This window comes from Symphalangus syndactylus, chromosome 19 (genome assembly GCF_028878055.3).
Source record: "Symphalangus syndactylus isolate Jambi chromosome 19, NHGRI_mSymSyn1-v2.1_pri, whole genome shotgun sequence".
In the NCBI taxonomy this organism is placed as follows: Eukaryota; Metazoa; Chordata; class Mammalia; order Primates; family Hylobatidae; genus Symphalangus; species Symphalangus syndactylus.
In genome coordinates, this window is record NC_072434.2 from 35,107,159 (window position 1) to 35,211,699 (window position 104,541).

Consider the following 104,541-nt stretch of genomic DNA (forward strand, 5'->3'; position numbering starts at 1 on the left):
TATACTTCCATTGAAATGTCTCAAAAAATTCCTAAAATGACAGACATTATAGGGTACCATGTGTTTAGCCAAACAACTAAATTTGTTGTCCCTCTAAAATTTATATCTTGGAGCACTAAACCTCAATGAAATTATATTTGGAGACAGAGATTTTAAAGAGGAAATGAAGGTTAAATGAGGTTACAAGTGTGAAGCCCTAATTTAATCTCACTAGTGTCCTTATAAGAAAATGAGGACACACTAGAGATACTCATGCATATAGGAAAGGCCACATGAAGACACAGTGAGAAGAAGGTGGCTCTCTGCAAGCCAAGGAGAAAGGCCTCAGGAGAATTTCACCCGCCAGCACCTTGATTTTGGACTTCTAGCTTTCAGAACTATGAGGAAATAGGTTTCTGTTGCTTAATCCACCCATTCTGTGTTATTTTGTTTTAGCAGTGCTAGCAGACTAATATAATGACCAAAGGAAAAAAGTATTAGTATGACATAATGAGCATGTATATTCCTATTACAGTATATATAATATGGTATATTTATTACACACACACACACATATATATATAAAATAAACTGAAATATACAACATAGTCTAAGGATATTATTTCCAAGAGAAGAAAATATATTTAAAACATTTTAGTAATAATATATATTTTGGCAATAATAAAATAAACACAATAAAAACAACTTGAAAAAAGCACTTGACTGTGTCATGCACTGTTCCAAGCTGTTAACGCACATCACTTGGCTGAATTACATAAGATTCCTATATAGTACATATTATTGTCATCCCTATTTTATGGGTTAAAAAAGCCAAGATTCAGAGGAATTAACGAACTTGCCCAAGTCCCCATATCTATTGAATGGTGAGGCAGGGATTCATCCTTGGCAGCCCAATTCCAAAGTCCATGTTGTTGACCACTTGTGTTTTGCTGCATGTATAAGTATAAACAATGAAATGCCATTTTTCACCAGCTATATAGATTGATCAAAAAATACAAAGCCTCAGTTATGCAGGAGGAATAAGTTTTAGTGATCTGTTGCACTGCATGGTGACCACAGTTTATAAATAATACATATGCTACAAATTGCTAAAAATAGGTTTTTAATGCTCTCATCACACACAGAAAATATGATGGTGAGGTGATGAATATTAGCTTAACTGAATATTTCTACATTTATATATAGATCAAGACATCACATTGTACTCCATAAATATACACAATTATTGTCAATTTAAAATAAATTGATTAATTTTAAAAACACGTAATGTTCAATGTAATGCATTTTTGGGCAAGAATATTAATTACTAGGAGATTTTTAAGGATAACATAACAATTTATATCAAGTCATTATTATTATTTTATTATTATTATTTCTTAAGACAGAGTCTCACTCTGTTGCCCAGGCTGAAGTGCAGTGGCACAATCACAGCTCACTGCCATCTCAATTTCTTGGGCTCAAACGATCCTCCCCATCTCAGCCTGCCAAGTAGCTGGGACCACAGGTGCACACTACCATGCCTGGCTAATTTTTTTCTATGTTTTGTACAGATGGGGTCTCACTATGTTGCCTAGGCTGTACTTGAATTTCCAGGCTCAAGCAAGATCCTCCTGTGTCAGCCTCCCAAAGTGCTGGGATTATAGGTGTGAGCCACCATGCCTGGCCATTAAGTCCTTTTTAAGTCACACAGACAAAGATAATTACCACAGTGTTATTAATAACAAAAATGTGATATAAATATTCATCAAATGATAATTGGTAAATTAAATTATTATATATCCATTAAAAGAAATGCCTTGCATCTGCTAAGCATGTGATTGATTTCTATTTATTGACAAGAAAGCATATCCATGGCTTATTGTTCCATGTAGTATTTTGTTCATCATATTTTTTTCTACAGTAGGCATTGTATCTTTTTAATTCTTTTTTATGACATCACTAAAGAGATGGTTAAAAAGTACAAAAATTGGGTTTGCCTCAGAGGATAATGAATTCTCCATTCGTTTAAGAAATACTTACTGAATCCCACTACATTGCAAACCTTCTGGGTTTTGAGGCCACAACACAGAAAAAAAATCCCCTCAATGAAACTCATTACCAGAGATATTCAAATAGTATCTGAATGACAACTTGGAATAGGTAGTTCTTTATGTAGAATAATTTTATTTTTAGTAATTAACCGAAAAAGATCTTTGAGATGCCTTCCATCCCAGGGAGTTTCTGAATTTATATTTTAAGGAAAGACACAATTTCAAGCATTAAGTGATCTTTTCCTGCTCTTTGAACTTCCTAGGGCAATTTATTTGTCAAGAAAAGACATTGAGCTATGGTTTTACTACAGAGTTTCAGCTTTAAAATGTGTTTCTAAGATGATCCAAGCTTCATAATGAATTCAACCACTAAAATGATAGATATGTAACTGTGAGTATATAAATACATATGTGTATAGGATATTCATATTTTCCCAAATGAGCCACAAGGTGGAAATTGCTAGGTAATAAGAGAAATAAGTCCTGGAACTTGTTATAGATAATTTTGCAATCACTCATCTTCTAGAAGAGCTAAGTAAATCTTAGTTTAGAATTATAAATAATAGCATAGTTGGAATGTCAGGAAGTTAATCACTGTTCACAAGGTTCTTTGGCATTAATTTATCACTTTAACCGTAGTTCCCATTTTTTTTCTTTTTTTCCTTTTTAAAACTTTGATTTGTTAATTGAGGAATAAGTCTGACTTTCTCTTAATAGGTTAAACAATAATGGCGATAATCTTCTGAGTTCCTTATTTTAATATTGCTTATAAGACATGCATTTCAATTAAAATATTGAAACCCTCAATATAGCAATCTTATAATGGTCATTATTCAGTGTTGCTTTGGCTAAGATATAAATATAAAGATGAATCTTTTTTCCTACCTCATTTTACTCATTCACTCATCTGTTCAAAAACATTTCATGAGTGCTTACACATGCCAAGTATTTCTCTGGGCATACAGACATAAACAAAGCAAATGGTTGCATCATGGAGCTTTTGTTCTAATGGGGGAAACACCTACTGAAAAAATAGAATTATTTTTGGTATCTTTAGAAATAAACTACATATAACTTCTGTTGCTTTATTAGCTAGTATGATGTGTGCACATTAAATTCATTATTTCACAATTTCTCACAAACTTTGAGATAGCTATTATGGGGATAAGGCAATATTCAGATGTTGGCTATGAGGGGTTAACTGATCCACAGTGTTAGGGCAAAACTGGTACTAAATCCTGGTTTGTCGCACACCAAATCTCATACGCCTTTCCACTATGCCTTTTGTTATAAAAATTAACTGAATAGGTTTACCGGAAATGTTCTTTTAAAACATGCTATTGTTTGACACGTGTGTAATAAAAAAGAAAAACTACCACTCTTTCTTTCTTTGTTTTTTTTAGATGGAGTCTCACTCTGTTGCCAGGCTGGAGTGCAGTAGCACGATCTCGGCTCACTGCAACCTCCATCTCCCTGGTTCAAGAGATTCTTCTGTCTCAATCTTCCAAGTAGCTGGGATTATAGGCACGTGCCACCAAACCCAGCTAAGTTTTGTATTTTTAGTAGAGATGAGGTTTTACCATGTTGGCCAGGATGGTCTCCATCTCCTGACCTCATGATTCACCTGCCTCGGCCTCCCAAAGTGCTGGGATTACAGGCGTGGCACTCTTGTTTTTAATTATTAAAAACATATATTTATTTTAGAAAGACACAGAGGCTAAAATTTAAAATAAAACTTACATGCAATTCCATATCCCAGAGTTAGTTACTAACAATAGTTTGGTATACATCCTTCTAGCTAACATAGTTATATTAATGTATTATATAATTATTAGATGTTAATAAAGTTTTATAACCTGATTTTTTTACTTACAAATACAGACTTTTCATTTTAATAAATACATGCTCATTCTATCATTTTTGGTAGCAGCATATTATTTCATTTCATTAGAGTCTGTTATTTTCCTGATAAAATACCAAAACATTTACCTAAAATCAATAGGTATTTACTTATTTAGGAAAACTGTCCTTGAAGTAGAATTTATCAATTAGAGGATATGAATCTTTTTTATATTATTGAACAAATTGTGGCTCTGAAAGTCTGCACCTGTTTACATACTTATCTGCAGAGTATAACACTGCCTGCTATAGTTCAGTAATTATAGATTTTTTTCATTTTGATGTAACTGCAATGGTATCTAATTATTAAAATCTTGCATTTATTTATTTCACTTAACAAATGGCAATTTTGGGCGTCCTTCACTCTAGGTACTGCTGGGTGCTGAGGATACACTGTCAAACAGGACCAGCTGCATCTCTAATCTCACAAAGTTTCAGTGCTAGTGGAAATAAAACAAGATATCACAGTTACTATTGCAATGAGATCAGGGTTCAGAGAGGGTAGTACAATGAGCTATGGGAATGCAGAATGAGGCCACCTAATTCAGTTATGGGTTGAGGGTATCAGGGAATGGTTCTCATAGAAAGTGGAGATATAAAGGTTAAATAGAAGGCACTCACGCAAAGTCAATTTGGGAATGTTGGCTGTAGGCTTTACCAGGAGGAGGGAAATGCCTGCATGAAATGCCTGGTAAATGAAGCAAAGAAGTTGGTCTGACTGGGTCATAGAACTCTTCTCATAGCATATAGAGTCCTACATAATGTGTCACAGATCTCTTATCATAGCACATTTAGTGTTACATAAATGGATTATAGAGTTCTCACCATAACATATACAATGCTACATAAGGGGTCATGAGCTCTAACCATCGCATATAAAGTGCTACATTACGGACCTTCTGAGATTGAATTTTGCATTGCTCTCTTCCTTCCTCACTGCACTGGCCTTCTTGACCAGGCTGTGTGAGCTCCTGCATTAAGACCTTTGCCTTTGCTCCTCCCTGGACATGGGATCTTTTTCTCCTAGTTTTTCTTCATTCATGACTTTGTGCAAATTTTACTTTATCTTTAGTATTCCTAAATGACTCAATCTGCTGCTGTGCTCTATCCACACATCTGGATTTATTTCACATTGCATATTTATTTGCTTATTTATATTTGATTATCTCCCTCCTACCCAATCCAGAATTCATCTTATCAGAGATTCTGTCTTTGTTTTTATTTCTGTTTTCCCAGGGCAAATGGCAGTGCTGGGCACATAGCAGAACCCCATTACATTTTTGTTGAAGGAATCATTAGAGCACAAAGAGTAGGATTGCAGAATGGCTATAAACATAAAAATAATAGAGGAGGCCAGTAAAAAATTATTTAAATAAAAACAGGATAAAATTCTAGTTTGAACAGCAGTGAAGGGAAAGATGGTTATGGAGAAAAATAACTCATTGTAAGGAACTGGTTACAGAAAGATGTGGTGCAAATGTCAAAGCACAAAGTCATGAGTGAGGGCAGGATTTCTAACCCATTGATAGGAACATTAAGAAACATTAAGAAATGATGTAATTATAAGGGAAAATTATTTAATATTTGAAATAATTTCAGACATACATTAGTTACACAGAACTTTCACACAAATTCTCCAAATGTTGACATTCACTATATTTGATTTTTTCTCCTCTTTCTTCGCGCACACACACACACACACACCCCTCTCATTTTCTAAGTATTCAAGATTCAGTTGTTTTTTTTTTTTTGAGACGGAGTCTCACTCTATCACCCAGGCTGGAGTGCAGTGGTGCGATCTCAGCTCACTGCAAGCTGTGCCTCCTGGGTTCACGCCATTCTCTTGGCTCAGCCTCCCGAGTAGCTGGGACTACAGGCGCCTGCCACCACCCCCGGCTAATTTTTCATGTTTTTAGTAGAGACAGGGTTTCACCGTGTTAGCCAGAATGGTCTCGATCTCCTGACCTCATGATCTGCCCACCTCAGCCTCCCAAAGTGCTGGGATTACAGGTGTGAGCCAACGCACCGGGCCTGAGATTCAGTTTTCTGCATGATACCCATGACTTCAAATATTCCAATGTCAAGACCAAGAATACACTGTATTATAGCCATATTTGATGTATCAAATTTGTAAAGTAACATTGACACTATTTGATTATATAGTCCACAACCCTTATCCATATTTTCCAGTTGTCCTGACAATAACTGTTATCACCACCACCATAGCAAAACATAGTACAGGAACTAATACTTAATTATACATTGCATTTATTTTGCACATTAAGTCTTCTTTCATTTGGAATAGTTGCTTTCCTTTGCCTTTCATAACGTTGAATTTTTTGTAGATACCAAGCCAGCTAGTTTGTAGAGTGTCTGATGTTACTTCAGGATTAGATTGAGGTTTTAAATTTTGGGCAGAAATAAGAACTATAAAATAAAAAGATAAAAAAATATTAGTTTGAACATACTATTGGTGAACAGTGGCAGTTTTATCTACTGTGAAGTTTCTATGTTTATCTTTATATAATTAACAAGTATTTCAGAAGGTAAGTTATCAATGAAGTAAACAAAAAAGAAAAACAGTGTGGGCAACTGTATTAGAGTTCTCCAGAGAAACAGAATCAATCTATCTATCTATCTATCTATCTATCTATCTATCTATCTATCTATCATCTATCTATCTATCTAGCTATCTAGCTATCTAATCTATCTATCTTCTATCCATCCACAAATATATGTATATATAATTTTATAACAAGGAATTGACTCGCACAATAATGGCATCGAGAAGTCCCAAGATCTGCACTTGGCAAGCTAGAGACCCAGGAGTGCTGAGTATGTGGCTTCAGTCTGAGTTCAAAGGTCTGAGAACCAGGAGAACCAACAGTGTAAGTTCCAGTCCAAAGGCCAGATAAAATAAGTATTTTGACTCAACTTAGTCAGACAGGAGGAGTCTCCTCTTACCTGAGAGAAGGTCAGGTTTTTAATTCTAATTAGGCCTTCAATGGATTTTGTGAGGGCCACCACGTTAGGGAAGGCAATCTGCTTTATCAGTCTACCCATTAATTTCATACAGAAACACCCTCACAGACACACCCAGAGTAGTGATTGACCAAATCTGGGCACCCTGTGACCCAGTCAAGCTGAAACACAGAATTAATTAACCATTGCAGTAAATAGTGTTAGTTTATTACCTGAGTTTAAAAAGATGAAAGATCAAGACTATCTTTTGCTTTTATCAAAAAGATGTTGTGGATTGTGGCACTGAGTACAGAAGCTAGATTCCAAGGATTGAGGGGAGACCAAGAAAATGAAGACAGTAGGTGTTTACAAACCAATAAAGTTTTTGTTTTTGTTTGTTTTGTTTTTGAGACAGGATCTTGCTCTGTCACCCAGGCTGGAGTGTAGTGGCACAATCTTGGCTCACTGCAACCTCTGCCTCCCAGGCTCAAGCCATTCTCCTGCCTCAGCCTCCCGTGTAGTTAGGACTGAAGGTACATGCCACCACACCATACTAAGTTTTGTGTTTCTTTGCGAAGACAGGGTTTTTCTATGTTGCCCAGGCTGGTCTCGAACTCCTGAGCTGAAGTGATCTGCCTGCCTTAGCCTCCCAAAGTGCTGGGATTCCAGGCCTAAGCCACCATGCCCAGCTCCCAAGAAAGTCTGTAGTGAGAGATAGAAGAGAAACAAGCCATTGCCAGAGGAAAGGATGAGATGCAGGATCAAGAGAATATGAGGTTTGTTTATGTTTATCTATTGTTGTTTGTTTCCCCAATAGAAAAAGGTTTATATATGTTTAAATGCTGACAGCTGTGGCAAGTAAAAATGAAAAGAGGCTGAATATTTCAGATAAATAGTATAATAGATGTAATGAAGATTCTGACAAATGTAAAAGGGGATGTGATTCACATCAATGGGGGAGGAATTTGCTTTAAGCAGAAGAAGAGTAAACACACATTTTACATTACAAGGATGGAAAGAGTAAATGTAATACACAAGCAGATTCAATGGTGTACTTGGCTCTAGGAAACAGAAAATTTCTTTTCAGTGGCTCTGGCTTTGTGAACTGAGATTTAAGGTCATATTCAAAAAAAAAAAAAATTCCCTGTGGCTGTCTAGGATCGCAAGTAGCAGAGCTAGAAACAAATAAAATGCCATATGTAAATATGTACAAGAATATGTGTTTTTTTAACTTTTTTTATTTTTAGGAGACACAGTCCCACTCTGTCACCACGCTGGAGTGCAGTGGCACCATCTCAGCCAATTGCAATCTCCACCTCCTGGGTTCGAGTGATTCTCCTGCCTCAATCTCCTGAGTAGCTGGGACTACAGGCATGTGCCACCAAGCCTGGCTAATTTTTGTATTTTTTAATGGAGGCAGGGTTTTGCCATGTTGGCCAGGCTGGTCTTGAACTCCTGATCTCAGGTGATCCACCTGCCTTGGCCTCCCAAAGTGCTGAGATTACAGGTATAAGCCACCGCGCCTGGCAGATAATGTGCAAGAATGTTTAATCAACATTGTTATGATAACTGAAATTCTGGGATCATCGTCAATGCTCATATTTTAAAAAGTTTAAGTGAACTATATTACAGTTATCTCAAGAAATATAAAACTACTATAATTAAGAGTAAAGTTGATTTGGAGAGACTTCTATGATGCAGTGCTGAGAAAATAAAGCTATATAGGCCAATATAATGTGATCTTCATTTTTTAACTGGCAAACAATGACAAAGAACTACATACTCACAGGCATTTTGTGTGTGTGTGTGTGTGTGTGTGTGCATGCTATATATACTATGACACTGGAGAAAAAGGATGTAGAGGAAATGAATACACATGAGATTGTTACCAGTGGTCACTTTGTCGATAGCAGTTAAAGGGGAAAAGCAGAGTCATGAGAGAATGGGAGATAAAGGGTAATTATAAAAACTAAAAAGTGCTTTAAGGGAAAAATATATGATAATGACCCATCTATGCAAAATTATTCACATTTATACATATGCTTATAAGAACATCACAAATGTTCAAACTGTGATTATTGCTGGGTGCAGTGGCTCATGCCTGTAATCCCAGCACTTTGGGAGGCCAAGGTGGATGGATCATGAGGTCAAGAGATGGAGACCATCCTGGCCAACATGATGAAACCCTGTCTCTACTAAAAATACAAAAATTAGTTGGGCATGGTGGCACACACCTGTAGTCCCAGCTACTTGGGAGGCAGAGATTGCAGTGAGCCGAAATCCCACCACTGCACTACAGCCTGGTGACAGAGCAAGACTTCGTCTAAAAAAAAAAAAAAATTAGAAAAGAAAAATGGTGATTATTACTGGGTGCTGAGATATTTGTTAACTTTTTCTTTGTAACACATCCTCAGTATTTTATTTTGTATTAGAAACATGTTTTCTTATATAATGAAAAAAATAATGTATGAACCAATTTCATTGTGGAAATGCAAGTAAATGATTTTTTTCCAGTATACGAAGGCCATTTATTGTTATTACATTTCCCAGACTCCTAGGACTTACAGTAGTATTTAGTTAATTGATGTGTTTTCCATTTTTTGAGACAATTATGCAGCCTGCAAAAATGACAATTTTATTCGCTATTTTCTTCTTTGTTTCTGTTTCTCTCCTGTAATAGAACACACAGCACCACTACTGCGTGATCTGAGGACAGCAGTAATGCTTAGCTTGCCCAACCTTAATAATCATGCTTTAGGAGCACATATGTAAAATGCTTGGCTGTTTGAGGTAAATTTATTTACCATGGTAAGGAAGTAGTTATCATTCTTAGTGCAGGAAGAGTTGACCACAATTATTGTTGTATTTTACCCATTATCAGATTGTTTTTTGCTTTAGTCTACTAACAGATGAAATATACTAAGAGGATTTCAAATATGAAATAATTGCAACATTTATAAGATAAAATACATTATTTTGAATAATATTTTTAATGTACTGCTGAGTTGCTCTTATTTACATTTGTTTTAGGGTTTATGTGTGAGATTGGTTCATTTTCAGCATAATAATAATATCAGTGCTTGTGATTTACTCTATACAAAGGAAAGCAAAGCGCTCACATAATACTTTTCTGAATTGCCTGATCTCTTAACTAAAATGGATATACTGCTTCATCGTTTTGGTCATATGAATGCATGGCTCTGGAGCTGCTAGTAACCTTTGACATTGTTGATTTTTCCTTGACATTTCATTATGTGATACAGATTAATGCTACTGTTTTTATGTTCAAAAGACATCATTTGTTACAACAATAAAGTGAAAGTTATTTTCCGTAAAAAAAAAAAAAGTTTCTAAGTCCTTTAAGTGTTTCCAACTTCGCACAGAGTTTAAACGAATGAAAATTTCCTGAGATTCACATAACTGAAATGTATAAGCCATAGGGTGAATAAATAAATCAATGGCCAAATAGCCCTAGTAAAGAGCAAACAGAGCTAGTGAGGCAAAAACACAAAGTTCAGAAAGAGCATACTTATGATTCCTTTCTCTGTTTACTCAAAAGACTTATTTTTGAAAGTTTACCATATGTAATTCTCAGATATCAGTATAAGCTAAAAGTGCGGGTATAACATTTCTAGGGTTCTCTATAGAAAAAAAAAATATATGATTTAAAATAATCAGACCAGGCATGGTGACTCACACATACAATGCCAACACTTTGGGAGGCTGAGGTAAGGGGAGTGCTTGAGCCTGGGAGGTTGAGGCTGCAGTGAACTGTAATCTTGCCATTGTACTTCAGCCTGGGTGACAGGGCAAGACCCTGTCTCCAAAAAAAAATAAGTAAATAAATAAATAATAAAAATAAACAATGGCAACAGCAACAAAAATTCAAAAAGCCAACCAAACAAAAAACCCAAAAACCTAAAATAATTTCTAAAAATATAATATTTACTAATATAGTATACAGAAAATTGCACCATAATCTTCATTAAGAATGTGAAATTCTATGCTTTCTTTTTTTTCAGGTTGAATATCAGCATTGACATAGACTGTGACTGGGACAGTATACTTTAAAAGGTGGATGTGATCTATTGAATCTGTGCCACCTAAAGTATCAGTCTCTGCTAATTTGTAATGAAGTTTTCAAATAAAATTGATTTTTTAGTAGGCATTTGCATATACAGTCAGATCCTTTTATGCAAAGGATTCAGATATGTTAAGCAGACACATAGAAAATTTAGAGTTAAAAATTAAAAAAATGTATTTTTCTGTTGAAATTGCTATTTAGATCATTTGAAATTTAAATACATGGCTGGGCACGGTGGCTCATGCCTGTTACCTCAGGACTTTGGGAGGCTGAGGCGAGCGGATCACTTGAGGAAAGGAGTTCGAGACCAGCCTGGCCAAGATGATGAAATCCCCTCTCTACTAAAAATACAAAACAAATTAGCTGCATGCCTGTAATCCTAGCTACTTGGGAGGCTGAGGTGGGAGGATTACTTGAATTGGGAAGGCAGAGGTTTCAGTGAGCCGAGATCATGCCACTGCACACTCCAGCCTGGGTGACAGAGCAAGACTCCCTCTCAAAAAAAAAGAAAAAGAAAAAAGAAAAACAAAATTTAATACATTTAAATTATGCTCCATTAGTTTTTTTCTAATGCCTAAATGGGGATGGTATAGAGGTCTCCGACAGAAGTCATCGCCTTTTTTTATTTTTTCATGTATTCCCACAGTTGAAACACTAATGTGCCTATGACTCCCAAATATTTCTCTCAAATTCTGACTTTTTCCCTGCTTGCTAGACTCACATAACTTGAATGTCTCATAATTGTATCAAATTTAAGAATTACAAAATACAACTTCACCCCACGAATTATTCTAAAATTGTGTATCTCCCAAAAAGTAGCACCAAAAACTTGTATATCAATTTTTATCTCTTGGTCTCCTTCACTTTCTTATGTATTTGACATATAAGGCCATTTTAATTCTACTTTCTAAATATTTCTCAAATATGTTCACATTTCTCCATCTGCACAACCATTACATTAATCCAAATTACTATCCACTCTTACTTGGACGAATAAAATATCACCCTTACTGGCATTTAAGATTTTGATCTGAACTACCTATGGTCTAGTCCACAAACAAAATTTAGAGCAATCTTTTAAAACCATCTACAAAATAGCAAAACTAAGTTGTATCATGTTTCTCTCCTCCTTAAAACTCTTATCCCAATTATCTCAAATAATATCCCAGTTATTGAGATTTGATTATCCCACATTGTATGCTTGTATTAAAATATCACGTGTACCCCATAATCTATAATAATGTATACATAAAAATTTAAAAATATATAGTTAACATCCTAATACACTTTGAATTCCAAGCATAGTTTAATCCTACATTGTTCTGCAAGATGTAGCCTCTGTTTTTCCACCTTCTTTTTATTTCTTACACTAACTTTCCCGGTGACTGAACTCCATTCACCCTACATTGGCCTTTGCATTGTGTCCTAGCCCAGTTCTTTCCCTCAAGGACTTAACTCAGTCACCCCTCTGAATCTTCTGCTAGCTACTCCTTCCCATCCTTCAAGTGCAGCTTAAACCTCATCTCAAAGAAGTCACCCAGGAGTGCGCTCTCAAAAGCAGAGTCACACCCTGTTATGTTCTGTTTTCTCTATTACTACAATCACATTTGTTCTTTTCATTTTACTTACCACAATTAGTAATTAGAACTTTATATATTTACTTATGTATCTGTCCTGTATGCTGTTCAGCCTGGTCGACAGAGCGAGACTCTGTCTCAAAAAAAAAAAAAAAAAAATACAAGCTGGACCAAGAAGATGAAAGTCTTAGTTTTCAAAATGTAGGATAGATTTATCTTTACATATGTAATCTTTAGTCAGTAATTTTATGAGTGAATGACTTAAAAATTGTGAGTACAATTGCAAAAAAGAGGTATGTAATAATTATTAATACGTAAGTAGTTCTCTCAGGAAAAAAATCTTGTTTCAAAAATATTTACTATAGATTTTATAGAACATCAAGCAGAAAATAAAATGAGTCCTGGCAATAAAGTAAATTTTTAGCTGCTTAATAGAAAGACAAATTGGTGTTTGAATCATATAAAATACAATCATAAATATTTATTTGTGACTGAACTTCATCCCATTTAGTGCTATCCTGTTAGGCAACATGGAATATGCCTTTTCTCCTATTCAGAAAAAATTAAAATATTCTCCAATATTTCTTCTCTACTTTTTCTCATCTGTAAAATTAGATGGTTAAGTAAGATTGGCTAAATAATAAATTACAGCTCAAAGCAGAAGTGCAAATAAAATATAACACATTGTAGTTATATTCACTACAAATTCCTTGCTTCTCTTTTGTGTAGAATGAAGTATTAAATATTCAACTATTTTTGAATGGAAAATAATGCATTAAAAAGCCACCAGATCTCAAGTGTACCACACCATGAATTTTTACAACGCAAAATTTACAAAGAAAGAAGATTTTTTCTTCAATAGCAAATAATTGACAGATAAGAAGGCTCATCATATACACAACCAGTCACTAATCCCCTTCTAACAATAAACATTATTTACATATAGTCCTCAATTCATTTTCTCTGTTTTGAAATTTATACAATGGAATTATTCAGAATGAGCTCTGCAACTAACTACTTTTTCTTGGTATTATGCTTGTGAGATTTATCCATTTTGTGTATAGCTGTAATGCTTCAATTTCATTGCGGTATATTTTATAAATTTATTACAAATTATTTATGCACTCTACCCTGATGGATATGTAGTATATTTCCACGTTTTGTCTCTTATGGATAGTTGTGCTATGAACATTCTTGTACACCACGTTTTATGTACAGATGTTAGCACTGCCATAGGTTATACATCTAGGGATGAGATTTTTGTCTTAAAGTGTACAAAAATATTCAACTTTAGAAGATACTGCTATACAGATTTCTAAATCAGATGCATCTTTTTACATTGTGATAATCAGTAAATTAAAATTCCAGTCAATTCATTTGATATTGTAAGTCTGTTAGGCTCATCATTCTGGTGGATATGTAGCAACCATTATGATTTTAATTTGCATTCATGTCTTTCTTGTTTAGTAACAGTTACTAAAAGTTACTAATAATAACTTTTTATGAGGCTACAGCCATGTGGCTTCAATAGGCACATTATGAAGTGCTTGTTCCTCTTTTACTTTTTTTTTTCCATTTAAGTATCTTTGATTCATTGCCTTGTAGGAGTTCGGTAAATATAGACTAATTTTTTGGATATGTGTATTGCAAATATCTTCTCCACCTTATGGCTTACTTTTTTTCTCAATGATATCCTTTGAAAAAGAGTGGGTTCCACCACCTTTAACATTTCATTGAAGTGTAACATAAATAAAGAAAAAATGACTATCCTAAAATACAGATCAATATATTTTCACAAAAGAACATGTCCATGTAAATGTCACACATATAAAAAAAAAAAAAAACAAATTGCCATCACTTTAGAAGCTTTCTTTCTGCTTGCTTCCAGTCACTAGCCCCAGAACCTGCTGACCTATTGTCCTGACTTCTAACAGGATAGATTAGTTTTGCCTGATTATTTGAGAATATCTTAATTTTAATTAAGCTTAATTTATCGGGATATTTTAAATAGCTAGTACTTTTGTGCTCTACTTAAGAAATCTCCGCCAACTCCCAGGTTATGAAAATCTTATCCTTTAATTTATTCTATCAGACCTGTTAACTTTACTTTTATATTAAATCCACAATTCATTGGGAGTTGAGGTTTCTGCATCATGTAGGGTAAGGACCAAGTTTTATTTTCTTTTGATATGAATATCTAATTAATTTAGCACCATTTATTAAGTAGAGCACCTCCTTTCCACTGTGCAATATTCATCTGAAACATAATTCAAATGACCTTATGAGTGTACAGTATCTGGACTCTCCATTCTGCTGAATTAAAAAGTTTGTTGATTCTTACATCTCAATGTTTTAATTATAATAGCTTTATATTGAGTCTTGATACCTGGTAGTGTACGTTTTCCAGCTTTGTTCTTCTTCAAGATTTTCTACTCTTGGCTCTTTTCATTTACACACAAATTTTAAAATAACCTTGTTAATTTCCACAAAAATTCTGCTGGGAATGTTTATTAAGTTTTTCATGAAGTCATGGATCACTTTGGGGAGAATTGACATATTGCTATTGTATTGGTAAAGATTCTCAGAGACACAGAGCTGATTGGCTGTATAGAGAGATAGCTGTCTGTCTGCCTGTCTGTCCTGGGGGAGAAAGAGGGGAAGAAAGAGAAGGATTTTAAGGAATTGACTTACATGATAGTGAGAGGTGACAGTGTGCTGGCAGTCCTCACAGCCTTCGCTTGCTCTTGAGGCCTCCTCTGCCTGGGCTCCCACTTTGGCAGCACTTGAGGAGCCCTTCAGCCCATGGCTGCACTGTGGGAGCCCTTTTCTGGGCTGGCCAAGGCGGGAGCCGGCTCCCTCAGCTTGCAGGGAAGTGTGGAGGGAGAGGCACCAGTGGGAACCGGGGCTGCGCGTGGCGCTTGCGGGCCGGCTGGAGTTCCGGGTGGGCATGGGCTTGGTGGGCCCTGCACTCGGAGCAGCCAGCCTGCCCTGCTGGCCCTGGGCAATGAGGGGATTAGCACCCAGGCCAGTGGCTGTGGAGGGTGTACTGGGTCCCCCAGCAGTGCCAGCCCACCAGCGCTGCGCTAGATTTCTCACCGGGCCTTAGCTGCCTTCCAACGGGGCAGGGCTGGGGACCTGCAGCCCGCCTTGCCTGAGCCTCCCACCCCCTCCGTGGGCTCCTGTGCCTGAGCCTCCCCGATGAGCGCCACCCCCTGCTCCACGGTGCCCAGTCCCATTGACCACCCAAGGGCTGAGGAGTGCCAGTGCCTGGCGTGGGACTGGCAGGCAGCTCCACCTGCAGCCCCAGTGCAGGACCCACTGGGTGAAGCCAGCTGGGCTCTTGAGTCTGGTGGAGATGTGGAGAAACTTTATGTCTAGCATAGGGATTGTAAATACACCAATCAGCACCCTGTGTCTAGCTCAGGGTCTGTGAATGCACCAATCGACACTCTGTATCTAGCTGCTCTGGTGGGGCCTTGGAGAACGTTTATGTCTAGCTCAAGGATTGTAAATACACCAATCGGCACTCTGTATCTAGCTCAAGGTTTGCAGACACACCAATCAGCACCCTGTGTCTAGCTCAGGGTTTGTGAGTGCACCGATCGACACTCTGTATCTAGCTGCTCTGGTGGGGCCTTGGAGAACCTTTGTGTGGATACTCTGTATCTAACTGATCTGATAGGGAGGTGGAGAACCTTTATGTCTAGCTCAGGGATTGTAAACGCACCAATCAGCGCCCTGTCAAAACAGAGCACTTGGCTCTACCAATCAGCAGGACGTGGGTGGGGCCAGATAAGAGAATAAAAGCAGGCTGCCTGAACCAGCAGTGGCAACCGGCTGGGTTCCCCTTCCACACTGTGGAAGCTTTGTTCTTTCGCTCTTTGCAATAAATCTTGCTCTTTGGGTCTGCACTGCCTTAAGAACTGTAACACTCACCGCGAAGGTCTGCAGCTTCACTCCTGAGCCAGCGAGACTACGAACCTACCAGAAGGAAGAAACTCCGAACACATCCGAACATCAGAAGGAACAAACTCCAGACACGCCACCTTAAGAGCTGTAACACTCACCACGAGGGTCCGCGGCTTCATTCTTGAAGTCAGTGAGACCAAGAACCCACCAATTCCGGACACAATAGCAGAGTCTGGTAAGTCAAAAATCTGAAAGGAAGGCTGGCAGGCTGAAGAGCCAGGGAAAAGTTGATTGCTGCAGCTTGATTCTCAGGACAATCTGCTGATAAAATCCATTTTTCTCTGGACAGACAGTTTTTTCTCTCTTAAGACCTTCAACTGGTTGAATGAGGCTCACTTACATTATAGAGGGGAATGTACTTTACTGCACTTTACTCAAAGTCTACTAAGTTAAATGTCAATCTCACCTACAAAAATACCTTCATAGCAACATCGAAACCAGTCTTTGGCCAAATATGGATGTACCGTGGCCTGACCAAGTTAACACATAGAATTAATTATCCTAAGTCCATCCATTGTCACCTTGGTACATCTCCTTAAACCATACACATCTCCTAAACCATACTTGATCTCTAAATAGAGACAATAACAAGATCATAGTTCCATCTAACATGCTACAACTATCCTGCATATAACTGAAAACGCATTAACCCTTTCTCTAGAAGTGGATGCAAAGTCCGTGAATGACATTCACTTCTCCATAATATCCTGTAACTTAGTTACTATGATGTGACATTAACAATACTTAAATAATATGGTTAGTGGATGAAAGAGGGAATAAAGCAAATAATTTTACTTAATACACATATATACATACAAAACAAATATAACAAAATGAGGAAGAAACACCCATAACAATGACAGTCCTTGTTTTTGTAACTGGTCATGTGATTGCTACTGATATTTATAATTGCTTTCTTCTACTAACCATTTTATATTCTCTTTGTTCTCAGCAACCATTCAGCTGGTTGTGATTCTTTACATGTATTTTTTAGTTATCTTTTCATTATCAATTTGTAACATAGTTCTTCTCTAGCCGGAGAAAACATTGAAGTATTTTTTATCATTTGAAGTTTGTTGAGTCTCGCTTTATGGTCTAACCAATATTTGGTTTTAGAAAACATTCCACAGGTGCTTGAAAAGAATGTGCTCTGTCATTGTTGGGCATGGTATTTTTACAAAACTCCATTAGATAAAGTTTGTTAATTATATTGTCCAGATCTTCCGTATACTTATTTTTGTCTCTTCTATTAGTAATCAAAGAGGTATTATAGAATAGAGATCTCTCATTTTGATTAGAAGTTTGTGCATTTTTCCTTTCTATATTTTCACATTTCATCATTCTGTTAGTTTTTGGTTTGTATGCACTGAAACTATATTATTAAGTATATAGGAATTTAAAATTGTTAGTACTTTAGGTAAGAATGTTCCTCTTTATCTGTTATTAGAAAGAGTGTTCTTCATAAAGTCTACTTTATCTTGTATACTGTAGCTACATTAGAAATTTTGCTTTTATTAGTTTTGTATGGCATATTTTTCCATTTCTTATTTTCAGTCTTTATGTGTCCTTACATTTAAAGTAATTTTTCCTCTAAGCAGCATATAGTTAGGTTTAATTTATCCAACATTAGCCAAATCATTTTTTTTTGTATTAGCATTCAGTGTAATCACTGATGTATTTGGGTTTGCAACTACATTTTACTACTTTTTTTATTTGACTAAAATGTTTTTATTTCTCTTTTCTCTTACTATTTTTTTTTCTTGATTAAGTTTTTAGTATTCTGCTTTTCTCTTGACATTGGTTGTTAGCTATATACTTATTTTACTACTTTTTGATTGACTATTATCCTACAGATATTAAGACACTGTAACATTAAATCTTAAAACACTCAACTTCCTGTCTTTTCTGTGCTCACCCTATTAATTCATCATGTCTATCTGTTGAACTATTGGAATTTCTGAGTTAGCACAAATTTTTGTCAATATTTAGAATGAATAAGCTTCTATGAAGTGATTACAGTTTATCCTTATACATTCAATATCATATTTGAGTATCTTTTCACTGCTAAAAATGCAATAAATTCAAATTGATATGTAAGAAGTGTTTTAAAATGATGTTTATATAACAAATTCTAACTTTCTCATTGTTAATAGTTTAATATTAATTACCTTTATTATATAGAGTAAAAAATAAAATAGAACACTGGACTACTCAAAAGTCATTACATGCTTATGAAATAATGTATGAGTGCTATCATATGATTAATCCCATACACATAACATTTTTAGGCTTAAGTGAATTTTCCCATCTTGAGTAAATAATTTCCTGCAATAAAACAATAAAAACATCTAATTTTAACGTGGTTAACTTTTTCAATTTGCTCGATTTCAATCAAAATCCAATTGATTTTATTTGTTTCCACATAAGTACCCATGTTTATTAATTTTCTAGTGACCCTTGTTAACAAATCTACCAAGTTGATTCCAATCCAATCTATTATCAGCAAAGCACAAGAGTGATCTTTTCAATGAAGTAAGTCATGTCCCTTCATTTGCCTGCTTTAAGCACTTCAAACATTTCCAACTGAGTTTAATGTATCATGCTTTGGGTACAAAATTGTTCAGAAATTTTCACATGCTGTTTTCCCATTCTTTTCCTAGATGGCTCTTCTCTTCCTTCTAGACTCTGCTATATTATCTTTCTCCTGCCTAACAAATGTAGTTATTTTCTATTCTGTCACTCTCGATTCCACAGTCCAAAATTGTTATTCACAGCATTTTACAAAATTTACAAATGTACTGATTTCTAGTTTGGATATTTGATGTCTATCATGCACAATATTATGAATGCAGGTATTGAATTGTTTTGTTCATATATGTATATATGTATGTATGTATACAACCTAGCATAGCACCAGACACACAGATATATGCAAATTATTTTTGAGCTCTTTGGAAAAGTTAAGGCTGGAGATTATGCTTTTAGAGCCATCACTACAATATCTAAAATATTGAGATCAGATGAGTTAATTTAAAAGATAATATACCATAAAGTGAATACAGAGAGCTGAGACTCACTGTGGCTTTATTCTTTGATTAGGGTAGGTAAGACTTAATAAGGTTAAAATTGCATGTATATGTACTCAAAAATAGTTCGTTCTATTTTATCCTCATAATCAAATATATGGAAACTGTTATTTGGAAAAACTGAAACATCTACAAAGAATTTGTTGACCATTCATCTTTCAAATGATTGCTTAATTAACTAATGGCCATTATTTTTATTACAATGTTTATTTAGTATACCACCTGATGCAATAATGCAGTATTTGCTAACTATGTGAGTTAGGAAAAAGTTCAGTTACTAAGTAACCAATTAAGAGACCTTAATAATATAGCACTTTTCTGTGCTATAGCACTAATGACCTTAGTCACCCTCTTTTTACCTTTCTGCTTCACTATCCTCAAGGTCATCTATGATTTAGGTTGGATACCAGAACTCCAGGGTTTCTAAAAGAAAAAGGGCACAAAAGAAAGCAAAAATACCCATGTTCCAGATAAAGTTTTAAGGAGCTTTACTTGAATCCTTACCCAGTAACATTTTACATCTCATTGTTGACTCCTGACTACAATGAATACTGAAAAATGTAATTCTTTAGCTAGGAGTTTGCCACATAAATAAATAAAACAGAAACTCAGGTTCCAGTAAAAACTAAGATGGGTAGAAGGGTAAACTAGATATAGGACAGAAAAATAACAGTATCATTCATGTGTGGAAGACCTAACGATTTTGAATGATGTCACTTTAGAAGTACTTACATATAAAACTCCACACCTCTGGTAAAATAGAAATATTTTCTCAGATGGTGATAGCTAAAAATATGCTGCTTATTAAAAGAAATCCAGTAAGTATTTTATTTTAAGATTTTGTTACCATCAATTTAGTATTATTTTCAAGTCAGATGTGAATCATAATTGCATTTATAATCTTATATTTGTTGATTATTATATATTTAAAACTTTTTTCCCAGACTTATTAAATTTATTTTACTCTTACTTTGACCTAATGGGATTCTGTTTAATGGTGCTGTGGAATAAATTTACACTTCAAATAATTTCATCATTTAGCAATTTTTAAAAATCCAACAGTTGAAACTGTTTTAGAAGATCACTATAATAGGCTCAGGAAAGTGCGTGCATAGAGTAGTTTATTTGGCATACTGGGTACCAAGTAGTACATTTATTTAACTTCTCAGCAGTTCATTGGCATTTTGGTGAAAAGAGGTGATGGAGGCTATTTAATTAACCTCAAATATTTCATTGGCATAAGAAACTGGATCATCTGCCAGAATCATTAGCAATTTATAAGCTGAGTTCAGCAGCAAATGGTCATAAATTCAATCACATGTAACCTTTCCAGTAAATGACACCAGTCAATTGAAATTTATTATGGGGGAAATCACAGACTTTGACATTCACACTAAATACCTAGAGCATTAAGATTCCACTTGCCAGAACCCTAGATATCACTTTGTAGATTATGTTCAGAATGCAGAAATGATGAATAAGAACTAAGCAGTTCCTCTGAGTGTTATCAAGAAATATGAGAGTTTCAATATTTGATAATACTTCATTTTCTTCAATAGGACAAACTTATACTGTGGGACCTACAATGATAACTCTGATTACTGAACAGCAAGTGTCATAAAACATTGGTGAGTACATTTTGGTATAGTGTAGAGTCTGGTGAGGGAGCTTGCCTGGCAAGTTTCCACTAGGTACTCATGATGAATAACCTGAAAAAGCAATCAAATTTCATTTTCTGCATCTTTAGTGGTAATTTGAGGTTATACTTAAATAGAGTAGAGTGTAATTGATTTTAGAAACTTGATTAAATTATCAATAGCCTGGTATAAATATAGCCTGAATGATTTTAAATTAAGAATACATTTGTTTTATAGTCTTGGGAATGTTCGAAAAGTGAAGAAGGAGAATAACCAGAGGATTACATCTATAAGATATTAAGAACATTCAATATCAGTTATTTGATGCACACACTAATATGATCATTTTGATTTGTTAAATTCAATATGCTGCCAAACTGCTTCATCAAGTTTAACTTTTCCAGTAAATGACAGAAGCTAATCATTATTTACTAAGTGAGAAGAAAGTGCCTTGACAATCACAATTAAGTGTGTTTTCCAAACTTGAGATTTCACTTAGTAGACAGGGCAATCAGTATTTGTGACACAGAGTTAGTGAGTAAACACTAACAGAATTTTAGGATGACTTTCGCATGCATCATATGGCAAAAATTTAAAGTTGTTTTGGAAGTCAATCTTGCATCATTACACAACATCTGACATTCCACTGAAATAGCACAATCAAAAAATTGTATCTAGTGGGCGTGATGGGTCATGCCTGTAATCCCAGCACTTTGGGAGGCTGAGGGGGGTGGATCACAAGGTCAGGAGATCAAGACCACCCTGGCTAACACGGTGAAACTCCGTCTCTACTAAAAAATACAAAAAAATTAGCCAGGCATGATGGTGCGTGCCTGTAGTCCCAGCTGCTCTGGAGGCTGAGGCAGGAGAATGGTGTGAACCCGGGAGGCGAAGCTTGCAGTGAGCCGAGATTGTGCCATTGCACTCCAGCCTGGGTGACAGAGCAAGACTCCATCTCAAAAAAAAAAAATTGTATCTAAATATTGGCCATTATAGAATTTGTTCAAGCTGATATTTTAGAGGAACAGTTCAGAGTAAAATTCCATTAGTAATATAACCACAGACAGCATTATAGCTAAGTTAGATGCATATTTTCAATTAAAAAGACATAATTAATATACAGAAAAATCATTTTAGCTATAAGTTGTGTATCTGTACCCATTTTACTTTTTCTTGCTGAAGTTAAAACATGTTTTTAATAGAATAAATATTTGGAAATTTACTTTTTTACTGAAAGGAATTTTGACAGTAAGGATATTTTTATTTTAATATATTTCATCTTTAAAATATGAAAAAGTAACACTGTCATAAAAATTGCATGAACACATATTTTGGAAATTGAGATTATATGCTGACTTTGTTCCACACGAGAAGACAGTAATTCAGTGATGTGGTTCCCGGGATTAACCCAAAGCAATTCACACCATGAAACATGTTACACACCAAAGCGCCCAAACTTAGTGACATAAAACAATGTTCTTTTTATTTCCTTATAATTTTTTTGGTCAGTCAAATGTTTTTTTGTGTGTGTCTTGACCAACACGTTTTGATCTATACTAGACTCTTTTATGCATCTATAGACTCAGCTGGCAGTTTGACTGGCAGATCTAGTTTAGGGTGATATTCTATAATTGCCATACTCATATCTGGCATATGTCACCACTGGCTGTCAGCTGGGTACATCACTTCTTCTCCATAATGGCACTTCATCTTCCAGAATGCTAGTTTATACTCATTTATATGGATATAGGGTTCCAAGTCCAACAAGAGAGTAAACCCTAGTATGCAAATACTTTTCAAGTGTCTGTGTGCATTATATTTGATAAAGTTCCATTGGCCAAGCAAGTCACATCGAAGAGCATAACAAGCAGGTAGCGAAAGATTTTGGTTTTTAAAGATGTCCTATACCTAACAATTCATTCTTTATTATTTGCCTTTAAGATACATGGACACTAAGGAAAAACATGGGCAATCTTCTATTTTTTTGTTAATATTCACATAAAAAAGAAAAACATAATATACTGAAAATTCAACTTTTGATTACTTTTTCAGAGTTAAATATTCAGTAATCAAACAATTTATTACAAGCTTATATTAGGTAAAAATAGGATATTTAGTGTAAATATAATTTTCTTTACAGCCCTTGATACATCTTTTCACAATTTTCAACTGAAATATATATGTAAACATAGGGGGTAGGGACCACAATCAACTGCAGAGAATCTTCATGTAATCATAAGATTGACTGAGTTAAATAAAAAAAATTGAATTCTGTGAGCAACACATAATATATGTTCAGGATTAGAATAAAACTATCTGCATGAAAAATGTTTAGAAGAATCTCTATTCATCCACCAGTATCTTCTCCTTGTCCACAAATCAGGGTTTGTGCAAGCCTGGAAATTAAATGGCATACCCTTTCCTGAGTGCTACTATTCCTGAGTGCTATTAGGCCAGGGATTTGGCCTAGGTCCTGCCGCTCGCAGCACAGAAAGCCAATCACTGAGACAAAGAGTACTGCCAAGGAAGAAGGCTTTAATTGGGTGCTGAAGTCATGGAGAAAGGGAGATAAAATCTCAAATCTGTTGCCTCAGTTGACTAAACTTAGGGATTTATACAGCAGGGGGAAAATGTAAGTATGTGTGAGAAAACAGGAATTAGAGAAGGATAAGGAAAAGGAGTTGATCAACAGGCACAGGTGATCAGTTAGGCAATCATGAGGGGTGAGGGGTCAAGCATCTCATTGACCAGGTGTGGCAATCTGGGGAGTTTCAGTTCCTTGATATTATCTGGGAAGCCTGATAGTTTGTTTCCTGGGAATGGAACTTGGATAAGACAAATGTTAAGTCTCTCAAGTTTTAAGACTCTGAAGGTCAATTTTTATGTTTATTCAAAAGAAACCAGAAACATGAGTTCTATGCGACAATGGGGTTGGCTTCACTATCTTTGAGGTCATCATAAAGTACACTTTTATTTGCCTTCTCCAACTTTACCTCTGGTTTTTACAATTATTTAAGAAATGCAAACCTCAGGGAAAATAAGGAAAAAAGGAAGTAAGATGAGTGAGAATGAAAAAGCATTCCACACGCCAGAGAAGAAAGAAAACTCAGCCTGCAATAGATTTATTTATATAAATAAATTTGCATTTATCTAGATGATAATTTTTGTCCAGATCTCTTATTGGTACAGAACATCTTCTAGAGATGTCCTTTATAAACCTTTGACTTAAACAATTAAATAGTCATAACAGCTATTGGGCTAAAAAATGTTGCTTGGCCATCACCCAAATAAAAATAAGGGCAATGAATTCTTTCTTATAGTAAACACTAGGGCTGGGTAGTTACCAACTCATTTGAGATTGAATCAACTGTCAACAACTTGGCTTATGATGAAGAAACCACCACAAACTAATATATCAAGTACACTATACACATGTGTTCCAGATGAATCTTTGTAACATGCAACTATGACAGCTTGATGGCCTTTAGTGGTATTTAATTGCCAAGCTCTTAAAACTGATTTCCAATATTCTCCTGATCTGGCTACATCTATCCTCTCTAGCCTGAGATTTTACTATGCCGTCCATCAAGCTTCACTTTCCAAGAATGCTAAACAGTTGATAATTCTTGCCTCTCTGTGTTTCTTGCCTCTGTTCTTTTGTTCATATTTCTCTCCATCTTGAAATTACCTGGTGCCTTCCTACATTCTCTGTCTCTCTCTTTTCACTTCCTTAAATTTAAATTTAATTTTATTGGATTCAATTCACTTCACACAACTCAGTGTGTTACTTCTTTACCAGGGGACTGTCCTTGAACTCTGTGGTCTGGGTTAGGAATGTCTTCTCTTGACTGTCATAATAACTTTTATCTGTCACTGTTCTAGATTGTTCTTACCACAGTGTTTTATAATTGTCTGTTATGCAGTATTTCTAATATATCCCTCCCTATCTCTGCCTCCACTGGGATGGAAACTTTCTAATGTTAAGACTCTCAGTCAATGTATCTTTATGTCTCCAGAAATAACACTACGATGAATGCATAGGAAACAATGCATAAACCTTAAGTAAATGAGTAGAGAAGAGCTGTGACTAAGAGTAAAAGAAGATGGACAAGCTGGAGAGTGTAAATAGCCAAAGTCTGTGGAAAGCAATCTGAAAATATGTATTATGAATATTTAAATATTTATACTTTTTGAATCAGTAATTCTACTTCCAAGATTCTAAGTAGTCTAAGAAACACGAATAGATGCTATACAAACATGCATATAAAACCTATAACAGAACCATTTTAAAATGCAAACCACTTTAGATAACCCAAATGTCCACGAATAGGAAAAATCTAACTCAATCCTGGTATATCTAACTCATCCATGTGATGAAGCATGGAAATAACATTTTTAAAAGAATATTTAAGGATATGAGAAAATGCTCTTAACACAATAGCAATTCCATTTATGCATTTTTGATTCCTTTATTATATTTCCCAAAGTGTTGCCTATATAATGTTGATTTATTATGTTTATTATTCTGAATATTAATTTAATCAGCATAAGTTTGAACATTGCTCTCTTTTCATTGATTTTTTCCTATTACACAGTGATTCATGTCAATCTTTAAAATCAGGCATTTCTTTAATTCAGGAAAGCTTATGTCTATTTTATCTTTGATTATGGCTTTTCTTACATTTGTTCTAATATTATTTTTAGAAAATATGAACTTACATTGGACTTTGCTCTTATATAAATATCCATTATCCTATTTGGATATTTTCTGCTTATTGGCTATTTTTCTCTGACTTCTGGATTCAATTAACACATTAAAATTGAAATCAAGATTCAGATTTTGTTAGAGTCACTTCTGCATATTGTTATTTTTGGTAAAAACCACATGTACGATGGCATTTTAGTTTCCTTTTATATTTTTTACTTCATTCAGCTTTCTTATCCCCTTCCACATTTATGGATACCTTCCATTTAAGTCATTATAATATAATTTTATTCATGTGTTTAATAGAGCCCATATTTTATTGAGTTTTACTGAAAAAAAGTGCTTTCCAAAATTTGTCTTGTATTTTATAAATGGAGTGTTCCAATAAATCTGGAATAGACTTTTTCTATTGCTTACTGTAATGAAGTTTTTACCAAGTCTTATTTTCTCCCTGTCTTGGACAAAAATAGATAATACGCTGCACATATACAAATAAAATGTTGTTGCATCTTTCTTGCTGACATCTCGCTGTCTACCTGGTTGAGCAAAATCTTGACAAAATTTTCTTCCTCTTAGATTTTAAATTACAGGTATAGTTGACTTTCAAACCATAAGTACAATGTTTAATATTAGTAGCTATTTTTTAGCTAGTGTTACCACTATTGGATTGAGAAAAAATGTTCTTCTTTTACAGGTTGCTGTGCCTTCTATGCAAATAATTTAATCTTAGACTATTATAAGCTGTTTATAATGCTTCTTACTCAGCAACATTAACTCTCAGAGTATCCTGATCCTATATCCTATAAACCCATTTATACTACATACTTCACATCATGGAATATACTGTACTATAACTTGTACATTTCTATTCCAAATATATGTATTAGTAACATAAAATTAAGAGTGCAATGGCAATGGCCACTTTATATACCATGTGTTGTGAATTGTACGGCTGGATTCTAAATCTCTGTCTTTCTACAGATGCACATTTGCTTACCCTCTAAAACTATGGTATGCATGCCCCCTTTTTTCCCACAATAATTTATTTATTGACAGCCTCCTCTCGCCTCCCTTGCAGTCTCTAAGTCACTTTTTCTGACTGTAGATTTTGCGCGCAAGCCCCAGAAAGATGGCTGGGGGCAGGGGTGCTGCGTACTGTTCAATGAGACCCATAATGTGACTGTAAGTGTCTTCCTCATATTGCAAGAAAACGGCTGGCAGATCCAGCTCCTCATATAGTGCCTTCACTCAGGCCATCTTCTCGGCTTCCTTCTGTCTGAATTTTCCTTCAGGATCTGGTACTGTTATGGAGTAGCCTGTTGCAGACACTGAACCACCAGCCAGCTGCATTTGTTGTCCTGGATGTCAGTGCCAACTTTGCCAGTCACACTGGGGTCCCCAAAGAGGTCAAGGTAATTATCCTGAACCTGAAAGAACTCTCCCATTCCCAGCAGGATCTTCTTGGCATTGGCATGCTCCTTCTTGCCATCAATTCCTGCCATGTACATGGCTGCAGCTACAGGAAGGTAGAAGGAGTAGAAAGCTGTCTTGTACTTGACAATAGATTTGTGCCTCTTTTCAGTGAATCTGCCAAGATCCACATTGCCCTGGCGGGCTGTGATGAGGTCCAGGGTCTGCCTAATCTCAGTCTGATAGGAACTCTGCAGGAAGAGCCCAGTCAGGTTCAGGTAATAGGGCTGCTCCCGGCAATAGATCTTCAGCAGGTGGTAGATACATGCTTCCAGAAGGATAGCATCATTGATGGCATCTAAATCCATGCCCAGCTTCTGATACCAGCAGATCTGTCCCCGACAGGTGAAGGATGAATCCATGATGTCATCTGCCACCAGGAAGAAAGCTTGCAGCAGTTCCACACACCAGCCCACAGTCAGGGCCCATTGGAGACTATCAGCGTCCTGTTTCCCTGGCTCCACCAGCTCCTGGAACACTACTAGCACCGTCAAACCTGGGTGATACTTGCCTCCAATGGCATTGTACTCCAGGACCTCCTTGAGCCGGGCAATAGCATCTCCTGTCTCTGGGTACCCCATCTCATCCTTAGTCAGCACCCTAACAATCTGGGAGAAGTGCTGAACAAAATCCTACTTTTCTTGGGCATAAACATCTGATTTCTGGTCTCCATTCATTCTGAGGGAAGAGCAAAGGGCTGTGTTCCTGGATGCGGGTCTGCATGACCCTTTAATAGACTTCCAGGATGTTTCATAGTACATAGTCCTGTACTATGAAGTTGTTAATGGGACATGAGAAGACCTGTGATGTGGCAGGGCTGGTGGTGGGAGATGAGGGTCAGCATTTATAAAGAATCGCTATGGACCATATGCATTGTCATGGTGGTTGAAAAATACAGGTACATAATTAATTTTTTGTGGGAACACTTTCCCAATACTGAATCATGTGATTACAACTTTCCTAAGTTTATACCTTGTAGTTAAAAATTTCTGTATTTACATAATTATTTTCTTAAACTGATTATGGAGACTTAACCAGGCAGCCTAATTTTTCAAATATTCAAAATGGAAGTCAGAATATTCCTTTAAATAATTATCATACCTAAATGTATTTTTACAATATTAGAAACTTTTATCAATTGAAATGTAATATGTATTAAAGCAATGAAAGAAAAATGCCCCTTGTAGTCACCTCTAAAGCTTTCTATGTATAATTAACTGTGTAACTCAGTATCAAAAAGCAAAGTATATTAGCTGCAATCTTGAGCATTTTATGATTGAAATTCTGAACAATGCCTAGATAGAGCAGAAAATAGTGACTATAAACTCAGTCCTTGCTCTGAATGCCCTTGCTTTAAAGATTTAAGTCCCTAAAATGATACAAATTTCATTTGGGATATTTAATTTATTTTTTCTTAAGTAATAAAATATACATATGTGGCAGAGGTGATGATGAATGACTTAAAAGAGATAATCCTCTGGAGAATAATGATAGTTTATAATATTAATGTTATAAGCAGTGAAGACCAAAAAAAGATGAGAAGCATAGCTTATGTCTTGTGACTTCCTATATCTATTGATATAAATGCTATAGCTGTTCTTGGAATTTGAAAATGATTTCAATGATTGGTTGCCAATCATAGATTAAGAACTATGTTTCATACTGATGGTTACTCAGTTGAGCTGTATACACAGCTTTTAAATTTAGATTCCTTTGTTACAACCAGGAACAGAATATCTAGGCTTGAAGTATAGATATATCTAGTTTTATCCCAAATGACAATGTACTTTTCTCCCTTTAGTGGCTGTAACCTCAGTGCCTAGAACAATCCGCAACAATTATGAAAAGTAGTTGTTGAATACATCAGCAAAATTTAGGAACAATGTTTTTACGGATTGCATCTTTCATTTATTAGAATGCCCAAACATGCAGTAACCACCTCAATTGTTATATATGATTGTTGCACATCATGCTATTTTCTTTGTAAATCCTATTTTTAAATGGTACTTCTTGAAGTTCTTTATTGACTTATTACTTCTCTTTTTCAGAAGTTAGGTATCCTCTCATATTTTTCTACTTTATAGGGACAGAGCATTAATTACTCACCAACTAATTGATAATTCAATCACTTTGAAAGTTTCACTTCATAAGCATTAGCAACAGTCGTGGCTGCAGATTATAGTTATAAAATCTGTAGCCAAAAATTATGCTAAAGGGTGGTGTATGTTTAAGAAGTAACATGAAGGTGCCATTTGCCCAGGGCAGATAGCAACACCCAAGCATCTGCCATTCACCAGCCACCACTGCTGGAATAGTTCCTCAGCGTATATGTATGCACAAACAACTGTAGCAGATAAAGGAAGATTGACTAATATATAAGTTGTAAAGTTTTGTTTTCAAAGCCCACTCTAGATTCCTAATGAACTAGGCTGCAGCATGTGAATACTATTAGGTTGGTGCAAAAGTAATTGCAGTATTTGCCATAATACTAGAGATATAGCCTCGAACTGATATTGACTAGCTTGCTTTTTTCCAATTCTCCCTTCATAAGTTTTTTAAGTCTTGCTAAGGCTGAAGAAAGGCCAGTCTATTGAAAGGCAACAGGTGTGCAGTGGGAGGGGCAGGCAAGATGGCCGACTAGAAGCAGCTGTGATCAGAAGCCCCCTTCGAAAAGAACTATAATAGCATGTGAATCCTTCACCAGCAACTGAGGTATCCAGGTTCTCTCATCAGAACTGACTAGGCGGCTGCCATGACCCAAGGATAGGACATAAGAGCAGTGTGGTTCTGTGGCCCACCTGAGCGCCACATGGGGCAGAGGACCTTTTACCCCCACCCCACCCCCAGCCAAGGGAGGCAGTGAGTGAGCACTACCTAACCGGGGAAACCATGCCTTTTCCACAGAATTGTGCAACCCACGGATCAGATCACACTCGTGAACCCACACCACTGGGGCCTAGGCTCCCAAGCCCAGAGCCACGCAGATTTTCAACAGCCTCTCAGGTAGAATCTGTTTAAGTCGGCTGAGTTCCCTAGGGGAGGGGTGACCAGCACCATAGCTGCAGCTGGCTGCTGTCTAAGCCGTTTGAGCTCCTTGTGGGGAAGGGCAACAGCCAACACTGGGACTAATAGCTGCCTAACACACCAAGCTCCCTGGGAGAGGGAATGGCGGCAGCCATCTCGATAGCTCCAGGCCATGCTTTTCCCCTGCTGGAGTTAGGGAGGCTCGACAGTTTGGTCCCAGGAGATGTCCTCCACAGCCCAACACACCAGCTGTGGCAGACTCTGGCCAGAGTGCCTCTTCAGCCCTGACCCTGACCCATCCCTCTTCGCTGGGTGGGGCCTCCCTGCAGGAACTCCAGCCAGGGCCTCAGGGACAAAACTCTGATCTCCATGGGCCTGAGCCCCTAGTGGGAGGCGTGGCCGCAGTCTCTGCGGACCAGCAGACTTACTCTTTCCTCCTGCTAGTTCTGAGGAATCCGGGCAGCCCAGATAAGTGGGTTGCCCTCCAGCGACAGTGCAACGCCTCCACTGAGGGACAGTCAAAGTGCTTCATTAAACGGGTCCTGTTCCCTGTGCTACCCAACTGGGTGAGACCCTCCAACAGTGGTTGTGCCCTTCGAAGTCAGAGATCCCAGAGGAAGGAGAAGGCACTCATCTTTGTTGTTCTCCAGCCTCCTTGCTCCTCCCAGGCAAAGGAGCAAACCAGATGAAGAGGGCCTGAAGTAAACCCCCAGCAATCCGTAGCAGCCCTACAGAAGAGGGACCTACCCACTGAAAGAAAAACAAACAAACAGAAAGCAACAACAACAGCATTAACAACCACAAAAAAGTTCCTAAAAAACCCCATTCAAGGGTCTGCAGCCTCAAAGATCAAAACTAAGCAAACTCATGAAGAAGAGAAAGAATCAATGAAAAAATGCTGAAAACCCAAAAAGCCTCTTCTCCTCCAAATGATTGCAGTGCCTCTCCAGCAAGGGCACAGAACTGGATGGTGAATGAGATGGACAAATTGAGAGAAGTAGGCATTAAAAGATGGTTAATAACAAACTCCACTGAGCTAAAGGAGCATGTTCTAACACAATACAAAGAAGCTAAGAACCTTGATAAGAGGTTATAGGAGCTGCTAACTACAATAACCAGTTTAAAGAGGAACATAAATGACTTGATGGAGCCGAAAAACACAGCAAGAGAAGTTCGTGAAGCATACATCAGTATCAATAGCCACACTGACCAAGCAGAAGAAAGGATATCAGAGTTTGAAGACCACGTTGCTGAAATAAGGCATGCAGACAAGATTAGAGAAAAAAGAATGAAAAGAAATAAACAACGCCTCCAATAAATATGAGACTATGTAAAGAGACCGAACCTATGTTAGACTGGAGTAACTGAAGGAGAGGGGGAGAATGGAAAAAGCTGGAAATCACACTTCAGGTTATTATCCAGGAGAACTTCCCCAACCCGGCAAGACAGGCCAACATTCAAATTCAGGAAATACAGAGAACATCACTAAGATACTCCATGAGAAGATCAACCCCAAGAAGCATAATCATCGGATTCTCCAAGGTTGAAATGAAGGAAAAAAATGTTAAGGGCAGCCAGAGAGAAAGGCCAGGTCACCTACAAAGGGAAGCCCATCAGATTAACAGAAGACCTATCAGCAGAAACCCTACAAGCCAGAAGAGAGTGAGGGCCAATATTCAGCATTCTTAAAGAAAAGAATTTTCAACCCAGAATTTCATATCCAGCCAAACTAAGCTTTATGAGTGAAGGAGAAATACAATTCTTTCCAGACAAGCAAATGCTGAGGAATTTTTGTCACCACCAAGCCTGCCTTGCAAGGGCTCCTGAAAGAAGCACTAAATATGGAAAGCAAAAACCAGTACGAGCCACAGCAAAAACACACCAAAATATAAACACCAATGATACTAGGAAGAAACTGCATCAAATAGTGTGCAAAATAGCATCATGATGACAGGATCAAATTCACACATAACAATACTAAATTTAAATGTAGATGGACTAAATGCCCCAATTAAAAGACACAGACTGGTAAATTATACAGAGTCAAGACTCATCGGTTTGCTGTATTTAGGAGACCCATCTTATATGCAAAGACATACAGGCTCAAAACAAAGGGATGGAGGAAAATAAGAAGGGCATTACATAATGGTAAAGGGATCAATTCAACAAGAAAAGGAAACTATCCTAAATATATATGTACCCAATACAGGAGCACCTAGATTCATAGAACAAGTTCTTGGAGACCTACAAAGAGACTTAGACTCCAACACAATAATAGTGGGAGACTATAACACCCTACTGTCAATATTAGACAGGTCAATGAGACAGAAAATTAACAAGGATATTCAGGACTTGAACTCAGCTCTGGATGAAGTGGACCTAATAGACATCTACAGAACTTCTATCCCAAATCAACAGAAATTCATTCTTCTCAGTACTACATGGCACTTATTCTAAAATTGACCACATAATTGGGATTAAAACACTCCTCAGTAAATGCAAAATAACTGAAATCATAACAAACAGTCTCTCATAACACAGTGCAACCAAATTAGAACTCAGGATTAAAAAACTCACTAAAAACCACACAATTACATGGAAATTGAACAACCTGCTCCTGAATGACTCCTGAGTCAATAACGAAAGTAAGGCGGAAATCAAGAAGTTCACTGAAACCAGTGAGAACAAAGAGACAAAATATCAGAATCTCTGGGGCACAGATAAAGCAATGTTAAGAGGAAAATTTATAGCACTAAATGCCAACATCAGAAAGCTAGAAAGTTCTCAAACTGACACCCTAACATCACAACTAAAAGAGCTAGAGAAGCAAGAGCAAATAAATCCAAAAGCTAGCAGAAGACAAGAAATAAATAAGATCAGAGTAGAATCAAAGGAGATAGAGACATTTAAAAAATCCCTTAAAAAAATCAATGAATCCAGGAGGTGTTTTTTTGAAAAGATTAACAAAATACATAGACTGCTAGCTAGACTAACAAGAAAAGAGAGAAGAATCAAATAGACACAATAAAGAATGATAAAGGGGATATCACCACTGATCCCACAGAAATATAAACTACCGTCAAAGAATAATATAAACACCTTTACTCAAATAAACTAGAAGATCTGGAAGAAAAATGGATACATTCCTGGACACATATACCCTCCCAAGACCGAACCAGGAAGAAGTCGAATCCCAGAATAGACCAATAACAAGTTGTGAAATTGAGGCTGTAATTAATAGTCTATCAACCAAAAAAAAAAAAAAAAAAAGCCCAGGATTAGACAGATTCACAGCTGAATTCTACCAGAGATACAAAGAGGAGCTGGTACCATTACTTCTAAAACTATTCCAAATAATTGAACAAAAGGGACTCCTCCCTAACTCATTTTATGAGGCCAGCATCACCTTGATACCAAAACCTGGCAGAGACACAACAAAAACAGAAAACTTCAGGCTAATATCCCTGATAGAAATCGATGCAAAAATCCTCAATAAAATGCTGGCAAACTGAATCCAGCAGCACATAAAAAAAACTTACCCACCATCACCAAGTCAGTTTCATCCTTGGGACGCAAGGCTGGTTCAACATATGCAAATCAATAAACATAATCCATCACATAATCAGAATCAAAGACAAAAATCACGTGATTATCTCAATAGATTCAGAAAAGGCCTTTGATAAAATTCCACATCCCTTCACGTTAAAAACTCTCAATAAACTAGGTATTTAGAGAACATATCTCAAAACAATAAGAGCTATTTGTGACAAATCCACAGCCAATATCATATTGATTGGCAAAAGCTGGAAATATTCCCTTTGAAAACCGGTACAAGACAAGGATGCCCTTTCTCACCACTCCTATTCAACATAATATTGGAAGTTCTGGCCAAGGCAATCAGGCAAGAGAAAGAAATAAAGGTTATTCAAATAGGAAGAGAGGAAGTCAAATTGTCTCTGAAGATGACATAATTCTATATTTAGAACACCCCATCACCTCAGCCAAAAAGCTCCTTAAGCTGATAAGCAACTTCAGCAAAGTCTCAGGATATAAAATCAATGTGCAAAAATCACAAGCATTCCTACACACCAATAATAAACAAGCAGAGAGCCGAAGCATGAATGAACTCCCATTCACAAGTACTACAAAGAGAATAAAATACCTAGGAATACAACTTACAAGGGATGTGAAGGACCTCTTCAAAAACTACAAACCACTGCTCAAGGAAATAATAGAGGACACAAACAAATGGAAGAACAATCCATGCTTATGGATAGGAATAATCAATATTGTGAAAAGAAACTATCATCAGAGTGAAGAGGCAACCTACAGCATGGGAGAAAATTTTTGCAATCTACCCATCTGACAAAGGTCTAATGTCCAGAATCTAGTAGGAACTTAAACAAATTTACAAGAAAAAAAAAAAAACAACCATCAAAAAGTGGGCAAAGGATATCAACAGACACTTCTCAAAAGAAGACATTTATGCAGCCAACAAATGTACGAGAAAAAGCTCAACATCACTGATAATTAAAGAAATACAATCAAAACCACAATAAGATGCCATCTCATGCCAGTGAGAATGGAGATTATTAAAAAGTCAAGAAATAATAGATTTTTGCAGGGCTGTGGAGAAATAGGAACACTTTTACACTGTTGTTGGGAATGTAAATTTGTTCAATCATTGTAGAGGATAGTGTGGCGATTCCTCAAGGATCTAGAACCAGATAACCATATGACCCCACAATCCCATTACTCAGTATATATCAAAAGGAATAGAAATCATGCTACTATAAGGACACATGCATATGTATGTTTATTGCAACACTATTCACAATAGCAAGGACATGGAACCAACCCAAATGCCTGTCAATGGTAGACTGGATAAAGAAAATATGGTACATATACACCATGGAATACTATGCAGCCATAAAAAGAAATGAGATCATGTCCTTTGCAGGGACATGGATAGAGTTGAAAGCCATCATTCTCAGCAAACTAACACAGGAATAGAAAACCAAACACTGCATGTTCTCATAAGTTGGAGCTGAAAAATGAGAACACATAGAGGGGAACAACACACACTGGGGCCTGTGGGAGTGCATTGGGGGAGGGAGAGTGTCATGAAGAGTAGCTAATGGATGCTGGGCTTAATACCTAGGTGATGGGATGATCTGTGTAGCAAACCACATGGGCACACGTTCACCTATGTAACAAACCTGCACATCCTGCATATGCACCCCTGAACTTAAAATAAAAGTTGATGGAATAAATAAACAAATAAATAAATAAAATAAATAAAGTAAAATATGATAATGACAAAGGGAAAAGAGTTGCTTTTGCTCTCTTTAAATAAAAAAGGAATGCACTTAAAAAAATAAAAATAAAAAATAAACTATTTCCTCTGGCTCAAAGACTAAAGAATGTTAGGCTGCCTATCTCAGGAATTCTAGTGTTGAGGTGATGAGAGACAACCCTTATGATTTTCTCATCCCGTCTCTAATGTGAGGAATATTCAGCACCTCTCTTTCTTCCTCCCTACTCCAAGCCAAGCTGGTCTCTCCTAAACATCACTGTTCTAGCTTCGTAACCTCACTCTGTTTTCTCTCTTAATCTTCAGTCAATACAGAAGTTCAAGTCATCTCTTCAAAATATATATCAGCATATCATACTATTTTCTATTTCGGTGCTTTTTGATAGTTTCTCATAATAATACAAATAAAATCTAGTGTCCTCAGTGTTCTTTTATACTGTGGTCCCTGGCAACCTTCCTAAATATGTTTCCTGTTTCTCTATGGTCCCTTCTGCTGAAGCCATACTAGCATTCTTCTCAAACAGCCCAGTCATGCTCCTATCACAGGGCCTTTGCATCCACCATTGCCTCAGCCTAGAATGCTCACCCCACAAATGTTTGCCTCACTCACCCTTTCATTTTATTTAGTTCTGTGCTCAAATGTCACCTCCTCAAGGAAGTCTACTACAACTACCTTAACTATACTAACCCTCCCATCTATTCCCTTATATTTCAGATATTTTAGTTTCATATTTTATCTAATACCTAATACTATCTAATAATTATATAAAAGAATATTACTTATTCATTGGTTTATTTACCTATTGTTTAATTATCTCGTGAAAATTTAAATCCCACGAGGACATGAAGTTTAATTTTTGGTGTTATATATATATTTGTTCACTATAATATTTTCAGCATGTAACCTTGTAGCTATTTCAGCCTCAAAAATTGTTTGTGGAATAAATGTCCTAGCCACTTAGACAATAATACCAAGAGAAAATTCCTCAAACAACAGCTCCCATTTTTCCCCACATTAGAGGAATTTGCTGTTTAGGTCTCATGTCTTGTAAGTTGTTATGGTTAACGAGAAAATGGTAGTAATAAAGACCCATCAATGTCAAAGTAGGTGGATTTTCCAGGACTTAGTACTAATTTTAAGGGAAAAAAAATCAAATAAGTTGTAGAGAGAAAGAAGAAGATAAGTGTTGACAAAGATTTTGGTTGTTTTGAGAAAGTAAGATCAGAGATTGAGGGAAGCAACTGGGCCATGTGAGCCACTTGCAGTCAGATTGGTAATTACAGGTTTAATAGTTACAATTTGCTTTGTCAGGCTGTGCATGGTGGCTCACACCTGTAATCCCAAGACTTTGGGAGGCTGAGGTGGGTGGATCACTTCAGCCTAGGAGTTTGAGGTATTAGTCAGGTATGGTGGTGCACACCTGTACTTTCAGCTACTTGGGAGGCTGAGGAACAAGAATCGCTTGAACCCAGGAGGAGGGGGTTGCAGTTAGCCAAGATTGCGCCACTGCACTTCAGTCTGGGCAACAGAGTTAGACTGTGTCTCAAAAACAGAAACAAAACAAAACAAAAAACCCCCGCAACATTCTGCTTTGTCTTGTGGCCTCCCCACAAGGTCATGATAGACCCCAGCTACCCATTCAAACTTTGGATCAGATGTCGAAGCTGATAACACCTCACACACAACACGATGGTATAAAGCTTTATTACTCACCTACCAAGGCTTTCTGGAGAGGGCAAGCTTGCTCCCAAAGAATTACTAAAATGACTTCAGAGAACCAGGGATACTTGGCTTCAGATTTTTTTGGTGGTTAGAAACCGGGGCCAGGTGCAGTGGCTCACACCTGTAATCCCAGCAGTTTGGGAGGCCGAGGCGGGCAGATTACAGGGTCAGGAGATCGAGACCATCCTGGCTAACACGGTGAAACCCCATCTCTACTAATAATACAAAAAATTAGCCAGGTGATGTGGCAGGCGCCTGTAGTCCCAGCTACTCGGGAGGCTGAGACAGGAGAATGGTGTGAACCCCGGGGGGCGGAGCCTGCAGTGAGCCACAATCTAGCTACTGCACTCCAGCCTGGGCGACAGTGAGACTTCGTCTCAAAAAAAAAAAGAAACTGGGACTGGGATGGTAGTACCTTAGGTGGGTGGTAACCAGTGTGGTTTAAACCACTCACCATTGACAAAGAAGAGAGCATCTAGGCTTCTAATTAAGCTTGTGAAGCACAACGAGATGAGAGAGTCGTAAGTTTTAAGGGCTGCCAGCAGCCAAACATCAAAAAACGATGTCAGGTCCTTTATTAAACTTTGGTTATGAAAGAGCTGCATCTTTGCCACCTCTACCTGAAATTTAGTTTTTTATGTTGTGAGATTTTTAATCTTTTTTCTTTTCTTTTTCAAATGAACTTTTCCAATACAATTTAATAACCACTTCTTAATTATTTAAAATAATGAACTAAAGTCACAAATATGAATATCTTCCTGGATTTTTCATTTTGGACTTTTCATTATTATGCTTTCCAGAATCACAGTATTTTAAATATTATAATTCTTTAAATACCATATTATACTGTTTTATATATTTCATGGATAGTATATTTTTTCTTTTCTTTTTTAAATGTTTTGGCTATTCTTGTGTTTTTTATTATTAAAAACTTTGGAATCAGCTCCTGCATTCTTCAGATTTAAGAAGCTTTTAAATTTTTTATTGAGATTTCATTGGATTATATGTTAATTTATGAATATTTGATGTCTTTTTGCTATTTAATGTTTACCTTCTGATACGGTTTGGTTTCGTCTCCACCCAAATCTCATCTTGAATTCCCATGTGTTGTGGGAGGGACCCGGTGGGAGGTAATGGAATCATGGGGGCAGGTCTTTCCTGTGCTGTTCTCATGATAGCAAGTCTGTCTCAGGAGATCTGATGGTTATTTTAAGGGGGAGTTTTCCTGCACAAGCTCTCCTTTTTTTCCTACTGCCATCCATGTAAGACGTGACTTGCTACTTCTTGACTTCCGCCATGATTGTAAAGCCTCCCCACCCACGTGGAACTGTAAGTCCAATAAAACTCTTTCTCTTGTAAATTGCCCAGTCTTGGGTATGTCTTTATCAGCAGTGTGAAAATGTACCAATACACCTTCAAAATACAGTATGCCACTCCCCACTTATTCAGGTCTCTTTTTGCATCTTTAAATGGGAAAGCATTGTCTTGGTAGAGGGCTTGTGCAATTCTTACTAACAGTTATTTCCTTATATGTTCTAATTGGTTATTGGCAGTATATCAAGAAACCAACACTTGATTTGAGTTGTTTTTCTATTTGGTCTAATTATCAAACCCCTATTAGTCTGTAAGTTATGTGACTTAATTATTTTAGAATTTCAAGGTAGGCAATATACATACAGTGCATGTTTTGAGTCTTCTCTTCTAAAAATAGATCTCGTTTTTCTCCTTCACATAGCATTGGCTAGGGTCTCAAGTACAAAGTTGAATTGTCAGATGCTATAGTCTGAATGCTTCCCCAAATTCAGATATTGAAACTTAATTCCACTGTAGTGATATTAAGAGATGAGGCCTCTGGGAAGTGATTCATGAAAACTCCACTCTCGTAAATGGATTAGTGCTTATAGAAGAGCTGGAGGAAACCAGCTTTGGCCCTTTTTTCCTTATATTCCTTCTGCCATGAAAGACACAGTGTTCATCCGTCCAGAGGATGCCACAACAAGGCACCATCTTGGAAGCAGGAAGACTGGGGCATCACAGACACTGAACAGGCCAGTGCCTTGATCTTACACTTCCCAGCCTCCAGAACTGAAAGAAATACATTTATATTGTTGATAAATTACCCAGTCTGTGGTATTTTGTCATAGCAGCACAGACTAATGAGAGGTGACAACGTGCTACCAGCCCTTGCTGGCTCTCAGCACCTCCGCAGCCTCGGCGTCAGCTCTGGCGGCGCTGGAGGAGTCTTTCAGCCCGCCGCTGCGCTGTGGGGGCCCTTCTCCCGGGCTGGCCGAGGCCGAAGCCTGCTCCCTCTGCTGGCAGGTTGGTGTGGAGGGAGAGGCGCCTGCCGCAGCCGGGGCTGCGCACACCGCTTGAGGGCCGGCACGGGTTCTGGGTGGGTGCGGGCTCGGCGGGCTTGGTGTGGCCAGCCGGCGCCTGCTGGGCTTGGGGGACGAGCTCCCTCCGAGCTGCCGGTGCCAGAAAGTCCTGCAGCGAGTGCCATTGAGAGGTGAATCCCGCTGGGCTTCTGGGTTTGGTGGGGACCTGGAGAACTTTTCTCCCTAGCTAAAAGTTTGTAAATGTACCAGTCGGCGTTCTGTGTCTAGCTAACCTGATGGGGACTTGGAAAACCTTTGTGTCTAGCTACGGGGTTGTAAATGCACCAATCAGCACTCTGTGTCTAGCTAAGGGTTTGTAAAGGCACCAATCAGCACTCTGTGTCTAGCTAAAGGTTTGTAAAGGCACCAATCAGCACTCTGCCAAAACGGACCAATCAGCTCTCTGAAAAAGGGACCAATCAGCTCTCTGTAAAATTGACCAGTCAGCTCTCTATAAAATGGACCAATCAGCAGGATGTGGGTAGGGCCAGATAGGGGAATAAAAGCAGGCCACGCGGGCCAGCAGCTGAAACCTGATTGGGTGTCCTTTCAGTTGTGGAGGCTTTGTAATTTTGCTTTGGGCAATAAATGTTGCTGCTGCTCGGTGTTTGGGTCTGTGCCATCACCGGGAAGGTCTCCAGCTTCACTTCTGAGGCCTTTACTCCTGAGGCGGGTGAGACAACGAGCCCACCACGAACCCAGCGGGAGAGAGGAACAACTCCAGGTGCACCTCCTTAAGAGCTGTAACACTCACTGCGAAGGTCTGCAGCTTCACTTCTGAGGCCTTTATTCCTGAGGCGGGTGAGACAACGAGCCCACCACGAACCCAGCGGGAGGGAGGAACAACCCCAGGTGCACCTCCTTAAGAGCTGTAACACTCACTGCGAAGGTCTGCGGCTTGACTCCTGAAGCTAGTAAGACCGCCAAGCCACCAGAAGAAAAAAACTGTGAACACGTCTGAACATCAGAAGGAACGAATTGCAGACACACCATCCTTAAGAATTGTAACACTCACCGCAAGGGTCTGCGGCTTTATTCTTGAAGTCAGCCAGTGAGACCAAGAACCCACCAATTCCGGGCACACTGAGACATCAGGTGAGAGTGGGCATGCTTGTTTACTGCTACTGACTCGAGCAGAGATGTTCCTCATATGACAATGGTAGATACAACATCATTTTTGTTTTCTAGTAGACAATCTCAATTTGTTAAAGGAATGTATTTTTTTATTCATGGATTAATTTATGCAAAATGAAGGTTAAATTTTGCCAACTGTTTTTACCGTGTTTTTGTATCTTTTGAAATGATGTAACAGCATATTTTTCTTTACTCTGTTAACAAAGATAATTAAATTAATTTTAATGCTATGTTCTCAAGTAATCCATACCTGGTCAAGTTCAATTACCCTTAATTCTAGTGGATTCTATTTAGGCATTTGGCATATGTTTAACAAGTCGGTTTATTGTTTAGAGATGGAGAGTACTTGTGTCAGGGTTCCATCAAGATACAGAAAATATACCAGTTATTTGATTACAGGAAATTTAACGTACAGAATAATTAATAGAACAGGGGTTACTAATAATGAAGGTTGGGGTAAAAGAGGACTGTAAGCGGTCCAGAAATCGCAAGTGCAACAAAGCAGCTACTATTTTTAGGCCAGGAAAGGGAGTCCGATGAAAGAACTAGAGTAGGAGAGCTGCCTCCCCTCAACCAGATGCTCTCCAGTGGTAAGACTCAGATTTCTTCATCAAAAAAATGGCTACCACAGTAAAATGCAGCCTGCCAAAGATGAGAAAACTCACCAACAGTCATAGACAGAGCTAATTTCTGTAAGTGGGATACATTGCCTGGACAATGTGGCTGGTCAGAGATAATTGGCAAGACCGGCTGGTGAGGAGAGCATGGCCCAAGGGTACCACTAGTGCTCAGCAGCACAGGCAACTGGGCTCTCAAATTGTATAATGATAACAAAAGAAAGTCAGAAAGCAAATGTTTTCCTGATATTGTTGCCTTGCATCAGCTGACAAAAGAGAAAAGTTTAGTGTCCAGACCCAGTATCACAAAACAGGGCAAAGAAGAGTGGATATGGTGCTGTGAGAAAACAATTTGATAACTGGCTAAGAGTGGTGTGTTTGTTTGTTGTTTTTTGTTTTGTTTTGTTTGAGATGAAGTCTTGCTCTGTCACCTAGGCTGGAGAGCAGTGGTGCGATCTCAGCTCACTGCAAGCTCCACCTCCCGGGTTCACACCATTCTCCTGCCTTAGCCTCCCGAGTAGCTGGGACTACAGGCGCCTGTCACCACGCCTGGCTAATTTTTTGTATTTTTAGTAGACACGAGGTTTCATCGTGTTAGCCAGGATATTCTCGATCTCCTGGACCTCGTGATCCGCCCGCCTCCGCCTCCCGAAGTGCTGGGATTACAGGCGTGAGCCATCGCCCCCGGCCTTGTTTTGTTTTTTTTTTTTTTTAAACTATTGCTATATTTGTTTGTTTAGATAGCAAGTAAATGCTAGCTGTATAACAGGAGTGAGAACGATTTTTAACTTCTGTTGTGATTTAAATTATTACACATAGGACTTATTTATGAAAGATTAGAATCAACAAAACTGTTCTGGTGGCTCTGGACTCTAACTGGATTTAATCACTGGGTCTGTTACTAAATGCTTGAGAGAACTTAAGCATTTAATCTCTGTGTCTCATTTTACTCTTCTTTAAAAGTGAGAATAACATGAGTAAACTCATTGCTGTGGATGGCTTTCCTCATGAGGCAGACTCTGAGATGAAAAATAACATGGCAGAAGTATTAGGACTACTGATGGGATCAGAGCAGGGGAAGGCAAATGAAGGGGATTGGCAGAGGGTGAAGTTTTACTTCAATGCCAGAAGAGAGTGTGACTTTGGCTAAGTTGCTCTGCCTACGTGTAAATGGTTCAGTATATATACCTTAAAAATAAAATTATGCAGTTACTTACAGGTGGAAGAAGCTGAATTTGTCCATTGAACCTTAGAAGCTTAAGACAAATCAATAGATGCTGAATACATACACATACACACACACATGCATACACACACACACGTGCACACATGCACACACATACATATACATGTGTGGGAAACAGGAGTGGGAAAAGTAGAGTATAAACTTTTCAGTTTTTAGTCAAGTTTTTGTGAATCATAATAATATTAAAACAAAATTGCATGTGTTAATACTGCTGTGTATATTTTTGAGTGGTGTTTTAGATCTGTGCCTCACAAAACTCTGTATGATAGTTATCTCAATCTTCTGATAAGGAAATTAAAAAGTAGAGAGGAAAAGTGATTTTTTTTAAGATTGCAAGGCTAGAGAGAAGCAGATTCAGGACAGGAAACCAGGTATTGACTTTTTCATGAGTCTTTATCCACCGACGTTCCTGTTTGCCAAAAGTGTCAGACACATATGTATGAATTAAAAAATGCATTTTACTTCAGAGTTTAAGTAATTTTGAAATACATGTAATGGTTATATGTGATTCTCATTTATTCCACAATTATAAGAAATGGGAATACATAATGAACTGATTCATGTTTTTTCAAGCTAATGTGAAAATATAAGTATTAGAATGAATCTCTCACAAGAAGTTTTTCTTTTTTCTGAGACAGGGTCTCTGTCACTCAGACTGGAATGCAGTGGTGTGATCATAGCTCACTCAGCCTCAAACTCCTGGGTTCAAGCAATTCTCCCACCTCAGCCTCCAAAGTAGCTGGGACCACAGGTATGTGCCACCATGCCAGGCTGATTTAAAAAAAAAAATTAGAGATGGAGTCTTGCTATGTTGTCCAGGCTGATATCAAATTCCTGGCCTCAAACAGTCTCCCAAAGTGCTGGGCTTGCAAGTGTGCACCAACACACCCAGCCTGGAGGCTTCTTAAAGAAAGATTATTCATTTTTTCAGTAGTCGAAAATGACAATTGCATTGTAATTTTAGGTAATCTGTGTCAAGTTAAATTAGGTTATTTAAAATTTCTCTGATTGAGAAGTAATTTCTACTAGAAGCTTTTAAAGTAGATTGCAAAGAATGCTATTCCTCAAAATAGAGGAACAGTTTATATTATCTGTTCATTTTCTTTCTTACTGGCATGAATATTTGAAATTGTAACAAGCAACATGTCTGAGTTTTCTTTATTTGCTACTTCCTATCTAGACACTTCATAGCCCCATGCAAAGAAAACATACATTCAGTTAAACCACATATAGCATGCATCAATAAATCCATGCTGAAATTATCTTAGAGATGAGAACTTATGATATCTTCACAGAAACTATAAAATAAATTATTGCTTTAATCTTAGGTTTGAAACACAAGGACTGACTGCCAGACTGTTTTAGAATGTTTAAAACTTACAAGTATTGTTTCAAAATGTTGCTTTGTTTAGCTATATAATATGTAGATTAGCCAGCAGTAGACATGTAAGTACAGTATGGGCGCTGTATGTACATTAATGAGAAAATGTTTTTCTGTACATTTTCACCCTGCAGTATTATGGAATAATTACTATTTTTCATTCTTAACATAAAGGTAGAATCTAGAAAGTTTCTTCCTATTTCTAGCACTGATTTAATTTGCTGCTTTAATTTGGAGGGCATAAGGACAATGAATGCATGGTGGAAAATGTTTGAGTGTGTATGAGTGTGTGTGTGTCTGTGTGTGTGTGTGTGTATGTAGAAAAGGAAAGTTATCCTGGGGAAAAGTACTGGATTAAAAATTTCTTGATTGTTGCTGGAGGGCACTGTATTGCCAGGTCCCTGGATGTGGCGTGAAGACTGTTCTTTACAAAACTCTAGAAGGCACGATTTTCATCAGATTCACAGCCAGCATGGCCATATGCAGTATGCCTGTATTAGGTAGCCATGTTTATTGCCCCAAATACTACCGAGCCATAGGCAGTAACCTGGCTTTCTTTTCTGTAAAAATTATGTTAGTAAAACTTGTCTACCTTATTTAGAAGTTTGCGTTAACTCAAGTTTAGCATGAAGTTGCTTTCTTACATATTTTAAGTTTAGCCTGAAGGTCTATCTATACATAGTGAACTATAACCTAAATGGAGGTATAAACAGACTGTAACCTATTCTTGTGCCAGTCACCGAGTTTTGGCCAATCAAAAGGGGACAACTGTTCAAACCATGTTCAAATAAGGTAAACATTAAACTGTAAACAATCTGGCTGTTTTTCTACATCATGTCTTTTTTTGTTGTTATTTTTTTTTTGAGACAAGATCTCGCTCTGTCACCCAGGATGGAGTGCAGTGGTGCAATCTCAGCTCACTGCAACCTCTGCCTCAGCCTCCAGAGTAGGTGAGATTACAGGCAAGCACCACCACGTCTGGTTAATTCTTGTATTTTTAGTAGAGACTGGGGTTTCACCATGTTGGCCAGGCTGGTCTCAAACTCCTGACCTCAAGTGATCCACCCGCCTTGGCCGCCCAGAGTGCTGGGATTACAGGTGTGAGCCACCACACCTACCCACGTCCATTTTCTGTAGGTCGCTTTCCTTTTTCTGTCTATAAATCTTCCACCACGTAGCTGTGCTGGAGTCTCTGAGCCTACTCTGATGCAGGAGGTTGCCCAATTCATGAATTTTTCTTTGCTTGATTAAACGCTGTAAAATTAATTTGCCTGAAGTTTTTCTTTAAACAGTATAAAGATGGCATTAAATTTAAAATAGGCCAAAATGTTTTGAAACAAACCTTAAGTGAATGTCAACCTTTCACTGAGATCAACACCACAAAGGTGAGGTAAGACTTTCAGCATGAAGAAATGAACCAAGAAAAGCTGGCAATAAAAACAATAAACCACTGTCAAAAACAAAACAAAACAGTAGAGCACCTAAAAAAGGGGGGAGGGGAAGAGAAAAGAATAAATAGATAATTATATGCATGGCAAATATTATATTAAAAGTTAACGGGTGCAGCACACCAACATGGCACATGTGTACATATGTAACAAACCTGCACGTTGTGCACATGTACCCTAGAAGTTAAAGTATAATAAAATATATATACATATATATGTGTGTGTGTGTGTATATATATATATATACACACACACACACATATATATGTATATATATATACATACACACACATATATATATATATAGCATTTATTAGTGCATATTCTTTGTGAGTAAAGATTAAAATCTGGCCTACGCTAATGCAGGCCAATCTTAGAATGACTTCACAGCAGGAAGGAAACCTAAGTAAGACAGAAAAGATATACTTAAATATGAAGGTAAATGTCCTAAAGAAAAGAAACACAATTTTATGAGGTCATAGAGTATAGGAATCTGTCTTAATCTGAGTGTCTAGAAAGTTCTGGACAGCTGTTGAGCTGAGATTTGTCTGGTGAGTAGGGTAACTGGGCAAGGAGGGGTGATGACATTGGAGGTCATTTCAGAGAGAGGTATTCCACATTCAGAGCTGTGATGGGAAGAAACATGGCCTGTCTGAGGAAGTGGAGAGAGACCCATGTGACGGATGCTCAGAGAACCAGTTACTGAAAGAAGCCAGAAGAATGGGCAGAACTATATGTGAACAAGTGGTTCTTACAAAATTGTTCGGTCTGTAAATTAAAAGCAATAGGGTAATCAGAGAGAGTTTTAAGTTGGGTAAGGTTTGACAGTGGTTTGGGGATGGAGTGTATTTCAAATGGTAAGTTCCTCATTTTGAAAAGATGACTATGAATACAGTACAGAGAGCTGCTTTGGCAAGGAAGGTATTTGGAGAAGGCAAAGGTGGTTGCTCCCTTGATTGCAGTTTGTACAGGGATTACTAATTCTACATTAGTACTGTTAGAATTCAAGAGATGTTAAGATGGTAATAAAAGCTTTGGCATTGGATCGCTATACAAGAGTCGATAGGAAGACAAGATTTCTGGCTTGTGCATCTAGAAGTTTGGTGATGCCATTTCCTAGGACATGAAACACAGAAAAATGACGAGGTTTGAGATAGGAAAGGATGAAATGGATATTAGGAGAACAGTTTTGGACCTGTTGAAAGTAAGGATCTTTTTAAGGTGTCCCCAAATGGAAATGTCTATATGAGTCTGAACTCAACAAAAAAGAATTTGAGAACTACATAAATTTGCTAGTTATTGGTATGTAGAGGGTAGTGAATCACTGGTTTAAATGCAATGACCTATAGAGAGGAAGAGCAGAAAGGAGAAATTAGTCTGAAACTAAGCCCCACAGAATCCTAGCTTTTAATGGCTAATTAATGGGTGGGAAGGGTGAACCAATGGTGCCTGAGGGGGGGCCAGACAGCTTGAAAAGTAGAAGCCAAATGAAGTCAGAGTTTCAATAGGGAGGATGCGGTGAATAGTGTCACACAGTGCTCTGGACCCCTTTATGATGAGGGTTGAGACATATTCCTTGGCTTCTCACCCGATTCAAAACATTTCCTCCGACTGGTGGAGGAAGATTGTATCAGTTAAAATACAGCATGTCACTTGGAACTGGACAATACAGAGTTAAAGAGATATATGGATTATTGGTTTCCTTAGAAAAATCAGAAGGTATAATATTGTGTCTGAAGTTTTACCATTTTCAGGAGTTCACTTAAGAAAACTTGGTAGCTACAGTAGGCACACAAATTCATATGTCTAGTATTACGCCTACCATTTACATTTTCATTAAAATGTAAAATCATTAGGAGACGTATTAACTTATTAATAAAAACGGTTGATTAGTAATCAGAAGCATTTTCATGAAAATGATAGCAGATGCATATTAGATTCCGAGACAGACAAAATATGCCAAAGTAAATCAGTTTGGGTGAATTGTTCCCTCATCAATTCCTGTTTTAAGGCAGAGTTATATATTTATTGTCTCAGAAACAGACTAAAATGATAAAATTTAAAGGTGAATTGGAAGAGAAATAGGAAAGCAAGTGGGTAGATTATAGGTTTTTCCTAGTAAAAACCTTCTCTTTTATAAGTTAAATGAACAGTGGAATTGTTCCTGGGATATAGGGACACTTAGCATCTCTGCATCGGTATTTGTGGATGATAAAATATCCTGTTATTATAAGAGTGAGTAGGAAACAACCTTGTCTATATCAATACCATCTTTATATGATTAATTCATCACATGAAAAATATACCCCGTTCATTCTAGTAAATATAGTAATTTTAATAAGATAGCGTAATAATGTGGAAAATAAAATGATTCCCAGTTTCAGAGACTTGCTTACATATCTTTGATGGGTGTTGAGATCAGAATGTAAAACAACTATGATAGAAGTTTTTTCTTGTTTATGAACTAAAGTTGTTTGGATAACCAAGTAAAAATGTGTCATTGAATTACATACTGTGTTTATACAAGACACATAGATGAAATAAAATATATCACAACACATGAGGCAAGAAACTTAAAGATGCATGATATTGCTTTTCGCATAGTCAAAGAGAGAAGCACGTAAAATATTAAATTTCTCACAAGTGGGTTCTCCATGATCTCTCCCCTGTTCCTAACCTGACTTCTTATTTTCAGATCTTATCTCCTCTCCCGTATGACATTTTCTTCTAATATTCAAACCTTCACTCACATTTTGGAAAAAAAGTCTCCCATCCCTACTCTGTATCACATGTTCTTCTCCTAGAATATACTTCTGACATCTGGAACAGCTGGAAAATAACCTCAAGTTTTAACAGTACCATTAACAGTCCCCTGTGGCATCATCAGTCCCACAAAATATTCTAGGGCAGCACTCGATTGACTCTGTCCCCTAGCATGATTTCAGACATTTTCACCCTCACACTCTCTCAATTTCTCTGATTGGACTCTTTGAATCTTTCCCTCTACTGTGGGTTCACACACACATTTACACGTGTATGTGCACCCACACACACATATCAGTTGCTTACACTGAAATTGTTGAGTTTTTACATCTCTCTTCTACAAAGACCATACTTTCTCAATGAAAAACATTAATTTTCAGAAGTAGTCCAATCCAAAGCCATATAAGGTGATAAAGAAATTGTTTTCTGACTATCACATACTTCAACTATTCTAAGCAATAGATAAAGTGATTCACATTTGTATATATGTAAGTCCAGATTCTTCATTCCTGGCTCTTAAATGAGGCACTTCAGAGTACATATTGCTGAGACATAGGGGCTACTACCTGGGCTACATATGCAATTATTTCTAATAATACTGTATACTAGGTTCTGATTCTTAATCAGGGGCCCACTTCACATTCAGGCTGTGAAGAGAGGAAGGTTCTGTTGCAGTTATATGTGTCTTCAGATGTAAGTGACTTGAGGCTTCACATTCTCCAACATTTTGAAATGTTTTTCTAGGCTCTATAGGGAAAATTGTGTTTGATAGAATTCCCTTTCTGTCACCACATAATTGATACTTTACACATCTTCAGGGTTGATTCATTATTTAGTCATTAATTGATTGTCTCAAATTGTTATTTTGTTCACTTAAAGTTTGGCTACTATTCATAGGTTGTTTATAAATGAGTGAATTGGAGTAGAGTATCTTCAAGCTCTCTTTTTATTTTCTTTCTATATGATTTGTGCAGATTGATTTATACACTCACCTACTTCAGTTATCATTACACAGGTTTGGGCTCTGCCTTTTTAAATACGCTTCTTTTATCTCCTAACAGTACTAATGCTCCCCATTCCATTCCAGCAAACCGAGCCCTATGAATTCCCAAGTATTTCTTCTATATTCAAAGAATTTCAATTCTCACTGGAAGAAGACAATTGAATAGCTGATAACAGCAGCAAGGGTATATTTCCAGTGCTTTCTGATCATTTCCTGTAAAAAAAAAAAATGAGAAATTGTCATGTTCTGATAGTGTTCAGTGATTTTGAAACAATTTTGCTTAGGCAGATACCAGGCTGGCTGCATAAAAATCACCAAAGATGATTTTTAAAATACAACTTCTCAGTATCTCAGTAGGTCTGGAGTGTGGTCCAAGAATCTATATTTTTTAAAGTTCTTCCAAGCAATTCTGATGCGAAGCCAAATTTGGGAACCTCTGCTATGCTCTGTTTGCTTCAGTTTGCCATCTAGCAGATTGCACTGTTCCAAACTGCTTCATCATTTAATATATGTATATGCACATGAACTCCAAAGTTTGTCACTCACTATCGATGAAATCTTGGCCAAGCAATTTAATATCTGAGTGCTTTAGTTTCTTCACTAATAGATATTTTAAGCATAAAATGAATTATATGTATCTAAAATGCTTAGAATAATGCCTGAGATTGAAAGATGTTAGTATTTTCATTTTTATTAATCATTTATTTTTTAGTCATCAGACATTTATGAAGAATTTATAAAATTTCAGCCATAGCTTTTCAAACCTGGGGAATAGTAAATAAAGATCATCCCGCTTTACTGCTGTCCCTAGAAGTGTAGTATGAAAAACAGATTTATAAGTAAATAATTAAAATTGATGTGTTTGGATCAAAGACCTAAACATAAGAGCTAAAACTATAAAACATTTTGAAGAAAAATAGGGGAAAAATCATGACATTGGAGTTAGCAATTTTTTTGGATATAATACTAACAAAAGAAAAAATAGATAATTGCACTACTTCCAAAACTTTTGTGCATCAAAAGAGACTATTAATATAGAGAAAAAGCAGGGAATGGGAGAAAAGTTTGCAAATCATATATTTGTTAAGGGGTTCAATCCAGAATATAAAAAGAACTCCTACAATTCAACAATAATGACAATGACATAAACCTGATTAAAATATAGGTAAAAGATTTGAATAGGCATTTTTCACAAGGTATACAGATAACCAATAGGCACATGAAAAGATGTCTAACATACTGATCATTAGAGAAATGCAAATCAAAATCAGATATAAGAATGAGATATCACATCACACCCATTAGACTGGCTATTATTAAAACAAGAACAACAACAAATGTTGACAAGGATGTAGAGAAACTGCTTTCTTGATGTCCAGAGTCATTTTAATCTGCATATTTCTGGTTCATAATTAATTGTCTAAATTATATGTAATTTTAAAGGACTACTATCAAGGGAAGAATCTTATGTTAGAAATTTGTATATTTTCAATGATAACTTCCAAAATGCCCATGACAGATCATAGTACAATAGCTTTCAAGTTAAATCTGCACAGTGTTGACTGTGTTAGCTTCCACTAACAGAGTTTGTCCTGCCTACTGCCAAGTGGCATATGGACCCCAATATATGACCAAATAGGTCTCTAGAGCTACAACTATAGAAGAAAAAGTCTGCAGACATAAAAATTAGGGTGAGAATGGATGGGAAAAGAGTTACAAACTTGGTTTTCATTTACTGTGAACAGATGATTTTGGTTGTAAAACTTACTAAAGGCGAGAAATGTGAAAACAATGAGATAACATTGTATACCCATAAGAATGGCTATTATCAAAAAAGGGAAAGAATAGTAAGAAATAACAGATGATAGTAAGTGTGATAATTAATTTTACATGTCAAATTGGCCAGGCCACAGTACACAGACACTTGGTCAAACACTATTCTAGTTGTTTTTGTGAAGGTATTTTTTAGATGCTCAAAGGCTAAATCGGCAGACTTTGAATAAAGCGGATTGTCTTCCACAATATGAGCTGGCCTCACCCAATCACCTAAAGACTATAATAGAAAAAGACTGAACTCTCCAGAGGAGAACTTCTGTCTTTGAAGTGAAACTACAGCATTAACTCTTCCCTGGCTCTTCATCCTTTCAGCCTACTATCTTGCAGGTTTTGAACTTGCTAACTTCTACTATTGTATGAGACAATTTCTTAAAATCTCTCTCTCTCTCGCTCACTCTCTCTCATCTCTCTCTCTATATATATATATATATTTATTTAGATACGCATGTATGTATATGTGTGTCTATGTATATTTATGTGTATATTGTTTTTAAAAAATAATTGAGTTTTGTGTGTATCTGTGTGTATATATGAATACATATATACATGCATATATACAAATACATATATACATGTATATATACACACATACATTCTATCAGTTCTGACACACATACATTCTATCAGTTCTATTTCTCTGGAGAATCCTACCTAATACCATGAGAACATGAAGTTAGAACCCTTGTGCATTGCTTGTGGGATGCAAAGTGGGAAGCCACTGTAGAAAATGGTAAAGCAATTCCTCATAAAACTAAACATAAAATTACCATATTAATCATATATCCAGCAATTCAATTTCTGGTTATATACCAAAAAGAAGTGGTAGCAAGGTCTCAAACAGATATTTATATACCGTGTTTATAGCAGCATTATTACTATAACCAAAAAGTAGAAGCAATCAAGATGTTCACTAACAGAAGAATGGACAAACAAAACGTGGTATATACGTACACTAAAATATTATCCAACCTTAACTAAAGAGGAAATTCTGACATGTAGTATAACATAGATGAACCTTGGAGACATTATTCTAAGTGAAATAAGCCAACTCTAAAGAAAAAAAAATTGCATGATTCCACTTATATAAAGTACTTAGAGTCAAATTCATAGAAGTAAGAAGTACAGTGATAATTGCCGGGAGACGGGGAGGGAAAAATAAAAAGTTGTTAAATGAGTATAGAGTTTTAGTTCTGTAAGATGAGAAGAATTCTGGAGATGGCTAGTGGTGATGTTTATACAACAACATGAATGTAGTTAATACCACTGAACTCCATGTCTTAAAATGGTGCAGGTAGCAAATTATGTACATTTTACCACAATTTTTTAAATCAAAAATAAGTTTTGGTATAAATATATAAAAACAGAACCATATATTTTAAGAATTACTAAAGTGACAGTGTTGTCACTATTAAGTGAGAAGGCAACAAAACAATTGTTTAATGGGTACATATTTTCCATTTTGCAAGATGAAAACAACCCTGGAGATTGGTCACACAACAATGTGAATATATGTAACACTACTGAACTGTACATTTAAAAATGGTTAAAATGGTACATTTTATGTTCTATATATTTTACCACAATAAAAACTCAACTATTTAAAAAAAATCAATGTATATGGAATTAAAATGGAATTAAATATAAGGAACTGTGGGTTCACACAAGAAAGGAACAATGAATCCTGCTGCATAGGATAGTGTGGGAGAACATTCATCTCTCCTTACAGAAAATACAGTGGTACTAATATGTTTTAAAGGGTTAAGGAAGGAGCACTGGAAGAACAGAGAGGATCCATGCACAGTGTTCAGAGTCAAGTGAACATTTTAACCAGTTAAAGTATTTCAATAATTTGGAATTTGAGGGTGGAGGATGCTCAAAAATGAAAAGATTGCAGGATTCCTGCCTGCCCGCCCGCCCGCCTGCCTGCCTGCCTGCCTGCCTTCCCTTTCTTTCATCTCGCTCTGTTGCTCAGCTCACTGCAACTTCCGTCTTCTGCGTTCGAGAGATTCTGCGCCTCAGCCTCCTGAATAGCTGGGATTACAGTCACATGCCACCATGACTGGCTAAGTTTTAAATTTTTAGTAGAGACGGGGTTTTGCCATGATAGTGAGGCTAGTATGGAACTCCTGACCTCAAGTGATCCACCCACCTCGGATTCCCAAAGTGCTGGAAAGACAACCGTGAGCCACTGCGCCCAGCCTTATTTCATTTTCAAACCTGCATGATCACATGAATTATTTTGGAAATTGTTTTAAAAATACAGTATCAGGCTGGGCGTGGTGGCTCACGCTTGTAATCCCAGCACTTTGGGAGGCCGAGGCGGGCGGATCACGAGGTCAGGAGATCGAGACCACGGTGAAACCCCGTCTCTACTAAAAATACAAAAAATTAGCCGGGCGTGGTGGCAGGCGCCTGTAGTCCCAGCTACTCGGAGAGGCTGAGGCAGGAGAATGGCGTGAACCCGGGAGGCAGAGGTTGCAGTGAGCCGAGATCGTGCCACTGCACTCCAGCCTAGGGGACAGAGCGAGACTCCGTCTCAAAAAAAAAAAAAAAAAAAAAAAAACAGTATCAGGCCCTGAGACATTTCCCTCATCCTGAGTTTTCTGGAATAATTACTTAGTGTATTTCACTGCTTGGCTTATATTCCTGTGTTATTATTATTATTATTATTATTATACTTTAAGGTCTGGGATACATGTGCAGAACGTGCAGGTTTGTTACATAGGAATACACATGCCGTGGTGGTTTGCTGCACCCATCAACCCATCATCTACAGTAGGTATTTCTCCTAATGCTATCCCTCCCCTTGATCCCCACCCTCTGACAGGCACCAGTGTGTGATGTTCCCCTCCCTGTGTCCATGTGTTCTCATTGTTCAGCTCCCACTTATGAGTGAGAACATGTGGTGTTTGGTTTTCTGTTCCTGTGTTAGTTTGCTGAGAATGATGGTTTCCAGCTTCATCCATGTCCCTGCAAAGGACACAAACTCATCCTTTTTTATGGCTGCATAGTATTCCATGGTGTATATGTGTTATATTTTGTTTACTAGTCTATCATTGTTGGGCATTTGGGCTAGTTCCAAGTCTTTGCTACTGTGAACAGTGCTGCAGTAAACATACATGTGCATGTGTCTTTATAATAGAATGATTTATAATCCTTTGGGAATATACTCAGTAATGGGATTGCAGGGTCAAATGGCATTTTTGGTTCTAGATCCTTGAGGAATCGCCACACTGCCTTCCACAATGGTTGAACTAATTTACACTCCCACCAACGCTGTAAAAGCATTCCTATTTCTTCACATCCTTTCCAGCATCTGTTGTTTCCTGACTTTTTAATGATTGCCATTCTAACTGGCGTGAGATGGTATCTCTTGTAAATTTTTTTGAAATTCTTTGTAGATTTTGGATATTAGCCCTTTGTCAGATGGATAGATTGCAAAATTTTTCTCCCATTCTGTAGGTTGTCTGTTCACTCTGATGATAGTTTCTTTTGCTGTGCAGAAGCTCTTTAGTTTAATTAGATCCCATTTGTCAATTTTGGCTTTTGTTGTACCATTGCTTTTGGTGTTTTAGTCATGAAGTCTTTACCCATGCCTATGTCCTGAATGGTACTGTGTAGGTTTTCTTCTAGGGTTTTTATGGTTTTAGGTCTTACATTTAAGTCTTTAATCCATCTCGAGTTAATTTTCAACACCTTGAGTTAATTTTTGTATAAAATATAAGGAGGGGGTCCAGTTTCAGTTTTCTGCATATGGCTGGCTGGCCAGTTTTCCCAACACCATTTATTCAATAGGGAATCATATCCCCACTGCTTGTTTTTGTAAAGTTTCTCAAAGATCAGATGGTTGTAGATGTGTGGCATTATTTCTGAGGCTCTTTTCTGTTCCATTGGTCTGTATATCTGTTTTGGTACCAGTACCATGCTGTTTTGGTTACTGTAGCCTTATAGTATAGTTTGAAGTCAGGTAGCATGACGCCTCCAGCTTTGTTCTTTTTGCTTAGGATTATCTTGGCAATGCAGGCTCTTTTTTGGTTCCATATGAAATTTGAAGTAGTTTCATATTCCTGTTTATTTATTTTAGTGGTTTTAAAAAAAATTATGGTACAGTACATTGTCTCAAACCACTTTTTGAAAGTAAGCAAAGTAAAAGTAATGAATGAACGAATGAACAACAACAATGAAAAAGGTGGTGATTAGAGGTATGAGCACTGGGTTGGTTGGTTTTGCGTTTTAAAGGTATACTAGTTGTTTAATATTTCTAGGAATTGACTAATCCTTGGAGAGACACTTCCCTACAGGGTCAGCAAGGCTCCAGATATTAAAACATCAGAATACAGAAAATAAAATATATTATTAAGATAGTCGTATATCAAGGAAACAAAACAAAAATCTCGGTAACAAGATAGTTAAGAGTGTCACCATCTAGCACTGTAAAAAGTGATGCTCTTTTAGATTAGAGATGACATTACTAAGCTCTTTCTGTCAGGTAATGAGGTCAAACTGAAATTGCAATTAATTTAGTTGGGATTTGAAGTTTAAGGAGAGAGAGCATATATAAACTGTTCTATAAATAAAGCTAGTTTTGAAGACAGAATGCTAGGGTAGGATCTGGAGGGGGAAGTTTCTCCTTTTTTTCCAGAAGAAAGATTTGGATATCCTTAGACTAAATAAAAAATCATTATAAAGGGAGAACTGTGAGATAGAGGAGAGTATGTATAATCTTTGGAGCAAAGTGCTGAGTGAAGAGGATCTGAATCGCAGGTGGAGTGATTAGATTTGAGTAAAAGAAACAATCGTTTCCTTGGGTGCAGATGTACTTGTGCATATGCCTATGTGAATGTAGATGAGATCATTAACTTCTGACAGCCTCTCATCTTTGTGCAGTAGATGAAAGGGAATATAATGACAATGTAAAAGTTGAGGGGAATATGAATTTCTTAAAGTGGCAGGGGAAAAATGTGTTGGCAATAGTCCAAATAAAATTGAAAAATATAAATTTGTAGTCATTCCGGTGTGCATGATTCTGCCTTTTTTTTTGGCAGTCCACAGCAGTCGATGTAAAATATTCTGAGGGTGGATTCTTAACTACATTTATAGTTTGCAATTTCATGAATGTGGATTTATGGACACATATGTTAGGAAAGGAAAGCCAGCTAAGGCAGAGATAATGATAAATCTAGGTGGAAAGGGTCAAAGAACAAAGTACTTTGAAAGGTAAGAGACATAGGAAGATTAATGAAGTATAAGGGCTAACAAAAGTGTTCAAAACAAAATACTGGAGTTTAGACTCTGCAAGGCAATAAACTCCAACTTGTGTAAAAGTAACTCCATCTTTGCAGTTGTACAGACCAATCCTTGAAGTCACCCTTGTCTTCTCTATTTCTAACATAGCTCCATCCAGTCTCTCAGTAATCCTTCAAATACATTTAGATCCCAACTACTCAGCACCATCTCTCCTGGATTAATTAGACTTTCTGCTTCCACCTTGCCTTCCCAGAGTCTATCCTCAGCCCGTAAGCCAGCGAAAGCATTTTTAAAAAGTAAATTCATGTCACTCCTCTGTTCAAAACCCTGTATGTATCCCCATTTCACTCTGAGTGAATCTTTACAATAGCCTCTCTGACTTCACCTTCTACAATGCTGCTTCTTGCTTAATTTGTTTTATTGTTGCTATTCCTCAAACTCAGCAGGCATACTTTCTGATTTGAACTGGCTATTCCTTCTCTTTCAAATAATCTGACAAACTTCTTCACTTCTTTCAAGTTTGGGTCCAAATCATGCTTTGTGACCACTCTTTTTCCATAAACTGTCTCTTTCACCTTTTCTCCTTAAGCTGCTCTTATTTTTTCTTTTCCTTAATAGCACTTTTTTTTTTTGCCTCTAACATACATAATTTACTTAAAGTATTGCTTATCATCTGCTCCCTCTCAGTAGTGTATAGGCTCCTAGAGAGAGGAATATTTGTTCATAAATGTATCCCAACTGTCTAGAATGGTGAATGCCACAGAGTTGTGTTAAATTAAAGCTTTTTCAGTTAGTGATTTGGAAAAGTTGAAGTAAAGAAACAATGACAATAGGCACCTGGTTATTTTCCTACAAAAATGAATAGTTCAAAAGAGATTTCAGCATAGATGAATTTTGAGGTATGTTTAGATGCCTTCATGCTAGACACAGGAGAGGTAAGTGCTTAAGAGATGTCAGCATTGAGCAAATAATAGATGATTATATACAGATCAAATGAAATGGCAGTCAAGCCATAACAGATTGAATGAAGATATTCTGTGCCTTGTTTACCTTATGCCTCATTTAGGTGCTGCTGTTCTGTGAATGTGTCCCCCAAAGTTCATGTGTTGAATACTTAATACCCAATGCAGAAGTGTTTGGAGGTGGGGCCTAATAAGAGGTGATTAAGTCATGAGGGTTATGCTGTCATGAATGGATTAATGTCATTATTGTGGGAGTAAGTTCATTATCACAAAAGTGGGTTGTTAACAAAAACAATTTCAACTATCTCTTGCTGTCACACTCTCTTGCCTTTCTGTCTTCCTCTGTGGGATAATGCGACACAAGGTCGCTAACCAGATGCTGGTGCCATGCTCTTGGACTTCCTAGACTCCAGAACCATGAGTCAAATAAATTTTTATTGTTTATAAGTTATCCAGTCTCAGGATTCTCTTATTGCAACACAAAAGAGATGACAGATAGATGGCTTTGCACATACATCATGGAGTTACTCTTTTACATGTATTTTATGTGGTAGAATATTTTGCTTTATTTCATTTTCTGCAAGATATTTGGGATAATCTTTGTCATCTCAAAGACAAGCTAAAAAGTTTTAGAAGAAAGGAAACAAAAGTCAGAAAATCTTGGGTGTAAAATAATTTCTGGATTGATCACATTGTCTTGTTGTTTTATTTTGCTTAAATGAAAAAAAATAATGATTCCAGCTGGAGTAAAAATTCAGAATAATCCAGGATAAAAGAACAATTTTCTGATTCTGCTACAAAGAAATGAATTACACATTACAAAACGATTGCCTTCACATTATCCAGGGCAACATTATCCCATCAAAAGTCTGCGTTATTCAATTCTTTTGTACTCTTTAATAACAAAACCTGTGAGTTTGTAAAGTTACGTAAAGAATATATCACTATCATTTCAGGCAATGTGGTATTACAGCTTACAAGAAATGCCTGGGAGCATCCCACTTGCACTTCTTCAGAGACAGCTTATCTTCTATCTTGAAGACTATAAAATAAAAAATGAACATAACAAATGTTTCAGTTTGTTCCCTAGACATAGTATAAAGCAAAGGCAATACATAACCATAATATAAAACATGGCAATTTCTTTCTTAAGGTGTTCATATTTAGCAATATTTTTGAAGTTTCATTCATTAGGCAAATGGGGAAACCAAGACTATTATTTCTCCTGAAAATAATTTTTATTTAAGCACATAATGTAGAAATCTACATCGTTATGTGCTCTCATGTCCTGTTATACAGAGGGCAACTGCAAGACATCGCATTGCATTAGGCTGCAGACCACTAACTAAAATCATCAGAACCTACCCACTCTTTTTTATCAGAATGTAGTAAAGGCGTATATTCTCCCACAGGTTTTGGTTGTTCTCCAGATATTTCCTCTCTAATATATAGTGTTTTAATTTGCATTTCCCTAGTGGCATATGATGTCGATTATCTTTTCCTATGCTTGTTTTCTATCTATATGTCTTCTTTAGTGAGGTCTTTTTATCGAACTACTGCCCATTTTTAATTGGCTAATTTGTATCCCAGATGTTTAGTTTTAAGAGGTCTTTGTATATTTTGGATGCAAGTCATTTATCAAATACGTGTTTTACAAATATTTTCTATCAGTCTCTGGCTTGTCTTTTCATTTTCTTAACAGTCTGTTTCACAGAGCTCAAGTTTTTAATTTTAATAAAATCCAACTTGTCAGACTGTAGTTTCTGCCTTTCCTATTTGGTGGCTGGTGGTGAATTTTTGGACTTTTAAAAAAACTAATTTGGGTTCTCTTTTTCTGAGTGAGCTAAATTTATTGATCCTACTTCATTCATCACGTTTCTTGTTGACTATCTGTTCCTTCGCATCCATTTTTTTCCTTGATACATCTTCTAATATCCCCCAAGCCACTCCTTTTTCAATCCTTTTTATTTGCTATATATGTTACAATTTTATAAAATTCTTTAGGGTTCATCTTTGAATGGATAGATGAATTATGAATTTTGCTATTTCTTGCCAAAATCTTTTTAAGATGGGCTGTATAAAGTAATTAGATATATTTAATATTATTTTTCAGATTTTTTGTAAAGATAAGCTGCCTCTGATTAATATCTTCTCTCATTGTCATGAGTATTTAGAAATATATAATTTTTTAGTTGTGATATTGCAGATAAAAGTCACTGCTGTTTCTCATGTAGAATTCCTCCTGCCTGCATCTTTTTAAGCTTAATGGTAGCCACCCAAGCATTGAAATAAATTTCTACTAGCAACATAGTTGAGGAGGCCTCAACTTTCCAGCCCTAAGAGTTAATATAAAGCTCCCATTCTTATTCTGTGAATGAGAAAAACTAATGTTTGTGAAATTCAACACATGAATATTATGACTCATCTTCTCTCCTGAGATAGTCACCATTCATAAGTTTAATGGAACATAATATTCAAGGCATGTCTATATTTATATCTATATTAGATATACCATTTATATATTATCTATTTATAAATTGATGATAAAGACATAGGTAAATATAGGTACAGAAGGCACTTTTCATGCCTAGCATACCAAATTCATTTTAGTTGTGTCTGAAATGCACATTAATTCAGGGCACAATATTTCACATTTTCCTTTTCTAATGATCCTACTTGAATCATTTGAAAATTCAGATCAAAAATATTCCTTCATTATTGGTTCAAAAATAATGATAAAAAAGGACTGTGGGATGGGTAGATACGCAATTGAGTTGATGAGAAATAACCTGAAGAAAATATCTTTAAAAAGTACATACCTTAATTTAAAATTATTTTATTGCTAAAAATGCTAACAATCATCTGAGACCTTAGCAAGTCACAATCGTTTTGCTGGTGGGGAGTCTCACCTTGATGTTAATGGCTGCTGACTGATAATGCTGGTGGTTGCTAAAGGCTGGGGTAGCTGTGGCAATGTCTTAAAATAAAACGACAATAAAGTTTGCTGCATTGATTAAATTCCTTTCACAAAAAAATTTCTCTGTAACATGCAATGCTGTTTGATAGAATTTTATCCACAGAACTTAAATCAAAATTAGAGTTGACTCTTTCAAACCCTACTGCTGCTTTATGAACTATGTTTATGTGATATTCTAAATCTTTGGTTGCCACTTAAAGAATGTTTACACCATCTTTGCCAGGAGATCCCATTTCGAGAAACCACTTCCTTTCCGCAGCCATAAAAAGCAATTTCTCATTCATTGTAGTTTTGTCATGAGATTGCAGCAATTCAGTCACATCTTCAGGATCCACTTCTAATTCTGGTCCTCTTGCTATTTCCATCACCTCTGCGGTTATTTCTTCCACTGGAGCCTTGAACCCTTCAAAGTCATCCATGATGGTGGAATCAATTTCTTCCAAATTCCTGTTAATCTTGATATTTTGGCCCCTTCTCATGAATCACAAAATGTTCTTAATAGCATCTAGAATGGTGAACCCTTTCCAGGAGGTTTTCAATTTACTTTACCCAGATCCATCCAAGGAATTGATATCTATGTTAGCTATAGCCTTCTGAAATATATTTCTTAAATAACAAGACTTGAAACTCAAAATTATTCCTTGATCCATGGGCTGCAGAATGAATGTTGTGTTACCAGGCATACAAACAATATTAATCTGCTTGTACATCTCCATCAGAGCCCTTGGGTGACTAAATGCGTTGTCAGTGAGCAATAATATTTTGTAAGAAATCTTTTTTCCTCAGTGGTCGGTCTCAAGAGTGGGCTTAAACTATTCAGTAAGCCATGCTGTAAATAGATGTGTTGTCATACAGGGTTTGCTGTCCTGTTTATACAGCAGAGGCAGAGTAGAGTTAGTATAATTCTAAAGAGCTCTAGGCTTTTTAGAATGGTAAATGAGCATTGGCTTCAACTTAAAGTCACCAGTTGCATTAGTCCCTAATAATAGAGACAGCCTGTCCTTTGAAGCTTTAAAAGTGGGCATTGACTTCCCTCTAGCTATTAAAGTCCTAGTTGGCATCAATCTAAGGCTGACTTGTCTATGTTGAAAATCTGTGGTTTGGTGTAATCACCTTCATCAATTATCTTATATCATCTAGGTAACTTGTTGCAGCTTCTACATTGGCACTTGCCACTTCATCTTGTATTTTTGTATTATAGAGATGGCTTCTTTGCTTAAACCTTGTGAACTAACTCCTGCAAGCTTCAAAATTTTCTTCTGAAGCTTCCTCATCTCTTTCAGGCTTCATAGATTTGAAGACTGATAGGGTCTTGCTCTGGATGAAGCTTTGACTTAGAGAATGTTTTGACTCCTTTTATCTTCTATTCAGACCATTAAAACTCTTTTCTTATCATCAGTAAGGGTATTTTGCTTTCTTATCACTCATGTGTTGACTGCCATAGCATTTTTCATTTCCTTCAAAAATATTTTCTTTGCATTCACAACTTGGCTATTTTAAGAGGCTTAGATTTGGCTTGTCTCAGATTTCAACACGACTTCCTCACTAAACTTAAGTATTTCCAGCTTTTAATTTAAGCTTTTAATTTAAAGTAAAAGAAGTTTGACTCTTCCTTTCACTTAAACACTTAGAGACAATTGTATGGTTATTAACTGGCCTAAATTCAATATTATTGTGTCTCAGAAAATTGGGATAACTTAGGAGAGGAAGAGAGACAGGACAATGGCCAGTGAATGGAGCAATCAGAACACACACATTTGTTGGTTAAATTTTCTGTTTTATATGGGCATAGTTTTGGCACCCTGAATCAATTACAATAGCATTAGGTTGGTACAAACATAATTGCAGCTTTGCCATTAAAAGTAATGACAAAAACCGCAATTACCTTTGCATCAACCAAATAGCATTGAAAATCACTCATCACAGATCACCATAATAGACATAATCATAATAATTTTAAAAAGTTTGAAATAGCGTAAAAATTACCAAAATGTAACACAGAGACACGAAATCAGCACATGCTTTTGGAAAAAATGGTGATAATAAACTTGTTTTGCACAGAATTGCCACAAACCTTTAATTTGTTAAAAAAAAAAAAATACCCACATACAAAATCTTTAAAGTGCAATGAAAGGAAGCACAGTAAAATCAGGTATGCCTGTAAACACATTTAAATAAGCACTAACACTTTCCATCATTCAACAAATGATGTTTAATGATAGTAGTATATGTTTAGTTGTGTATATTTTTTATTCTTCTTATAAATGAAGGTGGAAATTTGTTGAATATAATTTAAAAGTAGATCCTATGAGTTTTGTCTTTTGGTGTCCTATAACTTCTAATTACAACTGTGAAATATAAAATCACGTTAAGTATTTTATCTTTTTAAAAAAATAAGTGCCATGAAGGTTCAAGAAATGGAAGGAGACACTTTCATTTCTTTCCTTTGGAGTGCATTGTCTTTCATGTTTCTTGTAAAGGTACAACTTTCATGTAAATTTCAGTGAACATATTCTTTGATTTGTATCTTAAAACCATCTCTCCAAATCGAAAATGACCTTTGAAAAATTGTCTTTTGATATGTTTTTTCCCAAGTTGCTTCAATATGGAATTCTAGAATTACACATTGAACATTTACTTAATATTTGTCATTTTTATTCCTTTATTCTATATCACATATGTTTCTGAATTATGCCCTAAACAAAAGAAAGTTGGCAAATAAGAAATAATTTAAAATTTGATCAGATAACAAATTGAGTCTCTTCATGTTCAATAAAAAATATTTTTAAGAGCCTGTTATGATTGTCAGTGTGCAAAACACTAGTACCAAATATTTAAAGACTGAATGCCTAATAATTAAAGGTACAGCTAGTACAATATAGATGTAATTCAAAAGTATTTAGTAAGTACAATGTGGAAATTATGATGCTAAGCAAGACTGAGATATGGAAAATTCATATCCAATTGGGAATTCCTTTTCGTGAAAGTGCTATCATTTGAACTAAGCACTAATTATAGACAAACTTTAACAATAGAAAAAAGGGGAAAGGATTCCAAAGAGTTTAAAAACTGACCCCCCATGTATCTATAGGTTTCCTGAAGATAGTTCTGCAGCATTTTGATTATCACAGGGAGATACTCAGAATTGACACTAATTGTCCAAATAAATTGATCCTGTGAAGACTGTTTTCTCTTAGCAGTTGCTAAAGCCAAGTATTGTTGGAACTTTGATTAGAAATCAGGTCCTTTGACTACAAGAATTAAGAGCTTAGTTTGAAGTTCATAATTCTTAGTTTATGTCCCTACTGTTATTAATATTTATTCATTCATTTATCTATTTATGAAATATCTATCCGGTGCTTACTGTATGCTGGAAACACTGATGTGAATAGATATTTTCTCTTACATACTTTGCATTTTCTTATGTTAGAATTAGAATAAGGGGGGGGTAAATGTTAGGAAATCAAAGGAAATGTTTACAATTAGTAAAATAAAACAGAAGCAGGGTGGGGCATGCTGGGGAAGGGGAGGTGGCAATTGACAATTTTAAATGGAGATGTCAGAGAAGGCCTTCCTAAGAAGGTAATAATATTTAAGCCAATACTTGTAGGAAGTAAGGGAGTTGTTCAAGTAGACATCTTCGGGGAAGAACGTTCTTGGCAGAGGTAACTTCCAGATGGCTTAAAATCTCTAAGGAGAGAATGTGCCTGTAGGATTTAAGAACCAACAAGGGGAGCCAGTGTGACTGTGCCAAAGAGAGAATGGGAGAAGGACAAACAGATCAGATCAGAGAGGCATTAAGGACAAAAGGTGTAAGTCTTGTGGGCAGTGTAAAGGTTTAGGTTTTGACATTGAGATGTGAACTCTTGGAAGGTTCAGCTCAAACAGGGAACATATTTTGACTTCCGTTTTTAAAGTATCATGCTGAGTGCCGTATTGAAAATAGACCATAGTGGAGCATGTCAAGTAGAAGTTTGCAAACATTTTAGGAGATGATTGCAATAATCCAAGCGAGAGATAATAAAAATTTGAACCAGCTTGTAAGCAGCAAAAATATGAAAATAATGTATCTTCATATTCGAGCAATGATGGGGCAAAAGTATGATCTTGGAGCAAGTGCTTTATTTTGAAGCCCACCTGATAATGGAAAAACTAATATGCTAACATAAAAACAAATTAAACAACGACAAAGTGCCTCAAGGATGACTTGAAATCTTTGGAATATAGAATAGTTTGAGTTTAAAAGAGGTCAAGGTAGCAAGACATGCTCGAAGAGTAATTATTAAAGTGATTATGCACACAGTGTGTGTAATGGAGAGTTTAGTCAATAAAGTAATTCGATATTTATTTAACAAATATTCGTTGGGTGCTTTCTGTGTGGCAGGCCCAGATCTAGTTGTTAGTGATAGAATCAGGACACAAGGCAAAACATAAATCTGCTGCTTTAAAGTTAAAAATCTAGGCCAAGAGGATCATGAAGAAAAGTTTCAACCTACGTTCATCTACAAAGTCATGTCTTAAGCAGCATATATGGTTCCAATACTGTATCAAAAGCATGCACACAGTTAAATTCATAATCGTTATACAAACCTCTTAAATGTATAACATTCACTCTATTGATTCTAATAGTCTATTTTAAAATATATAAAAACATTTTTTTAAGTTCTTGCTTTGAACAAAATTTTGTTAAAAATGTACCATGTTTGTCTTTCACCATAAAAAAGGCTTTAAAAATATATATGTGTATATATGTATATATATTTATACATATATACATGCATATCTGTATCTGTCTATGTATCTATCTATCTATCTATCTGTCTATCTATCTATCTGTATTTAAGATGGAATCTCACTCTGTCACCCAGGCTAGAGTGGAGTGGTGCAATCTTGTCTCACTGCAACCTCTGTCTCCCAGGTTCAAGCGATTCTCATGCCTCAGCCTCCCGAGTAGCTGAGGTTATAGATGCACACCACCACATCCGGCCAATATTTTGTTTGTGTGTTTTGTTGTTGTTGTTGTTGTTTTTGTTTTGTTTTTGAGACGAAGTCTCGCTCTGTTGCCAGGCTGGAGTGCAGTGGCGTGATCTTGGCTCACTGCAACCTCCGCCTGCCAGATTCAAGCAATTCTCCTGCCTCAGCCTCCTGAGTAGCTGGGACTACAGGCATACCCAGCTAATTTTTTGTATTTTCAGTAGAGACGAGTTTTCACCATGTTGGCCAGGATGGTCTCGATCTCTTGAGCTAGTGAACCGCCCGCGTCAGCTTCCCAAAGTGTTGAGACTACAGGCGTGAGCCGCCACACCCGGCCATTATTTTGTATGTTTAGTAGACACAGGGTTTCACAGTCAGGCTGGTCTAGAACTCCTGATCTGAAATGATCCACCTGCCTTGGCCTCCCATGGTGTTGGGATTACAGGCATGAGCCACTTCACCTGACCTAAAATATTATTTATTTTCTTTTAACACTCTTAACTAGTTAGGCAAATAACCCTGCAGTCTTCTTCGTGTTATTACTTGTCAGGATCAAGATAATTTAATACCTATAGCTATTTTTATGTTGTTTTTCTTTAGGCCAAAAGAGGCATTAAGACCAAGGGTTGTCAATATGGAATTTTGAGAGTTTGGAGCATAATTTTATTTTACTTGTATTACTTAATTACTTCTGACATAAAATTTCATCTTCTGATCCTTTGTCAATTCACTCAAACATCAAGGTTCTATCAGATTTTTTTCACTTTAGATCTGTATTTTAGTATTTTTAAACATATACTGGTAAGATACATTTTTGTGCATTGTTCCTGCTGTAGCAATTACAATGTGAATACAAAGAATTTAGCTTCTGTTCCTCATTGATATGTGAGTATACCTTTTTCCTTTCTACTTCTCATATTTAGGCAGCTTCTTATAATAATGACATTATTATAAACTCTACATTAGTAGAGTCCTGTATAATGTATAAATTCTCTAAGTTGCACTGTTTTATTTCATTTTCCCGTAGTGTCCATAGAGATGAGGGGGAAACAGAAACCACTCTGGTAGGTTATTACTGGTGGCAGAGCTGGATCATTAACCACAAGCCCATAAATTTCAGCATACTGTTTTCCATTTTATTTTCAAGACAGTTTTAAAAAAGATCATTCATAGAGATATTTATGAAAATAATTTAAAGCATAAATAAATCATACCTTCTAACTTAAATTTATGTAGATACTTTGTGGTTCCAAACATCAATATTTTTATTCCACAATATTTATTGAGTTCCAAACATCAATATTTTTATTCCAAAATATTTATTGAGTATTAAGCATACTTGGCTATCTACAGTAGAGATATATATAGTGATGTGTAGGTAAACATTTAACAGTTGGCTTTCTGTGGGGAGAAAAGCCCTTATTTGAAGTTTTTGTGGTCTTCTTTTATATAAATACTATGACTATGGTTGATTTCAAGCTATCAACTTGATATTTACTGAATGCCAACTTTAAGAGAGATGTTCACAGTCAGCTCTGGAAAGCTGGTTACAAAATCTGGTTCCAGCTCACACTCAGAAAGATGACCATACAAAAGGAAAGATAAGATATTGACAAAAATAGACCCTGCCAAAACCTCACAAGGCAGTATATAATGTATATAAGAGAGTTGTGGAAAACAGTTTAAACATTTCAAAATGGAAACGCTTGAACTCTTGGTCTGACATTCCAACTTTGAAACAGTGAAGAGTATCCTACTATTCTTTGCTTAAATTACTTTTTCTCTTCTAATTTCTAGCATGTTGCTAACTTGCCACAACTTAGGGTTTTTTTTTTTCTTTTTCACTTGGGCAATCTTTTCACTTTAAAATTGCTTTTTCCCATGAAGTAGCTTTTTTATTTTTATTTCCATTTAAGCATAGAGAGTTATAAATTGGCGCTTTACTGTTTGTCAATAAGAGCTCTATAAACCAGTCCACTGCTAGGAAAGATATGGGACTGAGGTCTGAGATTGATTTTAGTTAGTATTTATTTAGAATGATCACAGAGAACATTTCTTGACAAAAAGCCCATTTCAAACCCTTAAGAAAAAGTGAAAAACTTCATCTTTCCTGCCTAAAGGTAGCTGCCAATTTTCAAAAAGCATCAGCAATGTAGCTCTATGGTTTTCCTATTTTCTGTGGCAGAAGAGGAGCCATAATATTTATCCTGTCTAACATGACCCAGTGTGATCCATCTGCTTTCCTGCCTAAATCAATTTCAAAAATTCTCTGTAGAATTTACTGCTACCTTGGAGTCACATTGAATTATATATAAGAACATTTTCCCTCTACACATCTGCTCTAAGTGGTGAAATGCAAAAAACAAAAAAAGTTTTCTGCGGTATATGTGTAATGTAATATTTGGGCAACTTTATTTTAAATCTTCTAAATATTTTTATTGGATACACTTAAATATGGGGCATTGTTTGAGTTCTTTTTCATGGCTTCTTTGATTGCTACTATTTTAAATAAATACCTGTGCAACTCAAACTCAAAAGAACAGAAACAATTTTTTTTTCTACATTGCAATCTGTTCTGGCTTGAAAAACACGCAATATATTTTTAAATTTGGTGCCTGCCACTATACATTATCAGAGATGAATGTGCATAACCAAGTTTCCATGTTCTACTTGGTATGCTGATAATTCAGGTTGGCTGATTTATCATCACTTTAACTTGTCTAGGCCACCAAAGATCAATGAGAACTTGAAATTAACTGCAGGTAGCTATTCAAAAAGCATATTGTTACAGATATAAAAATGTGCATGTGGTTATGAAAAAGAAAAGTCAATTCCATTGTATTATATCATGCATACATCCCTTAAAATTGCTTCATCAATATATAATGTGGCAGAAATAAGTAAAATAAACAAGAAGAATTCTCCTTTTCTCTATTTTCTGTCATTTCATATTAGTTTTAATGAAAATACTTCTATTCAGTACATCCTGTGGAGACTAGGAAAAATATTTCCCTATAGGTTTTGTTGTTCAGTGGTTATTAAACAGACACTGGATGGCTTCACTTTTTTCTAAGACATTGATTTCACTATTATTATACTTCAGTAAAGTGGGATTTATAGAGCCATATTTTCATCTGTATAATTCCAGGAAGAGGAAAGCTTGATGAAAGATTTATCTATTTATTGAGAATAATTAAGGAGATATTTTGTAGTTAAGAAAAATCGTGTATTAATAAAATAAAATATTGTTTATTTCCAAGATGCCAATGAGGGTGGAAAACATTATAGAGTATAATATCTTAATCTTTTAAAAATATTTTGTCACATTTCTTATATAAATCAGGACAGAGTTTATTACTTGATTATATTTTATCTGAGATTTTTAAAAGTATAAAATAAACAAGCAAATTTAAATGCCATATAAATTTAGAATTGTACCAAAAAGTAAGTAACATTAAATGGATATAGAGAGCAAGTACAAATAAATATTGTACTAGAGCAGAGTGAAAGAGAAATGTATTTGATTTGAATATAGGAAAGAGCCAAAAAAGGCAATATCTGGCACCTACTCAACAAATTCCTAGAGCCATACTTTCCAAAGTCTCCATTACTGAATTTGGTAGCTTATGTATCACTAGTAATAGCAATAATCATTTAATTTGTGAAAAATACTAGATGCTTAGTAAATGAAGAATATAAAATGGGTTTTAGCTCTTAACAATCAGGTAAAGCATTTGTAATAATCAAGAGGAAGAGCATAATTTAAACAATCTTTAAACCAAATTAATAAAATGCTCAGAAATGTTATAGGGAAATAAACTGACTTCAAACTTCAGTTATCTTTAAACTGTTTTAGAAGCAAGTAAATATAAATAGACAAGCAAAAATATTATCCCAAATCCTTTATGGAATTACATAGGTTAAAGGAAGACAAAAATAAATATAAGAGTAGAAAGTTCTGGTTCTATTCTTTAAGCTAAGAACATTTCCTTCAACCCTAACTCTTCTTGTTCTTTCAAAAGAAATTGGAGTAGTTTACAGATTGAACAAATGTTCAAATTTTAGGACACTATTTACTACTGGAAGTAGTCTCTGTACATTAAAAGGTCGTGTGTCTGTGTGTGTGTGTATGTGTGTGTGTTATATACAAAGTCTCTCTTTGTAGATAGGCCCTAATGTGCTTCTCATAACTTTGGATGTCTGCCTATTCATTTAGCCAAATAAGGGCTAGCTTCCAAGAACAGGATTTGAGATCATGTATCATCACCACTTAGACAAAGAGGCCAACTGTGTTCTCTAACCAATACTTACCAGAACTTTGATAGAAGGATATTAGAAAATAGATAGTAACAAAGCAGTGCTTCATTCCTTTTTTGTTATAGCTCCCTTAACAAATTTACAGATGTGAAAGCATTCACACCATAGGTTTTAGGCATCCTTAGGTCAACCAGCCAGCACCCGAAATTGCAGCAAAATTTTTCCTTTTCTACTTCAGGCATTAATTTATAAATGTGTCAGCAAAGACAGCTTATTCATTAGCATACACATGCCTCGAGATTCAGTTACACCAAAGGGTCACCATGGACTAGATTTCAGAAAATTGTCCAAGAGTAAGGAGGTATTTACTTCCTCATCTTATCATCTCGTGAAATTTTACATTGAAAGCAGATGCCGACTGATTTGCAGAAACCCGACACCTCATTAAGATGAAAATAAGAACAAGTGTGAATAGTGAGTGGTAGAATAGTGACCTAGCTGTTGAAATTCAGTTGATAACTTGTTAGCATCTCATCTTGAAGCCCAAAGCTCTGGTGATGTTTAACATTTTGGGTAGCCTAAAAATCATTTGTGGCTAATGTTACACGTGACAACAAAATGTGTGGGTAAAATGCATCTCATGTATTCATTTTCAGGAAAGCAATAGAAAAGGATAGAGTCACATATGGCACAGTCACATATGGTAGATGGTTACCACTTTGATTCTGCCTCCTGTGAAAACATATGCAACTGATTGACACAACAGAGTGTACACAAGGGGTGGCCAAGAGGAAAACAGGGATCATGCCCATGTAAATAGCATTGCACATTAGCAGCTGCAGGGCTGGGATATTGGCTCCCATGGCCAGACTAAGGTACATGGATTTCTGACTTTCTGTCTGCCAGAGGTCAAGAGAGATACAAAGCAGACAAATCAGTCTGTTTTAGCAGGTGAGACCAGAGATATAAATAAAAAATAATCAATGAGCTTCTGAAGGGAAAATGGTCTTTGACTTTCTCAGAATTATGCAGAATAAAATGAACAGTTTATTAGAGTCTCATAACTCAACATTTTATTAGATTTGTACTAAATTGTTTTACTGTGATAAGAATAGAATATACATACAGCACCTAGATGCTATATACATTAGTCCTCCCTTATTTGGGGGAAATATATTCCAAGACCCCCGGTGGATGCCTGAAACTTCAGATAGTACTGCACCCTACATATATACTATGTTTTTTTCTATATATACATATGATGAAGTTTAATTTATAAATTAGAAAAGAGCAAGAGATCAACCATGATAATAATAAAAGATGACAATTATAACAATATTTGAGCATCACTACTCCTGTGCTTTGGGATAATTATTAGGTAAAATAATGATCACACTGACACTGAGATACTGCCACGATCTATCTGAAAAATGAGATGGCTCATAAGTGACTAACAGGCGAGTAGGGTATGCAACATGGATGCACTAGACAAAGGGATGATTCATGTCCCTGGTGAGGCAGAGCAGGACAGTAGGAGAGTTCCTCAAGCTACTCAGAGCGGTGCGCAATCTAAAACTTTTACATTGCTTATTTCTGGAATTTTCCATTTAGTATTTTTGGACTACTGTTGACCACTGGTAACAGAGACCATAGAAAGCAAAACCTGTGAGAAGGGGGAACTATTGTACACATAGAAAATGTGAGCTATTGAGGAGAAATATTTAGAATTTATTAGTAATCAAAACTAAAAAATAGTTTTTCCTCTATTTTCATTTTGAAAGTTTTTTGAATTGTACTAACAGTTTCAACTTTTTCTTTACAAGCTAGTAAAACAATGGAGTCAACATATGTTTTCTATTGGCAAAAAAAACCACCAAAAACCAAAAAATTGACATACTAGGTAGAATACAATGACTGTAAATAATATTTTTACCATTTTGAGATTTATTTTTAGTCTAATTTACTTTAAATATGACAACCATCCATTTCTGTTCCTTATGTCTTAACTTCATCTGCATTAATATAATCTTCATTATTATCCATAAAATCAGAAAATAGTAATGAAGTCAGTATATTGTATGTTGTAGCATAGTGATGTCACTGTCCTTATGTATTTTTTTAGTGGAGTATTATTTATATGTAGAATACAGTCTTACACAAAACCTGAATACATAAACGTGTAAAAATCAGGCTTTTTAAATAGAGCAAGTCCAGAAATACATGTACTCATTCTGCCTGTCTCTATGAAACTATTGGTTGGAAAATTACATACTGCTATCTTAGAAAGATTGGAAGTCACAGATACTAGTCCACTCTCAGCCACTAAAAAATATGTCACGCTCTGTGTAACCTCAGTCTCCTCATCAGTAAACTGGTGCTAGAGGATGGAGAAGGGAAAGTTATCAAGAAAAGCAAATCAGATGAATTGAAGAAAGCCTGCTATAAAACTATTTAAGTATTATTTCTATTATTGCACATAAAAGTTGCAAACAACAAAAAATGCTTTGCTCCTTTTGTGACACTGATGAGTCCTTAGAATGTAGCATAGACACATGCACACGTATGTTTATTGCAGCACTGTTCACAATAGCAAAGACCTGGAACCAATCCAAATGCCCATCAATGATAGACTGGTTAAAGAAAATGTGGCCATATACACCATGGAATATTATGCAGCCATATAAAAGGATGAGTTCATGTGTTTTGCAGGGACATGGATGAAGCTGGAAACCATCATTCACAGCAAACTAACTCAGGAACAGAAAACCAAACACTACATGTTCTCACTAATAAGTGGGAGATGAACAATGAAAACACATGGACACAGGGGAACATCACACGCAGGGGCCTGTTGTGGAGGATAGCATTAGGAGAAATACCTAATGTAGATGACAGCTTGACGGGTGCAGCAAACCACCATGGCACTTGTATACCTATGTAACAAACCTGCACTTTCTGCACATGTATCCCAGAACTTAAAGTGTAATTAAAAAGTAATAATAACAATAATAAAATATTTAAATGGCAAAAAAAGAAAAACAATGTAGCATAGAAAGAAAATATCAGCTGGGTCAGAATAGTTCCCTCTATCTAATAAAGATTTTATAGGACTTGTCCATACAGAGGTAGAGAGTGTCATTGCCCTATTAATTATTCATGAATGTGTTTGTCACAGGCTACCCTGAGAATCATAAAAACATTAAAAACAATTATGTGGAGACAGATAGTTTTAGAGTGAAATGGTATGCTGACTAAAACCAAATATAAGGACTCTTTCTGTTTCATCAGTGAATTGTTTCCTCAAAGAAAATATGGGAAATCTGTTAAAACATTTTACATAGTTATATTGTTCTAATAATAAGATAAAAACTAGAAGTTTTGGCTATTATAATTGATACTGCCTTAAATGTTTATTCCTGTAGATGAGGAAGAGTTTCATTGTGAATAAGTTTTCCAGTGCCATGTGTCACGTGTAACAGAAACATATTTAGTAAGGAGACATGATACACCCACATAGCACAGATTGATATAATGTGTATCTGGTGTTTGTAAGGGAATGAAATACAGTTCCAGCATTCAACTTTAGCTTAAGTGAATCTTCTGAAAAAATATATCAGAGACTTGTATGATTGCTAAAACAAATGATACAACAATGTGTCCCATATTGATGAAAACATAGTATTCTTGGCTCACATTCTCTGCCCGACCTCATTTGTATGTAAAGCAGGTTGAATTTTTTATCATCGACAAGGAGTTGTGAGTAGCTAGGAAGTAACTACCTTAAGGTAATTTGATTTCTCAGTTCCACATCAATTGGGTATGGTACTTTTCACTTTCTTTACCCTTGCACTTTTGGTGGCATTAGGGATGTCTAAAAAATGTTCTGTGTCAACCTCATAATAATGTTTTGTCATAGTTTATGAAATTGATTCTTTTGGATCCCACTTATTCTATCTTGTCCTTATTGTATTCATAATTCCTGCTGAAAATGCATACCACAGTAAGTGTCATCTTTCCCTGAATCGTAGGAATATGCCACATAATCATGTGAGCATTGTGGAATCAGGAAATATTCAATTGTAATAAATTTAAACTTCATTTCCATGAATATTGACTGACATTAGTTGTTTGGGGTGTTAACTCTGTATCCTTAAATTTATGAGAAAAATATCGGTACCACTCCTGGCAGGCCAAACAAGGGTTGGTAGGTGTAAACAGGTAAGCAAATCTTCTGGAGAAGGAATTACCTGGTTTTGCTGACCTTGTTAGAAAACACTTGCTTACTTTATCAATGAGCAACATGTTATATTTCTTCTTTTATTTTTCTGTCCGAGGTGGCTGACATACTTTCACTGTTGAGCATCTTTTCTTTGCCATTATTAAAGTCATATTTTCTTTGGTCAAAAGATGTCCGTGCTGAACTTTACAAAAAAAATACAATAGCCTTTATGAAATCACCGAAGCCTTAATGGTGACACCAATCATGCTACTCACTGTCAGTATTCTCATTGTGCTATATTAGAAAAAAAAAAAAATGGCAGATGAGGTTGACCAGAAGCATACTTCCACTAAGGCTATGCTTTATCAAGTGTTTTGGTCTTTAGGAATATGTTTGTTAAGACAAAGTGATTGGCCCCACCTACAATTATGAAGACAGCACATTTTGATTAGTTCCCTCTGTTTATTTTGCTGGAAGATAGACTAGCAGCATCTTTATACATAACAAGGAAGGCAGAGTAATTGATCAATATCTTCAGATATGAAGTAGCAGTCATTTTACTTCAACCTGTGTGTCAGTTAATTTTTACTGTGTGACAAACTATTCCAAAACTCAGTATTATGATATGACAACAGTTTATTTGTTTACAATTCTGTGGATCAGCAACTTTGGCTTAGCTTAACTGGTTTGGCTTATCTATGTCACATGCAGTATTGGCTGGGTTCACTCTCACATTTGTGATCAGCTAGCAACGGAAAATAGAAACAGGTTTTTCTATTGCTTATATGTCTGATGGTGCAGTGGTTGTTACCAGTGATAACGGAGTTAAGTAGGCATATCCCACTCATCGTCTAGCAGGCTAATCCAAGCTTGCTCACATTGTTGTAGTCACAGTGTTTTCATGTGCAGCCAACAGAGGGCAGTTCCCAATGTATAAGCACTGTTTGAGCTTCTTCTTGCATCACACCTGATAATGTCTCATTGGCCAAAGTGAGTCACATGGTCAAATCCTGATTCATAGGGTGGAAAAATTAACTGCATGAGATGGAGTTACTTCTCCATCTCATGGGGCATACTTCAAGTCACAGGAGCAGCTCCAAGTTACATTACACAAAGGCATTCATATAGGGAAGTGAAAAATTAGTGACCATTTTTGCAGAGGATCACCACTCAAATTATGGATTATGAACTACAGTGATGAGTCAGACTGCATGGATTTGGATCCTAGTTTCAGCATGTACCATCTTTTTTAATTTGGACAAGTTCCTAAACCTCTCTGTGCTGAAATTCCCTCATATATTAAAAGATATTATAGGATCTTCTCATAGAGAAGATTAAATGAGTTGCTTCTTGTGGTTGTTTGAAGAGTGCTTATGCATAGTAAAAGTTTGGTAAATGTTATTATTCTCTTAGCAATACAAATAACTAATAACGTGTTATCTTTAAAGTCTGGGATGCACATTCCCATCCACATAATCTCTTCCTTTCTATATCCACACATTTCTTGATCTTATCTGGATCTGGGATCTTGCCCATCACCCCTTTATTTTTCATATTCAGGTTTATTTTGTTAATAGCCAATGTAGTCTTCACCAAGTGTTAAACATGGAGTTTTTTTAAAAAGGAGACCCTGTATTTAAGACCCTGGTCGATCTTTTTGTCCTTTGAGCACGCCAAACCTGTTTCTAACTCAGGGTCTTCAAACTTGTTCTTCCCTGTCTGGAGTACTTTTACCCTGTTCTCCCCATGGTTGGTGCCATCTCATTATTCAGACAGCATTTCAAATATCATTTCCTCACAGAGGACTTCTCTGCTCGCCGTACCTAAGAGAGTCTCTCCTCATGAATTACATTACCTCACTATCGCATGACCAGTTTTATATATTACATTGCACACCTTACTCTCTAAAATGTTTATTGTCATCTTCCCCCACTTGAATGTAAGCTCCATTCGTGCAAACATCATCAGTGCAGGTATCTCTAACCCCCGCAAGAATGCCCTGTCTGTAATAGGTTTTCAGTACATATTTGATAAACTTATTGAAAGCACACTGTATTCCTATGTGCCCTAAAGTCCCTGACACCCCATTATACACCCTGAGTGGGTTCTTGGTAAATGTCTGTTTAATAAAGGAGGCAAAATTTATTCAGTTTGTCAGTTTATTGGCATATTATGCAGGTCACTACTTACATAGGGGATTTTTAAATTAAAAAACAAGGAGCTAAAACATCAAGCTAGAAATGATATTCAGGACCGAAGGAAACTTGTATAGTACAGAACAAAAGTAATAGATGTGCTTGAAAGCAATAATTCACTTAGGTCTCTATTATCTGTGCTAATGAAGAGGAGCAATGAAGCAGATGATCCATAACAACAGATAATGAAAAACTATTTGCATTTAGCTCTGGGATGCATTATTCAGAGTCCCTAACTTGTAAACAGGTTATGTTCCAAAGGTCATTTGTAAATAGGTTATTTTGGACTCAGACTACATTTCCTAGAAAATAATATAGCTGATTTATAGTACTAAAAATATTTAGGAACTAAAGAACAGCTAGAACGCCATTATACCATTTTAGTAAGGAAAAAGCCTTTCAGTTTTCAAGTAGATAAGTCTGGAGAATGTTCTCACTAGCCACAAGTCTGCTTTACCCCATCCATCTCGAAGAAGCAAAAAACTTCTCTTCTGCTTCCACTACTTTCAGCTCCAAATTAAAGTCTGTGGTAACTATGCTCCAAAGACGGTTATGGTAGGTGGTGGGTGTAGATTCTGGGATGGTATACTGGGGCTCTATAGTAAAGGTCTGCAGGTAGTAGACAGACATTATCAGAACTGCTCCAGTAGCTTTGTGAAGACTCTTCTGGAATGGGAACTAATGGGAGGTAGGCAGCCCCCTTTAAGTCAGGTGTCTGACATGAGGAGATAAAAAGATCTGTGACAACTAGCTTGATATTGCTCAATGCATCAAATTTCAGATCAATTCTAGAAGGTGTAGCCATAAGAATAGGAGATAATAAAGTTGGAATTTTGTGAAAAGGTAGCATACAAAGTGACAATGATATTTTACCAATATAACCATACGTGAAAATAAGTCTGAAGTTACATGCGTTATGACACTGTGTATAAAGTTATTGTTATTTTGTTTTCTTGAGACAGAGTCTCCCTCTGTCGCCCAGGTTCGAGTGCAGTGGCATGATCTCAGCTCACTGCAACCTCCACCTCTTGAGTTCAAGTGATTCTCCTGCCTCCACCTCCGGAGTAGCTGGGACTACAGATGTGCAGCACCACACCCAGGGAATTTTTGCATTTTGTAGTAGAGATGGGGTTTTGCCATGTTTGCCAGATTGGTATCGAACTTCTGACTTCAAGTGATCCACCCACCTTGGCCTCCCAAAGTGCTGGGACTACAGGCGTGAGCCACAGTTCCTGGCTGACAACTATGTATAAAGTTAAACACAACTAAAATAACTAAAACTTTTAGGATATATAGATGGAATAAAATTATATAAAAGAAATCAAAGGAATGACAGATCTGGAGATCAGTGTGACAGTTATCAGGGTGGGAGGAGAATGGAATTTGAGGACCATATGGTTAAGTGCAGATTTTTGTCAAAGACTTAATTTAGTCCTGGATGCTTTTTTCTATCCTCATAATACTTATTCCCTTGTAGACATTCTCTTATTTTTTTATTTATTTATTTATTTTTTTTTTGAGATGGAGTCTCGCTCTGTCGCCCAGGCTGGAGTGCAGTGGCGCAATCTCAGCTCACTGCAATTTCCGCCTCCCGGGTTCACGCCATTCTCCTGCCTCAGCCTCTCCGAGTAGCTGGGACTACAGGCGCCCGCCATCACGCCCGGCTAATTTTTTTCTATTTTTAGTAGAGACGGGGTTTCACCGTGGTCTCGATCTCCTGACCTCGTGATCCACCCGCCTCGGCCTCCCAAAGTGCTGGGATTACAAGCGTGAGCCACCGCGCCCGGCCGACATTCTCTTATTTTATTTTTATATTCTTTAGCTTTCCTCTATTGTATACATTTCTAAATACATTGTTTTTATTTTCTAGATTTATTATGATGCTCCAAGCACAGACAATTAATTTTAAGTGTAGTGGCAAGAATAGGTGTCATTGATTAGGTGATATTTGGTCAAAGTTTGAAAAAGGTTAAATAATTAGTCATGATGATATATGAAGAAAGAGCATCCTAGGAGTAGGAACAGCTACCGCCAAGGTCCCAAGGTGGGGCTTTCCTGAATTTTTTAAGGAAAGGCAAGGAAGCCAGTGTGGCTTGAGTGAAGTCTGCAAAGGAGTGATTACTAGGAGATCAAGATAGAGAAAAAACAAAGAAGCCAGAGCATCTGGGACCTTGCAGGCCATTGTAAAGCCTTTGTCTTTTACTGTGTGCATAACGTGTGTGTGTGTGTGTGTGTGTGTGTGTGTGTGTGTGTGTGTGTGAGTGTGAATGTGTAGGTATGTGAAACAATCGAGGTTTTGAGCAGATGAGTGTTATGATACAACTTATGTAGTAAAAGACTCCGGACATTGTGTTGAGGAGAGACAGTGTTGGGGTGGGAGGCAAGGCTGGAAGTAGCCCAAGTAGAATCCATTAGGAATCTATTATAAAATTTGAGAAATAAAGATGGGCTGGAAAGGGGTAGTAGTGATGGGGGTGTTGAAAAGTGGCCAAATTCTGTAGGATGTGAGAAAAAGAGAAGAATCGCAATGATGGCAAGGTTTTTGGCCTCAGCAACTGAAAGACCGGAGATACCATCTGCTGAGATGGGGAAGACTATGAGAGGCATAAATTTTTAGAGAGACAATCAGGAGTTCTGTTCGAACACACTAAATTTAAGATTTTTATCACATATTAAATAAGATTTAAGTTGGGTAACATAATATGTGAGACTGGAGTTCAAGAGAGAAAGAAATCTAGGCCAAATAAATAAAATTGAGATTTTTTGGCATTATGGATAATATTTACAGTATTGGGCTTGGATGAGATCATCATATGTTATCAACCACTGTAAATTATCATTGGAAATTGCAAAACAAAATTTAGCTTTTATATTCATTCTTCAGGTTTGAGAAAATCTTTCAAAATGGATTTTCTTTCCAATAACCCTTTTCTACTATCTCCCATTATACATACTTCATTGGGGTTTGTTTTTCATTTATATTGTTTATTTATTTGTTCCTATGAGGTATATTACTTCTCAAATCTAAGTTTCATTGCCTATGGCCTTTTGAATGCTGTCAGTGATTCACCCTGGTAAAATAAAACTTTATATTTAGAACACAGTCCTGTTATCTGTTATTTTGTTGTCTAATTCAAATTCTTTCTTCACTGGGAAGTGAATTGCTTCATCTCTGTTTAGAGTTGTAATTTGAACTCTAGAAAGAAACAAATCCTTCAAAGCCATTAGGAAGTTGACACATAATCTTACCAGTAAAGGGAAAGGCTGCACAGCCAATTGACTGTCTTCTATTTGCTTAGTTTATTGACACTGTGTTAGTCTCAGAAAACCGGCATATCATTTTAAGAGGAGGCTTTGTTTTTCTCATCTTATATCCTACACAAGATCCCCAGAGTAGTAAACACTGTGTAGTACCCCTAGATGGAGAATTTTAAAAAATAAAACAAGATATTGTTCTAACAAACATCCAAATTTCTAGTAGGTAAATATCTGTTAAGGTTTTTTTTTTAATCACATATGTGAATTTTCTAAAGATCCCTTCTGCTGAATAATATTATTTTTATATTCATCACTTTCTTTAACCACATCCTCAAGTTTCTTTCACCAATAATGCTGCTCCTTGACCAGTTTTACTCCTAGAGTATTTTACATGTATTTAGGATATTTTTCAGTATACTTTTTAATATTGATGACAATATCAGATCTTTGATCTGCTAATGCATCTTGATACATATGCTTTTGAACTTATTTGTAAAATTGATGTCAGTGTATTAGAGTTTATACACCCTGAGTGGGTTCTTGGTAAATGTCTGTTTAATAAAGGAGGCAAAATTTATTCAGTTTGTCAATTTATTGGCATATTATATATTATGGAGGTCATAATATGCCATTTTATATGTTTATTTATAATGGGAATTGGCTCATATGATTATGAGGCTGCAAAGTCTCACTATCTGTTGTCTGCAAGATGGAGAATCAGGAGAGTGGGTGGTGTATTTTGGGAGGTGATGATGGTGTAAGTGAGTTAAAAGGTCCAATAACCAGGAGTGCTGATGCTATGCCCTAGGGTAGGAAAAGATAGATGTCCTAGCTCAAACAGAGAAAATTCAACCTTTCTCTACCTTGTTCTATTTGGGCCCTCAATATGTTGAATGAAACCCTCCACATTGTTGAGGGCAATCTCCTTGACTCAGTCAAATGATTCAAACTCTAATCTGTTCCTGAAACATCCTCACAGGAACACCTGAAGGTAATGTTTTGCTGCCTTTCTGGACATCCCTTAACACAGTCAAGTTGACACGTAAAATTAACCCTCAGTGAAGTTGGTAAATAATTTTTAAAGAAATTTGCCTAGAATTAAAAGTACATTGTTAGGTGTGTTTATTATCCACATATTTAAAAAATAGTCGCTGTAATACTAAAGGATGTACCATTGATTTTATTGTTATCAGATCACCACATAATAAAAATTGACTACTCAGACTGTAATCATTTCTGCTTAGCTTTTTGAAATGTGGATTCCATATTCATTTCTTTATTTCATTGTGCCTTCTATATTTCCTTCAAAGCAATGGATTTAAAACAACTGAGTTGCTGCTATCGCCATGTATTGGAAATTTGCAGAAAAGTCTAGGATGAAATTCAGAAGAAATGAATGCACGGATACAACTGGGGAAGATTTAGCCTTATAGACATGGTTTTAGTAGTAGTATTGTAGATAGACTCTTGAGTCTATAGATTGCAATTTTTAATGTGTTATCTATGTCACCTTGAGCAAGTACCTCACCTCTCCCCTCTTGGAGTCTTTTTAATAGATATAGATATTAGATATGTATATATAAGTATACATATGTTAAGAAGTGAATATATATATATATATATATAATAGGAAGTTAAAATACACAATTGAATATAGTCAGGTCTGGTTAGACAGAAGAGTACAAGTGGGAAAGCCAGTGTAAAATGTGGAGTTAGAGATGTTGAACTTAGTGGAGACAGCTGTGAGGGCACATTGGCAGATGATGACTATATTGGTCCATTCTCACACTGCTAATAAAGACATACCTGAGACGGGATAATTTATAAAGGAAAGAAGTTTAATTGACTCAGTTCAGCATGGCTGAGGAGGCCTCAGGAAACTTACAATGATAGCAGAAGGGGAAGTAAACACATCCTTCTTCACATGGTGGCAGGAAGGAGAAGTGTCGAGATCAAGAAGAAAAGCCTCTTATAAAACCGTCATATCTCCTGAGAACTCACTCACTATCACCAGAACAGCATGAGTACAACTGTCCCCATGATTCAATTACCTCCCACCAGGTCCCTTCCATGACACATGGGGATTATGGGAACTATAATTCGAGATGAGATTTAGGTGGGGACACAGCCAAACCATATCAATGACCCTAACTGATTTCCATTCTGATCTAGGTGTTTTAGATAAGAACTGCCAGTAGGCCGGGCACGGTGGCTCACACTTGTAATCCCAGCACTTTGGGAGGCCGAGGCGGGCGGATCACGAGGTCAGGAGATCGAGACCATGGTGAAACCCCGTCTCTACTAAAAATACAAAAAATTAGCTGGGCGTGGTGGCGGGCGCCTGTAGTCCCAGCTACTCGGAGAGGCTGAGGCAGGAGAATGGCGTGAGCCCGGGAGGCGGAGCTTGCAGTGAGCCGAGATCGCGCCACTGCACTCCAGCCTGGGCGACAGAGCGAGACTCTGTCTCAAAAAAAAAAAAAAAAAAAATTTACCTGTGTACATTTTCATTTTCTTTTTTCTTCATAGTATTTTAAGAACATTTCATGAACTTGAAAAAACACAAATATAATACTGTAAATGAACATCATGTTAATTTATGTTAAATGCTGATTTAATTTCAATTATAAAATGGGCTAGAATGAAAAAAGAATAAATGAATTCGTAAAGTCTAGGGCCTCTTTTTACTTATGTCATTGGGGCTAATTTTCACGTTCTATCTTTGTATTATTCTTAAGTTAAACAGGTCTTTCCCTTAAAAAATTTCTAGTTTGTCTAAATGACACAGTTACACAAATGATCCATGTATCTACCACAAAAGGGTAGGAACGTGCAAAAAATAAATTACATAGTGTGTACACAAATCTAGAATTTTCTGATCTTTCTGGTGAGAAAACTTGATTAAATGACTTTTTACTAGTTAATAAGAAATATAATTTTCCAAAATAAGAAATCTGAGCTAAATTTTTGCTGTGATAAAATTATGATCACCTATGAGAATAAATACTCTTCACAAATATTTTACTCATCTGCAATTGTCACCTTTTACATTAAATGATTTGTTGATGCCTTTTTTTTTTCTCTATTACTCTGGGGCATACTTTTGGAAGAAGGATATTAAATATGGACGTGGCCAAATTTTGCAGCTAAGACGTTCTGCATTTTGTAATTTCAATATGCTGTATCCAAACAGTCCAGAGGTTTTCTTCGAGTAACATAGTTACTCTCATTGTAAATGTCATCGTGTCTTGTTTTTTTAAAAATTTGAACAATAGAAGTAACATTATTTATGTTTTGGTAGAACTGAATTTTCAACATTTAAGTGTGTTTTCTCCATGACAAACTCTTACATTTCTTAATTAAATATTAAAAAGTAGTTGGAAATAATCAGTGAAATTACTACTATGGGGATGACATTTCAGAAAACCTGTATATCCCACTCTGTTGCTGCTTCCTTGCTCTCCCTTTACCCTTACCACATAAACTCTAAGGTTGATAGTAAATGCTTTTGTTTTTCTACCCACAATTACATTCCCCACTTTTTCCTTACTAAATAAACCTCTGTTTCATTCAGGTATTGCCACTTTCTGTGTGACTATGTACAGGGTAGGTTTATCCCAACCACAGACTCAGTATTTGGGTCTTAATTGACCTCCGCCAATCATTAAAGATCCCACCTTCATTGCCATTGATTGATTTGGGTACAGTTGAAATGCAGTTGTGGCCACTGAAATGTGATTATGTCTGCTGGGAGATTTCTGATAAAGATTTCCTCCCCTTTTAGAAAGATACAAAGGAAGAGACAATCTCTATTTCCCAAGAATAGGCATCCTATGTCAATTCTCTCCCCCAACCCCCAGGATTATGGAATTACGCTTCCTTGGAAAACCAGAACAGAACATGAATCACCAAAGAATTGGTATTTTCTGCTGACTTCATAGCGCCACTTTTCAACTGCAGCACTGGGAGTAGCATGGAGCAGAGCTTCACACATTCCTTAGAGCTCAGTACTCTTCCCACTGAGATTTTAAAGTCTGATCCTCTTCCTAGTATTCTATCAGAACAGCTCCTGCAAAGGAGCAGTCCGAAGACAGACATGGAAAGCTTTCTGTCAAGATAGTAAGTGGGTACTTATGTTATTCCTTGGAAGGAAAAAGAAAAAGAGAGACCTGAGTATATTTGCATCCCAAGTGTGCAGGGCAAGCCATTTTGTTACACCTGTCATCTATTTCAGGTCAAACCTGATCCTCTTATCTTGAGAATATTAACATCTTTTAAGCTGGAAGGCAGTGTGGGATAGTAGAAAGAGCATGGACTTCAAAGCAAGACAGATTTGGAACTGGCTCCCAACTCTCCCGTTTAAAAGACCATTGAGCTGGTGTATGCTTTATCTCTGAGCCTCAGTTTCTACATTTATGAAAAGGAGAGAACAATACTTAAGATACCATATTGTTAGAAGGATTAAGAGATAATTTATAAAGTGATTGGCACCTCAACTGGCATATAGGAAGCAGTTAACAAATGCTAGTTATTATAATATGTTAAACCTAGTGATGTCTCTGTAAAATCAGCTGTAAAGAGATTTCTGTGCTGTTATTTATTGTCAAGGAGGGTTTTTTAACCAAATTTTCTTAGTGACTGATGTGTTTCACCATCAAATTATTCACATAGTAAATATCCCATATTTAATAAATTTTAAAACAAATAGCAATAATAACTACCATGATAAAAACACATAATCCGTTACTCATTTGGAGATCTAGAGAATCCAGAGAAGTGGGGAAGGAGACAGAGCACATTACTAAACCATGTGAACAATTTGGATGGAGAACTGAAAAAAAGCCTCTCTCTTCCTTGCCTGAGTCTCTGGATGGTGTAGACATTTACTACAAGAGTCAGTCTGAGGATTGCCCCATATTTGTGGGGGTTCTAACGCTCTTTGTTTTGTTCCACTCAGCTTTCTAATATGCTTTAAAGTGGAGATGAGCACCAACTTTCAGTGGCTGCTTTCATTTAAGGGAATCAGCACTGTATCTGCAGAAATTCTTCCGGGAGGATGGTTTTGTGTTTGGGCCCACTGTTGATGCAAACGTGTCTCTATTTACATGATATGCTGATCATTTCGGTTGGAAGTTGCTAGTTAGAGAAGATGTACTATCACTTTCTTCCTGGAACAGCCTTTCCCCTACAGTTTACCTAATTAACTCACTTATTCTTCAGGCCTCAGTTCAAACATCACTTTCTCTAGGAAGCGTTCCATGACCTCCAGATTAGATTAGGTCTCATACCACATTTCCATAGCTTTCTGAACCCTACAGCGTTTATCCCACTATGTAATTTTGTGTATGTGCCATTGTTTATTTAAGATATATGTTTCCTACTTGAGGGAAAGACGTGCGAGGGCCAAGGCAGGGTCTGTTTGTAAATCACTGCAACTGTACGGACAAGTACCATGGCTAGAAGAGAGTGAGTACTGAATACATATTTTAAATTAATGAAGTAAAGAAGTAATGTTAAAAAAAACCTGAATAAAGTGAATGAATCAATGAATATCATACTTCAGTTCACAGAATAGCCAAATCCAGGAGCACCCCTTTATGTGAGCATAATGGTCAAAACCTGAAGCCTATGAGGTTAAGTCCTGGCTCCATAACTTGCCAGCTGAGGGTCAAAAGGCAAACTATTCAATCTCTTAGTGTCTCATTTTCCTTATCTAAACAAGGGAGATAATGATATTGTTTCCGCCCAGGGATGATGTGAGAATTAAAAGAGTGTGTGGCACATAAAAAGCACTAAATATATGCACACCATACATACCACCCCTCTTTCTCTCATGTGGAATTCTCAGTGCCAGTGCATTCAATCATTGGTATTTAAATGCACTTATCCTTGGCTTGCATTAGTGTAAATACTTTATGTAATCTGTTACATATGAGCGCAAAGCTTAGAACTGCTACAGAACTCTTGCAAACGTGAATTGGCTAGAGCCAGAAGCACAGGTGAAAAGGCCTAGAAACACAGGTGAAAAGGATGAAACGAACCTGGAACTTAAATGACAAAATTGGGTCAGTGACTTAACCAACACTGGATTTATTATCTTTTGGAACTTCTTGACACGTGATGTCATAAATGTCCCCACATACAAGCCACTTGGTATTAGAACTTCTGTAACATTAAGTGAGAAGCTTTCTATATAATATGATTAGACCAATCTAGTCATCTACTTTCGGATAATATCCAAGTAGTTGAAATCTCGTGGAGATAATCTTAACGTCCTTAACATCTAAAGTGGTTATCACCTAATTTGTTGGATCTAATCCCTTTTGGACTCTGTGCTTCTTTGCAATCTTTTTTAGGTTTTCCTGGTTCTCCTTCTTCTGGCCTCCTACGTGGTTGTTGTAATTATCTGTGATTATCTGCTTGCTTATGATTCCTATGAGTCTTCTACGTTAGAACATAGGCTACCTGAGAGCAGAGACCACACTGCTTTGTTTCCTACTTGATATCCAAGCAATAGCAACACACCAACAATACCAAAAGGCACACCATATGAATGAATAGGTTCAGTCTATAAATCAGAAATAATCCACAGCCTACATTTATGGATAATTAAACTCATTCAGTTAGGGTAAAATTATGGAGGATAAGTTTCTTATCAGGTCCTATCCAGACTCCATAACATGTAATTTATGGACTTAAAAAATGATTTTTTAAAGAATGATTCAAAGATACAGTAAAGCTTGAAGAAGTAAGTTATAATTTTGAGAGGAATAATTGCCTTATTCCTTATTCTCTAGATAATGAGAGTGCCCATCTCATGTAGTTATGGTGAGGATTAGGCAGAATTGTACAAGTAAAGCACTTACAGGTACAGTAAGCACTAAAGTTTGGTTAGCACTAATTATTACCATGTGTAGTTAAATATATATTATATTACCTTTACTTAATTCAATAATACCACAAGGAAGTTAGCCTTATTTCTTTTTTCTTCTTCTTCTTATTTTTTTTTTTTGAGATGGAATTTTGCTCTTGTTGCTCAGGCTGGAGTGCAATGGCACGATCTCGGCTCACTGCAACCTCTGCCTCCCGGGTTCAATCGATTCTCCTGCCTCAGCCTCCCTAGTAGCTGGGATTACAGGCATGCACCACCACATCCGCCTAATTTTGTATATTTAAAATACATATTTTAAATTAATGAAGTAAAGAAGTAATGTTAAAAAAACTTGAATAAAGTGAATGAATCAATGAATATCATACTTCAATTCACAGAATAGCCAAATCCAGGAGCACCCAGGAGAGACGGGGTTTCTCCATGTTGGTCAGGCAGGTCTCCTACTCCCGACCTCAGGTAATCCGCCCACTTCAACCTCTCAAAGTGCTGGGATTACAGGTGTGAGCCACTAAGCCCGGCCGCAGTTAGCCTTATTTCTATGGTCCTGGTGAGAAAATTGAGGCTCAGAAAAATTGGCAACTGGCTCAAGGACGCAATCAATATCATGCAATAAATATCATGCAACTCTAAAGTGGCTTCTGTTTCTATCATGCCATTCTGGATAAACAAGCTATAGCCAATATGATACAGATAGTAGAAGTGCTACTTCATCTCTAATGAAGTAAATGTCTCCTGAAAATTGAAAATTGAATGAGTGAAACTATAGGTTACCCAGACAAACTGTATGTAACAAAGGTAAAGATACACATTTTCAAGGAATTAAAACAATTCTAGAAGTTGGCAAATTGTTTTATTACTCTTCCCCTCTTATTGGATTATCTTGACTTAAGCTTACAGCTATTTCTTAGAGACATACCACCAACTTAATAATTTACTGGGAGCTGTTGTAATTTACGTGTCAGTGTCTCTAAACAGCAATGATATGTACCTTTTTATGCATGAAGATAAGCTCTTCGTTCTTAGCTGGGAGTTTGTGTCAGCAATCATTTAGATTGCTCAAATCTAAGATTTGCTGGTGAGAGAAAATTCCAAGCTGGTTAATTGCATCAAATGTTTAAGTGAAAAGCATCTTCTTTACAACCCTCAACTATCATCAAGGAGGGGGCTAAGTACGATCTGAACTCTCTTTTTGCAATTCTATAGTGACAAAACTGCTGACCTGGTTGTTCTGTCATCAGCTCATGCTGAACCCAAAATGAAGAAAATAAAATACAAATTTTGAATCTTTGTGTAAACATCCAGATGACATATTCTGCAAGTAAGGCAGTTTTGAATAATAAAAACTTTTGTACAGAATTTTACATTTTGTCATGTACAAAAGCTTACTTCAAACATTATGTAAAAGGAGATTGAATGTTCTTTCCCAGATGTAGCACATTGTTTTGGATGACCCAGCCCTGAAATCTGCTATGATTAGTAAATAGAAAATGACTTTTTATTACTTTTCTAGTTTTTTCCCACAGGAACACAAGTCTAGAAATGTATTTATTAATTATTATGCTCTCTTTATATTTACTCTGACCACCCTAAAATAAGATACTGAAGTATTTTCCTCCATAAATGAGAAAAGGAAACTAATGAATCCATTTAAAGTAGTAGTCATAGGCTTTAGAAAACATCAGAAAGGTGTTTTCTGATGTTTCTAAGGTGGAAAAATTGAGTACAGTGAGCTAGGATTGAACCACTGCACTCCATCCTGGATAATAGAGTGACACATTACATTATATGAAATTCAGTTATCCCTCCTTCAAACAGAAGATAAACACCATTGAATTTAAATTCCTTCTAGAGACCTTCTTCTGTAACCCAAAACTTAACATTTCTCTCATTCTTAAAGTTAGTAATATTAAGACTATCTCTCCCACAAGCTAAATATCCTCTCTTTTTTTGGGTGTCATTCTCAGTTTTTTTGAAACAATACATTTTTCCCTCTTACTTTAATTCATCCCTTCTCATCCATTTCTCATCCATTACATTCTAGCATTCATATCTATCCCTTCCCCCACTGAAATTGATCTCACTAAGTCACTGATGTTCCCAAGTTTTTAACACAAGTTTCTGTCTTTGGTTTTTCAGCCTAATTTTTTAAATATTACTACCAATAGAATTGTCTCCTGGATTTCCTCAGTATCTTTGCTATTTCTTGTCTTTCCATTCATTAAAAAACACATTGATTAAATGGCTACTCTGTTAGTCATTCATCTAGACACAAAAGACAAATACAGTAAAGAATGGCCCTAACAGTTTGGATATGTGTCCCTGCTCAAATCTCATGTTGAATTGTAATCCCCAATGTGGGAGGTATGGCCCCATGGGAGATGTTTGGATCATGGGGGCGAATCCCTCATGGCTTGGTGCTTTCTTCAGGATAGTGACTGAGTTCTGGAGAGATCTGGTTGTTTTAAAGGGTGTGGCATCTCCCCCACCTCTCCTCTCTTTCTCGCTTATTCCTGCTTTTGCAATATGACATGCTTGCTCTCTCTTTGCATTCAGCCATGACTGTAAGCTTTCTGAGGCCTCCCTAGAAGCTGAGCAGATGCCAGCACTATTCTTCCTGTAAAACCTGCAGAACCAGAAGCCAATTAAACTTCTTTTCTTTAAATTACCCAGCCTCAGGTATTTCTTTATAGTAAAGCAAAAACAGCCTAACATAGGCCCCAACTATTTTGGCGTGCAAGGATACATTTTACAATAAATAATTACAACATAATGTCATAGTGTTATAAAGGCAGTATGTACATGGGTCAATGGGGGTAAGAAAGAATCAGCCTCTGATTTTTTATTGGAAATAGTTTCTCCTCATGATTTATTCACTTGTACATCTTCAATATATACTAATATTAAAAAGCTTACTGATTATTTTGTCTCCTGCTTGGAACACCCTCTTGACCAAAAAATACATATTTATAACTAGTATTTAATACTATCACTTGAATATGTTGTAATCATCTTAAAACAAACATGGAATTCCTGATTTTTAAAAAAAATAAGAATGAAAAAATCTTCTACTGTATAAAAATCAATTCTACAAGAAATGTGAAATTTAATGGAGAAACATTTCCATTAACATAAAGAACCAAAGAGATGGCCGGGTGCGGTGGCTCACGCCTGTAATCCCAGCACTTTGGGAGGCTGAGGTGGGAAGATTACGAGGTCAGAAGATCAAGACCATCCTGGCTAACGTGGTGAAACCCTGTCTCTACTAAAAATACAAAAATTAGCCGGGTGTGGTGGCATGTGCCTATAATCCCAGCTACTTAGGAGGGTGAGGCAGGAGAATGGTGTGAACCCAGGAGGCGGAGCTCTCAGTGAGCCGAGATAATGCCACTGCACTCCAGCCTGGGCTACAGAGTGAGACTCCATCTCAAAAAAAAAAAAAAAAAAAAAAAAAAAAAAAAAGATATATGCCATTATTTTTAATTTTAAATTAATTCCAAAAACAGATTCTAAACATTCCAAAACAAAAAGATAAAATGCACAAGTTGAGTGGGAAGTGATACAATTCAAAAGAGTCTATTGAAAAGCTACAAAAAACAAGAGCAATTGGTCAATTACCAATTCAAGAACAACATATAAACATTTGAGCTCTCATATCCCAAAAATGTTCTGAAAAATTGTAACAAAACAAAAAAACCCAATAAGATGTCAAAGAACAATCCTGAAAAAAAGAGAACACTCATGCTAATATTATTTTTCAATTTTATTTAGCATGTAAAATAATACACAAGTTGTTTTATAGAAATACAATGTATTCTTGGAATGTAATACTCAATATTGTGACAATGTCATCTCTCTGTAAATTAAGCTATAAATTAAATGAAATGATAATTAACATCCTAATTGAGGCCTGGCACAATGGTTCATGCCTGTAATCCCAATACTTTAGGAGGACAAGGCAGCAGGATCACTTGAGGCCAGAAGTTTGAGACCTGAGCAACGTAGCAAGACCTTATCTCTGCAAAAAACAAAATAAAATAAAAAATTAGCTGGGCGTGGTGGTGCACACTTGTAGTGCTAACTACTCATGCGGCTAAGGTGGAAAAATTGAGTACAGTGAGCTAGGATTGAACCACTGCACTCCATCCTGGATGATAGAGTGAGACCTTGTCTCTAGAAAATTCATTAATTAATACTAAAAATTATGACAATAAAATGAATCTAAGGTTTTGTATTGGAAGACAAATACAATTGAATAGCCAACATTTAAAAAATTATAAATACTATATTCATCCAAGTATAAAATATATAATTATTTACCAATCTAAACATTGTGATATTGACATGACAATACAGATACAAGTAAATAAAAATGGAAGGTCCAGAAAAGAGCGAGTGTTAAGACAGAGGGAGAGAGAAAGCTAGTAGAATGGAATTTTGAATCAATGAATAAATTATAAAATATTTAGTAAGTAATGTTTTAACAATTGTCTACTGATTTGAGAGAAAAAAATAGATTAATTTGGATATCACACCACAAATAAAAACTTTAGATGGATATGAAGTAGAGTATCAAAAATAACAGCAAAATCAAATTTAGTAGAAAATTTTTGTTTTTAATATGATGTGAATGGGGAAAGATTTTTGAAAGATGGAATAAAATGCAAAATAATAAATGATAGCTTAAGAAAATTTAGGGCTGGGGGCGGTGGCTCACGCCTGTAATCCCAACATTTTGGGAGGCCGAGGTGGGTAGATCATCTGAGGTAAGGAGTTCAAGATCAGCCTGGCCAACATGGTGAAACCCCATCTCTACTAAAAATACAAAAAATTAGCCAGGCGTGATGGCGTGCACCTGTAATCCCAGCTGCTCAGGGGGTTGAGGCGGGAGAATTGCTTGAACCCAGGAGGCAGAGATTGCAGTGAGCCAAGATCATGCCACTGCACTCCAGCCTGGGCGACAGAGAGAAACTCCATCTAAAAAAAAAAAAAGAAAAGAAAATTTAGAATTTGTATAGATTAAAATACCATAAACAAAGTTAAAAAATAAGTGACAAAGACCCATAAAGTACATATAAGCATATGTTTAATAATACATGAAGACCTCCTCTAAGCCACTATGAAAATAGAAAACAAAACATGAAATCAGTGGCATAAAATAATAAGGATGTGATTGGGTAATTCAGCTAAAAAGAAAACTAACAACAAAACTCGTGGAAATGGTCAATGAATATTCAAAAAGATACCCAAACTCACTGGTAATTCAAGAAATTAAAACCACAAAAATTAGGCAAGAAAAAGAAATAAAAGGCATCCAGATAAGAAAGAAGTTAAATTGTTCTGTTTGCAGAAGACATGAGTTTATATATATAGAAAACCCTGAAGACTCAACCAAAAACTATCAGAACTGATAAACAAATTTAGTAAAGTTGCAGGATATAAATTCAACATACAAAAACAAGTTGTATTTCTATATACTAAAGATGAACTGTCAAAAAATAAATTAATAAAGCAATCTCATTTGTAGTAGCATCAAAAAGAACAAAATACTTAAAAATAAATTTAACCAAGGGGGTAAAAGATCTGTACACTAAACACTATAAAACATTGATGAAAGAAATTAAAAAAGGCTCAAATCAATGTAAAGATACCCTGTGTTCATGGATTGGAAAAATTACTGTTGTTAAAATGGCCATATTACTCAAAGTGATCAACGAATTCAATGTACTCCCTATAAAAACTCCAATGGCATTTTTCACATAAATAGAAAAAACAATCCTAAAATTGGTATAAAACCATAAAACACTCCAAAAAGCTAAATCAATCTTGAGAAAGAACAAAGCTGAAGGCATCACACTTTCTGACTCCAAGCTATATTAAAAAGCTATAGTAATCAAAACACTGGTACTGGCACAAAAAAAAAAAAAAAAAAAGGCATATAGACCAATGGAACAGAATAGAGAGAAGAGAAATAAATGCATACATATATTGTATACTATTGTGTGACAAGGGCATCAATAATATACAATGGGGAGAGTCGCTTCAATAAACTGTTCGGAAAAATGAATACCCACATGTAGAAGAATGAAATTGGATCCCCATTTTACACCATGCACAAAAATTAACTCAACATGGATTAAAGACTTAAATGTAAGATCTGAAACTGTAAAACTCTTAAAGAAAAAATAGAAAAAAACCTCCTTGAAATTGGACTTGGCAATGATTTTTTAAATATGACACCAAAAACACAGATAACAAAAGTAAAATTAAACAAATAGGACTATATAAAACTAAAAAGCTTCTGTATGCAAAGGAAACAATATAAAAAAGCAACCTACTGAATGGGAGAAATGCAAACCGTATATCTGATAAGAGGTTACTGTCCTAAATATATAAGGAACTCATACGACTGAGTAGCAAAAAATCAAAAATAAAAACAACCATGAATGCTACAATTAAAAATGGGCAAAGGATCTGAAAAAAACATTTTTCTAAAGTAGACATACAAATGGCTATCAGGTACTTGAAAAGGTGCAAATACTACAAAATGCTAAAAAATGAACATACATATATAAACATATATATATATATATCGCATTGAATTTCAATGAAATAGAAAAAAGCTAAAGGTTGATCAAAAAGAAAATGGCTACATAAATGATTCTGTCTAGCCAAGTATAAAAAACAAAACAAAGCAAAAGAGACCTTTTTACATAGAGATGTGCAATAATTTCCAAAAATTTAGTTAAACTAACTGTGATATTCATGAAAAGCAAACCCTGAAGCAAAAATTATATGCTACTGTGCTATTAGAGAGTGCAATTCCAGCAAAGTAGGAAGGACCAACACCAGGATGCAGGGTGGCACTAGATGTCCATCCCCAGTAATTGCTTGATCTCCAGGGACGGTATGTATTCCCAGGGAAACAGCAACTTGTCAGAACACGACGGCTCATTCTGCTAAAGAAGGCAGAAGATTTGTCATGAGCTCTCATCTCCCATATCTCAAATATTTGCCTCACAAGTGTCAGTCCCACTGCACTCCTGTGATATGCGTGTGGACACCTAGAGAGATCTGCTTCAATGACAGCTTTAACAAGGATGCCAAGAGCCAAGGGGTGAGAGCTGTGGAGCAGGCAGGAGACAGCCGCTACTGGGTTGTACCTGCATGGAGTTGGTGGTCATCCACACATTGCTGGTTGCCTCAGTAAAGTCTGAGTCAGGAGATCAGAAGCCAATGGCCTAGGGGAAAAAGTGAGATTGAGAGGACCATAGGGAGAAATAAGATTAATGTAACATGTATGTTGGGGGTTACTTAACTTTTAGATGCATGGTCACATAACTTTTAACAGTGCTTACCTCTGTGGAGATTAGATTTAAAAGGAGAAAGTAGGCCTGGCGCGGTGGCTCACGCCTGTAATCCCAGCACTTTGGGAGGCCGAGGCGGGCGGATCACGAGGTCAGGATATCGAGACCATCCTGGCTAACATGGTGAAAACCCGTCTCTACTAAAAATACAAAAAATTATCCAGGAGTGGCGGTGGGCGCCTGTAATCCCAGCTACTCGGGAGTCTGAGGTAGGAGAATAGTGTGAACCCCAGAGGCGGAGCTTGCAGTGAGCCGAGGTTGCGCCACTTCACTCCAGCCTGGGCAACAGAGCGAGACTCTGTCTCAAAAATAAATAAATAAAAGGAGAAAGTAAAATACATTTTGCTCTATATACTTGCCAAATGACTTTGTAAGATGTTTATGTACTATTTCAACACAGTTATATTTTTAAAAGAATAATGTATACAATTTTGCATACTCAGATGCCTAACTGCAGGAACAATTAGGCCAACTCTAATTATAAATTTGGTTTATCTGAAACTTAATTTGCTGTATCACCCATGACTCTGTTTTCTATGTTACTAGCATCATCATAGATCCAACAACCAAAAATAAAAACCTTAGTGAAATTCTCAGTTCTCCTCTCTCTCTCTCTCAATCCACACATAGTCAATAACCATGAACGTTGAACTTTCAAGCGAACACATGATGGGTCAAAGCAGATATCTGCAAAGTCATGTAGATGAGCCAGGCCAGTTCCCAGTTGCAGCAGGCTATCATTGATCATATGTGTTTACATATCTAAAGGAATAATGAGTCATGCAGAAAGCAGTGGCACGGGTCAAGAGAGACTCATAGGTTTATTTACCTTTCTGACTTACTTTCCCCATCTGTAAAATGAAGGCCAGTAGTAGTGTCTGCGCCATGGAAACCAGAGTAACAGAGATTAATAGTGCCAGTGCATTGCCTACAGTGCTCAGGAGAAAATCTATCTCGACAAGCACTTATGTCAGGTGTATTGAATTGCAACTGCAACAACTATTACCATTACAACCCAGATCATGGATTCTTACTAAGATCCAGGCATTTTTCCAATTGCTTTACACATATGCATAAACACTCTTAAGCATCACAAGAATCCAGTATGTTAGTAATATTTTCATTTTACAGATGGGAGAAGTGATTCCCTGAGATACTAGGTATCTTGGTCAAGGACAAGCAGTGACTAAGTGGTGAAGCCAAAGTTCGATTCTCATTGAGTCAGGTTTCAAACTCTGCTCTTCAATGGTTATGGCTGCTCCAATCTAATTATTGTAGTATGTCTGAGTAGCAATAATCTCTATGCCAAATTGCTTCGATATGGACTAATGATGTTGAATTTTCAAGCACAGAGAGCTAAAAAGCCAGATCCTCGAACCTGTTGATCCCTCAAAAGTGTTCGCACTACACTGGGGTGTGGGGCATAGCAGGTGCTCTCATGTGTACAATAGCATCTTGTTTTTACCTCTTGCAAAAATGATCAATTTAACAATACAAAACCAGTGGTTAAGAACATGGACTTTGGAGTCAGCTCCCTGTAATCAAATCCTGTCTTCATCATTTATACTGTTTGTATGACCTTGGGGAAGTTCCTTTACTACTTTGTGCCTCAGTTTTCATAATTGTTAATAGAGCCCATTGTATGTATATACATAAACTAGACAATGAGCTCCTCGAAAGCAAGGACATAATGCTTATTGTGCTCTGTACTTCCAGAACTCAAGACAGTTGCTAGAATATACCAGGTACATCATAAGTATCGGTGGGCTATTGAGTAAATGAAATGGAATAGGCTGTTTCTCTTATTCTATCCAAACTACTTACACTTTAGAATCAGCTCAAGTTTTCCTCCTCATTATTCCAACTTTCATCACTAGATTGCTTCACCATCTGGTCTTCATTTATACACAGTCATGCAATTCTACATTTTCAAATGATTGGAGGTAGGTAATTTATAAAGCTTTCTTCAGAACTATGTACAATCTATACTATAAAAGTGAATCTTAATTTAGTGCTAGCTGATTTGGTCACCACTTTATCTGGTCAGTTCTACTCCATTCCACTCCAACTCAGGTTAAATGTTCATTTCTCAGGAAAGGTTTCAATACGCACAGACTAGTGTGCAGTCCATATGTTGCCTTCTCATAGCATGCTGTGCTTATTACAATTGTCATTAAATAACAATTTGTGTAATTGTTTGTTTAACGTTCATCTCATCTCTTGCATTGTGGGCTTCCTGAGAGCAGGGGAATTGTATGGCTTACTATTTTCTGTATCCCCAGAGTCAAATACAGAACCTGTACTTGGGGATGCGCAATATATCATCCTTGAATATATTCTCCTAGGCAATGCTTTGGCAAATGACAACTTTCAAGTTTTGGGTTGTTTGTTTGTTTGTTTTTTCTTCAGAATCTTCAGTGTGAGAGAAGTCTGGATTGATTATAACCTTTAAGAACTCTGTGCTATCACTACACATTGTTTTAAAACAAGTCTTCCAATAAAGAAAAGCATACTCTGAAAAATATGGCTTCTCCCTTGGGAAAGTCTGGGTAGCCATTTAGACCAGCAATAAAATGATGCACATGGTAATCTAAAATCTTGATATATTTCATAGAAAACTCAATATTTTTTCTAAACTGCTAGATAGAGCTTCAGTAATTAAAACATAAAGAATATTAAGTCATAATTTCTTTCATAATTACAAGAATAATGTTGTCTTTATACACTATTTTTAAATTAAGCATTTAATCAGTTGCATAGGACAGTTTATGTGGGAACAATGCATGGGCAACTCTATTTGTCTATCCATCTATCTATGGAGCTGTTGAGCAATCTATCTAAATTCTATTACAAAGAATGGTTGGAGAAAAGATTCATAAATAGACTTAAGATTAGTTTAATTCACTCCATTCATCAATTTATAAATGGTCTATTATTACCTGGACAGTAATTCAATTGCATCTGCAGTTTGGTTTAGCATGTAGGAACTGAATATTCCAATCAAAGTATATCTACAGTTTTCAAAATCAAGTATCAAAATGATTTTAAAAGATAATCAATATAATGAATAAATAAAGCTTAACTGGAGGAAAAGTTTCCCAGACATCCATTAATCTCAGAAAAATAACAGAAATGGCCCATTAAATGTACATAATCAAGTTCCACAAAGAAAAATGAAGAGAAGACTAAAATGTTTCTATTAAAGACTTTCTTTCAATGACTTTTTTAGGCCAAATAACAAATTGTTATTTTGAGATATGGCCATCTTGATTTAGAAATAAAATCAATCATGTCTATCTATTGACAACAGGGTTGACATACTGAATTTTCTCATCGTGTTTGTCTTATTTTTACATATGGTAATTACAAATTAATATTAAATAATAATATGCATAACATCCTGTCTAATCTTCTCTTTGTAAACTGAAACACTGCTTTTTCTCTCATTAAAATTTGAGTGTGTCATTTCCTTTGAACTCATGTGCATCCTTTCTGCCTAGGCTTCACAGGACTAAAAATATTCCAGGGCCCAGAATATTAAAGGAATTTAGTAGACCAGTGATCTGATTTTTTTTTTTTTTTTTGAGACAGGGTCTCACTCTGTCACCCAGGCTGAAGTGCAGTGGCAGGATCTTGGCACACTACAGCCTTTGTCTCCCAGGCTCAAGCAATTCTCCTGCCTGAGCCTCCTGAGTAGCTGGGATTACAGGCACCCGCCACCATGGCCAGCTAATTTTTGTGTTTTTTACTAGAGATGGGATTTCACCATCTTGGCCAGGCTGATCTCGAACTCTTGACCTCAAGTGATCCACCTTCCTTAGTCTCCCAAAGTGCTGGGATTACAGGTTTGAGCCACCGCATTTGGCCTGATCTGATTTTTTTAAAAAATGAGTTATTATGGGAAACGCTTCTGAGCGGAAAAAAATATAACAACTCAGACAGGAGGAAGAATAGACTAGTTAGTTAATTCTTAAAATGGTTGTAGTGAACAAAAGAAAATAGGAGCCAGGTGTTTAGTTGATATTGAGAGGTGACAGCGTGCTGGCAGTCCTCACAGCCCTCACTGGATCTCGGTGCCTCCTCTGCCTGGGCTCCCACTTTGGCGGCACTTGGGGAGCCCTTCAGCCCACCACTGCACTGTGGGGCCCCTTTCTGGGCTGGCCAAGGCGGGAGCCGTCTCCCTCAGCTTGCGGGGAGGTGTGGAGGGAGAGGCGCAAGCAGGAGCCAGGGCTGCGTGCGGCGCTTGCGGGCCGGCTGGAGTTCCGGGTGGGCGTGCGCTCGGCGGGCCCTGCACTCGGAGCACCCGGCCGGCCCTGCCGGCCCCGGGCAATAAGGGACTTAGCACCCGGGCACGTGGCTGCGGAGGGTGTACTGGGTCCCCCAGCAGTGCCAGCCCACTGGCGCTGCACTCGATTTCTCGCCGGGCCTTGGCTGCCTTCCTGCAGGGCAGGGCTCGGGACCTGCAGCCCACCATGCCTGAGCCTCCCACCCCTCCATGGGCTCCTGTGCCGCCCGATCCTCCCCGATGAGCACCGCCCCCTGCTCCATGGCACCCAGTCCCATCGACCACCCAAGGACTGAGAAGTGCGAGCGCACGGCAAGGGACTGGCAGGCAGCTCCGCCTGCAGCCCTGGTGCAGGATCCACTGGGTGAAGCCAGCTAGGCTCCTGAGTCTGGTGGAGATGTGGAAAACCTTTATGTCTAGCTCACGGATTGTAAACACGGCAATCAGCACCCTGTGTCTAGCTCGAGTGCACCAATCGACACTCTGTATCTAGCTGTTCTGGTGGAGATGTGGGGAACCTTTATGTCTAGCTCACGGATTGTAGGCACTCTGTATCTAGCTCAAGGTGTGTGAACACACCAATCAGCGCCCTGTCAAAACAGACCACTCGGCTCTACCAATCAGCAGGACGTAGGTGGGGCTAGACGAGAATAAAAGCAGGCTGCCCGAGCCAGCAGCGGCAACCCGCTCGGGTCTCCTTCCACACTGTGGAAGCTTTGTTCTTTCGCTCTTTGCAATAAATCTTGCTCACTCTTTGGGTCCACACTGCTTTTAAGAGCTGTAACACTCACCGCAAGGGTCTGCGGCTTCATTCTTAAAGTCAGTGAGACCAAGAACCCACAATTCCGGACACAATATGATACCAAGTAGATCTCTTTTGTGATCCTGGTTACTTCATACAGCTCCATTGCATGATCTAGTTTCATAATTTCTGGAAAACTGTGCTGGAAGATAGGGATAGCTGGGGAGATCTGGGAGAGAAAGGGGTTAATGGAGGACACTCACACCATCCCTGGCCACTTAGTCATTGGTCAGCCAAACACATGAAATAGAACTTTTTTAGTCATTAAAAGCTGAGATGAGCTATTGGCTATCAGGGCAATCTAGAACTGCCCTTATTACTTGCTTATAGATTTCATAAGAAGTAGTAACACACCTAATCCAAGTGCTGGAGAGGTCAGGAGAAAACTGCAACACTGCACTTTATCTTTGGCTGTGTCCTCACCCAAATCTCATCTTGAATTGTAGCTCCCATAATTCCCACGTGTTGTGGGAGGGACCCGTGGCAGAGTCCCCCCCTTACTATTCTCATGGTAGTGAATAAATCTCATGAGATCTGATGATTTTAAAGGGGTTTCTGCTTTCACTTGACTCTCATTCTCTCTTGTCTGCTGCCATGTGAGACATGACTTTCTCCTTCCACCATGATTGTGAGGCCTCCCCAGCCACGTGGAACTGTAAGTTCATTAAACCTCTTTTTCTTTATAAATTACCCAGTCTCAGGTATGTCTTCATCAGCAGCATGAAAATGACCTAGTACACCCTCCCATTATTGTCTTGGCTGGAACTAAGGTAATTCCTTTGATTACTAAGGCTCAATACATGGTAGGCACACCGTTGCATCTGTTCAAAAGGCATATCTTGGACTTTTTATTAGTTGTATTAAATAGGTATGAGGAAAATTTTAGTGACTTTGTAATATATTATTCTCATGTGTTTACTGGCTATTTTCTCTATTTGCTTTGTGTGTTACCTATTCCTACATCAGATATTCAATTTGATCATATATGTCTTAATTTTGATTTTTAATAACCTCTATCTTAATGTTAGTGGACTATGTTAAATTTACATTTTATCAATATTTCATTGTCTTTATGTATTCAGTTTTGTGCATTAATAAGCAGTAGCATTTGAAGTTCACAGATTCTTTTTATTTAATGCAACAAAGACCACTTATTGACCATCACCTGTCATGAGTTTGGTTTTATAAGGAACACAGTAAATATAAATACTATGATTTTCAGGAAATCTTTCACTCTGAGATTGAAACATGTTCCATGAAAACGAGAAACAGATGTGCAATTGAAATATAAAACTAAATAAATTTAGAACTGCAATTTAAATCCCTTTATAAACCCAGATCAATATATAGAATGTATATATTTTTAAATTTTACATTGGTTTTTCCTTTGCTCTTTTCTCTTGAATGCTGTTACATTTTTGCTCAATTAACTGAAATTATACATAATATTTTAAATTATTTAATTGCAATAAATCTCCTCCTACACAGTCTTAATTGGCACAGGCTAAATGGAGAAAGTAATATGCTTTTTTTAAATTCATGCTCACCAAAACATTTCCTTGGTATTTGCAGCTTTGACCACAGGTGACTTTTTGATGCTGGGCTTTTTGTTTGATTATCAAGATGATAAGCCTCCTACACAAAAATATGTGTTAGATCAAAAAAGGTGAAGGGTAGGACTATGAGGCATTGATGATTTGTTTCTGGACTTGGAAGGCCTCAACCTCAAGGACAGAACTCAGCAGTATTAGAGGGGAAGCAGTATAGGGCAGTGTTCATCCTGGATCAGCCCAAATTAGATGTCCAAAAGGAAGCCATCCATGCAGAACCTAAAGCTGTAGGAAAGTGAGCCTGCTAAATCAGTTCATATGAATGAAGAGAATGACCAGGATATGTGACAAGCAAAGACAAAGGAGCTAGATGGGTAGAAAGTTAAACAGGGAGAATATAAGGACAATGGATGGATGATGAATATGATACTCGTGTTGCTAAAATGATTTTACAACCAAGAGAGTATTGAAAGATAAGCCAGGCAGAGTGTGTGCTTGCAAGAAGTTTGGGGAAGCAATAGCATGAACTGACCTCAGTAACATTACAAGAATTTTCACAGGTAAAGATAAAAGGGTTTCTGACTGAGAGAACAGCAGGATCAAAGTTGTGGATGCCTAAATGTACCTAATCTCTTCATAAAATACAAAAAGTCTAAACTACTGAAGTATAAAGGGGAAAGAGACTAGCAAAAAGTCATGTTGAGAAGGATCCTGAATTCCATACTGCAGGCCAGTTTCTGTCTGCAACCTGGAATCATCTAAAATTTCTGGAAGAATCAAGTGGACATCACTGATACTTATTCAGTGGACATCACTGAAACTGCACAAAGAGTAAATGGGGGAAGTGAGAGTCTGGGTGCAGAATCATAGGAAGACTGTACTGCAGTAGACAAGAGAGAAGCTAAGTGCCAGTGGCAAACAAAATGGAAAAGGAACAGTAAATATGATGATGATAATAGTAATAAGTACTTATGATTATTCAGTTATTTAATAATGACTTAAATAGCATTTAATAATGTGCCAGCTTTACCACAGAAACTTTAGACGTATTAACTCTTTGAAAAATCGTAATAACTCTATGTTTTAGGTACTATTATTATTCCCATTAACACATAAAAAATTGTGGGACAATGAAGGTAAGTAATTTGTCCAATTTCACACGGCTGTTAAGAAATGAGGAACAGAAGATAGAGCAGGTACGATAAGTATAGGGAGAATATTCTTTACATGTTTCTTGTATCCCTACATGTTTTAGAACAGAGATACTTATTCCCTTTGTCCCTATCTTTCAAAAATGTTTGTATCTTCTATCTCCTTGGAAGATAGAGACGGTGTCTCCTGTGAGGGCAAAGGCTTGGTGCTTTTGGTTGCATATACCTTATAAAAGATTTGGGTTTCCGAAGATCAGAATTCTTTGACTATGAAACAAACTCACTGTGTGTCCAGCATCCACCTGGGTTTTCTCTGCACCACACCAATGTGACTGAGGAGTCAAAGGAAACTGGTGTGAACATGAAGCTCATGCTGCCTGCTGTGCCATGAGTAGCAAAGTTCTTTGTGTCTGATCCTGGAGTCCTGTGTCTTCTGCAGAATCTGCGAAATTGTAGCCAGCTAACCTGTTAGCTTGTAAGATGATAAAATCTCAGATCCTTCACAATTCTCTATGATACGGTGATTTACTTCTTGACTGCAGGGATGAAAAATATAAGAAATTGTGACTAACACTGATATTTTCTTCCAGGGTTCTTTAGAGGTATCCTCCAACAACAATGGCAGTAAATATTCAAATGGGAACATATTTGTGGAGAAGACAAATATTTTTGTACGTGTTTAGTTTGGGGTGCTGTCGATATATCTTTGAAAATAATGTCAATGAACTAGATATGTTCTGAAAAATATGAGGGGTATCACATCTAGAAGTATGCATTTGGTAAAAAAAAATGCATAGAAATAAAAGATAAAATCACAAATATCTAAGGTTATTATTAAGTAGAACTTAGAGAGAAATGGTGGCTAAGGACAGAATTTTTAAAAAGAGCGCATCAATTGAAGCATGAGCAGATGAGGACAATTTTAAAGTGGAAAATATCAGGGAAACAGAGGCAGAACCAAGAGAGTACAGTGATCTAGAGGTCAAGAGAGAAGAGCATTTAACATGGAAAGATAAAATATTCCAGTCAAATAAGGTATAAAGACAGAGGAGTACTTGGATAGAAGAGAAAATTGGCAACGGTGTTCTCTCTTTTATTGGGTGCTATCCATTCAGGGATTATGAATGTTACAGGCAGATTGTCTTCAAGGTGTATCTTAGTTGAAATAAACAGCACCAAGGATTAAAGCAACAGTATAGAACTTCCCAGTACAGATTAAGAATATACTTTTAGTGAATCCAGAAGGGTAATAGTCTGAATTGCAGGCACGTGAAAAAAAAATATCTGCAGGTTAGAGCGCCAAACATATTGTATTCTTAGATGATACTACTATTTCCACGAAGCCTTGCAGAAAATAAGATTCAAGGAAAATATTTGATTATTTCTACATATACGGAACAAGCAACTATTATTTCTCAGACCATTACAGGTCCTTAGAATATAAAACTGAATAAGACGTCATTCCCTCAAGTTGATGTAAACCACCATTTATCATGCAATGGAAAGTGATATATTACTGACCAAAACAGGATTCTGTGAAATCATAGGGAAAAGGCTCTAACTTTTGGAAATCTGAATAGAATACTCCAAGTAGTCAATGCTTGCATTAGATCCTTATTTTTTTCCAGGATGAATATGGCAAGTAAAGCATTTCAAGCAACAACTGCAACTCATGAAAGTGCCACAAGTTATGAGGGAAATAACATTCAGAAAATTAAAATAGTTCATCAAAGCTGGAACTTTCATTAAAAGTGTGAGAAACGACAAAGGTAAAACTTGATGGCTGGTTGCACCAAAACATGGCAGGTCTAGCATGTTGTGTTTGAAATCAGAAATTTATTCAGTAGGTTCTGAGAAGCCATTGAATTTTTTAAAATAAGGAATAGAGTAAGATTTCCATTTTGGAAAGATTGTTCTGACAGTAACTTGGGAAGGAAGTATGAAAAAATGACAGAAAAGAATTAAGGTGATTATCTTCTAATTGAGTGATAATAAAAGGCAAAACTAGGCCGGGTGCAGTGGCTCATGCCTGTAATCCCAGCACTTTGGGAGACCTAGGCAGGGGGATCACAAGGTCAAGAGTTTGAGACCAGGCTGGGCAGCATGGTGAAACTCCGTCTTTACTGAAAATACAAAAATTAGCCAGGCGTGGTGGTGTGTGCTTGTAATCCTAGCTACTCAGGAAGCTGAGGCAGGAGAATTGCTTGAACCAACCCAGGAGGTGGAGGGTGCAGTGAGGCGAGACTGCACCACTGCACTCCAGCCTAGGCAACAGAGCCAGACTCCGTCTCAAAAAAAAAAAAAAAAAGGCGAAACTAAGCAGCAGCAGTGGAGATGGAGGGGTTTGGGAGGGTTTCAGTAGTTAGTCCCCACAGGATGTGCAACTGATGGAATATAGTCAAGAAGTTGTTTCCACGGAGGGAAAGATCTAACTGTTGGCTTGTCAAGTTGAAGAAATGTCATTTTAGTTCTATTTAACCAAATTTTTTTAAAAAATAAGGAATGGATGTTGAAATTTACAAAATCCATTTCCAATTTACAAGTTGTTTGATGGGTTTTCTTCTTGATTTTAGAGATGTGATTAATTGCATTAATAAAGGAACTAAATATGAATTATACCTAGCATTACTGGAATTAGCCTCACATACTCATGGCTGACTTTAATTTGTCACATACTCATTATCAGAACCATCATTTAAGCTAAGCATATTTAATGAGACCTGTAATGTAACATTTCCCTCACACATTATAGAGATTTATGTTCTTGAAAATTTGTCAATAATTTCATATAAAAATGTTACTTATTTTTCAAGTATGTTTAAAAATGTGGTTTAAGAATCTGCATTTTATTACTATATTAAAGAATAATATAAAATAGAATGAAGAAATTTATATATTCAAATGTTACACACTGAATTAGCAAAACTAATTTCTAATTGACTATAAAAGGATAGAATATTCAGTAATGTCTTTGTTATATTATCCTTTATTATTTCTAAATATTTTGACTACTGTAGTTTTCCACCTCTCAGAAAACATTATATATGTGCCTATATACACATACACACACACACATCGTGACATATACATACACCAGTATGCATGTGTGTGTGCATGTGTGTGTTTATA

At 36.7% G+C, this 104,541-nt stretch overlaps 1 long non-coding RNA gene and 1 pseudogene across 1 annotated transcript; one reads left to right on the forward strand and one right to left on the reverse strand.

The window, feature by feature from the left end:
• Window positions 1-26,996: 26,996 nt before the first annotated feature.
• Window positions 26,997-28,098, reverse strand: LOC129458532 (farnesyl pyrophosphate synthase-like; annotated as a pseudogene).
• A 12,533-nt stretch (window positions 28,099-40,631) lies between these two features.
• On the forward strand, window positions 40,632-77,476 carry LOC129458534 (uncharacterized). Its single transcript, XR_008649649.2, has 3 exons — window positions 40,632-40,949; window positions 43,486-43,602; window positions 77,076-77,476. It is a non-coding gene; the product is annotated as an uncharacterized lncRNA (long non-coding RNA).
• Window positions 77,477-104,541: the final 27,065 nt, after the last annotated feature.